Genomic DNA, 144,179 nt, shown 5'->3' with positions numbered 1-144,179 from the left:
TATTCAAAACACCCAATTCACCCCCCCTTGTGTGATTTTTCAAAGCTTGCTTTAGTTCTTGTGACTTTGATATTTGCCTTCTTACTATGCTAATCCCTTCTTTTCTTTTTGTGGGTCTTTGTAGGAATCTTCAAACGCACCATCTGTGTTTGGTTTTGTTGCTTCTTGCTCATCTCAATTACTTGAAGGCAATCTCCCCATAATCCTATAATGTCATGAAGAAAGAATGCCGGGCCCCCCAACCCTGCTCTAATCCCCCAAAAACACCAGCTCCAATCCCTCAACAGCACCAGCTCCAGACTTCGCATGAGGGACTTCATTAGAGCCTAGATGACGACTGATTATGTATCGGATTTCATGATCAGATATCCACGGATAGATGAGCTTGATCATTCTCAGGTAGACAAAGGATGTTTGGGGATTCATTATTCCTCATTTGAGGCAAGACTCCAGTTTCCAATGCCATATTTTATCATGGATTGGCTTTTCCATTATCAGATTGTTCCTACCCAAATTCACCCTAATGGATGGGCTCAACTGATCAATTTTTTAGTTCTTTGTCATAGGAGAAGTATGGCTCTCTCGCTTCACTTTCTGAGTTGTTTTTATCGTCTTAGAAAGGTTAGCAAGCAGAAGCGTTTATATACTCCAAAAGGTGTTTGGACCAAAACTTCTTATAGATCTTCCAAATAAGGTGAACAGATTTGAGTCAAGATGGTTTGTGATAGATTCTCCATTAAATTAGGATGCCCCACGAATTTAAAAATATTCCTCCGTAAAGCACACTTCTCTAGAGAATATCAGTGATGCAGGTTGAGGGGTTTTTATGCCCGATGATCATCCCTCTCCCGTTGTCGTCTGAAAAATAAGATGACGAATATGTCGTGGAAGCAAAGGAGGAGGATGAGGAAGATATCTCGGAGCATTCGTCACATACTTTCATCATTCCCCAGGAGGAATCCTCTCGTAAGGGTAGATCCCTCGCATTTACTTGTTATTACTATCCTACTTGTCATGCTTATCTACCTAATTTGTTCATTTTTCCTTGCAAATATGAATATGCTTCGCAAGCTTAATCGTCATCGGCAAGATGAGGATGGCGAGATTATTACGAGGAATGGGAGTTCCTCTTGCCCTTCTCAAGGAGTTGATCCTCACCATCTATCTCTCACCTTCTCTATAATACCCGAGAAATCCTTAAGGCTATAAATGGTATTTGGTGAAGGGTATAAATGAAATTATCAAAAGAATGAGGCTGTAGGGTACACTATTGCAGTTTTAAGCCACCAAATCGACTGGAGGGAGTACTCCGGACCTTAGATGCTTAAGGAAAATGAAATGGTACTAACGAGTGATTCGAGGTGTGATTTTAGGTGATAAAAGAAATTGGATTGGGAACGGCTTTCGGTACAACTATCGACCGGGCTGGGAAAATCGAATTGACATAGGGAACATCCAAAAAGTCAATGGAGCGTGTTAAGGACCAATATTTTATGTGTGGTACAACCCTCTAGCGATTTTGGGTTGAAACGAAGAGATTTAGGGTCAAAACGATCAACCGGATCAAAATGCAATTTTCTTATTTTGCCCGAAGAAGGTCAAAATGGTCATTTTTTGGGAATTTTGAGGATGAAATGAGGTGTACAAAGCTTATGGGCCTTAATGGTATAGTTGGATAGATCAGGGGTGTTAGGGAAAGGGCTAAAATAGAATTTGAGAAAACATGAGGGGTAGAAGTGCAATAAAACAAACCTGTAGTATGAACACAAGCCAAAGAAATCGACCATCACCTTTAACTGCACGTGGCTACCGTTTCTAGTGATGGGACGACCGAGGGTTGTTCGGGGGCGATAGTAGACGACGCAAGGAGGATTGGGGGCCAAGCCTTGGCCTCTAATTGGTTGCAAAATGGCCGAAAATCGCTTATAAATAGCGAGGGTTTTGACCAAAATTTAGAACACAAATCGATCGTGATTTTGGATGTTTATGAGAGAGTGGTTAAGGGGTTTTTGTTCCTTGCATCAAGGAGAAAGATTTCGGAGCGTTTGGGATCGGTTGGAGTGCATTTGGAGGCTGTTCGAGCTTGGCTGGAAAATGCGAGGTGGTTCGCATCTGCCGACCTGCAACAGCCCGATCGAGGGCCCTTCGGGTGGTCTTTCGGCTTGAAATTGGTGCCATGCTGATCCACTAGTCGAGGGCTTCAAAGGGGTACCCTCAAATCGGCCATTGGAGCCGTCATGGGTGGCTGAAAATCGGAGAAGAAGGTGACGCATGAGCTGCACGCGCCACACTTCACGCGCAACCACTCCCAGGGCGCGTAACATAGGGGTTTTTTTGGTATTTTCTCTCAGTATTTTCTAAATTTATTTTAGGAATTATCATGTTGAAATATTTGGGAAAAAGATTGAAGAGATAATTATTTTTGAATTATCGAGGTGAAAATTATGAGAAAAATAGAAAAAATTATGAGAAAAATAGAGAAAATTATAGAAAAATTGAGAAAAATGGATTTTGATGCTCCTTTAATTAAATATGGTGTTCAGGGAGTGTCATGACTCGAGATTGTGTATAAAGTTTGGGTGTTTGTGATTTGGCATGCAAATCGAGGCAATGTACAAGGATCGGGGCATTCTGAATACATTCAAGTGAGTGGTTCAATTCTAGTTTTACCTTTGTCTTGAAAATGGGTTGGTGTGTGTATAATGGGTTCAGGTGAGCAGTTCTACCCTCCTGAGCTTAGGTCACATGTGATTGAACTAGTTCCGGTGAGCAGTTATACCCTCCAGAAATTGGGATGTTATGCGTAGGCATTTTATTTATCTACTTGTGGCATCGTGTGCATATTGAACATGTGGTATATTGCATAAACTATTTTTACTTGTAAAAGAGTCGGTGCATGGCGTGTGGTTTTCATATCATCGGCGTGTTGATTTCGTGTCATGTTATGTCCGTGTGGGACGAGATGAGGTTTTCTTGAGAATGGGACAAGGTTAATCTAGGTGATTGGGTGACACGGTAGGGCACTCGTGGATTAAGTATGTCACGGTAAGGTCAACCCTAAAGATGTGTGGAATGGATTTTTTCACGGGAGGTTGAGTATGCCAGAGAGATTTCTCAAGTTAGACGTGTTGCATGTTGTTGTTGTTTGTATACACCATACTCGTGTGTGTTTCATGCTTTCAGTAAACTATTTCATACCATTACTCAGATGTTTTATCATTTAACCTGGGTTATGCCCCTAAAACATTCAACCTTCCAGCCAGGGACTACTGCGAGGGTGAGGACATGGCCAATTGAGGGCCAATAGTGTTTAGTATGATAGTCGTTGTACCATTTTGAGACGATAATAACTATTTTGGTATATGTATGAACGATTGTTTGATAATGTTATTATCATTTGGTAGTTTATCATACGTATTTTGTTGTGGAAATATTATGTAAGAACCACAACATTTTGTTATTAATGTATTCACTGCGTTGTATCATGTCTCGTTTAGTTTTAAGATTATTGATCTTGTTAGTTAACCGAGCAAGACTGGGATTTTCGGGATCTTATCTGCATGTGACGATTGTTCTTGAGATCACCGCGAATGCCAATCGTCATATGTGTCAGGTATGTTTTCTGCATGTGAAGATTGTTCTTGAATACACCACATGTGATGGTATTGGAAATAAAAAAGATTCCCAGCAATTGCCTTATAATGATGCGCTCATGCGAGGCGGGGTGTTACACCCTCTCGTGAAATTGATACTTCTCCCAGTCTTACCCTCCACACCCTCAGAGACAGGCGGGGGCGTCTTCATCAAGGCCCCATGATTCCTCTCGCAAGCGGCAAAGGCATATAGATGTTGAGGTTATAGGGAAAGACATACCAGCTCATCCACTTGTCGTCAAAGATCTAGTACTGGCTCCTCTGCCTTTTAATAGTTCCACTACAGCTCCAGGTCTTGAGAAATTCTACCTCGGGATGAGCATCATCATTTTACTGTGAACTTTCCCCGAACAACAACTTATGGATGTAAGCTAACTCTCATTTGGTATTTTCTTGGATATCTTTTCATGTTTCTAATTTTGCTCCTTTTTGTTTAGGCGATTCAGGGGATTATGGCCTCAAATGCTCAAGGTAAAGCTTATTGCGAGCTGATGGAAAATGAGGTAGCCCGGTGAAGGAATCAGAAGGAAAATTGGGACAATGAGTGCCAAGAATTTAAAGGTCGATTAAGACGATTTGAGTATGAGGTGGAGGGGCTCCATGCCCAATTGTCTGAGGCTCAAGTTGGCACTTCAAGTCTCCACGAGGAAATTAAGGACTTGTGTTGGAAAAGGTTGCATGGGAACAAGAATGTGGCGAGCTGCAGACTACCCATGAAAAGCTTCTCCAACAACATTCATTGTGGGTCACAAAGTTGAAGGGATGTCGAGAAGAGCTAGCTGCAAGTTGAAGGTGGGTCTAGGAGTTAGAAGATTAGCAAGCCTATGCTTGCGCTGAAGCCGTCAATGCATATTGTCTCTCCAAGGATTGTCAATATAGAAAGGGTCAGTACGCCACAAGTTTCACCAAGTATGGTTTTTATTTGGCTCGATCTTATTTGGAACCCCAGCATCCTGGGGAAACTTTTTCAAAGTTGGTTCTCTCCCGCGAGGTGCAAGATTTTGAGGTACCAGATTGGCGTCAGTATCATCCTCATCCGATGAGCCCTAACTCTTATCTTAAATCTCGGCTTGTGGATGACTTGGAGAATTTGATAGGTCCGTGGAAGCCATATCCTTTCCACCCTGACGGTGATGAAATGATTAGTGCTCTTTAGGATCTAGGGGTTTCTGGAGATGCTGCTCTTGCTCTCCCTACTATTATCGAAAAGGAATGTGAGATCCCAACCACCGATGCCCTTGCTCCTAACGCTACTTAGGCTTTTTTTTTCCTCTTTTTCTTTTTCTTTGTTAATGTTAGTTTTGTAATTTCTTTCATTTAAATAAAATTTATACTTTTGTCATTGCGGGGAACGATATTGTGTGTGTCATATTATTCTTCTTCTGTATGAAATCTTGTGTTAACAATTGAAATGGATGACTAAAAATTGGTCATTTAACAAGACAGCTATTGGGGTTTGCATGAAATAGCGTGAAAGGGGGTTGCTTGATTTTTACTCATTATCAGGCTAAACATGAGATAGTGAGATTATCTTCCTCCATTATTGGGCTTTACGTGGGGCAATGGGATTATCTTCTCATCGTTATCGGGTTATTAGTGGGATAATGCATTTACTTTTTCCTTATTATCCAGTAGTTAGTAGGAATAGACTTTTTATTTTTTTCTCATTGTCGGGCCATATGTAGGGAAATAGTCCTTTTGTCTTCACCTTATTGTCGGGCTATGTGAGGCAATGGGCTTTTTGTTTTTATCTCATTGTCGGTTTATGCAAGGGGCAACAGGCCTTTTATTTTTACCTAGTTGCCAGGCTATGCGCGTGGCAACTAGATTATTTTTCTCCTTGTTGCCAGGTCATAGACAAGGTAATGGGACTTTTGTGTTTACATCATTGTCGAGTTATAAGCAAGACAACAAGCTTATTTTTCTCCTCGTTATAGGGCCATAGGTAGGGCAATAGGCCTTTCGTGTTTACCTCATTGTTGAGATGTTAGCGGGATAACGAGCCTTAGTTTTTCACCTCATTGTCAAGCTATGTACAAGGCAACGAGCTTCTTGTTTCGAGGAAGGAAGGATTGATCATCCTTTGCTGAGACATAAAATAGACACATAATTATAGACACATAATGTTAATTCAATACACAAAGGAACACAAATACATTATTCATCCAAATGTGCCTACATCCACAGTCCCCTCCTGGGCTCATATCATTATTAACAGTCACCATGCATACATTTTATATTCAAGGGGGATAATACAACTTGAGATGATTTAAATTCCAAGTATTTCCAATACTTTCACCCTAGAGTGTTTAAAAAATGCGAGTGTTGGGGCCAATCATTTTTTGAATATGATATGGTCCTTCCCAGTTAGCTCACAGTTTCCCATATTCTCAAAGTACGTTAGTAATTGCTAACTTTCTAAGTACCATATCGCTTTCTTTCAAAGGCCTGTTCCTTACTCGAGAATTGTAATAGTTGGAAATTCTTCTATGATATGTAGCTATCCAATTGGAAACTTTGTCTCTTTGTTCCTCAATCAAATCAATATTTTCCCTTAATGACCTGGAATTGCTAGTGCCTATATCCCCTTCTGACTGCACTCTCACCCTGCAATTAAAACATAATAAGAACAAATCATAGTAAAACTTTTATATTTTTTTTATTTTAGTGAGAGGTTTATACTCGCCAGTGTACGAGTGCAGTTGTAGTCCAAATTTAAATTTATATTTTCTGGATGAATCCAGGTCGTCCACTGAGAGATTTATTTATGGCAAAAGAAAAAGAATGTCACACACACGCACACGCATTTGGACAAATTGATAACAAGATTTTTTATGGTTTTGTTTTTAGACAACAGATACTAGAAAATAAAGTAAGGCAAAAATTGAAATAAACATTAAACGTAAAAATATGAATTTGGATAGTGCTTGAGTTAAGACAATTTCAGTACCAACCCGTTGATTCCCAAATTTTAACATAAAAAATTAGTAACATTAATTTAATTTCAGATATGAGGGTTTGTTATTAAATGCAATTAGAGATGATGATAGTTCTAGGTTAAGCAATCCCCATACATGATATGCGAGATTCTAATTTAAGCAACCACCATAAATCCAATTGCAATTAATACACAAAACAACTAAATTAATCATATGAGTTTAGGTATGATAGCGTTTCCAGTTCTAGTAACTCTCATACATGGCATGAAAGCTCTAAGTTAGGCTTACGCTCCAATCCAAACCTAGTGATTTTTTAATAATTAAGATACACTCATACTGAAATTTAAATTAATGTTACTTATTTAAAGCGCAGCTTTCTTTGGGAATCATTGGCGTTGGACACTGTCCTTGCCTTAACCCAAGATTAGATTTAACTACTCATTTTTATTTGAAAGTTAATTGACAGAAATTTAAATGACGTAATTTAAATAACAGAATTTAAATGACAAGAAATTTAAAGGTATAAACTAACCGGCCATTTAGGCGGTGAATAATTAAATAACAAGAATTAAAATTGCAGAAATTTAAAGGCATAAACTAACCGTCCATTTAGGCGGTGAATAATTAAATGACAAGAATTAAAATTACAGAAATGTAAAGGCACAAATTAACCGGCCATTTAGGCGGTGAATAATAAAGTAATAATAAATGACATAAGAATTTAAAAGAAGAAAGAAAAAAAGTAAGATTATAAGAGAAAGTACTAAAGAAAATGAGAAAGAACAAGAACAATTCTCAATTCTCAAAGAGAGAATTATAAGGAAACAACTAAACTTTTATTCAAGAATAATAATCACACTTACAAATGCAATCAAGTGAGCTATTTATAGGCCACAAGATGCAATACAAACCACACAATTTCAATTATTCAATTAGACATAATTATATCTAATGGGCACTCACACACTTAAAGTTAAATGAATTTTAGCTATAATACACACCTAATATTAAATGGATTTTAGCTAAAATACATACCTAATAAAGCACTCATAAAGTTAAATGGATTTTAGCTATAATATCCACCTAATAGTTAAATGGATTTTAGCTAAAAAACACACCTAATAAAGCTCTCACATAAAAAATAAAAATAGATTTCTATAAATTGGTTTTTAATCTTCATTAGGATTAAAAATAATCCTTGGGCCTTCTCCAAATAATATTTTCCATGGGTTGCTCAAATTGGGCCTTAATTCTTCATGGGCTTGAATTCTTCATGGACTTTAATTTTTCATGGGTTTGATTTCTTCATGGACTTGATTTCTCCATGGCTTTGATTTCTTCACGGACTTGAATTCTTCATGGACTTTAAGTCTTCATGGGCTTGAATTCTTCATGCCTAAAAAAAATAAAAATAATTTAATGTTATTAATAAATTATATATTATATATATGTATTACACATGGCACATATATATATTAGATTATATTATATATATATTACATGCATGCATATAATGATATATATGTATTATATATAATTTTATATATTATTATTATTTACTTTAGAACTTCATTTCATTCATCTTTCAATTTAAATTTACATATAACCATAAAATATATATTAATATCTAATTTAAACCATATTTAAGATCGAAAGAAAGGTATAATTATAACAAAATTTTTACAAAATTAACCACTAATCACCTTCTTAAGCTTTTAATCTAGAAGATCCAACAACCACTTCCACGGGGATCAAAGCTTCTATTCTATATACCAGATTGAAAGGTGTTTCTCCTGTTACAATTCGGATGGTAGTATGATAGGCCCATAATATGGTTGGTAACTTATCGGCCCATGCTTCTCTTACTCCTTCAATATGAGTTCCTAGACCATGTAGGATAGTGCGGTTACTGATTTCAGCTTAACCATTAGCCTAGGGATATGCTACTAAGGCAATTTGCAACTAAATTCCCAAGCCTTCATAGAAATTTCAGAATGAATCACAATCAAACTGCTTTCTGTGATTGATATTAATAATTTGTGGGACCCTAAATCGGCATACATTGTCTCTCCAAATCATATTCTCAACTTTCTTAGTAGTGATGGTGGCTAAAGCCTCATCTTTAATGACTCGAAATTGCTAGTGCCTCTATCCCCTTCTTAAGCTTTTAATATAGGCGATCCAACAACCACTTCCATGGGAATCAAAGCTTATGTCCCGTATACCAGATTGAAAGGTGCTTCTCCTATTGCAATCATGCTGGTGGTATAATAGGCCTATAATATGGTCGGTAACTTATTAGCCCATGCTCCTCTTACTCCTTCAATACGAGTTTTCAGGCCATGTAGGATAGTGAGGTTACTGATTTCAGCTTGGCCATTAGCCTAGGGATATGCTACTAAGGCGATTTGCAACTAAATTCCCAAGCCTTCATAGAAATTTCAGAATGAATCACAATCAAACTGCTTTTCATGATCGGTATTAATAATTTATGGGACCCTAAATCGGCATACATTGTCTCTCCAAATCATATTCTCAACTTTCTTAGTAGTGATGGTGGCTAAAGCCTCATCTTTAATCCATTTTGTAAAGTAGCCCGTTGTTACTAGGAGGAACTTTCGCTCGCCTAAAGCTTAAGGGAATAGACCTAGAATATCCAAGCCCCACTGAGCAAATGGTATTGGCTGAAAGATTGGTTGTAGTTGAGAGATTGGGGCAAATTGAATCAGAGCATGTCGCTGACACTTGTCACATTCTTTACCTTTTCTTATGGCATAATGTCGAAGCATGGGCTAAAAGAAACCTGCTTGCAGAATTTTGCCTACTAAAGCCCTGACCCCCAAATGTTCCCCACGAGATCAACTATGAACTTTAGATAGTGAAACATGCTACTCGAGTTGTGAAGGCTCACTTGTATAGCACCCCATTAACAATAGTGAAACATGCTACTCGAGTTTTTATTTTCTTCACTTCAACTGGATCATCTAGTAATTCTCCCTCGATCAGATAATCATAGATAGGTGTTCTCCAATTACTGACCACATTGATACATGCCACTTCATTCTCCTCTATATTGTGTTTTTGGAGAACTTCAACATATATGGTCATTCTTGTTGTTTCTTTGGTTGACGCCAACTTGGATAGGGCATCGGCATGATTATTAAGAGATTGAATTAATTTACACTAATTGAAAGTTTTGAAATGACTGTGTAAGGGATCTGACCTATTGTAGGTATTGCAGCATTGTTAGCTCATTTGTCTCATATTACCTATGAAACTGTTGGACAATTAGTTAGGAATCACTATGAGTTGTCAATTGGGTCACCTCAAGTTTTCGAGCCAACTTCATCCTAGCAATCAACACTTCATATTCAACCACATTTTTCGAACTGGGGAATGCAAATGGTAAGGAGTATTCCAAGACTTCCCCTTCTGGTGGAATGAGAACTATTCTGGCATCGCTTCCTTGGAAATCGGTAGCCTTATCAACAAACATCAACCACTACAATTGATTTTCTACTTCAGCTTCATCAGCAGGTGTGCACTCAACTATAAAGTTAACTAACGCATGTCCCTTGATGGTCAACCTTGGCTGAAATTGTATATCATACTCACTTAATTCAATTAACCACTTAGTAAGTCGACCTGAGCATTCTGGCTTTTATAAGATGCTTTGTAATGGTTAGTCGGTCAACATGATAATAGAATGAGCCTGAAAGTATGGCCTTAATTTCCAAGAGGCATTTATCAAAGCGAGGACTACTTTTTTTGTGAAAGGATATTGTGTTTTAGGGCCTTGCAAACCTTTACTGACATAGTATATTGGATGATCGTTCTGGACTTCTTTCCTTAGTAGCACGACACTAATTGTTTTGTCACTCACCCCCAAATAAAAATGTACAGGGATTCCAATTTTTGGACTCATCAAGAGGGGAACTTCTTTCAAATATTCTTTTAGAGCCTCAAAGGACTTTTGACATTGTTTTTTCCATTCAAAACCTTTCCTAGCCCTTAATGTCTGAAAAAATAGGAGGTTGTTTTTGGCTGACTTAGATAGAAACCGATTTAGGGCAACCACCTTACTTGTTAACCGCTGTACTTCTTTAACAAATCTCGGAGAGGCCATGTCTAATATGGCTTGAATTTTCTCGGGATTTGCCTCTATTCCCCTCTATAAGATCATGTATCCCAGGAAGTTCCCTGACTAAACTCCGAAGTCGTATTTCATGGGGTTTGGTCGCATGTTTTATCGCCGGAAGACTTCAAATACCTGAGATAGCTTTTCTACATGTGACTCACATTCCAAGCTTTTCACAATCATGTCAACTACATAAGCTTCCATGGTGTTACCCAACAAGTCTTTAAAACTTTGTTTACCATGCGTTGATAGGTGGTCCCAGTTTTCTTGAGCCCAAAAGGCATAACTCTATAGCAGTAAGTTCCATTTTCTGTGATGAAAGAAGTTTTCTCTTGATCCAGAGGATATATCATTATTTGGTGATACCTAGAGAATGCATTCAAGAAACTTAACAACTGATATCCTGATGTCTTATCCACCAATCAATCAATTCATAATAGTGGATATGAGTCTTTCGGACAAGCTTTGTTGAGATTTGTGAAATCCACGCATACTCGCCTCTTTTCATTAGGCTTTTTAACTATTACTACATTTGCTAGCCAATTTGGGTATAATACTTCTCGTATAAATACGATTTCTAATAACTTGTCCACTTTTTCTTCCAATGTTGGTGGCCATAATTCGCTTCTTTTGGAAAATAGGCTTGAATTGTGAATCCACATTTAAGTGGTGGCAAATTACTTCGAGGCTGATCTCGGGCATATTAGTTGGCATCCGAGAGAAGATGTCCATATTTTATTTCAAGCACTTCACAATCTCTTGATTCAACTTCTCAGAGAGTTTTGAGCCAATATGCGCTTGCTTTTCTGGTTCATCTTCACTTAATTGTGTACAACTTCCAATTTTTTAACCAGTTGGGGTTTGTATATAGCCTACCCAGTGAGAGACTTATGTATGTCTTGCTCAATAATCGATAGGGTCTCATCCTTCCTCTTCCCTTTCGTGGAAGAGACATAATAGGTATGGGCCTTTCTTTGATCCCCACGAACTTGTCCCACCCCCTGAGGCATTGGGAATTTCATCAACAAATAGCACAATGAGACTACTGCCATCATATCATTGAGTAAGAGATGCCCTAAGATTACATTATAGGTAGTAGTTGACGAAGCTTTTACCACCATGAAGTTAGTTTGTTAAGTCACACTTTGTGGATTGGAACCCAATGTGACTAACAATTGTATTGAACCGGCAACTGGCACTGCTTCTCCCGTGAATGTAATATTGCATGTTACTTTACATGCATTTATAAATTTTTCATAATTTTACTACTTATGTCATAATAAATGATTAAATTATAATTATTATTGCATATTATTGAGCCTTGTTTTGTAGTGGAAGGAATTGAACGTCGTCACGCTCAATGTGCCAATTAGAAAATGCATAATTTGTTATTGTGTAGTTCTTTGTGTTATTATTAATTTAAATTACCAAGTATATTATTTTCTATTGAATTTAGTTTAAGTGGCTAAATGCATTTATTCGAGTTTGGAAAATTTTTAGTAACACTTAATTGGATCTAGAACACAAATTAGTTTTATGTTAGGTTTAATTTATAAGAGATTCATTCTTGGCCCAATAAGTGAGAAAAAAAAGAAGAAAAAGAATCCAAAAAAAAAAAAAGCCCAATTAAAACCCAACTTGGCCCAAAACTTATCAAACCCTTCTACATTTTTTCTCCTCAAACTCACGCTTCTCTCCCTCTCTCAAACTCAAGCCTCTCTCTCTCTCTCTCTCTCACACACACACACACACACACCTCTTGGCTTTCTTCTCTCTCAACACATACATCGCGCTTTATATATATATTGTGTGTATTTTACATACAATAAATATAGATGTGGTTATATACATATATATAATTGGTTCAATTTTATATCAATTGGGTATTATAGGCATGCAATTTTGGACAAATTTAACGGAATAACAGGGTTGTCTAGATTAGACATCCTTTTGCCCCAAATTTAAAAGTTTGTCACAGATTATATATGTTGAATTTTAGGGTGATTCAAATTGAGAATGTATCCCTATGAGTTATCTATCATTTGGATTTGGAAAGACATTATTTGGAGGCTCGTAGAAGTTTTTATAACATTTTTTGTATACATGGGTAGATTTTACCCGATGACAGTGTTTTGGAGGATAGAAAAATGTTTTAGTATCCCAAACTTTGTTATCATGAGCTCATTTTTAAATATGATGAACTTATAAGAGTTTTCTACCTTTTGTGTGAATTTTATAATTTTACGACATCATTTTCTATTTCAAAATCATTTTTTTTAAATGTGTGTTGCTTGAGCAGAAAAATTTGTCTTTAAGGTACCCCAAGTTCCAACCTCTATTTGTGGATTTGAAAATATTATGAGAGTTCTATAATCTGAATTTTGATGTGATTTTATTTGAGAATATATCCCTATTAGCTATTTAGCCCACTGAATTGGATTCACATGATTTCGTGCGTTAAATTTCAAGTTATGTTCATTTTCGTAAAGGCCGACAATTCGAATTCGTGAATTGATAGTGTTTCACTAGTAGGTCCCTCTTGTAAATGTTTTCTTTATATCTTTTCATTTAATACTATTTATACATGTAGTGTTATGATAAATTACTTTAAGGAAATATAGTAGTGAACTTGGAGTCATATTTAGAGGGTAAGAATTATTGAAATTTTTGAAATGAATGATAATGAACTAGGATTTTTTGGCATATTGACGTTGTGGGCAACTAAGACTCCTCCATTTGCAAATCCAAGAAGTAAACTTTAAATACTTCAGGTAAGTAAACGCTCCCTAATTTTCACCCCATATTAAATGGTTAATGTGGAAATATTGTGCTTTGTGGTCGGCTTGCAAATATTTGATTCTAAAACTTTTCATTATCTTGTGTCATTTCCTTACGTTCAATGAAATAATTAAGCATGCATATATATATATATATCATGTCATTGCATCAATGAGCATGCATAGGCATTGATTTGAGAAAGTTAAATGTTTTTATATGAAAAGTGTGGAAAAGTGCAAGTTTTCTTTCAAAGATATGTATCCCAAGTTTTTTTTTTTTTTTTTTTAAAGGAAATGGGTGTACATCTATGTTATGAATGATGTGAGTGGGAAATGAGGTGTGGGGGACTGACGCACCCGACCTAAGAAGTAATGTGAATGTGAAAGTTGAAAATGGAAAGAAACTCAACTTTTAACCGCTTTGTAGTACTATCGGTAGCATATACCTAGTTCCAAACAAGAATTGCCCACTGCATTCTGATTGGCAATATGACACACCAAGTGAGCATATGATAGTACTGAAATATTTTTGAGAAGTTAAACTAAATGGGATACATATTTCGAAATTTATTCAAACTTTGCATGTCATAAGAATACATCATGTGCATGGAGTTTACTTACTAAACTTTAGCTCACCTATTTATTTTCCTCACGTTTCAAGTGATGAGAGCTCAATGAATTGAGGAGATCGCTTTGAGGCAGACTTACCCAGTAACCCAGGGAATAGGATTTTAGTTTTAGACTAATAGTTTTGAGACATTTGTCCGTTATTCATTTATTTACCCATTTTTTTAATTGTTTTATCCTGAAATTTTGAATAAGTTAGTTTTGGTTTGGTTGGGGATTTGGTTGAACCCAAATCTTCTATTTGGATTGAGTTATTTACTTAGTTGGTTAATATCTCTATTATTGGAGATTGAAACTTGAATTATTTGGTGGTAGTTGAGGTGTTGGATGAGTGTGATTTGGTGTCTATTGTGGATGCGGTGTCCCTCTATAGGTTAGCTAAGTCCAATTTACACGGGACATTCTGTCAAAATTTCTGTAGAAATTTATAATGAACCAAGCTTTGCTTAGCTCGACTCAGCTCAACAAATTTTATCACAGGCTCAAGCGAGCCCCAACTTGAGCTTAGGCTCAGGCATGACCGTAGGATGAAATTTATCAAAGTTTTATTTAAAAAAAATAATAAACTGATGTAACGATAAAAACAAATATCAATATGATAATCAACAAATTTGCCTAAATGAACCCAACATGATAATCAACAAATATAACATCAACATGACAATTAAGTAATAATAATTTCACAAATTACAATAAGCATAATATCATTTACTATACAAAAAGATAATCAATTTACTTGTCTAGTTATTTTCAAACTACAAACATAATCAAAATTATAGCACAACAAAGATATTTTCAATTCAACTTCAAATTAGTTGCTCCAAATATGGACTTGCAATTTAAAATTATAATATTAATTAGTAATCATAATTATTTATCAAATCACATATATCAACCTACAAAATACCAACACATCAAAAGCTTTCAAGAATCACATACCTTGTTTTGTTTCATATGGCAAAAGAATCTCAGTGATGTTATCCTATATATAAAAACACAAAATTAATAATTTTTATCAATATCAACTAACAAGGTGCTCACAAGCTTATAAGCGAGTTAGATCGTGTGCCTCTATTCGAGATAACTCACGAGTTTATAAATTTGTCAGCTCATGAGCCTTTATTCAAGCCAACTCGCGAGCGAACAAGCCAAACTTTACTAAGCTCAAGCTCAGCTCGATGCTCATTTACAAATCAAGTTTTAAAATTAGGCTCAAGTTTGTCTCATTTATCTTAACAAACGAACTCGAACAAGTTTTTATCGAGTCGAACACTGAGCTGAGCCTGAACGGCTGTGCTCATTTACACCCCTAAATACAGATAATAAAAAGAGATACGCTAAAAACAAATTTATTTTATTTTCGCATTTAAAGTGAAGTGAACGTTAACACATCTAGGTTTAGGACTTCTAAACTTGGGGTGTTATAGTGGAACTATACAAATGAGAGGAGATTTTTTCCAACCGATCATGGGAGATATGCATTTGCTCAAAGCAATTACAGTAAATGAGGTTAACTGAACTACCACTATCCACCAAGATTCTTCCAGTAGGGTGTTTTGCAATGACAACTGAAATCACCATGGGATTATCGTGGGGATTAATCATGTCTCCCTTGTTAGGAGTAAAAATAATTAGCTCTTTGTCGTCTTGTACTTCCATTACTAAATTCACATGATAAGCCTAATGAGCATAGGCCTTTTGAGAAGAAGAGGTGTCTCCAGCCAAGGTCTCACTATTGGAGATAACGTGAATGGCTTGATGCATTGGCACATTATCTGGAGGGATGGCCAGTCTGTGTAACGACCCGTTAGGGGGTTCAGGCGTTTTCAGGTTTTTTTTTTTTTATGGAATAAAGTGTAAGTGGAAATAAGAATTTGATGGCATTTTAATTATGGCTCTAAGTATTTCAATATTTAATAATAAATTGCTCTGATGGCATAGAAATAATTTTTGATTGTATAATTTTATGTTATGATTCATGTGATCGTGAAAATAAATATATAAGTCTAATTTTTAGAAATAGGGAAATAACGTAATGGGCCACAATTAATTAATGAGCTCATGGGTTTATCAGGTGGGCTATATAATTGTTGGTTTCGGCTTAGGTCCATGGTGATAAATAATTTAAAAATAATGGATTTGGTGGTGTAATAAAGAAATGAAAAAAAAAAAAAATCAATTAAGTTAGCATTTGTCAATAGAGCTCTTGAATTTTTTTTGTCTATAATATTAAAGCAAGGGTATTTTGGTAATTGATGGAGTTGGCGTGCAATCTGTACGCATTTCCTCTTTTCTGCAGCAATTTTGTGCGAATCCCCCTATTTCAGTGCGTATCCTTCCTTTCCTTACTATTCCATTGCTTCCTCTCCAATTCTCTCCATGTCCTTTTTCTATTTCATACCTCTTCTTCTCCTTCTCCCATATGCTGTTGGTGACTGGAGCTTTAGAGGCAAAGTCCCAGCTTCTCCTCTGTTGGAGCGATTTCTTCAGGCAAATTTCTTTCCTCATTCTCCCTTTAATATCTTGCAAATCTCCTTGTATCTTATCTCATTCTTGTGAGAATTCCTTGTTCGTCTCCCCATCCTAGCTTACTGTGAAGACTGGATATATATATATATATACACATTTACATCTGTTACTGTAAATTTCTTTCTCCTATTATAGTATCCTTCTTTTCTATTTCTTCTTGCTAAACATCTTGCAGTCTCGTTGATGTTTCGAATGGGGTTTGCTTTACTCCAATTTTATTTTCTATGAATGGTATAGTTTTTGTTTCAGTATAGATATAGCAGAATCAGGGAATGCATTTATTTTTGCTGTAATCAGAAGCCCATTCGAATGGCTGCCTTATCATTCAAATGCTCTCTCTAATGCACTGTGTGATTTGAGTAGCTATATATATATATATATATTCATGCCACTCGGATCACCCATTTATATATATCCATACCATCCAACTGCCTATATAATATATGATATATTTATATATACACTTCCGTGCATATGGTTATCCGAATCAATCTGGACCTATTCGAATCCCCCTCCTAAGTATTTAAATGCTGATTCGAATCACTCTCAATAACCCAGAGGCCTGATTCAAATCACACGGATATTTATATATGTAAACTCAAGCCTTTCGAATCCCCATGCTCTGTTTCGAATCACTCATATGCATAAGCCTCTGTTTCGAATCAGTATGCAAACACATAATTTGAATCACATGTACTTTTATATATATAACCCATTTAAATCACCTAAGCATGCTTCTGGATTGATTTGAATCCCACCCATTTAAACACTCAGACCATTCGAATCATCCTTTTCCTATTCGAATCACATATAAATATATACACACATAAAAACGCATATTCTGGCAGAATTGACGTACTTTAAAATTTTGGGCATAACTCTCTCATGTGAGCTCCGATTAAAGTGATTCAAGATGCTATAGAATGAAAAGATAAAGATATACAACTTTGATGTTTTGAGTTTTGAGATATTCGAACTGAAACATGGTCAAAATGGGGTTCCAAGGTAAAAATCGCATTCAGGAAAATAGGCAATCCGAATGCTAGCTCTCCAATTCGAATTGCCCACTACCCCAATTCGAATCACCCACTGTAGAATCCAAATTAGTCTCACTTAAACTACCTCAATCATCCGAATTGCCCCTGTATGATCCGAATCACTCCCATATAAGCACCCAAACCCATTCAAATCACTTATTTATATAAATGCAATACTGTAGTAGTCAGACCACCTGTTGTTCTTTTGCCTATAACTTTCTTTTCCCATCTCCGAATTGAGATCCGTTTGTTGGGATGAAAACTAGACTTTATAGGTTTCGATTCAATGTATTATTTGAATGATTTAGTTATGGTTTGTGCCTATAACAATCTGATTAATTTATGCCTAGAAATTCGTAGCTTCTGCTTTCATGTAGTATTACAACCTGGTGTTCTTTGGACTATAACTTTTTATTCCTATCTCCGAATTGAGATCCGTATGTTGGACGGTAATCTAGACATCCTAAGATTCATTTTGATATATTACCCACATTATTTGGCTTCATATTGAGTCCATAATGGCCCCGTCAATCCTGGCCAAAAATATGGAATTTTATTATTTTGAATTCTGCATTGTAATAGTTTTTGTGGAATAACTTTTCGTGGATAATTTCGATTGTGAATCCGTTTGATATTCCCAAAGCTAGAGTTATTGAACTTAAATTTCAATTTTTATTTTTTTTTTGAGCAATTGATCAAATATCGAACCCGAATCAGTCCTTTGAAATCACCCCAAAACAAATCTAAAATTTAAGGAATCGTTGATATGAAATTCTTTTTGGGTTGCCATTCTTTCTTATGATTGAGCTATGAGCATGAATGCAAGTAATTGTATACTGGCACCAGTTAAATGAATGAAAGGAAATCATAAGATGGGAAAAATAACATATTAAATCTATAATACTCCTCAAATGTTGAACCAAGCTTTAACCTTAAATAGCATATCCCAAAATTACTTCTAGGTTATAATTTACATCTTAAACATGGAAAATGTTATGAAGTAAGATATGATGAATTATCTGATGATGGTAAAATACCCGGTATGGGTAAATGGTGTTGAAAGTATGAATGTTGAAAAACAAGAATTTAAATACATGTGATTGGAAAATGCATACATGTACATGTTACATATATATACATATGTTTTGTGCACCTATTATTTTGCGCGGAGGCAGAAAAGGTACCCTAAAGCACCTGCCATGGGACAAGGTGGCCATAGTCTGGCAGGTTAGCTCCATATTTATTGTGAGGTTTTATTGAAATTATGTATTTTTGCATGCATTAATTGATGGCTTGAGAGCCAGGGACATTTATATTGATAATGAAATAATGCACTCTTGTATGTATTAATTGATGGCTTGCGAGCCTGTGAGAATTGATAATGACATAGAAATTTTAAGCACATTTGCATAGTGATACATGGTGACATGATATATTAAGTTGAATTGATAAATTCATGAATTATGTCTCTTTTATATTATTGCGGAGTCCTTGATTACTCTATTTGGTGTTATCGTGTTCTTGGATCCTATATTTTGTTCATTGTTTCTCGAACTTACTGAGCCTTGTGGCTCACTTGATCTTCTTTGCCATTCTAGGTAAAGGAAATGCGGTTATTGGGGGCGAGTTCAGTAGGACTACAGTCCAAGGATAGTGGTGTACGGAGACGCGTCCTAACTTTAAAGATCCTAATTAGTGATTCGGTGAGGATTATAGTGATGAGGATTTGTTATGTTATTGGCATTTGAGTCTCTTATTATTTTGTATGGCCATCGAGTCTAGAGTCATGAGATATTGAAAATGTAATTAAATCTTATTTAAATTTTCGCTGCTAGAAGTGAAATGAGTTGTTATTTGAATTCAGTTTTGTTCTATATCATCTTTGTAATGACCTTCTTTCGAGTATCCTATGCTAAGCGGGAATATTCGAAAGCGGGCCTCATAGTCTGTCATCCCTTCTCCCCCTCATTTTTCCATTGGTTTGGTCTTTCCTACCTCCTAGGTTTGTCTTCTCTTCTCTGAGGTTCCTTGTCATTCCTCTCTTCTTCCTATACACATCTCTGTAAATATCCTTCCCGAATGAGCATCTCAATTTGATTTTTTAGCTCCCTGCATTGATTAATGGAATGGTCAAGAGCTCTATAATATCAACTCTCTTGGGAGGTTTGATAAGGCTCGACCCTTCTACAACTACTAATATGGAAAATTGAGGTTGAGTGAGCCGGCGTAGTGATTGAATTGGGGTCTAGGTGCATCCTGCTTCTATACCCTCTTTTGTCACCTATTGGAATCCTCTTCACCATCTCGTTCTTTTCTTTTCTGTTCTTTGTCTTCATTTCCCCCCACTGTTCTCATTACTTTTACATGGAGTATATACTTGTTTGCTTTAGAAAACAAATCTACCAAGGACTTTGGGGGGTCCAAAGATAACGACTCTTGGATGGAGGTTAACCAAGTTCCTTGCAACATGGAAGATACTACCATTTCAATTGGTAAGTCACAGATTTCAAGGGTGGTATTTCAAAATATGTCCACATATTGACGAAGTGTCTCTTTGCCTCCCTATCGGATACTAAGGAGATGTGTCACATTCTTCTTCTTTCGACTGTTTATCACAAAGGCTTTAATGAATTTGGTTCTCAACTGCTTGAATGATGAGACAGATGATTTGGGTAAACCATTGAACCAGGTTCAGGCATGTCTTCTTAAAGTCAATGAAAATGCCCAACACATAATTTTATCATCCCATCCATGAAGCATCATCAACGATTCATAGTTCTGAATGTGATCATCAGGGTCATTTTTACCAGTGTAGGGGGTAATCTGCAGCATCTTAAATTTCTTTAGCAATGGTTTCCCTAGTATGTTTTTAGTAAATGGGGATCTCTTTCTTGGTTGTTCCTCGGTGGTTAGAACCAATTTCTTCTATTTGAGTACTTCTTCTTCCACTCTTTTCATGTCATCCCGCATACTCATTGCGGTGTAATCATCAACCTCTCTATTTTTGGGAGTCAAATCCCTAGTAGGACTTTACCTTCTTCCCATGGGCATACTTGCCACAACTTTCTGTTGTCTTCCTTTTCTCAAGCTTCGCCTATCACCTCTTTCTCTATGGTAGTTTGGCATGTGCTCTTGATTCCGTCGTGCGGAAAAGTTAGTGCCCCACAGCGGGGGTTTTGGGCCACTTCTTTTATAGGGAGAGCATCCAGAATGGGAGTTAAGCGTAGCTTCTCGATAAGAATTGATTTCCCCATCCCTCTGTTGAGTTTTTCTTAGTGGTGCAGTTTTCAGTATAAGTCTTCTTAGTGTTGTAGGTAATGCCGTGCCGAGGACCATACTTTGAAGTATTCCCGCCATGTTTTGTAGGGCCTACATTCCCTCAATACGTTGTTACTACAACGTTTCATATTCAGCCCACAAGATGATAAGAGGAGCCTATTGTGAAAAGTCAGGTTGATCATGGCATTCATGCTAATTCACCAAGTGTTGGAAGCTTAATGGAGATGGCTGAGTCCCCATTTGCTGCTAGGGATTAAAGGGAGTTGACTGAAGACTCCCTTATTCTTAAGAGTCAGGTGGAGGCAAGTGCATTCCTGTTGGGTGTTGTGAGTCTCGCGAAGTAGGGCGGATTTCAACACCTTGAGAGAGAGTTTGTGGATTGCCTCTAGTGTTTGCCATTGACAGCGATCTTTGTTTGACTTTTTGTAGTGTGTTCCACAAATGGCACCAATTATTGTTGCCAAAATACAACAATAAATTTATAATGTAGGAAAGTTGATCTTGACGCTCCTATGCACTGATGATTAGGAAACCGTGAGGAAAATGATCTGGAGGCCTAAAGAAAGAATATCTTGCTGGTGAGCAGTTGCTTGCTAATAAACAGGAGGCCTTAAATGACTGAGAGGCCCCAGATGATTGAAAGGCCTTGGATGACCAAGAGGCCTGCCAAAATGAACAAACGGTGAGAGACGTGGGAGGCTTTTCTTGCTCAAACCCTTTAATGCTTAAGTTAGTCTTCAAGTACTTGAGCACAAAAATAGGATTATAGTATTTGAGTAAGTGTACCTGAAGAGGAGGCAAGCCTCCTATTTATAGAGAATGGAGAGGGAGACATGTGGCAACCATCTCGGGTGTCTTGGGTGGTATATTTTGGGTATATTCCTGACATTTTTGGCATATTTAAAGGAATCTCAGAATATTCTTGGCATATTTGATTCGAGGAATGCCCTGAAAAGGTCTGTTGGCTTTGAGGGAGGCTCCCAGGGGTTGGAGGAATTTGTGATCGAGTGGTGGCCACTCGATGTTCTTTCATTTCTTCTTTTTGGGAAGACAAATCAGTCAAATAGACAATCGATTGCTACAACGAAAGAAGAAGACAGGTGGTCAGAAGCATCGCTCTAGAAAGACTATGATCTGAAAAGACTTAAGCAAAAAGTCTTGTCGACAGAAAAAGACTAACAATCAGTCATGATTATCAGAGAAGGCACGAGAACAATCGTGATGAATCAACAGTGACTACAAGGAGCTAACAACAACTACAATTGCATAGGGCTGATGGCGATGGCGCCCACGTGGGACTGACAATGGTAGGCAATCTTCAAGGGTTGCAGAGGATGGGGGATAATTTGGGCGTATCAGCGCACGTGTTACACGCTCCTATCGAGGTATGCTATTAATTCGAAAATACATGATTTAAGAGTGTAATTGAAATAAGGAAAAGTTCGAATAATCATATAAAAATAATATGAAAGTACAGAGTAAAAATATGAGTTTGACTATCAAATAACTACTATCATATTATTTTAATTATATTTTTATAAAATTTTTATATAAATCATTTCTGGTTTGTTAATTTACAATATCGCTGACTTATAGTCTAAAAGATATTTCCAAAAGTTAAGCACTTTGACTTCATCTCCCCACCCCTACCCTAACAAAGAAAAATAATAATAATAATAATAATAATAATAATAAAGTAACTTAACAATTTTTGAATCCATCGTTAACTAAATGAAAAACTACTATATACATACGATTATTAAAAAATGGGCAGCTAGAACCCAATAATGTTGGGTATTTAAAGGGTTGGGGACCCAAAGTGTTTTCCTCACAACTTGCCTTCACTTCCATCTTATCTACCAATATACATTTAGCTAGGGTTTGTTGGTGGCTGAAAAAAAAGCTAGCCATCGCCGGTAAGATGATTCGTTGAATAGCCATTAAAGTCGGACGGTGATATATTTCATGAGGTCTTTGGAGATAGGCCTCATCACATGCCCAATATGTCCCCAGCTCAAATCCAAGGCTGCGCTTTACATATAGATATGTGTGTGTGTGTGGATGCCATTTAATTTCTTCATTGATCATTCTCACATCTTCCCTTCTTTCTTCATTTTCATCTAGTTATATATCAGTTACCCAAATATTAACCGACACAAAGTGCCAATTTTTATATAAAAAAAGAAAAATAAATAAATAAAATTATCTTTAGTTTGAATTATGAAATATTTTAAATGTCCCTTAATAAAATATATAAGAACAAAGAGTTATTAGAAAGATTTACTGGAATTGTAAAAAATAAGTATAATTCGAAATGAAAATAATTAACCTTTTAAAAAATATATAGTAGAATTTTATTTTGAGATTAAAAAATTGAAAGACATCATTCACAAAGCACTATGGACTCAATTTTAGTAATAGAATAAGTAAATCTAAAATTTCAAAAAAAAATAAAAGGTAAAACTAGGCCAAAAACACTTAAAATATTTTCTTTTTCTAGTAGGTTAAAAAACCGCTACTAGTGTTTAGCAGTGAATCGAACACTAGTCTTTACATTTACATTTAGTTAGATTAGTGTTTGGTACGTAGTGAACCAAACAGTCAAGCATTTGATTTTAAAGATAAGGAAAAACCAACCAGCAAAACTAAGAGGTTGTCAAAGACAAGGGTAATTAATAGAGCAGCCAATATAAGATAAGGGTGACTTTAAATTATCACCTTTTTTTTTTTTCCTATTTGATTTTGGATTTCACTTTTGGCGACACCTGTCATTTCAATTTGCTTGTTTTATATAAATAGAGCAGCCAGTATAAGTTTTTTTAATGACATGTCTGAATAATAATTGAGTGGGATTTATTTCAATTAAAGACATTTGCTTGCATGGTTAGGTATAATCTGAATAATATAAATATAGGGGACATGTTATTTATTACTAAGTTTTAAAATTATTAAATATTTCCTAATCTCACATCGTTGTCAGACGGATACGGGGTAAAGACATGCAAGATCTCAGTCCACCCAACTTCACATTTATAACATATATATATATATCAATTTGGCGTTGAAATAATTAAGCTTATCACCATATCAATACCTACCAAATGGCATTGATTAAGTTTGTTTCCCATAAAATTTAAAGTTAGCCAACCCCCCATCCAATCATTCATATTATCATACCTATATATATGTATATATATTATTTATTTTAAGACAGGTGGAGAAATCATGAATATTATTATACATATATATCACTCTCTTTAAGATTTACTTTATAATAGGAGGCTACATATAGTCGCTTATTTTAAAATCAAGTTGAAACTTATTTAGAGCTAACTCTTATATAAATTTATAGAGAAAATAACTTTACATCTTAAACTTCTAATATGTTATAATTTAATCTTTTGTTAAAAATTATGTGATCCAATTGATACGACAGAAGTCTTCCAACTCTTATCCCAGGGAGTGTCAAATGAATTTAATTACTCAACCAAGTTACTTTATTAGATTACCAAACGCGGAAATAATTCAGACTTGCAGGGCCACTTCCCAATTTGATTGTTTCAATTTTCATATGAATATAACCCATTCATGCCTATAACATGTGTTGTCAATTCGTGCCGAACCATTCATTTATTTGTGTACTTTGTACAACTTAGCCTCCCAATTTGATTGTTTCAATTTTCATATGAATACAACCCATTCATGCCTATAACATGTTGATATTATGTGATTCAAAAATATTTTTTTTATCAGATTTCTGGCATGCTGTTACATGTTATTGAGATGTATTTTATTATACTTGTTTCATTTAAATATAAATGTCTCATTATATGCTGTTATATATATATATATGTTGTTAATATATATATCAGCTGCATGTTATTTGGGCTGTTGTATTATATGGGCCGAGCCCATCCGTGTTGCCTTGTGTGCTGCTGGCCGAGTCCATTCCTGTTTAGCCCATGATTGGCGTTGCTATAAAAGAGCAGCTCGATGCCCTAATTTCCAGAACTCTCTGATATTTGTCTTGTGCTCTCTCTCTGAAAACCCTAAGTCGGCGATTCTTGAAGCGAGACACTATTCGTGAATCCTTCGTTCTGATCTATGTTTCATTCAATTCTTTGGTTGCTTCCATGGTAAGATCTGACGGTAAGAACGACTATTGCTTAAATCTTTATTTGTTTTAGAACGCCTGAGGCGTGAGAGGTTGTAAACTGATAGAACAGATCTTTGCCTTGATCGTGAGATCGGTATAGAACAGATCTATCTTGATCTTGTTATTTTCGTTTCTGTTTTTCAGTTGTATTGCAATACTGTTTCTATTTTACTGTTCATGGTCTTGTAATCGTTTGTAAGCCTGAGATCTAGTGGATTGACTAGAGGCGGAGCCTCTGTCGTGAGTAGGATCTATTGATCCGAACACGTATATCGCTGTGTCTTGCATTTATACTTTTCTGTTTAAAGTTTTAGTTTACTGTGTATCGCGCTTAATTTGTGTTTGGCCGAGAAATCAGGTTATACAAAACCTACACATGTGTTGTCAATTCGTGCCGAACCATTCATTTATTTGTGTACTTTGTACAACTTAGCCTCCAATATCCAAGAGTCTAAAAAATAGTAATATATATGAAAAATAAGTGAAAAAAGAAATAATATTAGTTGAATATCTTTTGACTTAAATGTAGGCAAAAAACTTCCGAATTAAGCGTGTTTGAGCTGGGGAGCTCAAGGATGGGTGACTCCCTAAAAAATTCGCATAAGCCCATCAGGGTAAGTTGTTATAGTCCTTCCTATAGCTCGATATGGGATGTTATAAGTGATATTAGATCCGACCATTGACAAAGGCAGTCCATTGAGGGCGGGGAGTGGCGCAGGGTGCGAAGGCCTGTATAAGGAGCGATTCCTATCAGGCTTCTAAGATGGCAGCCTCCAAAATAGAGAAGATCTAAGATCAGTTGTAAGGTTACATGACAAGAATGTCATGTGCTCAAAGGGGGAGAATATAATATCCTAAGAGTCTAAAGAAATGTAGTATATATCGAGAATAAGTAAGGAATAAAACAACACTAGCTGGATACCTTTTGGGCTGAATGTAAGCAAAGAACTCCCTGATTAATCATGCTTGAGTTGAGGAAACTCAAGGATAGGTGACCCCTTGAGAACACTACAAGAAAAATCGTATTTAACGACGGAATTTAAAGACTGAATTATTCTGTCGCTAATTAGTCACAGATAACGACGGAATTTCTGTCGCTAATTTTTTAAAATATTTTTTTAATTTAGTAACGGAATACCCGTTACTAAATTTAGCGACGAAAATCTCGTCACTAAATTTAAATTTTTTTTATTTTTTAGCAACTGAAGTAACCCCGTCGCTAAATTTTAATTTTTTTTATTTTTTTATTTTTTATTTTTTATTTTTTAGCAATGGGATGACCTTGTCACTAAATTTTAATTTTTTTTTATTTTTTAGCGACAGGAATAACCTCGTCACTAAATTTTATTTTTTTATTTAATTTTTTTTATTTTTTAGCTACAGGATTAACCCCGTCGCTAAATTTTAATTTTTTTTATTTTTTAGAAAATTTAAATTTTTTTATTTAATTTTTTTTTTATTTTTTAGCGACGAGGTTGACCTCTTCAATAAAAAATTTTTTTTTATTTTTTAGCCACGGGAGTAACCTTGTCACTAAATTTTAATTTTTTATTTTTTAGCAACGGGACTGACCCCGTCAGTAAATTTAATTTTTTTTTAATTTTTTAACGATGGGAGTGATCCTATTGCTAAAAAATAAAAAATTTAAATTTACCGACAGGGTCAACTCTGTCGCTAAAAAATAAAAACAATTTAAATTTAGCGACAGAGTATTTCCTGTCGGTAAAAATTAAAAAACTTAAATAAAAATAAAAATTTAGTGACGGGTCAACTCGTCGCTAAAAAAAAGTAAAAATAAAATAAAGAATTAAAATTTAGCGACAGGTCAATCGGTCACTAAAAAATAAAAAAAATTAAATAAAAAATAAAAAAAATTATATTCAAAGAAAGGTATTATATATCGAGGACGTCGTGTGCTTAAGGGAGAGAATGTAATACCTCAAAAGTTCAAAGAATGATAGTATATATCGAGGATAAATAAGGAATGAAATAATACCAACTTGATACTTTTTAGAATGAATGTAGGCAAAGAACTCCCGGGTTAAGTGTGTTTGAACTGGAAAAGCTTAAGAATAGGTGGCCTTTGTGAAGTTCGCATAGACCCATCAAAGTAAGTTATTTCGACTCTTCTTATCACTCGATGCGAGATGTTACATGGTCATTTAAATTATACCACTTAAAATATATATATATATATATATAGCAAGGGCGCAATTTATTTACATTCACACAGACAGACTCAAGGAACGTACTTTCAACTTATTAATATTATTTCCTATCAACAGACTACACGTGCATTGATAGTTAATAAAATTATTTGTTACTCACAATTAAGGGGTTCTTTTTCTGGGTTATATTCAAATCAAATGTAGGTGAAAGTATACAAAACACACAAAAGAAGAAAAAAACTTTAAACAGAAAAAGACAAGACTATAAGGCTCTAGATATCTCAATTAACATTTATCTAAAAATAGCAATTCAAGATATCCTCTCTATTGGTACAATACAGGTGTGTTTGATTACATTATTTATAATTTAATTCTAAGTAATATTGGTTAGAAAATAAAAATCATCTCATTCTCTTGAAAAATAAATTTTATGGAAAGAAAATTTAAATGATTGTATCATATATATTTTTTTATGAAAAAATTAAGAGTGTTTGATTATTTTTTATAAAAAAATATATAATCAAATACACTCTAACTGTTCAATGCACGTGGGCCCACCCTCTGATTGTATCATTTTCCGCTTTCCTTTGTCCTAAAGCCAAGAGGGATGCCATGTTTGGCAATTAGGCAAAGGCCTTGTTAAGTTTGAGGAACATGGGTTTTGTATATTTTAATATTTAATATTAATTAAAAAACACATAATAGTCATATCATTAAATATATAAACTCAAAAAATTCAACAATTAATCTTTCTAGACAGAACGAAATGTGTGATTTGTCTACACTTGGTTGGATAACTGTAACAGAAATATTATTTAATATTTTGACTAACATTATGTATTGAACTCTTACACATTTTATATTGATATAAAATATTATAAAATGTTAATATAAATATTAAAATTAAGTATTTAAATAATATTTTATATATTGGTCCAAAAAGTAAAATCGTTCATCTCAGGTGTCCCACACTCTGTTCGATAAGACATGAATATTTTTTTTTTCTATTTTAAATATCGGAGGTGGTTGGTAGGTTAGTAGGTAGCTTGGTAGGGTGTGCCGAATTTAATGATATTAGCGTCCATCCTTCCGAGATGGACGATGCAGCATCTTGATTGATCTGGCAATGAGAGAAGATACGGAACAAAGACGTAAATATTTAGATAAACCATAGGACCCTGTCATCCTATACACACGTATATACATATATATAATGTGTGTCTTTTATCAATACCACACTATATGTCTACTAAAATTAATCATCTCATCTTTATATAAATCTCTTATTTTTTTTTTTTTTAATCGAGGTGATATCCAAGCTTCTGTATATACAGTAAAAGAAATTAAATTATAAACAAAATATACTAGTTTGATACGATTAAATATTTCACCCATGTGATTTTTGGCCTCTTAACGTTTGAATAGTTTTTCTTTGCAAGAAACTCTACTATATAAAGGGCTTAGGGCCAAAACATTTCCTCACAGTTGTAGTCTCCACTATCATTTGCTAATAGCTTCTGGATTTGTGAGTAGCTTTTTCTGGGAAAAAATGGGTCTAACCGGCAAGATGGAACGGCAAATAGAGCTTAAATCTGGCGGTGATTTGTTGCATGAGATCTTCAAATCTAAACCCCACCATGTCTCTGGCATCACTCCTGCCAAAGTCCAAGGCTGTTCCTTGATTCAAGGTGAATGGGGCAAAAATGGCTCTATCATCTGCTGGAACTACACCCATGGTATGTATGTATGATGACATGTACAACACAAACATTTTCAATTTTTTTAATGTTTCAAGTGCACATTACGACTGTGGCTGTGTTCTCAGATGTGCTGTTTCTTTTGTGATATTGATACACAGATGGGAAAGAGAAGACTGCGAAGCAAGTGATAGAAGTATTTGATGGGGAGAAGAAGACGATCGTATTCAGGATCATAGAAGGAGATCTGTTGCAGCTGTACAAGACCTTCATAATCCTGCTTCATGAGGAAACGAAAGGGGGCAAGAACTGGGCGACATGGGCATTTGACTACGAGAAGCTGGGTCCTGATGTTGAAGATCCGGTCAGCCTTCTGGACTACTTGACCGATGTTGTCAAAGACATTGATGCCCATCATTCCAAGTAATGGATGGATCAAGCAAAGCTTACGAAGCTGTCGTGCTTGGAACTAGTGTACTTCTATGTGATCAATAATTAAGGATAAGAATAATTTGTACCTTTGGAGGGTACCTGTGTGGTGAGAGTACTTAAAAATGTTGTGATCAAATATGTAACGTTTGCTGGATGTGATGTGTAACATGTTATATGATATACATAATGTGATCTTTTCATATACTTTCACGGGCCAAACCTATGTTTTTTTTCTCTAAACTTTTATGAAAATCCTATCATTTTTTTGAACTTTAAATCTAACCTATTGAATATGTTGTCCAAAAAAATAGACAAAAAGAAGGTGAATTGGGTTTTTTTTTAAATTTAAAACTTTAACTATTATTAAAAATTCTTAAATTGTGATCTTGATATTTAGCGATTGTAGTTGGAATAAGAGTAGTAATAATAGCAAGCAACCACAAATAATACTAGCTAGAATGTTTTTAGAGATTTGGCTATAAGAGTCTAGTACTTTCTCTCAAGACTATACTTGAGTTTCATTAGGTAAAATATATCACTAGTTTTTTATTAGATGTAGAACTAATATACAATCTCTTGCCTAATCAGGAACCACTACTACACTACTAGCAAATACAAACCCTCACACAACAAGTGAGTAAAAACATAACGTTGTGTGAGTAAAAGCATAACTTACCAATAGAGAAAAATCAAACAAATAAGCAATTATGAGAATTCCACCAGCCTAACACACTTCAAATTATTGAACTGTCTCACTCTAGTTTGAATGTTCTTTCAATCAGTTCACTTTTTTTAAGGCGCTATACTTACCCTATATATATTTTTCTTCAAAAAACTATATGTTATTGTTGATTTTATTACCCAACCTATATCTCGGCCAAACACAAGATCAAGCGTAAAATATGAAAGATAAAACAGAACTATTAAGAAATCAAGAACACAAGACACACATGTTCGGATTCGAAAAGATCCTACTCATGGAAAAGGCTTTGTCTCTAGTCAATCCACTAAATATCTCAAGATTACAATCGGATTACAAGATCACAATAAGAATAAAACGTATTGCAAAACAGATTGAAACATAATATAAAATACAATAACAAGTGCGAGTTCTGTCCAACCTGTCTCAAGATCAAGTCAAGTATCTGTTCTATTAGTTTTACCAATCTCTCATGCCTCAGGCGATTAAACAACAATAGAGATTACACAATATCTTTTACCTTACCGAGTGATCTTAAAATAAAATCAAAAAATCAATCGATTGAGAGAAGGATTCACTAGAAAAGTGTCTCGCTTCAAGCGCTGATTTAGGGTTTTAGAAATGAGCGAGAAAAGCAATCTATCGATTAGGACAGGATCATAGCCCTTTTATAGTAGCAGCAGCGAGACTGGAATGGGTCGAGCCAACAAGCGCAACACGCATAGACCACAAGATTATGGGCTTGGCCCATAACACATCTTGGCCCAAATGAAACTTGACCCACATGATATAACAACAGATTATATACGCATTAAAAATTCAATTTAAATGAAAGTTAAATGTAACCAAATTTCATATAAAAGAAATGCAATCAGATTGTACATAAAAATATAAATGATAAAACATTTAATGCATTTTGAATCACATTAATCAACAATTATAAAGAAGGGCTATAGTAATTTTGAAATTCAAGAAAATCTTCAAGCTTTCCCAAACTGCCACTTGATTCATTCTAACATCTGTAGGTATCTTTGATTACAGGAATATATTTTTTACAAGAAAAAATATATGGATCAGAACGATTTCTTGAGACAAATCAAATAAAGTTGGGAAAAGATAAAAGGAGACCGTATGTGATCAGAATTAAACATAAGCTTTTTTTGAGACAGGAAGTTCACAAAAAGATTAGATAAATCAACAAAATATGCAAAGGGGACTAAAGTCAAACTAGCTTTTCTCTTCAAAAATGATTTTTCTTTTTTTATGAAGTTTTGAAATAATAACGATAAACTTATCAAATTATGATTTTAAATTAGAAGATATGAGAATAACATCTATTTAATTTTATTTTTGACTATGCAGTAAAAATTTTAATAAACTAAGTCTATCTGAAATATTTGTTGAACTTCAATCGACTGAAGTGGAAACTTCAATCAACTTAAGTTGTCCAGAAATATTATGCACAACTTGGTTGAGAATCGATCAACCTAAGATCAAAGGGTAAGATTCTGGTTAACTTAAATGCATCTTAAGTCAACTGATCTTATGCAAAATCTGATACCAACTTATTGCCTTACTTAAGTTGATTTAAACTTAACCATCAGTCAACTTAAGATACTTAGACATGACTTTCATTTCTTCACATTATTAAGTTGATTGAAATTCTTTATTTTTACTTTTATTTCAATAAAATTATTTTTGTTATCATCAAAATCATATTATCCTACCCTTGAGTTTAATAATCTTCCCCTTTGTGATGATGATAAAAATTTCATGTTTTTTTTTCTCTTTAAATAGAACCTTTTTAATTAACTCCCCCTATGGTTATGCCTTAGAGAAATGAAACTCCCCCTGAATCTATACAGTATAAAAATTTTGAGATGTTAAGGCAATTGATTGATGGATAAGTCAAAAACATACATCAGTTAAGACATGTGAATACATAAGTCAAAAACATACATGAGTTATGGCATGTGAATAATATAAGTAAAAAACATGCATCAATCATAGTGAGCTTGTCCTCAATATGTGCCATGCGACACTCCATCCGAGTCATCCGTGCACTCGTGTCATAAAAGTTCCCACGGTTTGCAACCTCCAAAATCTAAATTGCTTCAAGAAGATCTTTCATAGAAGGTCCTAGACTAGCAGAATAAGATGGCTCACCAAGCTCGAGGCTAATGGCAGTTGATGTAGGAGGGTTGTGGATAGGAGTGGGTGGCATAGAGATAGCTTGGGTATACCCGGCCTCTTCATCTGTAGAGTCATCATGGGTCGGAATAACATTTTAGGCCTCGAAGATTTTTGCCAAACTCCTTGCAGCTTTATACATTTCTTGAAGTGCAGAGTCCCTATGCAGATTCAGTCAATAGGCTTGAGGGGAACGTAAGTTTCATTGTCCAAAAGAACATCGAAGTGTCGAAAAATCCTAGTGAGAATCATACCATACGAAGGAGGAGTTGCTATTTTGGGATAAAAAATGTCCATATGATGCACCATGACATAAGGCATGTCAATGGGAAAATGATTCACAATGCACACACAATTTCAAACTCATAGTAGGAGACATGATCAAAAGACCCATTTTTCGGAAAAAAAACAATGACAGGTGGTAAAATGTAACAAGCAAATGAGTATGTCAAAATCTTTTCTTGAAGGCATATACTCATGAAAATTGGGATTGTGAGTAAGCACTCTAACAGTCATGATAGGTTCAAAATTTTTAGTGACCACGATTGGGATTCAAGAATTTGGATTTAGAAATTGTTTGCAGGAATGCCAAAAATCTCATGGAAAATAGAAGCATCAAACTCAATATCAACTTCCTTAACCTTAGATTGAATTCTAAAAGGATGGTCAAGAATGACAAGATTTGCATAGAAGAGACAAAATAATTGTTAACTTTGTGTAAACAATGGCACCTCACACCCAAGAGAGAGGGTGAATTGGGTGTTTTAAAACTTAAATTAAGATTTATAAATTTTTTACTTGAAAAGAGGTTTTAGTGCAATAAAACAGTAAATATGAAACAATATTTGCAAAACTTGAAAAATCTAAACTAAGAATAAAATCAATAGTACAAATGATTTATAGTGGCTCCACTATCTTAATTCATCACTACGAATTTTTAAATTTATTAAAATCTCTTACTTGAACTCAAGTAGCCCTCTAACAATCAGCTAAGTAGTATACAATCTCCTATTTGCACCACCTAGGCATTGAAGCAATATTGCTAGACAATGTACAAAAACAATTATAATGAGATGATCCGAGAGGTATAAACTCTCAGTTACAATGTTTCTCAAATGAAGATGCAAAGACTAAAACAAAATAATATAAATAGTATCTATAGCCTTTTGAGAGAAAAATGAAAGCATAAACACTAATGAGAAGAATTAATATAATTGTAAACTCTTATCACTTCATGTTCATTCATTAGCCTCTCTACTACATATAATTATAGCTTTCTCCCGAGCATTAAAGAAGACTAGCCGTTAAGAGTCGTTAGAGACAATTAGAGCCTACACAGACTAGTCATTAAAACATATCGGTGAAGAAAATGCTTGATAGTTTTACTAAATCAGTCGACAATTTTTTTGGGGGGAATTTGGAGCACACAATTGGTTTGGGCAAATGATTGACTTTTTTTTATAAAAATGGTTAACTTATTTGACAAACGGTTGACAGTTTGAAGCAACAAGTTGATAGTTTTAAGAGAAAGTCGATATTATACAGTCAATGTCGATAAAATTTGAAATTAAGTAAAAAAAATAGAGCATGAAATTTCTCTATCAACAGGTCTCAAGAATTGTCGACTGTCTTTGGCCAAAGGCCAGAAACGATCAATTGTTTCCTTAAGAAAGTCAATAGTTTTTACTCTTTTTAATAGCTCAGGCAATTGAAACACAAAATGGTCAACATATGGACTTGAAATGTTCAACAATTTTGCCTTGAATTTTAAAAAGATGTTAAAACAAATGTTAAAATAAATTTTTAACAAATCTCATATACTCATTTATTTGATTAATATATATTGAGTGGCAAAAAGATATTTTTCAAGAGATTACCACTAAGGAGTTTATATTATTTGACAAAATGATTTAAACAACATTCTTAGACAATAAATAGATTTTCCATTTTCAAGAATATATACTTTATTTTCATTTTGAAAATGAAAATAACATGAAAATATTTTTCATTATAAAAAATGAAGATTTTCATTATGAAAGAATTTTTCATCAAAGATATTCAACATGATGATTTTTATCAATAAGTAATCATGAAGCTTTTCATCATCAAAATAATATCAAAAGTAAAATAATTTTGATACATTTCATACAACAATTCATTTGATTCCAAAATAACTTTTCTTTGATATCATAATTTTGTTTTCCAAGATAAATTATTTCCCCACAAAGGATTTTATATTGAAAGAACATTTAGGATTTTTATCTTTTGGCATTAGTAGAATATATAAAGGCTAACAACAATTTTATCAAAAATATTTTAGATATTTTACAAATTAATCTCATTAATCATTTTCAAATTTCAAAAAAGTTTTTCATTATCAAAAGCAAAACAACATGCTAGTAGCATTGAATGATAAAGATAGATAAGAAAATTGAAATCTTAGGTCAACAAATAATTTGAGATGAAAGATTTGGAAATAATAAAGAAAATACTTAGAATGCAAATTTTAAGAAATGAGGAGACATGTAAATTTTATCTAAATAAAAAAGAATATATTGAGAAAGTTCTAATTAAATTCAATATGTAAAAGACTAAATCTATAAATACTCCATTGGCTACATATTTTAAGCTTTCATCTAGTTTGTCTTCACAATCAAATATTGAAATTGACAAAACGTTGAGGATTTCACACTCTAGTGCAGTGGGGTGTCTCAGGTATGCTATAGTATGTACATGCCTAGATCTAGCTCATGTAGTGAGCGTGGTTAATAAGTGCATGGTTAACCTCAGTAAAGAACTTTGAAAGGCAATCCAATGATTTTTTGTGATATTTGTGTGGTACTGCTAATGCATGTTTACAATTTAGAAAGACTAGAGATTGAGTCATATGTTTTGTTAATTATAATTTTGAAAGAGATATTGATGAAAGAAGATTACTTATTGGGTATGTTTTCACCATTTGTAATTGTGCTATCAGTTGGAAAGCTACCTTATAATCTATTATTGTCAAGTTTACTACTAAAGTTGAATATATGACAATTACTAAGGCTATTGAAACAGTCATTTGGTGAAAGGGTTGATTGGTGAAATCAACGAGAATCTTCAAAACAATTCAATTCATTGTGGTAGTCAAAGTGTCATTTTTCCATACTAAAGATTAAATGTTTCGCTAGAGAATTAAGCACATTGACATCTAGAGAACTAAGCACATTGATGTGAGATATCATTTTATTCAAAATATTATTACTTGTGGTAATGTTATTGTGAGAAAAATCAACACTTATGATAACCCTACAGATATGTTAACCAAGTCCTTGCCTATTATAAAGTTTAAGTATTGTGTGGATTTAGTTATTATTCATCATGAAAATTAGTTCTCCGTGATTTTACTAGGAGATAAAATTATGAATAATTTCATAATTAAATTTTGTGTCAAGGTAAAGTTTGTGATATATAACTACGATTTGAAATTCAAATTTGATTGTAATTAAGATATATCTACAATTGAATATTTATTTTTATGCCTCATCAAAATTTATCTTCTTCATGGCTCATCTTCAAATTAGAATATAGATTTATTCAATTTAATTATTTGTTTTCATATACATCCATAGATAAGTAATAGATTTATAAATAGATACCTAATATACTAAAATTATGATAGCAGCAATATCAGTATTATAGTAATAATATCATCATAGTAATATTTTGTTCTTTTTAACTATAATTTTTCTTAATTTAAATTTTTCACATAAATTTTTTATATTCATTTATATATTTGATAGTTTCATCTTAATTTATTTTCAATCCTAAATTTTTACATGACTTCAGAAGTTACTTCCTAAATTTCCTTTGTGTTGTACCTATTCGCTTTTTATTCATCGAAAAATAATTGCCTTTGACTTTGTTATTTTCTTAGAGATAAACACAAAAAATAAAAAAATAAGTATTTTTTTAAGAAGATATTTCGAGCCGAACAAACCGCAGTGGCCCACTTTGCTTCCCGTCGTTCCCACACGATTTTCTTGCCACTCCTGTCAATTCATGTTAATACTGCTAGCTTTAAAGAGATGAATTATTTATCTTGCAATGGTTAACAAGTCAAAATCCCATCCGACACGTCATATATATAAAATTAAAAAATTAATCAAAAGAATACCTACTCTTAGTTATAATGTTTTCAATTTTCTATTTAATTAATTTCAACGGTGGATAATTATCTACTGCCACTACATTTTATCTCTAATTGTTCATAAGATAAGTTACGTCAGATGATTAGTTGATTGCGTCACCTCATTTATTAAATTATTTAATATGATTTGTCATTTCAATAATTATTATTAATAATAATAACCACAAGTTTATAGTTGAAATTATACAATAAGTCGGATGAAAAAAATTAAAAATTTAGTTTAAAATTGAAAACAAAGTAAAAGTTAGATTTTCTTTTTAGTAATTTACTCTATTATGTATAATAAAATTGTATTAAGAAAAATAGCATGATAGACTTAATCAAACCATTTTTTATTTTTATTTTTAAAATTGCAAATAAAGTCAAATAAAAACCTAAAGGGTAAATTAGGTAAATTCGGCACTCCTAGATTTTGTGTAAATACAAGAATATCCCTAATTTTTCAAAAATTATATGAATGGACTTTATTAAAAAATTATATGAAATTATACCTAAAGTTAAATTTAGATTAAACGAGATATCTCTAAAATTTTATAAAATTGCATAGATTTATTAAAAAAATATTTAACCGAATTTTCTGGATATGAGAGTATATACTATAATTTATTGAAATCAAAATTATATAATTATTATAATGAAATTGTCTCTAAGTTAATGCTCGAGTTAACTGGTTCCAAATATGTAAAATCATTATCCTTGTAATAATACAAAATATTTTAATAATTTTTACAAAGATACTATTTAAAGACTAAATTTTGATATTCAAAATAATTTTATATATTAATATATTATATTATGTGTAATTTTAAACGTTAAAGTTGACTGTCTAAATAACATTTGTTCATAATGTTGTAGAAGAATTTTGTTAGGTTGCATTTGACTAGGTAGTTCGCGAGTATGGCCTGTCTTGAAGTGGGAGCAATGTATATAATCATTATCTTTGTAATAATAAAAAATATTTTAATAATTTTTACAAAAATACTATTTATAGACTTAATTTTAATATTTAAAATAATTTTATGTGTAAATATATTATTGATGATGGTTTTTGTGATCGACCAACCACGTGCCACCTGTAACATCCCGTTCGAGCGATAGGAAGGACTGGAACAACTTACCCTGATGGGCCTACATGAACTTCCCAGGGGGGTCACCCATCCCTGGATTACCCCAGGTCAAGCACGCTTAACTTGGGAGTTCTTTGCCAACATTCAGCCCAAAAGGTATCCAGCTGGTGTTATTTCCTTTCTTACACTATCCTCGATATATACTAACCTCTCTGGGCTCTCGGGGTATTACATTCTTCCCCCCTTAAGCACATGACGTCCTCGTCATGCGACCTTACAACTGGTCCCAGACCTTCTCCCCTTGGGGGCTGCCATCCTAGAAGCCTGCCAGAAGCCGCTCCTTGTACAGGCCCTCAAGCCCGGCGCCACTCCCCGCCCTCATCGGACCGCTTTCGCCAAGGGTCGGCTCTGATACCACCTGTAACATCCCGCTCGAGCGATAGGAAGGACTGGAACAACTTACCCTGATGGGCCTACATGAACTTCCCAGGGGGGTCACCCATCCCTGGATTACCCCAGGTCAAGCACGCTTAACTTGGGAGTTCTTTGCCAACATTCAGCCCAAAAGGTATCCAACTGGTGTTGTTTCCTTTCTTACACTATCCTCGATATATACTAACCTCTCTGGGCTCTCGGGGTATTACACCACCTCTGTAACTGGATCTCGAAAATAGAACCTTAGACTTAGCGATGTCGAACCTTGGGGATAGAACCTGTAAAACAACGGAGTGACGAGACTAAGATCCTCCGGGTAGACTCCGACGCTCAAATTAGTAGAGTAAATGAGTAGTTGAAATATAATAGCTGAAAAGCTTAGTCATACTTGATGAGGACCTTTGTTTTTTATAGGCGGATCTGTTATGGGGTACTCGAGATAAGCGGGCATGACCCCAGAGGACCCCGGTCAAGTTGGAACGAGTCTCGCAGTCTGGTCCAAATTTTTTGATCCCCGCACCAGATTGTTGACTTGCCATGTTTCGATCTCTCGGACAATTCACGTGACGAGAGAGACTATTAACGCATAAAGATATTCTTGTAATTTTAGTTCGTGCCACATCAATTATATTAGGTGTGATTTTAAGCTTTAAAATTTAGGCTCTAAATAACATTTGCCATAATGTTGTAGAAGAATTTTGTTGGGCAGCATTTGAGTAGGTAGTTGGCAAGTATGGCCGGTCTTGAAGTGGGAGCAATGTATATAATCATTATCTTTGTAATAATAAAAAATATTTTAATAATTTTTACAAAAATACTATTTATAGACTTAATTTTAATATTTAAAATAATTTTATGTGTAAATATATTATTGATGATGGTTTTTGTGATCGACCAACCACGTGCCACCCCTGTAACTGGATCTTGAAAATAGAACCTTAGACTTAGCGATGTCGAACCTTGGGGATAGAACCTGTAAAACAACGGAGTGACGAGACTAAGATCCTTCGGGTAGACTCCGACGCTCAAATTAGTAGAGTAAATGAGTAGTAGAAATATAATAGCTGAAAAGCTTAGTCATACTTGATGAGGACCTTTGTTTTTTATAGGCGGATCTGTTATGGGGTACTCGAGATAAGCGGGCATGACCCCAGAGGACCCCGGTCAAGTTGGAACGAGTCTCGCAGTCTGGTCCGAATTTTTTGATCCCCGCACCAGATTGTTGACTTGCCACGTTTCAATCTCTCGGACAATTCACGTGACGAGAGAGACTATTAACGCATAAGGATATTCTTGTAATTTTAGTTCGTGCCACATCAATTATATTAGGTGTGATTTTAAGCTTTAAAATTTAGGCTCTAAATAACATTTGCCATAATGTTGTAGAAGAATTTTGTTGGGCAGCATTTGAGTAGGTAGTTGGCAAGTATGGCTTGTCTTGAAGTGGGAGCAATGTATATAATCATTATTTTTGTAATAATAAAAAATATTTTAATGATTTTTACAAAATTACTATTTATAGACTTAATTTTAATATTTAAAATAATTTTATATGTAAATATATTATATTATGTGTGATTTTAAGCTTTAAAATTTAGGCTCTAAATAACATTTGCGATAATGTTGTAGCAGAATTTTGTTGGGTTGCGTTTGATTCGGTAGTCTGCAAGTATGGCTTCTCTCACAGCGGGAGCCATTGCGGACCTACTCCTGACGAAAGCGATAATTAATGGACAGTGACTATCGCAATACGCATTTCAATGCTTATACCTATCCGTAGTAATAATAAGTTCACTTCTCATTTCCTTGCACCATGTTAAGCCAATTCTATTTTTTTTATTTATGTATTTTTATTTTTTATATGATTCAAATTTTTTGCTATGAAATTTGTATTTTTAAATTAATTTAAATTTTATATTTTAATATTTTTTTCATTTAATAATTTAATTTTTTATTATTTTAATTATATTTTTAAATATATATTTTTAATTTAATTTAATCTATCTATTTTGAAGTAAATAAAACGTGATAGTGATAAGTATTTTATTATTTTATTTTATTTTTTTATATATAAATATATATAAATTAAATTAATTTAAAAATATAATTAAAATAATAAAAAATAAATAATTACATAAAAAAAAAATTATTAATATTTCTTAAACTACACAATATATATAAAATAATAAAAATATTTTTCGCGTCTCATTGTTTCACCTCATAATATTTTACATAAAATATTTCTTATGTAAAATGATAAAAAATACTCCTCACTATCTTAGGTGAGGAGTATTTTAGTCATGTGTCTTGTCATTTTACCTTATGGTCTTAAATAATTTTTTTTTATTATTTTACATATATTATGATTAATCCAAAAAATATTAATAACATTATTCAATTTGTAGGCCCATTCTCCAACTAATGCCAACAGCCATCAACCATTTAATATCTTATCATCACTATTATTATTAAATGATACTAATTCAGACGACTTTAATGAGTGGTCGCAATTTGCTGTGTCACCGGACGGGTAAAATAATCTTTAGGCGAGGATCATGTGCATTTAAAAACTGTTTGCAGGCATCTTTCTTGAGATTATTATTTGGTATCCCCTTATTTGTGATTTTAATTTTGATAAAAAAAATAAATTATAAATAAAAATTTTATCTTATTATGCAAAGTAAGAAATCGAATTCACGATCTATTGATACGAATTTTAAATTATCATAATTCAATCACTTGACTTGTATTGTGAGAGATTACATGCATTTTTCTAACTTCGATACAAATGAAGTGATTTTCAAACGGAGTTCACAATATGTAATAGTATATAACTATATGACACATTAATAAAATTATTACAAACACTAAACAAAAAATAATAATTACGACAATAACCTCAAGCTAGGGTTTTTGTCACTTTAATAGAGGTTCTATGGGTGTTAGGTTTTTAATTATTCGTGTCCATGACTAATATATAGACTATTATATATGACTAATATATAGACTATTATATATGTGTGTGTGACGTTTAAAAGTTCTTTAGATCAAGTTTTTTAATTTTTTTCTTTTTTTTCTAAGTATAATAATTAGAAGAGGAAGCCTAAATCCTGTATATATAATGGCTTGTCCTTTTATTAGTTATGTTAGTTTTTTTTTTTATTTCATCTACTGTCTCACAATTGTTTACATTTAAACTATCTTAGTAGTGACCCACTTAACTTATTTTTAATGGGTTTAGATCTAATCTCTTTATTTATGGTGTTATTTATTAATTTCTTTTTAATATATAATTATGCATTAACCATAGCATTTTCATTTGGACTATATTTGCTCATTCTTGTATACATTAATGCTTAATTACTTAACATTAATTCAATGTGAACTGTACAATAAAAATGATAAACATGATTAATCAAATAATTACTGCTATATTGTTTTAATAATATGTTTTACTAAAATTGTTTAAATCAATCAATTTCACTCTCTTCACACGATTGACAGCTACAGATATGAATGAAAGATCTGAGTTGGGAACAGTTGTTCTCAACCAAATGATCTTACCTGCCCGATATAACTTTGGGCAGCGTGACAATTTGTTTATTCATGACAGTGCCATTAGGTCAGAAGAAACGAACAAAGTTAATCCACTATTAAGTGAAAATTTAACTTCTTGTTAGCGTTATATCTAAAAGTCAATTATAAGATGATGTTTAAGGATGATTTTACATGTTAATTATTATTTTTAATTAATGACTTTGAAACGATATTTTTTATTTATCATGCATTGACTATATCTTATTTCTGCATATAAAGTTTATGGAAATAAATATCAAAATATTAATTCTCAATGGTTGAGAATTGAGACTGATTTTCTGAAATAATTTATTTATAAAAATATTCTTAATACTAGGATTATTAATTATTGCACATTAATAAATCATATGGACTAGTCCATGCTATTTGTTTTTTTTTTTTTTTGATAATTTAGATGTTCGGATTTTATCCGTCTAATTTTACTAATTTTAAAATAGACCAATCTTTTCCCCATGGTCCATATATCTAGAAGATAGATACAAGAGAGCCAAAGAATTTCAAATGTTATTGTCACCTTGTGTGTGGATAAATCTAGAAGTGGGATTAAATTCTTGAAGCCATAATCAGTGAGAAATAAGTTATGACTTCTTTTTATATTTAATTATTTAAGTTTTATATGCATCATATAAAAAAAGTTAAATTAAAGAATTATTATTTTTTTTTAAAATGTATTATTTAAAGCGGCGAGGGCCCAAGTGATTTTCTGCATCACAACTCGCCGTCTCTACCAAACATATAGTTTTGTCGTTTGCTGTGAAGGAAGCCGCGACCACCATGGCCCGCAAGTTGGTGCGCCAAGTACCCATCAAATCGGACGGCGATGTGTTCCATGAGATCCTCAAAGAAAGGCCGCATCACATCTCTAATATGTCCCCGGCTCACATCCAGGGCTGTGCTTTGCACGAAGGTGACTGGGGCAAAGTCGGCTCCGTCACCTTCTGGAGTTATACTCATGGTATTTATGCACGCTGGCTGGCGAATTCTTTAACTATTTTACAGCTTACCTATATCTAGAGAGTTTGTAACTTAATTTACTACACGGTCATTCAATTCATAGGATGCAACCCCTTTTTTTCGTGAGAGCTCTTTCCGTTTAATTGCACAAGATGGTAAGTATATTGGGTCGTTCATGGATGTGTACCCCCATACTCGCTTTTATAAGAAAGGAAAATTTAACCTGAACATTATATTAGACCGTATATATGTTGTTTCTTATTAGACTTTGTTTCATAGTATCATAAGCCCTATATGATTTATATGACCATGACACCACTAGGACACATAGTAATTAGATAATGAACGCAATACTACCAAATATCAATCTCTGCAACTCTTAAGAGTTCAATATATAACCCACCGTGTTAACTGAATTTCTATGTGTCGATACAATACAGATGGGAAAGAAAAGGTTGCAAAGGCGATGACAGAAGCAGTAGATGAGGCAAGCAAGTCGGTGACATACAAGGTGATTGAAGGAGATCTGATGCAGCTGTACAAGAGCTTCGTCATCACAGTCCACGGGGACACAAGGGGTATGAACAACTTGGTCACGTGGACCTTCCAGTACGAGAAGCTCAATGATGCCTGCGGAGATCCAAACTCACTCATGGACTTATGCGTTAACGTCACCAAAGATATTGAGGCTCACCATCTCAAGTGATCTACGATGTTGCTATTATGTATCTGTATACATAAAAGGTTCGAGAGTCCCCCTGTGGCATGAAATAAAAGCACCGTACGTGTGTGGTGGAATAATATCGATATATATAGTCGCTTGCTTCCTCAACCCATGATATGACATATGTATTTTATGTACTAGCAAAAATAACAGTAAAGCTACCCGTTTGGGTAATGTTGAGTCGTAAAACAATTTCTGGTTTGGGACTTAATCTGTATGGCTGAAGTTGTCCTTTCAAGTATTTAACTACCCAACCAAATCTTTAGCTCTCATTACTGCGAATCTTTTACTTATTGGGCCAATGCGCCACGCTTTGCTTCCACCAGAATGTCTTCCCACCGATGGGGTCAATTCAGGCTGATATAATTTTTAACATGTATTTAAATTAATATTAATATAAAATAATACCATAATCATAATTTTGAAGATATGATTGTTTATTTTGAAATGATAAAATCGAAATATGATCCTTTCAACTACGCGTAAGGCTTAACCCACCCCCATTATCTCTGTAATGCATTTTAGATAACATACCATTAAAATTGATTAGAGAGAGAAAAGAGAGAGAGGTTGGAGCACAATTAATTATTTTATCCTAAATGTTCTTGTCGTTTTTAATATATAATATTGATTTCGTTTTTAAATGCGTGAAAGTTTATGAGTTTAAATAACAAAACTTGAAATAAGGAATCTACCCATTGCATAATTACATGAATATTTATTTCTGTGTAACAATATATTATCCATATTGCCAGACCCGCTACCCATTCCGACTCGTACCCATAGGCATTATCCTTAAAAAATTGAACTGTCATTTCCACACAGCCCATATTAAATTTGAACGGATCAGCTGCTCCTTGGTGGGTCCATTTTCCAACAAATTGGTCAATTCATCGACAATCAATTTTTTTTTTTTTTTGGCCTTATCATCACTAGTATTTGATTCATAGAACAATAATGTTTAGCTGTGGGTCATTTTTGCTAAGATAAGTGTGGATCATGTCGTATGTTCTATTTTTTTTTTTAACTGTGTCTGTCAAGAAAATTTGTTTGAATGCAAGAGAATTAAGTTGCGTTCTCTTTATTTTTTTTCAAGTCATTTTTAATTTTTAATTTTTTAAAATAATGAAAATGCATTCTTTTTGCTGTTTTTAAAAATATATTTTTGAAAAAGAAAATTTATAAAAAAAACTCAAAACAATAAAAAAATTATTTTAAGTGTTTTTATTCAAAATAAACTTTAAACTCAAAACACACTTATTTATTTATTTATTTATTCATATTTTAGTATTATAATGAAAAAATATTACAAAATTCATTAATTTTAAAATATATATATATTTTTAATAATATATTAATATTAAATATTTCTAATTTACTGAATAATCAAATTTATTGAATAAAATATTATTAAAAAATTATTTTCAAAATTTTAAAGAGAACGCGTTTTCTAATTTTCTGTTTTGAGAAATAGTTTTTCAAAATAATAAAGAGAACGCGTTTTTAATTTTTTAAAAACAGACTCTCAAATTAAAAAATTCAAAATGAATTCAAAATTCAAAATTCAAAATTAAAAAATAAAGGAGAACGCAATTTTAACTTCCACTAAGAGTAAAATAAAAACATAAATCACAAGTAATTATCTCATTAAGTAAATTTAAATGTGTAAACACAAATTATCTCTGTAATTATATGTTACTATATTTAGATTTAATTTTATACTTTTATAAATAAACTTAAAATATTTTCATTACTTAGCTGTCAAAAAAATAATCAAAATAAAATAATTTGATCAAGATAATGGGTACTAAATTAAGATCTTGCCCGTGATTAAGTTGAGCAAGCTTGACAATTTTTTAATCGATCATTATGTAAAATAATAAACTAGTATATTCACGCATCTAAGAGGGGGCAACCGGAGAGGTGAGGCAGAAGCCAACAGAGTTTGCTATTTAAAGAGTTGAGGACCTAAGTGTTTGCCTCACACACTTGCCTTCACTTCCATCTTCACTGCCAGTACATTTAGCTAGGGTTTCAGGTTGCTGCAAAGGAAGCCGCCATGGCCAGTAAGATGGTGCGCCAAGTAGCTATCAAGTCGGACGGCGATGTGTTCCATGAGATCTTCAGAGATAGGCCTCACCATATCTCCAATATGGCTCCGGCTCACATCCAAGGCTGTGCTTTGCATGAAGGTGACTGGGGCAAAGTTGGCTCCATCGTCTTCTGGAATTATACTCACGGTACATGTGCTAACACCTCTGTGTAATCTATGGTTTTCTATCTACAAATTGCGTTCTAAGAGTATAGCTCAGTGCATGTCCTCTTAACAGTACGCCTCGGATTTTACTCTTCCTTAAAAAGAAACAGGTTATCTCCCAAACTCAGTTTGTAGTTTTCTTTTGGATTCTTCATGTTATTAGACGCTACGTTGTGCTTCATATATACTCTTATGAGATTTAAGCCTAAGCTAAGCCTCAGTGCAAGTCCCTCTGTTCGTAGGTCTTTTTGTGTACTCCAACCGGAAAAGGAAAAAGAAAAGAGTGTCCTAGGAGGGTATATATTTTCAATTCAAAAACTACACACCATCGATCATTCATTAAATAGATTTCTTTCATTATTATTATACAATTTTGGAAATAAATTTATTAAAATTGAATCGCCTTAAATTTTCTATACCGTCTTTCTTAAATTCTGCTTGAGGTGTTGATACAATTCTATCAATATTTGTGTGATATATATACATATAAGTACAGATGGGAAAGAGAAGGTTGCTAAGGAGGTGATAGAGGCAGTAGACGAGGCAAACAAGTCGGTGACATACAAGGTGATTGAAGGAGATCTGATGCAGCTGTACAAGAGCTTCGTCATCACAGTCCACGTGGACACAAGGGGCGTCAACAACTTGGTCACATGGACCTTCCAATACGAGAAGCTCAATAATAGCGTCGAAGATCCAAACTCACTCATGGACTTCTGCATTAGCGTCACCAAAGATATTGAGGCTCACCATCTCAAGTAATTAATGTATTTAAATGATGAGACCAAGACGCCCAATATATATAAATATATATATAAACAAAGGTTTGGGAGTACTGTTTGTGGAATAAAAGCATGCATGAGTTTGTGGTAAAGTGCGACGTCTGCCCCCAATTGATGAACCTTTCTGTTTTGCGAGAGGGTTAGATGATCAGGAGAAGAACCATATTTCACTTGTTTTTTCAATGCATAATAACACATGCATGTGATTAGTGCACTTGTGTAATTAATGTGAAGTTGAGCACGTGTATTTGTATAATTATTTTGACTTGTGTAATCGTAATCTACTCGTTTATATGTGAAGTTGAGTTGAGCCTTATGCACAATCTCTTATAATTTTATAGTAAAAACAATTTCAAGCCTTTACGTCGTCTAATAATTACGTTTATATATGAATTTTTATTGTATGTACAATCTCCTGCACTTGTCCATGTAATGCATTCCTTGATCACCATACAAAGTGAACTAGAGGAAAGGAACAAAATGATGGTAATAAATAAAAAAAGACCAAAGGCTTTGGAAATGGTTTCAAAAGCACATCTCTATACGAGGGAAACACTTAAAATACATTTGTTGTACGTATGAGTGGCTTATTCATTCAAAATTTAAGATTTAACTATGTCAAATTAATTTAATTAACTATGTAACACCCCGTTTCTCAAGCGCGTTATAACTCAAGACAATTATGCGATAATTTTTTTTTTCATACTACTAAAACTAAAACTAAATCATATCATTGCTCTTATACATCCCAAAATTTTCATTCATTTATCTCCGAGGAGAATCATCATAAATATTAAATGCGGAAGTAGAATCGAACCTAACATCATAACATTAATCATAAATCAATTCTTATATCACGGAAAAATAAATTTCTCAACATGACTTAATATATAAGATAAGTTCTCAACTAATATTAACCCTAAATAGGGTTTTACATCATCATTTCTCAAAATATTCAGAATTCGAAGTAGCAGAACTTAAATACATGAGCAACATAACATACATTCAACTGATCATACAACTCATCATGCACTTTGCTAAGTGCCATTACATGCCTCATTCATCCTCGTTTCTGTTACTATCTTCATCTGGAACGTTTGAATATTCCAGAGGCAAAGTCTAGATTAGATGATGAATCATCTAAGTAAGGATATAAAATATTTAATGCTCTCATGTATGTATGCAATGCACATAACATCATAACTTTCATGTTTGGGTCGACTGCACCTTAAGATTACTCGTCATTTTTCCAGTCTCCCTGCCAGACCGAGGTATATGGGTGCACCCTTGGCAAAGTAACGGAGCCAGTATCTAATCTCAAACCCATGCAACGTAAGACCGTGAATTTCATCATGCTCATATGCATATTTCATAAATTAAATATGTAAATGCAATACGTGACATACTCACATCAAGGCATGAAAAAATCATTTATGTAAAATCAGGTTTTGGATCAAACCACTTACAAACCAAGTATTTTCATAAAACAAAATTCAGTTGGAAAGTACCACTTACCTTGTAAAAAGATAATTTTGCCCTTAACATAATTTTGCCTCAAAATTCACGTCGGACTTCCAATCATACTCAATTATGAACCTTGACGTATCCTGGGCATCATAATTACTTAAGAAAATCAAATTTATAATTTTCTCTAATTTTTCTAATTTCTCCCATTTTCTTCTATTATTTCCTCTAGATTATGAAATAAATAGCTCCTCATAAAATTTTCTCAATTTCTCTTCACAATAATTCCTAAAACAATATTCCTAAACCCCATAAATCTCCTCATAATTTTTAGAATCCATATTCTATTTATTTCTCATTTTCTCTTTGATTTTCAAGCATCTATTGCCTCTAAAATTTATAATAAATACCAATCATGCATTTCTCTTCCAATTTCGTCATCAAAAATTCTAAAATATCATTCTCATATTTTTGAAATTTTTCAAGAAATTTTTTAAGATAACTCACCTTCCCGCGGAGCGATTCGGTATTCTTTTATACTGCGACGAAGCCTCGATTTATACATCCAACAACGCCTTCTACTACAAATTTTTACACAAACTACTAAACTCAGCCTATAGGATTTTTTTAGAAACTTTTTGGTATTTTTCTCCCTCTCTCTCTCTCTCTCTATTTTTTTTTCTTCCTCTTTTTCAAATCTCTTTCTCACTATCAAATCTTTCTTTCAACCTTTCTCCTTCTAATTTAAATTCTCAAACCTTTTAAATTTCCTCTATTTATAGGAGGTTAAATTAAGCTTAACATAATTGTAGTGACCCACTATCTTTAATTATTTTATCACATTTCTTAATTATTTTTTACTAAATCTCACTAAAAATCCTTAATTATTTATTCACACCTTACTTTGTCTCCCACATTTTTCAATTATTTCACCTATTATTTTTGATTATTTGTTCACACCTTACTTTGTCTCCCACATTTCTCAATTATTTCACTCATCATCTTTAATTATTTTGTCATCTTTCTTAATTATTTTCCACTAAATCTCACTCATAATCCTTAATTATTTGTCCACACCCTACTTTGTCTCTAACATTTATTAATTATTTCACTCATTATTTTTGATTATTTGTCCACACCTTAATTTGTCTCCCACATTTCTCAATTATTTCACCCATCATCTTTAATTATTTTGTCATCTTTCTTAATTATTTTCCACTAAATCTCACTCATAATATTTAATTATTTGTCCACACCCTACTTTGTCTCCAACATTTCTAAATTATTTCACCTACTATATTTAATTATTTTGTCACCTTAATTATTTTTCACTAAATCTTCTTCTAAATAGATTATTCTTTTATTTAATTCATTAATTTTAAACATATTTTCTTAGCTTACTAATTATCCCATTTACTTAGCCTTTCATTTTTTTCAACTTAGCCCGCTAACTCTAAGCCCATTTACTTAGTCTTTATTTTTTCAATTTAGCCCACTAACTCTAAACCCATTTACTTAGTCTTTATTTTTCCAACTAAGCCCACTAACTCTAAACCCATTAATTTTTTTTTTCAATTATAATATCTAATTGATGTTAAAAATATTTTAAATACAAAATTAATTATTATTATTCTCAAATTGCTAGGATATTACAAAGTAGCTTGTTAAAAAAATTAAATTAAAAATTAATCAAATATAAAAATATTTAATATCATGAAATAATGATAAATGGGTAATTAACCACTAAGATAGTTGTAATGTCCTGCTTCTCGGGCGCGTTATAATTTGGGACAATTCTAAGACAGTAATTTTTTTTTTCTTTAAAACTAATGTTAAACCACATCATTTCTCGAATTCGTCCCAGAATTCCCATTTATTTTTCTCGAAAGAGAATCATCATATACATCTATTGCGGAAGCAAGGATCGAACCTGATATCTTAACATTAATCATAAATTAGTTCTTACATCATCATTGCTCAAAACATTCAAATTTCAAAGTAACAGAATTTAAATACATGGGCTACATGACATACATTACATTTATCATGCAGTCTGCTAAGTGTCATTTCATGATTCATTCATCCTTGTATTTGTTACAATCTTCATCTGGAACGTTTGAATATTCTAGGGGCAAAACTCAAGTTAGATGATGAATCATCTAAGTAAGGGTACAGAAAACATATTTCGTGCATGAATGCAATGTTTTACTCATCGTAGGGGTTAACTGCACCCTTCATGCTACTCATTATTTTTGCGGCCATCTCTTTTGAAGTCGGGGTGTATGGGTGCACCCTTGGTAAAGTAGCAGTGCCAGTTCGTACTCCCTACAAACACAATGTGCGTGATCAACGATATCAACATGTACATATGCATTTTATAGCATGTCATGTATGCAGCCTACGTGATGGATACATATCAGAGCATGTCAATATGATGAAAGCATTCCCAAGGATCGGGTTTGAAACATAAATCACCAACAACCAACCATTTTTCATAAAACTAAATCCAGTTGAGAAGTACCACTTATCTCGATATTCTTGCCATACCTCGAAATTAATGTATCACCTCGATTTGCGTGTCAATCTCAAAATTTGCACAAGTCACTTCAACTTTAGTCTCAAAGCATCCTAATCATCATATTTATTTAAATAAATATTAAAACCTATTTTCCCATAATTTCTTGCATTTTCTTCTCTTTTTTTTCTCTAGTTCTTCCTATTTTTCCTCAATAAATCCAAACTAAATATTTCCTAAATATTTTCTCCAATATTTCACTACGAAAATTTATAAAATAATATTCTTAATTTTTTGAAATTTTCTAGAGAATTTTTACTTACCTTACTTAGCCTCTCAGGCTTCTTCGGTATGCGTGCCATATCCTCGAAACATATACTCGAACCATTTTCTTGACTAAAATCTCTCGAATATTACTAAATCTCCAAATCTTATTTTTTGAGATTTTTCTAGCATTTTTCTCTATTTTTTTCTATATTTTTTCTATTTCTTTTCTTTTCTTTTCTCCTATTCATCCTCTTCTCCATGCTTCTTCTTCTACACTTGCAACTGTCATTCTTCTTTTCCTTTTTCTTTTTCTTTCTTCTTCTTCTTTTCTTCTTCTCTTCCACTGCAACGCACTAGCACCTGTGCACGGCCTGTTTGGCCCTCCCGTCAGCCATCGTGGCCTGCCAACCCTGCCGCGAATCGCCTCCGACCACCCCCGCTCGCATTCGGCCTCCCTGCTGGCTGCTTCGCTAGCGCCACTGCCTCGACCAACTACTACCCCACTCCAGGTCAAGCTTGTGCATCGACCATGGCTGCCTACAAGCGTAGCAACTCGCGACCACAGCTCGCCTTGGCCTCCAGCCGGCCTTACCGCTTGCCACCAGCCTCTCTGGTCTCCGCCTTGGCCATCACTGGCCTTCTCCACACTGCCCCTGTTTGCCGAGCTTGCTGGAGCTCTCGCCCATGGTTGCCCCTCATTCCTTCTTCATTTCTGATGGTTGCTCCCTCTAATCCTTCTCCTATTTATAGTCGATTCACCATCACTCTCGTGCCTTGCCCATTCTTCCTTGGCGTGAAGAACACTCCGTTGACAGCCATCACGTTGCAGGGCATGGAATTGCAGGGAATGACCATAAATTTGCAGACCATGGGCAGTATCATTCACACACACACTTCATGCAACCTATATATTTATATATATATTTATATATAATTATATAACACACTATTAAATTAAGAAAATTACATATTAAACCCCAAATTTCATCCCTATTACACTTGTGCAATTCCCTAATTACAATTATGCCCTTAAACCTCAAATTAATTTGCATTACGATACCGAAAATCCAAAATTAATAAATCAAAACTTAGTCAAAAATTACGATTTGCCCCAGTATTCTTACCAGGCTGTCGTTTCATCCTGAAACCACTGAAGGGTTACTCATTACGCAAAACCGAAGCCCCTTTAGGGTTTCGTTGATTTTTCGGGAGTCTCTTTTAAAGATTTGGTTTTGCAACCTAAATGGCAGCTGCATTTTAGCTGTACCGAAAATCTTCTCTCTTTTGATTTTTTTCAATACCATAAATCCTATCTCGAAACGCTTGTCGATACCATATTATTTTCGTTAGATAATTTTACTCCGAGACATTCCCTACAGTCGATTCGGTACCTATAATTGCTATCAAACCATTTTTTTGGTATTCTAAACTTATCGAAATTACATGGCAATCTCATACAAACATGCATGGGGTATTACAATAACGTTTGTTAAAATAAAAAAGATAAAATTAGAATGTTTTTCGGAATAAGATATATATGGAATAATCAAAATAAGATTGATATTATTCTAATATTTTTATTAAACTATTTCTTAAATTTTTTAGAATGCATTAGAGACATATGGATCATTTTTTTTTTTATCTATAAGGTTCAAAATAAATTTATCTGAAGGGAGAGAGATAAATTTATCTAAATAATTCTAATTAAGAAGTCACATGACTTTTTTTTAAAAAGTTACTAAATAAATTTCAAAGATAATAAAAAAATATTTTTATGTAAAATACTTTTTCTAAGCTATATCTTAAGAAACATTACTATCTCATATCTTGTAATACCCTAAGTTGCATTTTATAAAATTAAGTTTATTAATTCAGTTTAAATGATTAGTTTATTTAGTTTAAGTATATTTATTTTATATAAAGCATGTAATTGAGTATGTAAAATATAAATATAAATATGTATATAAGTATGTATAGCTATATAAATAGAAATAAATATAAATATGTAATAAATTCGTATGTATGTATGTATAAATATGTAAAAAAAAAAAAAAATCAAGAAAAATCCAGAAAATCCGGAAGTTGCAGGCAGCGCCCATGGCTGCCTGCAACCGGGAATTAATAAGGTTAGTGGGGGTTTTTTATGGCGATTGATCAGTGGTATGGCCTTCCCGGCCACGTGGGCTTCGATTTGACATAAGCGGCGTGCTTTTTCGGCTATAAATAGCCCAGTTCGCACAAGCCAATCCATCCGAAAATTGCGAGGCTTAGATCAGTCGATTGGGAGAAGGTTTGAGAGATTGGAGAGTAGGGTTTTGATCTTCAAGTCGCGGGCATCGTTTCTGGAGGCCAACGAAGCAGCGAAGAGGGAGATCCAAGCCTCGCTGGAAAATCGCGACTTCGCCGGAGCCGAGAGTTCAAGCCTTAAATCGAGGTATCTTGAGTTATTTTTTTTCCAATTTTGATGCTGTATTTGGGTCCGGGAGGTCGAAAATAGGGGGGGGGGAGAGCTTCGTATTGAAGCTCGGAAGCTTGGAGGGGCCGCCGGAGAAGATGACCCAGCACGAGCACGTGGCTACACGCGCCTACGAGTAGGAAGACGGCGCGTGCAGCCCACGCGCCCGTCAGAAAATCTAAAAAAAAAAAAAAGAGTAAAATTTTGAAATTTTCTTTATTAAATTTGAAATATTGTTTATGATATACTGGTGAAGCAATTTTCTGGAAATGCCAAAATTATTAATTATTTAAGTAGATTTTTCTATTATGAAAATAAAGAAAAAATAGGATTTTAATTCAAAAAATTTCAAGAAAATTTCAGAATATTATAAGTATTATGTAAGAAATATTAGTGAAGAGAAATTTAATAAATTGAAAGATTAGGTAATTATTATGTAATAATTACATATTTAGCTATTATGAAATAAGGGAAACTAGGAATTAAAGTTAGAAAATTACAAGAAAAATTCCAGAATACTAAGAATATTATTTAAGGAATATTGGTAAAAAGAAAGTAAATTTTATGAAGCCTAGATAATTATTATGTAATTTAGAAAGAAATAAATCTTAGGAATAAAAGAAAAATGGAAGAAATTATGAAAAATTAGCGAATGGTATTCTAAAAATAAATCTATGTTGTAGGGGTCCTCGTGAGCAAGGAAATTAAAGGATAGCCGCTTGGCACGTAGATCGAGATAAATTAGCTGTAAGTATGCTGCCTGAATTTAATACAATAATAAATGTAAATGCTTTTATCATATTGGCATGCTATGATATGAAATCGTCACGTAGACTGCATCAATGGCATGACTATGAAATGCACACATGCATAACGATACTGTTGATCACATGCATATGAGGCCGTATGGAGTACGAACTGACACCGCTGGCCTATCGATGGTGCACCCATACACCCCGACTTCGAAAGAGGTGGCCGCTAAAAGGATATGCAGCATGAGGGGTGTAGTTGACGCCTACGATGAAGGACATTGCATACACTTATAGCATTGCATTTGGTATTCTTACTTAGATGATTCATCATCTAACATGGGTTTGCCCCTGGAACATTCAACGTTCCAGCCGGGACTTGCAGAGATGATTCAGAGAGTGGTGATGTGTAGTGACACGAGGCACCAAGATGCGAGTAAATGTACCATGTTATAATATGATTAGTGTAAGATTTATGTATTTTGTACCATCACCAAACGCTTTATGTATTAACTTGTATTAAATGACATGTACAATTATTAAATTATACATTACCATGAGCAGGTTCAATTCAGCTTCTGCTTGTATTTAATTTATAGTGTAAACATCTCGTCAAACACTAGATAAGGTCTTAGGGAATTTCGGGAATAATGTAACAAAAAAAAAAAAAATAAACCAAATTTCTTAAGATATAACACGTCCGAGAAGGCGGGCTGTTACATATCTCATATCTCATATCTCATGGAGATTGAAAGACAAAGCACATAACGTAAAAAGGCTTACTAGATGCAAGTTAATCAGAAAACTCTAAAATAATACATAAAACTCATCACATGTTATAATCCTATAAATAACCATGCATTTAGTGATTTCGTGGAATGGCATGAAAAACCTCCTCACTCCCATCCATATAGAGCACACATCACATGTCATAATTTTATAATCCTATATCTTCAATTATCTCTTATATTTTTTAATAAAATTATAATTATATCCTATGTGCATGCTTAAATTTTTTTTTATCAAAATTTCTTTAATCAAACTCTTGTTATAAATCTCTTCCATTTCATCCACTAGTATAATAAATATTCTTATTCTTTTATTGTTTAATATGCACGCTCATACTATCTTAATAGGAGTTCTTATTTTTTTTATTCATATACATAAACTCTCATTAATAACCATCATTCTAACTTTTATGCATGTAAGACTTGTTCTTACAGTCTTTATCTTTCCGTATTAGTTAACACATTTACCTTGAAATTTTTATCCAAGGATTCTCCTATTTTATACATGTTAACACTTACTTGTCCAACATTTTAAAAAATTCTCATCCTCATCCATATAATAAATCAAATGACAACCATACTCATATTTTTGTACTTAAATTTTTATGTTTTTTTTATATAGTCACTTAAACTTTTAATTATTTTGATTACACCTCTAAATCATACATTTTCAAGTCAATTGCAAACCTTGATAAGAGCATGTAACACATGGACGCTAAAATTAATGCCCAAATTAATTATCCCTCATGCAAGTGCAAAACTTCATTGTCAACCACCATCTCCACCATAGCTTCTTCCTTCAGTGACTCATGATGATTGGGATGCACAAGATGGAGAAAAAAATGAGTTAAGACCAAGGGGGTTTGCAGAGGGTGAGGGATTGGCGAAGATGGTGGATAGCAATGAGGCTGGGCAAGCAGTGTGGCAGGATAAGAAACAACTAGTGACATGGCAAGGGAAGTGGCTGATGAGTACAAAGGATGGAGGAAAAGGTGCAGGCCGATGGTTATAGTAGTAACTACAAGGTGTTGACAATGACTACAACTGTAAGAGGCTGATGGCAATGGCGTTGTGAGAGGCTGCTAGTGGTTGGCGATTTTCAAGGGTTGCAGAGGATAAAGGAATAATTTGGGTATTTTAGCGCGCATGTGTTGCACGCTCTTAGCAAGATATGCAATTTATTCGAAAATACATGTTTTAAGAGTGTAATCGAAAAAATAAAAAGTTCAAATAAGTATACGAAAATAATGTGAAAGTACAAAGACAAAAATATGGGTTTGACTATCAAATAACTACTATCATATTATTTCAATAATATTTTTATAAAATTTTTAAAGAAATCGTTTCTCGTTTCTTTACAATATCGATGATGAGTCTAAAAGATATTGCCCAAAGTTAAGTAGTTTGACTTCATCTCCCCACCCTTACCCCAACAAAGAAACATAATAATAATAATAATAAATTTTTTAATGGATTGTTAACTAAATGAAAAACTACTATATATATTCATGCTATTATTAAAAAATGGGTAGCTAGAACCCAATAATGGTAGGTATGTAAGGGTTGGGGGACCCAAGTGTTTTCCTCACAACTTGCCTTCACTTCCATCTTATCTAGTAATACATTTAGCTAGGGTTTGTTGGTCACTTCTATCTTATCTACCAATACATTTAGCTAGGGTTTGTTGGTGGTTGAAAAAGAAGCTAGCCATGGCCAGTAAGATGGTTCGTTGGGTAGCCATTAAGTTGGACGGCAATGTATTCCATGAGATCTTTAGAGATAGGCCTCATCACATGCCCACTATGTCCCCAGCTCACATCTAAGGCTACGCTATGCACGACGAAGATTGGGGCAAAGTTGGCTTTGTCATCTTTTGGAATTATACTCATGGTATATGTTGGAAAGATTAAAATGAAATCCTTTGTTTTCTCTCTTATGATTGATAATTAGTGAATAAAGGAGATAAGAGAAGTTAAAGGGATGAGGTTATAAAGTTGTTAAGAAATAAGAGAAGATTTCAAGATAAAAGGAATAAGGTAATTTGAAGAAGATAACTACTCTAGCAATTTAAATTTTCTAATTCAAATCTATAAATATGTTCTTATTTTTTAGGATATAATTGTTCTTTTTTTTTTTAAAAGATATTTAGATGGTTTCCTGTGTATATATATCCTATACTTACTGAAATATAAGGCAAGTTTTCCAAGTACTAAAGCTTATTTCATCTTTTGTTCATGGTATTAGAGCTGGATGTTCCACAAGCATAAAAACTTAATAGCAATTAGATCCACTACAAGAGTTTCGTTTTTTTTCGGTGATGAAAAGATCGTCGGAAAAAATAAAAAATCCTCGGTAAAAGTTTTACAAGCGGTATTAATAACCGCCAGAAATACCTCCGTCGGAAAAGTTTGGTGGCAATTGAAAACCATCGGAAAAAATTATTTACTGGCGGTTTATAAAAATCGCCAGTAATAATAGTTTTTTCCGGTGATTTTAAAAAATCGCCGGCAAAGGTTTTACTTTTACCGATGGTTTATAAATCGTCGGGAAAAGTATTTGCCGGCGAATTTTAGAAACCACTGGCAAAGGTCAACTGTGGGCAAAACTCCAAAAAACTGTCGAGAATTTTAAAAACAAGATTTTTAAAAATTATATAACAACAATCAATAACCTTAATAACAATCAATTATAATTATAACAAGAATCAAACTACCAAGTGCAACACACTATTATCAGAAAATGGACTGCAAAGTTGCCTAAAGTAACAGTACACACAGGACATAATCAAAATACAGAAGTAAAGTTACAACTTAAAAGGTAACTTGTTCACACAAGCAAGCATGGTCAAATGTAGTTTGGCGACCAAGCAATATGATCCTTCACATTTTTGCTTATGGAATGCTTTTCCTTTTATATTTGCAGCAAAAGGCTATTTGATCCATCTTGCAATCTATAAATTGGAACGACCATTGAACCTAGTGGGATAAAAATATGATAACTAAATTTCCAACTAAAAATTTACATTCTCCAGCTTCTTTATAGTTTTTGCTTATTCTTTTCCACTGTGTTAGCGTTAAACAGATACAAAAATTTGTATCAATTATCATAGAAAAATCTGGACAAACATAAAGAAGGACCACAGAATCGGGAACAAAAAGATTTAACATGGTTCCATAAGATGCCTTCTTCACGGGCGAACAAAGATAAAATTCACCATGTGAAAAAACAGGTTTACAACGGAAAAAAAAATTTCAACCCCAAAGCCCCAATATACCCAACCTCACACAACACCCTGATGATCCCATTATGCACCCAGTGCAAACCAGAGAGTATAATATGTATACATATATATATATATATATTACATGTATAAGCAGAGATTATACAGAAATTCCAAATCACCTAATAATTGGATTGGGTTAATAATTGGGGTCGGTATACAAATTCAAAACAAACTCAACACATCCTGTATTAGATATCAGTCACATAAAAACATCACGAGACTCTTTAACTTTCTGCATCTAGTCATAACATGAACCTAGTTAAGCAAATGAAAATCAAGCTGATTACTTGGTTCCATGAGCACCATTGCCAATACGTGCACTAGATTGAGGCCTTCAGTAAGCATTCACCTGCCAAAGTACCTGCTTCACACAATCAAACGAGTGGTTTTTAGCTTTATCACCCGGGCTATTTTTCAGATCAGAATTCGGATGCTACACTTCCTCACCATGGAAAAAATTAAAATAAAATAGTACTAATCTTTTGTCTATTTACTAAAATATTGCAGCTTTACCCGTGGGCTACACAATTTTAAAAACAAGATAAATTCATTGATAGTAGATCAGTGACATGATTGCTACAAAGATACAATATTTTTGCCGTGAGCTGCCTAACTGTGTTGTCTCTTCAGTCAATGCCATCATTTGATTTGTCAAATTTCACCTCCGAATTAGGTGGAAATGTAGGAAAGATAAATTAAACTAGAAGTCTAGAAATTATCTAGGCACAAAGTACAGCAAGATTTGTATTGAAACTCACCCAATAAACAATCAACAGAGACATCAAAGAGGGATAATTCAACTCGACATCAATTTCATGTAAAATCAATTAATTCAGGGGAGAAATACTACATAAATCGCGACAGAAAATTTCCAATTGAACCTCTTTGGAGAAGGAGGTGAGAGAGAGGGAGTACCTGAAAACGTCGAAAGAGAAGGAATTGCAGAAGATATGCGAAGCCTTCCGTCTGGCCAAGCTCGCCATTGCCATACTCACTCCGATTTCGAATTCAATTCGTCCAGAACCCAAAAAAATAATCAAAAAGCAAAAAATCACAGAAAGTGAAGCGTAATTGACCTTGCTAAGGAGGATCTCGTTGGTGTGAGGGCCGAAGCTCTTGAAGGTGTCGAGGAGCGTGACACTGACATCGATGTCATGCTTAAACTTACAGTTGCTATTATGGAGTAATAGGCAGTAGGCAGAAGCGATCGAGCGAGACGAGAGCGAGGGCGAGGGCGAGGGCGAGGCGAGCAAACGAGGGTGAGCGAGGGCGAGGGAGGCAGCGACTCAACGGCGAGAGTGACGGACAAAGACACAGCGAGGCATGAGCGAGAGAGGGTTAGGGTTTGTGCGCAGGGGGATTTTGGAAGAGAAGGAGGTGAGGGGAAGATTTGGGCAGGGGTGGGGGGAATTTTTGGGGTGTTATATAAATCATATCCCCGGCGGTTTCAAAACCGCCGGGGATGGGTCAACATAACCAGCGGTTTTAAAACCGTCAGATATGTATATGCCATAGTCGGCGGTTTTGCAAACTTCCTGGGATTGTGTTAAATCACCGGCGGTTTATAAAATCGCCGGGGATTATGGTATTTTCCCGACGGTTGTTTAAACTGTCGGGAAAATTTTGCCGGCAATACCCATTTTTCTTGTAGTGAGAGTCAACCAATGGAGAGCTCGATGTCAGATTCATCTATAATAGTATTCTCTAGGGTTTCGACTATTTCAAACCCTCAATTATCTCTTGTACACTCTTACTCTGAAAATCCTTCAATCCAAATCAAAATACATAAGTTAAATGGGACTACTTTCTAGGAATGGTACCAATCTATTTTACTGGTGATAGGCAAGATGGCTTACCTGACAAGCTGATAGTGATGCCTGAAGTGAACTCAACAACTTACAACACTTGGAGGCAGAGAACTTTATCATAATGCCTGAAGTGAACACAATAATCACACTATGATTAATTTCAACATAAGCAAAAGAAGACAAAAGAAACATAGGAATTAAAGAAGTTGCAAATAGTGAATGGCCTATGTTAATTTCATTCAATTTACTTGTCAATTACATCTGTCACCTCACCACCCCACATCCTCATAGGTGGTAGGATCAACTAACTTGTTATTATCCCAATATAAGAATAATTCTTGCATCTCTTCCATCGATAAACCATACTATCGATCCGGAGAATGAGATACTCTACCAGACATACGGGAAAGTTGTGGATCATCAATGTGACTTGGTTCACCTAGCTCAATAATCTGAGTTGGCATCTGTGGAATAGAAGATTCCTCTTCTGCCAAGTCTATTCTTTTTCCCATACCACTCTCTTAGATGAACTCTTCTTTCGAGAAGATAACATGTCTAGCAACCACAACTCTTATGTTAGTTGAAAAATAAACATAATACCCTAAACTATCTTTAGAACACCCCATAAAATGACCATTCCCAGACCTAGGATCCAACTTCTTTGTCCTTAATCTCTTTACATGAATAGGACAACCCCAAATCCTAGTATGCTTAACAGTCGGAGGCCTCCCAAATCCATATCTCATATGGAGTGGTTGAAACAACTTTAGTTAGAACACAATTTAATAAATAAATGGCTGAATAGACTAATATATCCTGAACTTAGGGTTAATTTTTAATTTTATCCAGTTTTGACCTTTACTTCAATTTGATCATCAAACTTTCACTTTTGTTTCAATTTTATCTCAATCCAGTAAGCATGTGTCCCATCTTACATGATAGCTAATGTGGAGTGATGACATGTCTAATAATGGACATGTCAGCAACATGGGTAAATTGGGCAAGATCTGGGTTTGAACTATGGGTAAATTGGGTCGAGCTAGGTCAGATTTGGGCCAAGTTTGATGTGATTGGAATGGCTATAATTTTCTCTTTGTCCTCTATCTTTTTGTTTTTTCTGAAACCTTGGGAAAATTTTTGGAACTGTGATCTAGGGATGGCGATGAGCGGTAGCAGATCGAAGAAGATGAAGAGAATCTTCTAGCAATTCGACCCTAATAGAAATGGTGGGTTGAATAGAGAGGAAATGGCAGCTCTCGTCATCGCTGTAAACCCTAAGGTCAAGTTCAGCCACGAGCAAATAAACACGATTCTCAACAAGGTTTTTTAGACCTATAGCTTGTTCATCGACTGCGAGAAGGGGCTGATGTTTGATGGGTTGTTGCGAACCTATGACGCAGGCGCCGACGATGTGGACTGTGACTTTGATGCGTTGGGACTTGAGCTAAAGGAGGAAAATGCGTCGAAAGAAGCGTCGTCATCCTCAATAGTTGATGAAAAGGTGTCGGAGCCGCACAAGAAGTAGAGGATGGCGGCATCACCCAATCATGGGATCGTGTTCAACGATACGTGGAAGATTATGGAAGATTTAGTGATTTTGATAAAGCGATTGTGGGCAAAGCAAGCCAAGGATGGGAAATTGAAGGCTGACAATTTGGATGTGTATTTGGATCTTGGATGGTCTAGAGAATTGGGGCCATCTTCGGACATTTTGGACAAGAGGGTTTTCTAAGAAGAATCTGGGCATGACTATGCTGTGTGAAATTGTAGAAGATAGAAAGAAAATTACAGCCATTCCAAGCACACCAGACCTGGCCCAAATCTGACCTAGCCCAACCCAATTTACCCATAGTTCTAACCCAGATCTTACCCAATTTACCCATGTTGTTGATGTGTCCATTATTGGACACGTCATCATGCCACATCAACTTCCACGTAAGCTGAGACACACACTTACTGGATCGAGGATAAAATTGAAACAAAAGTGAAAGTTTGATGACCAAATTGAAGCAAAAGTCAAAACTGGATAAAATTGAAAATTGACCCTAAGTTTAAGATATATTAGTCTATTCAATTTAAATAAATCATGAAAAAAAATGGCAAAACCCCACAATAAAACAAGCAAATCCGTGTAACTAAGCATAGACCTAACCATGTCTAACATAATCTAATTCCTACGTTCAGCCACACCATTCAACTATGGAGTATAAAGAGGTGTCAATTATGAAACAATACCACAAGTTTTAAGATAATCAATAAACTCAGTACTCAAGTATTCACCTCCTAGATTTGATTGAAGAATCTTGATACTCTTTCCTAATTGGTTTTCTACTTTTTCCTTGAACTCTTTGAACTTTTAAAAGACTTAAAACTTATACTTCATTAAATATAAATAATTATACCGTGATAAATCATCAGTAAAAGTCACAAAGTAGATATAACCACCCTAAACCACAACATTTATGGGCCCATATATATCGGAATGTATCAACCCTAACAATTCAATAGCCCTTTTCCCTTCCCCAACAAAAAGAAGACTTGGTCATTTTTCCAAAAATACATGACTCACAAGTTGGCCCGGTTTAGAACTTAAATCAGTAATAAACCCTTGTTAGCTAACTTCGTTAGCCGACTCTCGCCTATATGACCTAACTTGAGGTACCATAATTGTTTGGGATTATTAAGCTCAAGGGTAAATAAATACGATTTTGATTATAACAAAAATATTTTTATTATATAAATATATTTATTTCTCATAAAAAATTTATTTGAATTAAAAGTGAGTACAAAGAGTAAATTTATTTTGAATTAAAGATGGATTGTTTTTAGACATGTTTCTTTATTTTGATCATTTATGTCTCAAAGTTTATATTTGAATTTTCATTTCTTGATAAATACATTTCTTATTTATGCAAAAAGTATATTTATTTTGAATTAAAGGAGAATTGTTTTTAAACATATTTTCTCTTTCTCATACAAAAAATAAATTTATTTTGAATTAAAGAGAAATGGTTTTAAACATATTTTCTCTTACTCATATAAAAAGTAAATTTATTTTGAATTAAAAGAGAATTGTTTTTAGACATATTTTTTTATTTTAATCATTTATGTCTCAAAAGCTTACATTTGAAATTTTAAATTTTGAATTAAAGGATAATTAGTTTTAGACATATTTTCTCTTACTCATGCAAAAAGTAAATTTATTTTGAATTAAAGGAAAAATGCTTTTAGACATATTTTCTTATTTTAGTCATTTATATCTCAAAAGCTTATATTTGAATTTATAAATTTTGATTTCTCATGTACAAAGTAAATTTATTTTGAATTAAATTTGAGACATGTTTTCTTATTGTTTGAAAAAGTTTAAACATTTTTTGAATTTCAAATTTCATATTAACATTTTCTTTACTGGCTAGTGTGTTTGGAAGATGTATATATATAGGGTAAGTATGGAGGCTTAAGGTAGAACAAATCTAATAGAGCATTCAAACAAGAGTGAGAAGGTTCGAAGTGTTGGAAGTGTACTGGCTGGTGGAATTTTCAACCGTTGGTGACTTGTTTGTAATTGTCTCTAATTGTAAATTTGTTATTTTTACTCACTTGTTGTGTGAAGAGATTGTATTTACTAGTAGTGTGCTAGTGGTTCTTGCTTAGGTAAAGGATTGTATGTTGGTTCTAGCTTCAATTAAAAGATAGTGTTGATTCTCCCTAGTGGAATCTCAAGCTAAATCTTGACAGCCTCAAACTAAGTCTTGAGAGAGAGAATTAGGCTCTTTAGAGTCGAACCTCTATAAATTTCTTTTGTTCTGTGTGGTTATGTGATTTTACTAATTTCAATCCTACTACAATCACCACATATTAAGATTACAAATTTAAGAGTTTTCAAAAGAGCTAAAATTATTAATTTTTGAAAAACCCAATTCACCCCCATCTTATGTATTTTTTTGGGCAACAGGGATTAATTAGATTATCTCGAGAACACTTCTTTTTTATAGTGGTATTATAATTAGCAACCATTTGTTGATTATGTTCGCATGCATTTGTTTCCAAGAAATATAGACCGTTCACCAGTATAGCTTTGCCCACACACACATTACCATAATGTATGTAACAACAATTGTTAGCAAACAAGAATTCATAATTTTGTTGTGCAAGCTTAGGAATTAACAAAACATTTCTTATAACATTTGGAATACGTAAACAATCATACAAGACCAACACATGCTCAGAAGGTAAATGTACAAAAGTAGTCCCTATGGCTAATATAGCAACGCTTGTCCCATTGCCCACTTTGAGAACCATTTCACGCTTCCTCATCGCCTTACTTTGATTGAGATCCTGCACAGACAAACAAATATGAGATGTAGAACTAGAATCAATAATCTAAGAAGTAAGATACCGACCAATCGTAAGATCAGTCTCAACAATACACAAAAAAGAAGATATACATGAACCATTTGGGCACTTAACCTTTAAGCTCCTTATGTACTTAGGACGATTCCTCTTCCAGTGCCCCTTCTAGTAGCGAAAGTAACAAATACCCTTACCCATGACCTCTTTACCCTTAGACTCAGTTTGTCTTCCACCTTTCCTTATCCCGAGAACACTTCTCTTTCTCTTCCTAGATTTTGGTTTCTTCTGGGAAGAAGACGAGGCAACGACAAGAACATCTTCTCTGCCTCTACCTTTCATCTATGATTGGACTGTCATTAACATATTTAACAATTCCAGGAGGGTACACTCAACCTTATTTATATAGAAATAAGTTATGAACAAAGAAAAAGACTCTGGTAGTGATTGTAGGATCAAGTTGATACGTAGATGAGGATTCATGGGGAATTCCAAGATATCAACTAACCAATCCAATTTATCATATTCATAAGGTGGTCTCCCACATCAACCCCCTCAACTATTTGAGCCCGAAACAACATTTTTGATATCTCATATTGAGTTGTATTACGCTCACCATAGAGGTCATTGAGATTTTAAATCATGCTTGAACGACTCAAAAAGTTCTCGTGTTGTCGTTACAAATCGTTAGACATCGAGGCAAGTATGTAGTTTTAGGCTCTTAACTCATGATCCCTCAAATTCTCCCAAGTTACCCTCTCTTCCTCAGCCACTCCTTTAGGGATATCTATGGGTGAAGTATAAAACAAGACATCGCTTATCTTTCCATACTGAGAATTATTTTTAAGTTTCGAAACTAGTTAGGAAAATTTGGGCCAGTAAGCCTATTGGTTTCTAGAATACGAATCAACATATTTAAACCTGTCATTTTATCTGTAGAAAATAAATAGATATATTAGTTTGTATCTTTGTAAAAACTCCATTTAATTAAGGACTTTTATATTAAATGGGTACTTCCATTAACTTTTGTGAATCATGCACTTCCCAAGTAAAAACGCGATCCTTATGTAGGACCCATTAGCAGGTGCTCGAATTCTCTTTCATGTGAATACTCAACACATTTTAGTTTTTGGTTAGGTGAGACCCATTGAACACCATCCTATCTCATGGTTAATAGGAGAGATTAAACAATCTTTCATGAAATGCATCATTACATTTTAATTATTGGATACACCCAATCAAATTGGTGAACTCCTATGACAGTGAAAAATCACGACAAATCAGATTCACCACATAAATCTAATATTAGTTTGCACATGGAAAGATTTTAGGAGCTTATATCCTAGCGGTCTCATCATACACCATTCATTCCATCATACAACTATTGCATAATAAAATGAACAATAAATTATAAATAAACTAGAATGTCCATGGGGTTCAGAACAGAATAAATCCGAGCCTCTAAGGTTTAAACCATGCTTCACATCATATCCAACTTGACGTGACAAACTGCTTAACTTGATCCACTTCTTTCTTCTAAATCCATCAACTCTTTGATGTCTTCATCATCAACTCCTTGGTGTCGTCTTCATTTAAAATATTAGTAAAGCAAAGACTAAAAAAAGCTACTCAAGTTTTATGTCTCAGTACATTACCTAATGAATAAATTATTATAAACTGAAATAAATCAATTGAAACTCCTGTAACATTCATTCATCTACACCAAGCCCATGTTCATTCTGAACATACATTCTGCTTCCACAATTTCAATACATTTTAAAAATATTTATCTTGCATATGTCAAATTATACAACCAGGCATTCATACACGCATATCTAACACGCTATGTCAATTTTCAATGCAAATTACCACAAGCATCAACAACTAGGCGAGTAGAACATGTTGTCTAGGCGTTGCAATATGCATGAGTCGACTGCTACCTATCGAGAGTCAACTGGTGCACATCTACATGCAAAGTCGACTTCTGTTCTTCCAAGAGTTGACTGGTTCTTATAGGAGTCAACTATGTTCTTATGACAATTGATTCCTTGTTTCCGGCAATCCACTCTCCTAAACGTAGATGCCAGAATTAATCACTCTACATCCATTAAATGCTAACCAAATTGCAAAATTTGACACATATAATCACGTATATGCATTAAATACCAACTTGAGACTCTGATACCACTAATGAATTACATGTATGGTGGTGCCGGTAATTTTTTTTTTTTTTTTTACATGCATTAGATACACACAGCAAAAGTCACAAACAAACACCATACATAGCCAAGATATTTAAGCTACACGTTATTTTATCACATGAAATACAATAAATGAATACCTGAAATCCGATTTTAAGTAGGGGTACAAAAACTATTTCTGTATTGAGACCATTCCACCTCATGCTGTGGTAGTCCTAAATTGTCCACATCTAGCGTATTGTCCGGTACCATTCTAGTCACCTCTACCCGTGCTAGACCGAGGCTTTCGCATATCAGCACCTGTGTCTCAATTTCTACTTGACAATCACGCTCTGATTAATTTTAATAGAAGTAGAAGAAGATAGAAGAAATAGAGGAATTATAGAAGCTGCATGCAGTGAATGGCCTCTATTAATTTCCTTTAATTTACCGATCAATTACATCTATCCCATCACCATCCCACTTCCTTGATTTTACACCACATGCAACGCACCAAGAGAGGCTGAGGCAACACCGAGAGTTAACTCCCAGACATGGGGTAGTCGATTCTTGGTGCTCCAACAAGTCAAAATTTAACCTGCCCTGACATTAATGCTTAATGACATAACCAAGATACATCGGATGCACAATGTCAATACCTGACGTAACTCTATATGATGTGTGACTTTCTAAGTCCATTGTCCTAGCACAAAAACCCATTTTGGTACCGGCCAACACCTTGACCCATCACAAGAATCTCTCCATATTCCAGTGATGATCTGAGAGGTCCTGGATAGTGCCTAGCAATGGTCCAAGACAATATAAGTGACAGTGAAGTCTCACTTCAAGTGAACCTATTATAGTTGACGATTAATGTATGTTATAATTCTTCCATCACCTAATTAATGTCCTAACTAAGCAAGAGCCATGAAATGATAAACTCACAAACTCAGTAACTATATGTCTAATTATATCAGTATGAGTAAATGACACCTTAAGAAATACTTTTCCTAATAATTTATCTATCCTAGCTAAGAACTGTCTAAACACACTAACAGTAGATCACATAAGACGTTCACCTCATCAATTATGACAAGAGTGACAAATCTTATCCCCAACACCTGTCTCCATATACCAGCAATACAGAATCACATAGATGAACCTCTCCAGCTTGCAATTGGATGGTTTGATCCATTAGAAAACCCTACATATTGATACACAAAATAACTATGCTGGTTCAAGTCTAAAGATCAGCTACATTCTCACAACTAGACGACATGACCATTATCTACTATGCCATATGGTCAATCATCAACATCACATTCTATGCATTATTCTCCAACAACCATCCACAGGTTTACTAGAGACATCCCCATGTCTATCAATATCTCATACTGAACAAGGTAGTAAACACTATGTTAATCCATACTCGACTAATCAGAGTCCCCATCCGATTAATCTAAGGATCATGAATCATTTAAGAAGTCATGTCACCAAAGAATCATGTCACACAGTCTCAACATCTTAAGAATAACATTCTCAAATAGCAGATATAGGGACTCATTCATATAGCAAACTGGAGAGTTTACAAATGGTGATAAACTTGTCTTATATTAATATATACAAAAATACAACAAATGTATTAATTACTGGTAGAATGGAAGTTCTATGGCACACACCAAGAGGGGGTGAATTAGTTATATAAAAAAATGGCTTTCAAAACTTTAAACAATGTAAAATATTTTTCAATGAAAGATTGATATGTGAAACAAGTGAGGAATGGATAGGTGCTAAAAAGGAAATTAAATAACACAAGTACATAAGAACACCAAGATTTATAGTGGTTCGGTTTATCCAAGCCTAGTCCATTACCTTAGCTCACTAAGAATTTTAAACTCAATCTACTAAAACCCCCTACTTAAACCAAGTAGGTCCTCTAGTTCAAAGATTAGGAAAATACAATCTCCTATCAAATAAATAGGCCCTTAAGCTTTACAAGCTTGGAAAAATGAACGTAACAATAAAAAGAGGGTTCTAAGAGTTTGACCTCTTAATTACAAGTTCTCTCAATGAAAATACAAGGCTTGAATAAAGATAAATACAAGAGAAGCACAGCCTTTACGTACACTTTTATACTAGAGAAAAAAAAAACAATTAAAGTTCAATAACGTTTTTAACACTTGGTAGTTGAGTATTGAATGATCTAAGAGCCTTTGAATGATCCAACAACCACCTATTTATAGTTGATGGTGGATGCTTCCAAAAATCAAACATTTGCTTGGTGTTTGGTGTGCATTAAATTCTCCAAAACTATTCGTTACGTGATTTTGTGAAACAAACTGTCGACAAAAAATAAAGGTTAGTCGATAGATGCAAATAAGCTGTTGATAGATGCCTTTGCAAATATATTGTCTATCAACAGATGCTTGCCAAACTGTCGATAGTTTCAAGGCTTTTGAAAATCATGCTTTCTGACTATTGACAGAGTGCTAGAAGACTGTTGATAGTTTCAAGCATTTTTTCAATGCTGTCAACAAATAGGCTAGAATGCTCCAAATATGATTTCTTTTCATTTGAAATGATTATTTCTTGGAAATTCATTTTGATAAACATGAACTAGAAGATTAATTTCTAAAACCAATAGATTCAATGAATCACATATACTTTGAATTTGATCTTGATATTCATAAACTAAGAGATTGATTTTAAAAACATTTATTTTATTACAAAGATTCATATATACTTGGATAGTTTTGATAATTGATTATGATACGTTTAGAATAGCTTGCTTGGAATTTTTCATCATCAAAACCATAATCAATTACAAGAGTAAAAATATCTATCTATCAATCACAACCCCACTAAATGTCATCCAAATCTAGATTAGGGCACACATCACTAACAGGATCTATCACCCTAATTTCGGTGAGGCAAACATCCTATGTGGTCTACTATATTAATTAGTGTAACAGAAAAGTCCTTGGCCAAGGCAGTGTGATTAATCAAGAAAGTGTTTCCTGAGGTGTTATCTAGCCATACTGATGAGATCGGGCACATAGTTATTGAGTTTGTGAGTTTATCGTACCATGACTCTAGCTCACTTAAAGTTTAACGTCATTACCTTATATATTGTGCTGGGCCATTTCTAGGCACTTCCAAGGACCTTTTAGAATGTCACCAAAATATGGAGGGATTCTCGTGGTAGGTCGAGGTGATTCGACCGACGTCAAAAAGGGTTTTAGTGTTATTTAATTGTTGTTAGGTAGTGAACCTAGAAAGTCACATACCATATAGTGTGACATCTGGTATCAGCATTATGCATATGTTATGTCTTGAACATCATTAATAGTTAATTGTGGTTTTGGATACATTAAGTGTTAATGATGTGGTTCACTCAAAGTTAATGAATCAGTTGTAGTTTTTTCGTAAATAGTAGTTAAAGTCGATTGCTTCGTTCAGACAATCGACTGGCGAGGCAGTCGACTCCTTAAGCCTGCCAATTGACTCCTAGTGTCGCCTCAACCAAGTTAGTGCGTTACATGTGGAACGAAGTTGGAAGGGGATGGTGGCTGAAATTGGAAGCTTTTAGCTTCTTTAAGGAAAATGAATTAGGCAGAGGCTTAAGGGGTGAACTTTTCTTGGAAGTTTTTTCTTCCTATGTTATTCTTTTGCTTCTGCTTCTATAAAATTATAGACAGTGTAATTATTAAACCGATTAATTTTGAATTATCTGGAGGAGACAAACAGGTGCAAGTGAATTAACGTCCTTAGGCTAGCACGGGATGAGGACTACGACGTGGTACCAAATAGCTTGCTAGGTGTGGACGGATTAATTAAGCCCTCCATGCAGTGAGGAAGATTCAGTCTCAATATAGAAATAGTTTCTACACCCACCTAACATCGAGCTACATGTATGCTATTTATTGTATTTTATTTGATGAAATATTGTGTTATTTAAATATCCAAGTTTTGTTTGGTAAGTGTATTTATTACTTTTGCTACATATGTCTGATATGCAAAAATTTTAAATTTCACCTACACCACCATACATGTTTCCTAACATCACTTATATCCAATCTCCTGGCCCTTTCCTAACGGGCCCTTTCCTAATGCCAACTAGGGCCTTCTTCAACATCTCGCTTCTTTCTTTTTCGTTCCCCATCTTCATTTCCTCCTACAGTCCTTATTACTTTTATATGAGTATGTATTTATTTACCCTGATGAATAGGTCTGCAAGGACGTCGATGGGTCCAGATATAGGTATTCTTGTAGGGAAGTAAATCGTATCCCTTGTAACATAGCAGATACTGTCACTTTAACCAGTAAATCACGAACCTCAAGGGTGGCATTACAAAACCATCCACATACTGTCACAGGGTCACTTTACCTCCTTATCAAAGGCTAATGAGATATGTTGTGTCTTTCTTCCTTCAACCACTACAAAAAATCAGCATTTTAGCGACGGAAAATTTTTTAACGACGGATTTATTGACGGGTACTTTTTCGTCACTAAAAAAAGGGTCGCTAAAATTTAGCGACGGGTATTTTTTTGGTGACAGAATTAGCGACGGGGCTATACCCGTCGCTGATTAGCGACGGGGTTGACCCGTTACAAAATTTCAATTATTTTATTTAATTTTTTTTTATTTTTTAGCGACGGGTGTGAGCCCGTCGCTAAATTTAAATTTTTTTATTTAATTTTTTTTATTTTTTAGAGACGGGGCTGACCTCGTTGCTAAATTTAATTTTTTTTATTTAATTTTTAGTAACGGGTTGATCCTATCGCTAAATTTTATTTTTTTTATTTTTTTATTTTTTATTTTTTAGCGACGGGTTAAATCCCGTCGCTAAATTTTAATTTTTTTATTTAGTTTTTTTTTTATTTTTTACTAGTCACGAAATTTAATTTTATTTATTTATATTTTATTTTTTTAGCTACGGGGTTGACCCCGTCGCTAAATTTTAATTTTTTGTCTTGATTTTTTTAATTTTTAGTGAATTTTAATTTTTTTATTTAATTATTTATTTTTCAATCTCTCGTAACCAAGTTTCGCGCACGAATCAGTCGATCTGGAAGCCTTTTTGTTTATTACTATAGATAAAATATATTTATAATATTCTCTTCCAAATATTTTAGAATTATATTTATACACCAAAATTTTTTAAACTTATTTAATAATATTAATTTTCATATTAATGTTAGTAAAGGAAAATGAATATTAATTTTAATTTTATTTCATTATTAATTCAAATAAAAATTTATTAATTATTATATTAGCAATAAAAAATTATGTTTTTATTTTAATTTTAATTTATAATATATTTAAAAATTATTAATTTAATTTTTACTAATATTAATGTTAGTAAAAATTATTATGATATGTTTAAATGTAAAATTTTTAATTAAATTTTTAATTTTTACTTAATTTTTTTTATTTTTTCACCGACGGGTTGGCCCTCATTGCTAAATTTTAATTTTTTTTATTTATTTTTTTTATTTTTTAGCGACAGGGTAAAGCCTGTCACTAAATTTTAATTAATTAATTTTTAATTTTTTAGCGACGGGTTTTGCCTATCACTAAATTTTAATTAATTAATTAGTTATTTTTATTTTTTAGCGACAGGTAGGCCTGTCGCTAAATTTTAATTTTTTTATATTAATTTTTTTTATTTTTTAGCGACGGGGTTTTGCCTGTCGCTAAATTAAATTTTTTTATTTATTTTTTTTAATTTTTAACGACTAGAGTGACCCTATTGCTAAATTTAAATTTTTTATTTAATTTTTTTTTATTTTTAGCGACGGGAGTGACCCCGTCGCTAAATTTAAATTTTTTATTTAATTTTTTTTTATTTTTAGCGATGGGGTTACACCCGTCGCTAAAAAATATTAATGAATAAATAAAAATTTAAAATTTAGCGACGAGGTCTAAAAAAAATAATTAAAGAAAAAATTCAAATTTGCTAAAAAATAAAATAAATTTAAAATTTAGCGACGGGTCAACTCCGTCGCTAAAAAAAATAAAAATTTAAAATTTAGCGATGGAGTTAACCCCGTCACTAAAAAAAAATAATAATTAAATAAAACATTCAAATTTGTTAAAAAATAAAAGAAATTAAATAAAAAAATTAAAATTTAGCAACGGTGTCAACCAGTCACAAAAAAAAAATAAAAAAATTAAATAAAAAATTAAAATTTAGCGACGGGATTTCTGTCACGAATTTTGTCACTAAATTTAGTGACGGGTATTCCGTCGCTAATTCCGTCATTAAATTAAAAAATATTAAAAAAAATTAGCGACTGAAATTTCGTCACTATCCGTCACTAATTAGCAACAGAATAATTCTGTCTCTAAATTCCGTCGCTAAATATGATTTTTCTTATAGTGAACTATTAATAACGAATGTTTTAATAAATTCCACCCTTTGCTACCCAAATGAGAAGATGGACGCTTCGGGTAAACTATTAAACCAAGCTCGAGCATGTCTAACAAGGGTTAAGGGGAAAACCCATCACATTATCTCATCATCCCAACCATGGAGCATCATCAAAGATTCATAGTTTTGCACATAGTCGTCCTTTCCTGAGTAAGGGGTTATTTGGGGCATCTTGAATTTCTTTGGCAAGATTTTTCAATTACATCTACCACAAATGACAGTCTCCTCTAGGATTGCTCCTTTGAAACCGGTAACAACTTCTTCTGTTGAAGCACCTTCTCAATCATTTTCTTCATATCAGTTGTCTCTCGAGCATTGAAGGTCGAAGGGTTGTCTTTCGCCTCATTATTTCATTTTGTTACTGGTTTTGGAGAGTTATGACCTCCCTCTGTGGGGGTGTTGGCCATAGTTTCTGAGTATTTCCCCTTCTGAAGGCTTTGCCTACTTGCCTTTTAACGATTAACCCCTCATTGATTTCCTCATGGAGGATAAGCTTGGGTGAGAGCCCTTTGTGTTGAAGACATTGGTTAATTGTTTCGAAAGGGGGCGGATTGAGATTGAGTCTCAAGAGTGGCCTCCTGATAAGATTTGTTTCCTGGTACGTACCTCCTTATGAGCCCCATGTGACAACCATTTCTGGTATAAACTTCCTCAAGGTGGTGGGCATCGCACCACAAGTCACCCAACTTTGCAACATTCCTACTATTTTAAGAAAGGCCTGCATCCCCTCGGCATGCTGTTGTGGTAGGGCTTTGTAATTAGCTCGGGGAACCATAGATGCAGCCTATTCACTTGAGCCAGTGTGACTGGGAAAATAGTGATTAGTGGTTAATTTTGTAAAAATTTTGTTATAATTATACCCTTCTTTCGATCTTAAATATGGTTTAAATTAGATATTAATATATATTTTATGGTTATATGTAAATTTAAATTGAAAGATGAATGAAATGAAGTTCTAAAGTAAATAATAATAATATATAAAATTATATATAATACATATATATCATTATATGCATGCATGTAATATATATATAATATAATCTAATATATATATGTGCCATGTGTAATACATATATATAATATATAATTTATTAATAACATTAAATTATTTTTATTTTTTTTAGGCATGAAGAATTCAAGCCCATGAAGACTTAAAGTCCATGAAGAATTCAAGTCCATGAAGAAATCAAAAGCCATGGAGAAATCAAGTCCATGAAGAAATCAAACCCATGAAAAATTAAAGTCCATGAAGAATTCAAGCCCATGAAGAATTAAGGCCCAATTTGAGCAACCCATGGAAAATATTATTTGGAGAAGGCCCAAGGATTATTTTTAATCCTAATGAAGATTAAAAACCAATTTATAGAAATCTATTTTTATTTTTTATGTGAGAGCTTTATTAGGTGTGTTTTTTAGCTAAAATCCATTTAACTATTAGGTGGATATTATAGCTAAAATCCATTTAACTTTATGAGTGCTTTATTAGGTATGTATTTTAGCTAAAATCCATTTAATATTAGGTGTGTATTATAGCTAAAATCCATTTAACTTTAAGTGTGTGAGTGCCCATTAGATATAATTATGTCTAATTGAATAATTGAAATTGTGTGGTTTGTATTGCATCTTGTGGCCTATAAATAGCTCACTTGATTGCATTTGTAAGTGTAATTATTATTCTTGAATAAAAGTTTAGTTGTTTCCTTATAATTCTCTCTTTGAGAATTGTTCTTGTTCTTTCTCATTTTCTTTAGTACTTTCTCTTATAATCTTACTTTTTTTTCTTTCTTCTTTTAAATTCTTATGTCATTTATTATTACTTTATTATTCACCGCCTAAATGGCCGGTTAATTTGTGCCTTTAAATTTCTGTAATTTTAATTCTTGTCATTTAATTATTCACCGCCTAAATGGCCGGTTAGTTTATGCCTTTAAATTTCTGCAATTTTAATTCTTATCATTTAATTATCCACCGCCTAAATGGCCGGTTAGTTTATGCTTTTAAATTTCTTGTCATTTAAATTCTGTTATTTAAATTACGTCATTTAAATTTCTGTCAATTAACTTTCAAATAAAAATGAGTAGTTAAATCTAATCTTGGGTTAAGGCAAGGACAGTGTCCAATGCCAATGATTCCCAAAGAAAGCTGCGCTTTAAATAAGTAACATTAATTTAAATTTCAGTATGAGTGTGTATTAATTATTAAAAAATCACTAGGTTTGGATTGGAGCGTAAGCCTAACTTAGAGCTTTCATGCCATGTATGAGAGTTACTAGAACTGGAAACGCTATCATACCCAAACCCGGATGATTAATTTAGTTGTTTTGTATATTAATTGTAATTGGATTTATGGTAGTTGCTTAAATTAGAATCCCGCATATCATGTATGGGGATTGCTTAACCTAGAACTATCATCATCTCTAATTGCATTTAATAACAAACCCTCATATCTGAAATTAAATTAATGTTGCTAATCTTATATGCTAAAATTTGGGAATCAACGGGTTGGTACTGAAATTGTCTTAACTCAAGCACTATCCAAATTCATATTTTTACGTTTAATGTTTATTTCAATTTTTGCCTTACTTTATTTTCTAGTATCTGTTGTCTAAAAACAAAACCATAAAAAATCTTGTTGTCAATTTGTCCAAATGCGTGTGCGTGTGTGTGACATTCTTTTTCTTTTGCCATAAATAAATCTCTCAGTGGACGACCTAGATTCATCCAGAAAATATAAATTTAAATTTGGACTACAACTGCACTCGTACACTGGCGAGTATAAACCTCTCACTAAAATAAAAAAAATATAAAAGTTTTATTATGATTTGTTTTTATTGTGTTTTAATTGCAGGGTGAGAGTGCAGTCAAATAGGGTCCCAGAAAGGCATATGAGGTGTTGAAAGGCGAAACTTGGAACTAAATCTCTAATGGATGGATGTAATACCCCATGTTCGTATGAGGATGCCATGTAATTTCGATAAGTTTAGAACACTGAAAAATTGGTTTGATAGCAGTTATAAGTACCGAATTGACTGTAGGGAGTGCCTCGAAGTGAAATTGTCTAAGAAAAATGACATGGTCTCGACGAGTATTTCGAGATAGAATTTATGGTATCAAAAGAAATCGGATCGGGAACAGTTTTCGGTATAGCTAAAATACAACTGCCATTTAGGTTGAAAAATCGAATCATTGTAGGAGGCTCCCAAAAAGTTAACAGAACTCTAGAGGGGCTCCGGTTTTGCGTAACGAGCAACCCTTTAGTGGTTTTAGGATAAAACGACAGCCCGATAAGGACACTGGGGCGAAATCGTCCAAATCGAGTAATTTTAAAGTTATTAATTTCGTGTTTTCGGTATCGTAATGTCAATTAATTCAGTGTTTGAGGATATTATTATAATTAAAGAATTTTTTCAATGAAATTAAGAGGAAAATTGAGACTTATGTGTAATTTCTTTAGTAATAAATTAGTATAATATATAATTATATATATATATGCATGTAAAGGCACGCAATGGCCACGCCCCTGCAAATCCCCATACCTTGCAACTCCCAACCTCCATGCTCTGCAAACGTCTGGCAGCAAATTGAGTATGCTATATGGAATAGGGAATGGTTGGGCACTAAGGTGAGAAAGCTGTTGAACGCCTATAAATAGAGAACGTGGGGAAGTAGAAAGCATGGCAGTAAGCCATGGGAGCTTCGGCCGAGAGCTTCGGCAAGCAAATGAGGGAGGTCGAGAGCAGGGAGAAGGGAGAGAGAGCAAGATCGAGAGAGATCATAAGAGAGTGAGCGGTGGCCGAAGAAAGCAGCAAGCGCGGCTATGGCAGCCGCAACAGCGAGCTGGGCGGCCATGGCCGCAGCCAACCAGCGAGCAGTGAGCAGCGAAGAGCAGCCAGCAACTTTGGTGGCTGCCGTGGCAAGCTTCCAGCCAGCGAAGGCGACCCGTGGGGTGGCCGGGTGGTGGCGGCAGCCGCAAAGTCAGGTGGGGAAGTTGGAACCGTGGCCATAGCAGCCGCGAAGCTGCGTTGCAGCAGCTGGGCCGCAACGTAACCGGCGTCGATGGGGCGTACGACGGCCTCCGGATGGGCCGAGGGAGGCCAATGTGGGCGGCCGAGGCGGCGGCAGGGCCGACAGCGACGTGATGCGGCGGCTGGGCGGAGCTCGCCATGCATCCATGGCGGAAGAAAAAGAAACAGAGGAGGGAGAAGAAGAAGGGAAGAAGAAGAAGAAGAGGAGGAGAATGAGAAGGAAGAAAAAGAAGAAAAGAAGAAAAAAAAAAAAAAAGAAGAAGAAGAAGAGAAGTGGGAGTTGCAGGCGGGAGGATGAAGAAGAAGGTGGAGAAGAAGAAGAGAAATAAAAGAAAAAGAAATAGAAAAGAAAAAGAAAAGAAAAGAAAATGGAAAAAAAATAGGAAAAATAGAGAAAATGAGGAAAAAATTTCTGAAAAATAGGAAATTATGTTTCGGTGATATCTCGGAGATTTTGGTGAGAAAAACGGCCCGAGCACGCGTTTCAAGGATATGGCACGCATACCGAGGAAGTCAGATATGCTAAGCTAAGGTAAGTAAAATTTCCTAGAAAATTTCAGAAATTCAAGAATATTATTTTATGAATTGTCGTAGAAGAATGTTTGAGAAAATATTTTAGAAATATTTAGTTTGGATTTATTGGGGAAAATTAGGAAAAAATAGAAAAACAAATTAAAGAAAATGCCAGAAATTATGAAAAAATAGATTTTAATATTTATTTAAATAATTATGGTAGTTATGATACTTTGAGGCTGAAGTTGAAGAGATTCGTGCAAATTTTGAGATTGGCACGCAAATCGAGGCAAGGCACGGATATCGAGGTAGCTCGATAAGCTTGAGAAGGTAAGTAATACTCCCCAATTAAAGTTAGTTTATGGAAAATGCTTGGTTAGTAAGTGGTACTTCCTCGAAAATGTTTTCATCATATTGACATGCCCTGATATGTATCAATCACGTAGACTGCATACATGACTATGAAATGCATAAATACACGTTGATATCATTGATCACGCACATTTGTGGCCGTAGGGAGTACGAACTAGCACTGCTATTTTACCAAGGGAGCACCCATACACCTCGGTCTCGAAAGAGGGGGCCGCAAAAATGGTAGGCAACATGAGGGGTGTAGTTGACACCTACGATGAAAGACATTGCATACACACATGACATAACATTATGTACCCTTACTTAGATGATTTATCATCTAACTTGGGCTTTGCCCTTGGAATATTCAAACGTTCCAGGTGGAGATTGTAGCAGATACAAGGATAAATGAGGCATAAAATGGCACTTAGCAGAGTGCATGAAGAATGAAATGTATGTTACGTAGCCCCTATTTTTGAGTTCTGCTATTTTAAATTCTGAACGTTTTAAGGAATGTTGAATTTATTTATGATTAATGTTAAGATATCAGGTTTCGATCATTGCTTCCGCATTTGATGTGTATAGTGATTCTCTTTCGATATAAAGAGATGGGAATTCTGGGACGGATTCGAGGTATGATGTGATTTAGAATTAAGTTTGGAAAGAAGAATTTTATTGTCCCGGAATTGTCCTAAGTTATAACGCGCCCAGGAAAGCGGGGCGTTACAGTTGGTATCAGAGCTTAAGTTTATTGAAAGCCTTATGTGACTCTGATGTAGTTACTGTCAGAGTTAAACCCTATTTGGAAATTAGGGGAAAGCAAATTGGAGACTTAAGAAGGTTCGATATTGATAGAACCAATTAGTAGGAACCCCAAGTGGAAGCTTAGGGAAAAGAAACAAGGGTTCGTAAGACGAAATCCCTATTTAGAAGATTCAGGGATTGTCGGTTAAAGGCTTAGAGGTTACTGGATTTGAGTGTTGAGTAGTGGAAGTGCATGTCTAGGCAAGTTCTGGCTATGGAAATACTTGGTATTTAAGTGTGTCCATTTGTGACCCACCTCTCTTTCCTGGGAACTTACTTGGTGTACTATTCACATATAGACATTATTCCAGTATACAATTACTATTCTTGGTGAATAGTAAAAGCCTAATGGAAGCTAGTACAATAACTTAGCTATTGAAGTTAGGATCAGATGATAGGATTCAGGTGTAAGGTTGACTCGATAATCATGATTATGGATCTGAGAGATCTATAGACTGTTGATTTGAGGTCATTAGTCAGAATTCGTACAATGAAAGATAAGATAACTGATGGCTATCAAGGATGATTAATCAAGAATGATTAGTCTGATGTGACATGGCTTAGTTAAAGAGTTAGGATCAAATGATAAGTATTTTTGAGGATCATTTAGTGTCTCGGTAATGAGATGTAAAGATCAGGGATCCAACGAATTGGGTCAAATAAGAGGCCGAAAATGGCCAAGTGATGGCATATGAGTTACATCGATTGATAAGCTAGCGGTGGTACAACCACTGTAGAGACAGGATAAGGAACCCCGGTGGCATGACGGCACTACTGGTTCGGTGTTCGCAGTGACAGATCTGGATCTAGGGACCCACGTGCAGATGGTTTGCAATAAGGTACGGGAAGCACCGTCGATCGAAGCATCATAGCAGACTGCCTGGAAGACGATCAGATGCTAAAAATTTGGGACAGCCCAGTATGGTCTGTATCTTGTATGGGTCTAAGTCCCAATGGTCTAGGGTGCGAGGTGTGCCACTAGCTAAGGTTGAAAGAGGCCAAAAGCCTAGGGAATTAACCCGAATTGAAATGGATTGAGTATAGACTTAGTGTTTTATTTAAAGAATTGTATCAGGGTTCGCGGTCATCTTGGGAGTAGGTGACATGACGAACAATGCGAGGCACGAGAGATAGAACACATCGGTATTTAGTAGGGCAATAGGATCATGAGATGGTAGACTCGGTTCAAAGTAGAGTTCGGGTACCGAAAAATGAAAGAGTTGCTTGATAGATCATATCGACCCTAAAGGAATGATAAGGAAACCTAGTCAACGAAAGTTGAGACCATGGTTTAGTGTTCCAAATAGACTTATGGAATCAGGTAAAGTTGTCGGTGGTCGACCCGACAAAGAGAACTCGGAAGTGCCATGATAAATAGTGGATTGAGAGCCATAAGTGTAGGGAAATAGAGTTCTCGGAAGATTATTGGAACCAGATATTATGATCTGATTCGAGTTTTTTTGGAGATAAATCGATTTGGGACTCTTGAAGAATTGCTAAAAAAAAAAAATGATTGAGGATCTAAGGATTCATGAGGAAACTTTAGAGTTGTTAGGAGAAATCCGACAAGAATTGGAGTATCGTATGTGACGAAAGTACCTACTTACCCTAGCTAGCAATATAGTTACAGATTGTCGTCTTAAAGATTGTGAAAATCGTGGACATGATGGAGAGAATCAAGTAATAACGGATGTGCCAGGATAACGGGTCACAGTAGGAAAAGTTGTAGACCTAGATCGATTAGAAACCCGAGATTTTCAATTTTGGAGAATGAAACCCTTGTATGACTAAACGGTTAGTTTAAGTAGCCTGGTAGGCAAATTGGGAGATGTATAATCACTAAAGTTATGTTAGCAAGTTATGATTACAAGGAGCCTATTGATCTATTGTACAAGCACTTGCTGTCAGTGAAAAGCCATAAGAAAAATGGAAAATATCATGAGGTATTCTTGGAAGATTTAATAGGATTATTTCTTAATGATGAAATTGCCAATAAACAGCTTGAGGTTATTAGATGCTTAGCTATAGGTAGTTTGATTGAGGATATAAATTATCGAGGTTTGAAAAAGGTGATAATTAAGAATCGATATTTTTACCTTGAACTTGATGAATTATTAAACAGCAGCAAGAGACTATGATATTTTCTAAGGTTAATGCGCGATCGAGGAGTAAAGTAGACCTTTGCGATATTAAGGTTACGAGTGACGCTCTTCATTATGATGCTTGAGGGTAAATGGTCCCGAGATTTTGGTTGGATGATAATGATGTCATAAATTGTGTGGACTAAGAGGCTAAAGTAATACGAATAAAGTTAATAGCACTATTACCAAGACAAGTAGACAATAGAGTCGATGAGCAAGTCTAGAGGTTGCGAGTTGGTAAGTGAACTTGTGCTACGGTTGATTGGCAGTTAAGAGAGCCGATGGTTAGATGCAAAGAAAGTAATCAGATGATTTAGATGACATGAAATGTTATTACTCGAGGATTAATTCAAGCAAATTTGAGGATCAAATGATTAATTTGATGATATAAAATGTTATTTGAGGATCACTTCGAAAAGTACGAGGAGTTATTCAAGTTATAAGTATACGGACGAATAGATATTAGTTTGGAAACTAAGTAACAAATGAGCAAGCAATACAAGGATATTGATATTGCTAGATTTGGAAGACATCATTAGATTTCGATTGATATTAAGAATTAAGTTGCGAAAGGAAGATTTGGAAACATGTATAAATTTCTTGATAAGATAGTATACGACATGATTAGAAAATGATTGTGGTCAATTTTCAGAAACTTGAGGTAATATCGGGAGATGAACACCTACAAGAATGAGGAAATAACAAAAATCTCGAATAGATTAGCACAAGTAAAGATTAAGCAATGACTAAGTTTAAGATGACCCAAGGTAAGACATAGCTAGGATATGTGATGATGTATATTTTTGATGTTTTTTGGATCCAAGGGTACGTGAAATAGTTTGATGACATAAAAAATATTTCTTTAAGGATCAATTCAATAAAAGTCAAGATGTATCGAGATCAGGAACTGTTATGCTAAGGTTGGAAGATTATCAAAGCATGATTGACTAGTTCAAGAGAATTAACGTCGTGAAAAATTGGTAATAGAGAAGTGACAAGAATAAGGATATCGATTAGATGACTCAGTGAAAAGCAAATTGAAAATTGAGCATGTGGATATGAGAGCCGTGGGCTCATTATAATGATGTGGGTACCATCTTGGATGGGAGTTTAGGTTAAGGCTCATGGCCCAAGAACCGAGTTATGCAGTTATGATTTGAAAGGTATGCATGGTTGACAGGTATACTTGTCTAGGGATTGATAAGTGTGGTCAGCCCAAGAGTTCTAATTTTGAGGTTTAGAATGTGGCAAAATTCGAGGACGAAATTTTTGTAAGGAGGGGAGAATGTAATACCCCATGTTCGTATGAGGATGCCATGTAATTTCGATAAGTTTAGAACACCGAAAAATTAGTTTGATAACAGTTATAAGTACCGAATTGACTGTAGAGAGTGCCTCGAAGTGAAATTATCTAAGAAAAATGACATGGTCTCGACGAGCATTTTGAGATAGAATTTATGGTATCAAAAGAAATCAGATCGGGAACAGTTTTTGGTATAGCTAAAATACAGCTGCCATTTAGATTGAAAAACCGAATCATTGTAGGAGGCTCCCGAAAAGTTAACAGAACCCTAGGGGGGCTCCGGTTTTACGTAACAAGCAACCCTTCAGTGGTTTCAGGATAAAACAACAGCCCGATAAGGACACTGGGGCGAAATCGTCCGAATCGAGTAATTTTAAAGTTATTAATTTCGTGTTTTCGGTATCGTAATGTCAATTAATTCAGTGTTTGATGATATTATTATAATTAAAGAATTTTTTCAATGAAATTAAGAAGAAAATTGAGACTTATGTGTAATTTCTTTAGTAATAAATTAGTATAATATATAATTATATATATATATGCGTGTAAAGGCACGCAATGGCCACGCCCCCTGCAAATCCCCATACCTTGCAACTCCCAACCTCCATGCTTTGCAAATGTCTGGCAGCAAATTGAGTATGCTATACGCAACAGGGAATGGTTGGGCACTGAGGTGAGAGAGCTGTTGAACGCCTATAAATAGAGAACGTGAGGAAGTAGAAAGCATGGCAGTAAGCCATGGGAACTTCGGCCGAGAGCTTCGGCAAGCAAATGAGGGAGGTCGAGAGCAGGGAGAAGGGAGAGAGAGCAAGATCGAGAGAGATCAGAAGAGAGTGAGCGGTGGCCGAAGAAAGCAGCAAGCTCGGCTATGGCAGCCGCAACAGCGAGCTGGGCGGCCATGGCCGCAGCCAGCCAGCGAGCAGTGAGCGGCGAAAAGCAGCCAACAACTTCGGTGGCTGCCGTGGCAAGCTTCGAGCCAACGAAGGCGACCCGTGAGGTGGCCGGGTGGTGGCGGCAGCCGCAAAGTCAGGTGGGGAAGCTGGAACCGCGGCCATGGCAACCGCGAAGCTGCGTTGTAGCAGCTGGGCCGCAACGCAGCCGGCGTCGATGGGTCGTACGGCGGCCTCCGGATGGGCCGAGGGAGGCCGATGTGGGCGGCCGAGGCGACGGCAGGGCCGGCAACGAGGTGATGCGGCGACTGGGCGGAGCTCGCCATGCGTCCATGGCAGAAGAAAAAGAAACAGAGGAGGGAGAAGAAGAAGGGAAGAATAAGAAGAAGAGGAGAAGGAGAAGGAAGAAGAAGAAGAAGAAAAGAAGAAAAAAGAGAAGAAAAAGAAAAAAAAAAAAAGAAGAAGAAGAAGAAGAAGAGAAGTGGGAGTTGCAGGCGGGAGGAGGAAGAAGAAGGTGGAGAAGAAGAAGAGAAATAAAAGAAAAAAAAAGAAAGAAAAAGAAATAGAAAAGAAAAGAAAATGGAAAAAAATAGAGAAAATGAGGAACAAAATTTCTGAAAAATAGGAAATTATGTTTCGGTGATATCCCAGAGATTTTGGTGAGAAAAACGGCCCGAGCATGCGTTTCAAGGATATGGCACGTATACCGAAGAAGTCAGAGATGCTAAGCTAAGGTAAGTAAAATTTTCTAGAAAATTTCAGAAATTCAAAAATATTATTTTATGAATTGTTGTAGAAGAATATTTGAGAAAATATTTTAGAAATATTTAGTTTGGATTTATGGGGAAAATTAGGAAAAAATAGAAAAAAAAATTAAAGAAAATGAAAGAAATTATGAAAAAATAGGTTTTAATGTTTATTTAAATAATTATGGTAATTAGGATACTTTAAGGCTGAAGTTGAAGAGATTCGTGCAAATTTTGAGATTGGCACGCAAATCGAGGTAAGGCACGAATATCGAGGTAGCCCGATAAGCTTGAGAAAGTAAGTAATACTCCCCAATTAAAGTTAGTTTTATGAAAAATGCTTGGTTACTAAGTGGTACTTCCTCAAAAATGTTTTCATCATATTGACATGCCCTGATATGTATCCATCACGTAGACTACATACATGACTATGAAATGCATAAATACACGTTGATATCATTGATCACGCGCATTTGTGGCTGTAGGGAGTACGAACTGGCACTGCTACTTTACCAAGGGTGCACCCATACACCTCTGTCTCGAAAGAAGGGGCCACAAAAATGGTAGGCAGCATGAGAGGTGCAGTTGACACCTACGATGAAAGACATTGCATATACACATGACATAACATTATGTACCCTTACTTAGATGATTTATCATCTAACTTGGGCTTTGCCCCTGGAATATTCAAACGTTCCAGGTGGAGATTGTAGCAAATACAAGGATAAATGAGGCATAAAATGGCACTTAGTAGAGTGCAGGAAGAATGAAATGTATGTTACGTAGCCCCTATTTTTGAGTTCTGCTACTTTAGATTCTGAACGTTTTGAGGAATGTTTAATTTATTTATGATTAATGTTAAGATATCAGGTTTCGATCATTGCTTCCGCATTTGATGTGTATAGTGATTCTCTTTCGATATAAAGAGATGGGAATTTTGGGACGGATTCAAGGTATGATGTGATTTAGAATTAAGTTTGAAAAGAAGAATTTTATTGTCCCGAAATTGTTCTAAGTTATAACGCGCCCGGGAAAGCGAGGCGTTACAATGTAGGTGCCTTAGGAATGGCGGTTGTTAATGAGTAAGGGATGGATGGCCCTCATGGGTAGACTAATGGGTGAGTGGTAGCTGGCTTTCACGAGAACACTAGTGATGATCTTTAACATGAGAGAGAATCTATCGGCTACTTCAAGTTTATGCTATGACGAGTGAGTACTTCTTGCCCTTTTGTTGGTTTCCCACTGACAGTATCAATTGTTGTTGCTAAACTATAACAACGAATTTATGCATTTCGGTTTCGAATTTGAAATTTTTACATTCATACAGTTATTGTGAATAAAGTTTGGCAGGTGTATAATCTGATTGCTAAGGGACTAGCAATGTTTAAGTTGGGGGGTATGATTAGTGGTTAATTTTATAAAAATTTTGTTATAATTATACCCTTCTTTTGATCTTAAAAATAGTTTAAATTATATATTAATATATATTTTATGGTTATATGCAAGTTTAAATTGAAAAATGAATGAAATGAAATTTTAAAGTAAAATTTAATAATAATAATAATAATATATAAAATTATATATAATACATATACATCATTATATGCATGCATGTAATATATATATATATAATATAATATAATATATATATGTGCCATGTGTAATACATATATATAATATATAATTTATTAATAACATTAAATTATTTTTATTTTTTTTTTTTAGGCATGAAGAATTCAAGTCCATGAAGAAATCAAACCCATGGAAAAATCAAGCCCATGAAGAAATCAAGTCCATGAAAAATTAAAATCCATGAAGAATTCAAGCCCATGAAGAATTAAGGCCCAATTTGAGCAACCCATGGAAGATATTATTTGGAGAAGGCCCAAGGATTATTTTTAATCCTAATGAAGATTAAAAACTAATTTATAGAAATCTATTTTTATTTTTTATGTGAGAGCTTTATTAGATGTGTTTTTTAGCTAAAATCCATTTAACTATTAGGTGGATATTATAGCTAAAATCCATTTAACTCTATGAATGTTTTATTAGGTATGTATTTTAGCTAAAATCCATTTAATATTAGGTGTGTATTATAGCTAAAATCCATTTAACTTTAAGTGTGTGAGTGCCCATTAGATATAATTATGTCTAGTTGAATAATTGAAATTGTGTGGTTTGTATTGCATCTTGTGGCCTATAAATAGATTACTTGATTGCATTTGTAAGTGTGATTATTATTCTTGAATCAAAGTTTAGTTGTTTCCTTATAATTCTCTCTTTGAGAATTGTTCTTGTTCTTTCCCCTTTTCTTTAGTATTCTCTCTTGTGATCTTACTTCATTCCTTTCTTCTTTTAAATTCTTATGTCATTTATTATTACTTTATTATTCACCGCCTAAATGGCCGGTTAATTTATGCCTTTAAATTTCTGCAATTTTAATTCTTGTCATTTAATTATTCACCGCCTAAATTGACGGTTAGTTTATGCCTTTAAATTTCTGCAATTTTAATTCTGTTATTTAAATATCCACCGCCTAAATGGCCGGTTAGTTTATGCCTTTAAAATTTCTTGTCATTTAAATTCTGTTATTTAAATTACGTCGTTTAAATTCATGTCAATTAACTTTTAAATGGAAATGAGTAGCTAAATCTAATCTTGGGTTAAGGCAAGGACAGTGTCCAACGCCAATGATTCCCAAAGAAAGCTGCGCTTTAAATAAGTAAAATTAATTTAAATTTCAGTATGAGTGTATCTTAATTATTGAGAAATCACTAGGTTTGGATTAGAGCGTAAGCCTAACTTAGAGTTTTCATGCCATGTATGAGAGTTACTAGAACTGGAAACGCTATCATACCCAAACCCGGATGATTAATTTAGTTGTTTTGTGTATTAATTGCAATTGAATTTATGGTGGTTGCTTAAATTAGAATCCCGCATATCATGTATGGGGATTGCTTAACCTAGAACTATCATCATCTCTAATTGCATTTAATAACAAACCCTCATATCTGAAATTAAATTAATGTTGCTAATCTTTTATGCTAAAATTTGGGAATCAACGGGTTGGCACTGAAATTGTCTTAACTCAAGTACTATCCAATTTTATATTCTCACTTAAAGTATTTATTTCAATTACTGCCTTAATTTATTTCCTAGTATCTGTTGTTTAAAAAACCATAAAAAACCTTGTTGCCAATTTATCCAAATGCGTGTGTGCTTGTGTGACATTCTTTTTATTTTGCCATAAATAAATCTCTCAGTGGACGACCTGGACTCATTCAGAAAATATAAATTTATATTTGGACTACAACTGCACTCGTACACTGACGAGTATAAACCTCTCACCTAAACAAAGAAAAAAATATAAAATTTTTATTGTATTTTGTTTTGTGTTTTAATTGCAGGGTAGGAGTGCAGCCAAATTTTGGCGCCGTTGCCGGGGAGATTGAGGCAAAAACAAAAAGGAAAAAAAAATATAAGAAGAAGCATCTCCTGATAAATTCGGTAACTCTGTTTCTTTTTACTTTATTTTTATTTGTGCATAGTGTATGATACTTAGGTTAGTTAAAACTGTAGAAAATCAGTCACTCATGTCTCAACACAATGAGAACATGCCACTTCCACAGAACATGTCTGCACGTAGTAGTGACCACGGTGACCCTGATCCCATTGATTAGGAGATGATCAGACCCCTTAGGGAGTATCTTCATCCTCCTAGGCAGACAACCCCCTCATGCATTATTCTTCCCATCAATCATCATAGGTTTAACTTCAAACTTGGCACAATCCAATTGTTGCCAACTTTTCATGGCATGGATTCTGAAAATCCATATACTCATATGAAAGAATTTGAGGAAGTATGTAGCACTTGCATGGACCATACAGCAAATGAGGATGTCATAAGATTAAAACTCTTTCCATTCTCACTGAAAGATAAGGCAAAAATATGGTTAAGCACTCTCCTACCTAGATCTATAAGAACTTGGAGAGAAATGCAAACAACTTTCTTAAAAAAATACTTCTCTGCCAACAGAACTGCTACTCTTCAAAGACAAATCATGAACTTTGGCTGTAAACCAAATGAGAATTTTGCGCAAGCGTGGGAAAGGTTTAAAGACCTTCTTCACACTTGTCCGCACCATGCTTTTGAGCAATGGAGAGTGGTCAGTTTCTTTCATGATTCACTCACTCCCCAATTGAAAATGCTAGTTTCTACAATGTGCAATGGAGAATTCTATGAGAAGACTCCAGAAGAAGCTTTCCACTTCTTTGACACATTAGCTGAGAATACAAGGAACTGGGAAGTTGGTCCAACATCTGCTCTTGATTCAAGAGAAAATCCACAACCTAGAGGGAGATACCAACTGAGTGAGAGTGACGATTTAAATGCAAGACTAACTGCTTTAACAAAGAAAGTTGAAAACATGCAACCCAAAAAGGTGCAATCTGTTAATCAAGTGGAAGTAAAGTGTGCTGTGTGTGATGCAACAGATCATTCAACTGAAGAATGTCCTACCCTACTTGCTTTCAAGGAGGTATTGTATGGGCAAACTAATAACAATCATTCACACAACTTTGAGGGGAGATAAAATCAAAATCAGAGTGGAGCCTATTATGGGAATAATCAGAACTGCAATTCATACCATCCCAATAATAGAAATCACCCCAATTTTTCTTGGAGAAATGATTCTGGAAATCATTCTCAACCTCCATTCCCTACACAACAACATACCTTCCAACAAAATCAAGGTTCTTCATCCAATACTTACCAACCTCCTCATAGGAGATCTTTGGAAGATACCTTGCACCAGTTCATCCAAAGTCAAACAGGTATCAATAATCAGGTTGCTCAGCTTGTCAAAAATTAAGACCAAACAAACAGAGCCATAGAAGACATTAGGAGCCAGTTGACCAAGATAACACAAACATTGAGTGTGAGAGAACCCGGGAGGTTTCCATCCCAAACTAATCCTAACCCAACTAGGCAAACCAACCAGGTAGAAGCTTCAAATAGTGAAACCAACACTCATGAACAAGTGCAAGCAGTGACTGCCCTAAGAAGTGGAAGAATAATTGAGAAACCAACTGATCCTAGGATAAACCAACATGTTGATGAAGAAAAAGAACCAAAAGATCATGAATCCACCGTGGAAAAAAATGAAAAAAAATGAGGAAAATGAGAAAAATGAAAAAAATTAAAAAAATGAGAAAAATGAAAAACAAAAAGAAGATGAGAAAGAAATTCAATACAGGCCCAAACCACCTTTTCCACAAAGGTTGAATCATTTGAAAAAAGAGTAACAAAATGCAGATATATATGAAGTGTTTAAGCAAGTGAGAATCAACATCCCGCTGTTGGATGCAATCAAACAAACACCTTCATATGCAAAGTTTTTGAAAGATCTGTGCACTGTCAAAAGGAAAACAAATGTGCATAAAAAGGCATTCTTGACTGAACAAGTCAGCGCCATTCTCCAATTGAAAACTCCTCCCAAATACAAAGATCCAGGCTGTCCAACCATTACATGCATCATAGGAAGTCAAAAGGTTGATCGGGCACTCTTGGATTTAGGAGCTAGTGTCAATTTGTTGCCATACAGTGTGTATCAACAGTTGGGATTAGGTGAGCTTAAACCCACTAGAGTGACCCTTCAGCTGGCTGATCGATCAGTCAAAGTTCCACGAGGAATTGTGGAGGATGTTCTGGTACAAATCGATAAGTTCTACTTTCCAGTGGACTTCATCGTTTTGGACACCCAGCCGCATCAGGGGCCTCAACCTCCTGTGCCAGTCATCTTAGGTCGACCATTCCTTGCCACATCAAATGCCATCATCAACTGTAGGAATGGTGTGTTAAAGCTATCTTTTGGGAACATGACTGTAGAAATGAATATCTTCAGGGTAGCCAAACATCAGGACACTGAGAGTGAAGTGGAGGAGGTAGACTTGATCCAAACACTGACCAATGACTGTTTTGAAGAGTTCATGAGAAGACCCAAAGAAGGAAATCAAGATCTCGAAGAAATAAAAGAAGTGGAAGTCATAAGCAAAGAAAGTGAGAAGCCTACATGGATGCCTGGTTTAGAGCCATTAAGGAACTTGGACAGTAAGCTCATGGCTCCTGATAGCCATCAGTCCACGCCTGAGAGAAAGCCATTGCCCAGTGATTTAAAGTATGTCTTTCTAGGAGAAGGGGAAGCATTCCCAGTGGTGATCTCTTCAAGTTTGACACCTCAGCAAGAGCAACAACTGATAGAAGTTCTAAAAGCACACAGGAAGTCATTAGGATGGACCATTTCAGATTTGCAAGGTATTAGCCCTTTGATCTGTACTCATAAGATATTCTTGGAAGAAGGAGCAAAACCAGTTAGGCAAATGCAAAGGAGATTAAATCCCAACATGAAAGAAGTTGTCAGAAAAGAAGTGCTTAAGCTATTGGATGCTGAAATAATTTACCCAATCTCTGATTCTAAGTGGGTAAGTCCAACACAGGTAGTACCCAAAAAGTCTGGAGTCACTGTTGTAAAAAATGAGAACAATGAACTGATTCCCACGCGCATCCAGACAGGATGGCGTATGTGCATTGATTATAGAAAGCTCAATTCTGTGACAAGGAAAGATCATTTTTCTTTGCCTTTCTTGGATCAAGTTCTGGAGAGAATAGCAGGCCAAGCCTACTATTGTTTCTTAGATGGCTACTCAGGGTACAATCAGATAGAAATTGCACTAGAAGATCAAGAGAAGACAACTTTCACATGTCCATTTGGGACATTTGCATACAGGCGCATGCCATTTGGGTTATGCAATGCTCCAGCCACCTTTCAAAGGTGTATGATGAGCATTTTCAGTGAAATGGTTGAGCAGATTGTTGAAGTATTTATGGATGACTTTTCTGTTTATGGAAGTAACTTTGAGGCCTGTTTGGAGAATCTGAAAAAGGTTTTAGCAAGATGTGAGGAAACAAATCTGATACTCAATTGGGAAAAATGTCACTTCATGGTGAAACAGGGCATAGTCTTGGGGCACATCGTTTCATCTAGGGGGATGGAGGTAAACAGGTCAAAAATTGAAACAATTCAAAAACTCCCCATCCCTAGGAATGTGAAAGACATCAAAAGTTTTTTGGGACATGCAGGGTTTTATAGGAGATTCATTGCTTCCTTTAGCACCATAACAAGACCCTTGTGCCATTTGTTGTCTCAAGATGTTCCGTTTGAATGGAGTCCTGCCTGTCAAAATGCTTTTGATAAATTGAAAGATGCACTCATTTCAGCACCTATCATTCAGTCCCCTGATTGGTCCCTCCCATTTGAACTTATGTGCGATGCTAGTGATTACGCGGTAGGAGCTGTGTTAGGGCAGAGGAAGGATAAGAAACCTCATGTGATATATTATGCTAGCAAAACTCTTAATGAGGCACAAAAGAATTACACCACTACAGAGAAAGAGTTACTAGCAGTTGTCTTTGCCCTGGACAAGTTTCTATCTTACCTCGTAGGGTCACTAGTGATCATTTTTACTGATCACGCTGCTCTGAAGTATTTGTTCACAAAGCAAGATGCAAAACCCCGTCTGCTCCGATGGATCTTACTCCTGCAAGAGTTCAACATTGAAATCAGAGACAAGAAGGGAGTAGAAAATGTGGTGGCTGACCATTTGTCAAGGATTCCAAGTCAAGATCTCACACAATTTGATGAACCAATTCATGACAATTTCCCTGATGAGCAACTGTTTAAAGTGAATGTTATTCGTGCATCATATGTTGTCCCTTGGTATGCCGACATTGCGAACTACCTGGCAACTGGTCTGATCCCAGACCATTGGAGTAAGCAAGATAGGCATAAATTCTTTAGAAAAGTCAGAACCTTCTTTTGGGATGAGCCCTACCTCTTCAAGTATTGTCCTGACCAAATCATCCGTAGATGCATACCCGATCATGAGCAACAAAGTGTCATCAATTTCAGTCATACTCTTGCATGTGGAGGCCATTTTTCTGTCAAGAAAACAGTTGCAAAAATTTTTCAGAGTGGATTTTATTAGCCGACACTGTTCAAGGATGTGTACAAGTTCTGTTCAAATTGCGATCGATGTCAAAGGTTAGGAAGTTTGTCAAGGAGAAACATGATGCCATTACATCCGATCCAAGTGTTAGAAGTTTTTGACTGTTGGGGTATGGATTTTATGGGCCCATTTGTCAATTCATTTGGTCATGAATATATCTTACTTGCTGTTGACTATGTGTCCAAATGGGTAGAAGCAATCCCGGCCAGAACAAATGACCATAGGACTGTCGTGAAATTTTTGAAAGAAAACATATTCAGTCGATTTGGGATGCCATGAGCAATCATCAGTGATGGGGGTTCTCATTTTTGTAATAAAGTTGTGGCAGGATTAATGAAAAAATATGGTGTACTGCATAAGGTTGCAACACCATACCATCCCCAAACCAATGGTCAAGCCGAGCTAGCCAATAGGGAGATTAAGCGCATATTGGAAAAGACTGTTGCTGCTAATCGTAAAGATTGGTCCTTAAGACTAGTAGACGCTCTTTGGGCGTACAGGACAGCTTACAAAACAATTTTGGGAATGTCTCCCTATAGGCTAGTATATGGTAAATCTTGTCATCTGCCGGTGGAAATTGAGCATAAAGCATATTGGGCAATTCATAAGATCAACAAGAGTCTAACTGAAGCAGGCTTATCCAGGAAGCTCCAATTGAATGAACTTGAGGAAATTCGGAATGAAGCATTTGAAAATGCACGATTGGCCAAGGTTTGCATGAAAGAGTTACATGATCGGCACATCATTCGAAAAAGCTTTCAGGTAGGGCAACGGGTACTCTTGTATGATTCTCGATTGCATCTATTCCCAGGAAAATTGAAGTCTCGATGGGTCGGCCCCTTTGTAATCAAGTCCATCTCAGGATATGGGGCATTTGAGATAGAAAATCAGGAGTCAGGACAGCTTCTAACAGTCAATGGTCATAGGTTGAAACCATACCAGGGTAGTGTTGAGGAGAATGAAGGAGTTGTGGATTTGGATGATCCATTATCATCTGATGAGTAGGGAAAGTTTCCTATCGTCTGGGAATCTGACGTTAAAAGACTACCTTTCCATTTAGGTTAAATGGATGTTTATAGATCTGAAAAAAAAATTAAAAAAAAATTAAAAAAAAATAAAAAATTAAATAAAAAAAAGAGAAAAAAATAAAATAAAATAAAATTAAAATAAAATAATAAAGAATTATATATATAAATTGTTCATTTTCTGCATTACTTAATTAACTTTGATTCAAATAGTGTTTCTCTGTGTGCAGTCTAAATAAATTTTTTTTGCATACGAGTTCATGCATTGAAGACCACCAGGTATGCCTATCTTCTATCCTTTTATTGTCGATTGAGGACAATACGCAATTTAAGTTGGGGGGTAAGGTGTACTTGATTTTATTGGTGTTTGAAACTGATTGTGCAAATAATTTTGTTAGACTCGATAATATTGTCTTGTGTGGTATGTATGATTTTATTGGGCCCCTAAAACAAAATTAAAAAAAAAATCAAAAAAAAATAATTAATAATAATAATAAGAATAAGAATAAAAAAATAAAATAATAATAAAAAAAATTTGAATTAAGAGAGACAGAATTGACACTAGTGATAGCTATCTTTTCTTGGGCAATGCAATCACACTGCCCTATAAAGGATAAGGCACACTGCCAAATGTTGAAAAATGAGGCACCAAGCGTTGAAAAAGAGACGCCAAGCATGACCCTGTAATTATGGCATGCCTCAAGCCGAGTGTAAAATAGTGATGGTCATTGCTCTATAAGAGACTCCATATCTGTATAAGGCAAGCCGCCCTTCTTGAGCTCAGTCTTCTCTCCTTTGTGTTATTCTCCGATCAGGTACTCTCATTCCTTTTGTAAAGTTTATAGTTCTTTACTTTCTTCTTAGTATAGTTAAAAAAAAAAAAAAAATGGATCTTTATCTCTCAAAAATTCACAAGTACTATCCATCTCTCCCGCAAAATGATTTGAAAAAAATTTATGTTGCTAGGTGTGAAAGACTTAGGTTGTTGATGCTTAATAACATCCCTGAAGATATTCGTTGGCTGATCGAAGCAAAAGTTCGATTAGCTGGTGAAACTTCACCTAGTTTTAAGCATTTTTCAGGCTTAGGGAAGAGTAGTTTTGCAAAGAAAAGAAGAGCGAAAAGAGTGAATGGTTGTTACAAATGTGCTCGATGGACCTGTAACACACGATGCAAATCTGTGGGGTTTACGTCCATAAATCGAGAAGATAAAATTAGTTTCATAAAGGATGGACTGAGTAAGGAGTCTCTGGATGATATCCGATTGACTCTTGAGACGCATCCATGTGGAATAGTGCAAAGAGAACTTCTTGCTTTATGGACCCAGTTCAGAAGTGACCACCAACGCTATAGTCTTGGAAATCTGACTAAAAACGACCCTGTTTGCCAATCTATAAGAAAATTGGATGGGAAGCTTATCCCCACTTCATAGAAAGTGTTTAAGCCGTTTCTGGACGTAAAACCAGAGGAAGATGTGAGCCACAATCACAACTACTTATACATACGCATGATTTTTGTTTGTATTTATTTCTTGTTGAATTGTTGTATAGCTACTTTTGATCGCCAAACTTCTTTTCAGGACATACAAAAGGAACAAACATGGAAGGCCAGTTAGTTCGTCGAATCAATACCATATGTGTACTTTGTGGCTCTCAACTTGGGAGCGATATTTGTTACGCACTTGCAGCGAGCGAACTTGGTAAAAAATTAGGAGAGAAAAAAATTAATTTGGTATATGGAGGGGGAAGTCGTGGATTGAATGGTTATGTTTCACAAGCTGTACATCTTGGAAATTCATCTGTGGTAGGTATAATGCCAATCCCTTTAGCTGAACCACATATTTCCGGGATTACACGCGGTCAACTTATAGAAACGACTTCTATGTTTGAGTGCATGGCTTGTAAGATTTATCAGTCAGATGCCTTCATTGCTTTACCAAGAGGTTTTGGAACACTTGAAGAAATCTTTTGTATAATCTCCTGGGCCAAGAGTAATCTCCATACCAAACCTATTGGACTTTTAAATGTTAACCATTTTTTCGATGGGTTACTCTCTTTTCTTGATCAGGCTGTGGACCAATAGTTCATTTCTCGTTCAGCAAGAAAGATTCTCATTTCTGCATCCACCATTGATAAGCTGCTAGAGAAATTACATGCTTATGTTCCACAGTACGATCCTCATGAGCCTCGGATAGACTGGTCTAAGGCAATTAGTAATAAGCGCCAAAGGGGTCCGATTAATTTAGATTTATCACTGTGAGAAATGCTCTTTATTAAGATGGCTGAGTAAGGAGTACTTTTTGTACTCTTGAGACGCATCTAGTTATTGTACAACTTGCAGAATTTTTCTTGGTTGTGTTCTTTAAAAAAAAAAAAACAAAACAAAACAAAACAAAACAAAACTGTGGAATGTTGTTAGCAAAGTCTTTGATAAGATGGCTGAGTAAGGAGTACTTTTTGTACTCTTGAGACGCATTTTGCTTATCTTATGACTTGCATGAAATTTTTATTTTGGTGTGAAAATATAAATATATATATATGGTGTGCTCATTTGTTGTTTAAGTTTTAGCAGTTCACAGCAAATCTATGGACTTGTGGAGTTACAGGTATTCCTAACAACCCTAATTTATTACTGCAATTCAAGTTGGGGGTGTAAGGTCTAGTCATGAATCATCTGGTTTATATTTAACTGTGAGTTTGTAATTACTAGTTTGTAGTCTTGTGGGAATTGATTATCTTTATCTGCTCTTATAAAAAAAAAAATTATTATGTGTTTTAAATAATGTTATTCCTAAAGCTTTAAAGTTATGCACTGATAGCCGGTTAAGTTTGCAATACGAAACATGAATGCATTGATTTCTCATTTGAAAACGTTTATGCATGAGAATAAGTAATTTACATTCATCAGGGATTCAAAATTTAGAAATTGGTTATCGGTCATAAAGTCAAAGGTAACAGTAATTAGCTGATTAGTACATTGTATGATCCCTCAACAGAAGTGGAGACTATTACCCAAGCAAGTGTTTGAGCCTAATAACCGTTAATTCTGAGTGAAATAACACTTACTCTAAATATGCTCTCTTGTTTATCTTATCTTTTCAATGGCTTCAAAATATCAATTCGCTTTGAATGTCTAGTATGATAGCGGATGAATTTGACTGGTTTCAAACTATGAATTAGATGACTGAGAAGCATGATAGGGGGATCAATTTCTTTCATTTTGAGCCTATTTTTTTCTTTAAATCAACCTCTTGTTAGCCCATTTGAGCCATTTGTAGTACAACTTCTTTCGTTACCCTTGTTTAACCCATAACCATATGAATTTTATCCAACCTGGTGTGATTTTGGGAATTAGTCTGTTTATCTATTTTCATATTTAAAAAAAGAAAAAAAAAAGAAGAAAAAAAAGAGAAAAAAAAAAGAAGAAAAAAAAAAGTGAAAAAAGGGGGCAAATTCTCTTAGTTATTCAGCATAACTGTTTCAAAATAAATGCTAAAAAAAAAAAAAATCCCGACACACCCTTTGCACACTCTACCTTTTCTTTGACAACCCGTATTAACCTTATAGCCCCATTACAACCCAGTCTGGTCCTTTTTTATGCTATAAATCATGTGATCTCAGAATTCGAGTTTGGAGTAGGGAATCATGTTTAAATTCAAAAGTTACTCGTCTAGAGCATTATTCCAATCATGAAGCTATGTCAATTTCCCTGTTCTTTCATGAAAATACGTTCCTTGTATTTGGGATGGCACCGAGTTTTGAACTTGTTCTGCATTTACTCTTATAACGGTGCACCCCCTTGTGTGTACACTTGAGGAATCCTTTTTATTGGAGAGAAAATCCATAGTAAGATTTGAAGTCAAAACTTCGAGGGAGTAAGTCTGTGTGTTGGTTATCCTAATTTTCATTCCTGAGATTGTATGACCTTTAACCAAAAATCTGATTTAGAATGCTAAATTATTTATTTAATTTTATGCATTTCGGTTTCGAATTTGAAATTTTTACATTCATACAGTTATTGTGAATAAAGTTTGGCAGGTGTATAATCTGATTGCTAAGGGACTAGCAATGTTTAAGTTGGGGGTATGATTAGTGGTTAATTTTATAAAAATTTTGTTATAATTATACCCTTCTTTTGATCTTAAAAATAGTTTAAATTATATATTAATATATATTTTATGGTTATATGCAAGTTTAAATTGAAAAATGAATGAAATGAAATTTTAAAGTAAAATTTAATAATAATAATAATAATAATAATATATAAAATTATATATAATACATATACATCATTATATGCATGCATGTAATATATATATATATATAATATAATATATATATATGTGCCATGTGTAATACATATATATAATATATAATTTATTAATAACATTAAATTATTTTTATTTTTTTTTTTAGGCATGAAGAATTCAAGCCCATGAAGACTTAAAGTCCATGAAGAATTCAAGTCCATGAAGAAATCAAACCCATGGAAAAATCAAGCCCATGAAGAAATCAAGCCCATAAAAAATTAAAATCCATGAAGAATTCAAGCCCATAAAGAATTAAGGCCCAATTTGAGCAACCCATGGAAGATATTATTTGGAGAAGGCCCAAGGATTATTTTTAATCCTAATGAAGATTAAAAACCAATTTATAGAAATCTATTTTTATTTTTTATGTGAGAGCTTTATTAGATGTGTTTTTTAGCTAAAATCCATTTAACTATTAGGTGGATATTATAGCTAAAATCCATTTAACTCTATGAATGCTTTATTAGGTATGTATTTTAGCTAAAATCCATTTAATATTAGGTGTGTATTATAGCTAAAATCCATTTAACTTTAAGTGTGTGAGTGCCCATTAGATATAATTATGTCTAGTTGAATAATTGAAATTGTGTGGTTTGTATTGCATCTTGTGGCCTATAAATAGATCACTTGATTGCATTTGTAAGTGTGATTATTATTCTTGAATCAAAGTTTAGTTGTTTCCTTATAATTCTCTCTTTGAGAATTGTTCTTGTTCTTTCCCATTTTCTTTAGTATTCTCTCTTGTGATCCTACTTCCTTCCTTTCTTCTTTTAAATTCTTATGTCATTTATTATTACTTTATTATTCACCGCCTAAATGGCCGGTTAATTTGTGCCTTTAAATTTCTGCAATTTTAATTCTTGTCATTTAATTATTCACCGCCTAAATGGACGGTTAGTTTATGCCTTTAAATTTCTGCAATTTTAATTCTGTTATTTAAATATCCACCGCCTAAATGGCCGGTTAGTTTATGCCTTTAAAATTTCTTGTCATTTAAATTCTGTTATTTAAATTACGTCGTTTAAATTCATGTCAATTAACTTTTAAATGGAAATGAGTAGCTAAATCTAATCTTGGGTTAAGGCAAGGACAGTGTCCAACGCCAATGATTCCCAAAAAAAGCTGCGCTTTAAATAAGTAACATTAATTTAAATTTCAGTATAAGTGTATCTTAATTATTGAGAAATCACTAGGTTTGGATTGGAGCGTAAGCCTAACTTAGAGCTTTCATGCCATGTATGAGAGTTACTAGAACTGGAAACGCTATCATACCCAAACCCGGATGATTAATTTAGTTGTTTTGTGTATTAATTGCAATTAAATTTATGGTGGTTGCTTAAATTAGAATCCCGCATATCATGTATGGGGATTGCTTAACCTAGAACTATCATCATCTCTAATTGCATTTAATAACAAACCCTCATATCTGAAATTAAATTAATGTTGCTAATCTTTTATGCTAAAATTTGGGAATCAATGGGTTGGCACTGAAATTGTCTTAACTCAAGTACTATCCAATTTTATATTCTCACTTAAAGTATTTATTTCAATTACTATCTTAATTTATTTCCTAGTATCTGTTGTTTAAAAAACCATAAAAAATCTTGTTGCCAATTTATCCAAATGCGTGTGTGCTTGTGTGACATTCTTTTTATTTTGCCATAAATAAATCTCTCAGTGGACGATCTGGACTCATTCAGAAAATATAAATTTAAATTTGGACTACAACTGCACTCGTATACTGACGAGTATAAACCTCTCACCTAAACAAAGAAAAAAATATAAAATTTTTATTGTGTTTTGTTTTGTATTTTAATTAAAGGATGGGAGTGCAGCCAAGGACCCTTCACCTAGCCATGCCTCCCCCGAGTAACCCTTGCTCGAGGGTGCAATGGACGGCCACCCCCTAGTGAACCCCTCGAGGGCCCGAGATGGCTGCTCGAGCAGCCACATGGTGCAACCTTCTTTTTCTGATTCTTTCGCTTATTTTTCATTGATCTATTCTTGAACTGTACAATATAAATGATAAACATGATTAATAAAATAATTAATGTCATATTATTTTAATAATGTGTTTTACTAAAATTGTTTAAATCAATCAATTTCACTCTCATCACACGATTGACAGCTACAGAGATGGATAAAAGGTCTGAGTTGGCAACCAGTGGTTCTCAACCAAACGATCTTGCTCGCCGGAGATAACTCTGGGCAGCTTGATAATTTATTTATTCATGACAAAGGCATTAGGTCAGAAGAAACGAACAAAGCAAATTAAGGGGACAAATTTTTAACCCACCATTAACTAAGTGAAAATTTAACTTTTTGTTAGCGTTATATCTAAAAGTCAACTATAAGATAATGTTTAAGGATGATTTTATATGTTAATTATTATTTTTAATTAATGAATTATAACTTTGAAACGATATTATTTATTTTATCATGCATTGACTATATCTTATTTATGCATATAAAGTTTATATATAGAAATAAATAACAAAGTTTGTGTATAGATTATCATGTTTTGACAACACAAATTCATGTGTAGGGTTTGATAATATCCTATATGATGATGCTACTCTAGAAATCATTGCCAAGGTAGCATGAATATTAGAAAAAGGTTTATAATTTCACAAAAAGAAGTTAATTGAATTTATACTAATTTGTGGTCATGATATATGAAAAGGTTTGAGAGTGAATTAAAAAAAATTAATAAATATTACTAAAGTGATTAGTGATTTTTCTACTATTGGTTTAATTAATGTAAACCTAAAAGGTCACACACAAAAAGGTTAAAATTTTAATTTAAAACAAAAGGAGAACTTATTACAATTATAATAATTATTAAATATAATTAATTCTTTTTATAATTACCAAAATTATAATTATTATAAATGAATGATTATTGTCAGCGCTCTAATTCTGATTTTGTTCTCTCTTACGTTTGTACAGACAGAGATAGATACAAGAGAGTCAGAATTTCATATGGATATATTTAGAAGTGGGATTAAATTCTTGAAGCCACATTCAGTGAGAAATAAATAAGTTATGACTTCTTTTTACATTTAATTATTTAAGTTTTATATGCACCATATAATTAAATTAAGAATTAATTTTTTTAAATTTGTTATTTAAAGCAGCGAGGGCCCAAGCGGTTTTCTTCATCACAACTTTGCCCTCTCTACCAAAACATATAGTTTTTGTTGTTTGCTGCGAAGGAAGCCGCGGCCTCCATGGCCTGCAAGTTGGTGCGCCAAGTACCCATCAAATCGGACGGCGATGTGTTCCACGAGATCCTCAGAGAAGGGCCGCATCATACATCTCTAATATGTCCTCGGCTACTGGGGCAAAGTCGGCTCCATCACCTTCTGGAGTTATACTCATGGTATATATGCACGCTGGCTAACGAACTCTTAACTATTTTACACTTCTGGAGTTATATATACTTATGGTGGTTGAGAGCTTGTAACTTAATTTACTACACGGTCAGGTCATTCAATTCATGGGATGCAACCCCTTTTTTTTTGTGAGAGCTCTTTCCGTTTAATTGCACAAGATGGTAAGTATATTGGGTCGTTCATGGATCCAATATGCATCCCATACTCGCTTTTATAAGAAAGGAAAATTTAATCTGAACATTATATTAGGCCGTATGTTGTTTCTTTTTAGAATTTGTTTGATAGTATCATAAACCCTATATGATTTATATGACCACCACACCACTAAGACACATAAGATAATGAATGCAATACTACCAAATATCAATCTCTGCAACTCTTAAGAGTTTAATATATAGCCCACCGTGTTAACTGAATTTCAGTGAGTCGATACAATACAGGCGGGAAAGAGAAGGTTGCAAAGGCGGTGATAGAAGCAGTAGATGAGACAAACAAGTCGGTAACATACAAGGTGATTGAAGGAGATCTGATGCAGCTGTACAAGAACTCAGCGAGATCCGAGCAATGATCTCCGTTCTCCGACATCTTGGCCACCGTTGCTGGCCACCATATTATCAACGTATACCTCGATATTCTAGCCTATTTGATTAGCGAACACTTTATTTATCAACCGTTGTGGACCGTACTGATCCGTTGGGCCAGCCCATCACTTGGCACCTAGCCCGATCCCGTACCCGCTTTTATAAGAAAGGAAAATTTATTCTGAACATTAGTCACGTGGACCTTCCAATACGTACGAGAAGCTCAATGATAGCATCGAAGATCCAAACTCACTCATGGACTTCTGCATTAGCGTCACCAAAAATACTGAGGCTCACCATCTCAAGTGATGTACGATGTTGCCTTATAATATGTATATATATACATAAAGGTTTGAGAGTCCCTCTGTGGCATGAAATAAAAGTAGCGTGTGTAGTGGAATATCAGATATATATATATATATGTATTTTATCTACTAGCACAAATAACAGTAAATTAAGCTACCCGTTTGTCTTTCCAAGTATTTGATTACCCAACCAAATTTGGGGTGAAATACCCTTTAACCTACCCCCAAATCCCACTCCAAATTTTGGGCGGTGAATTGTATTACCTTAAATTTGGGATAATGTGCTTATCCATATTTTTCTCATTCCAGTATAAGTTTAATAAATTTTAATTTCTTTTGCATTCTTTTTTATATACTTTTACATCTTTTTATTTCTTTATTATTAGTATTAATAATATTTAAATAATATTAATCAATTGTAATCAATTAATGAATAATAATTACTAAATACACTAAATTAAAAATTACAAAATAAAAGTTACAGACACGATAATTAAAAATCAGCCGAATGAACACTACGACATCATAAATTTTAAAAATTAAAGTTTTGAAGATTTAAATATTACATAAAAAATAATAATTTAATAATTCAATAGACCACTTTCGAAACAATTTTCAAAATTAAAATTTCTTACATGTTCAACATTACGTTCGTGTAGTGAAGGTTTTATGTTATATGTAATAATTTTTTTTTTTTAATTTTGTCATGTTCAATGTAAGGTTTTGTTAATTGAGATTGTAAATGTAATGCTTTTATAAAAAATATTATTAATAATTGAAATTTTTTAGTTAATTACGTAATTTTTAGGTAGCAATTTTAAGTTGATATATAATAAGTAAATAATTTTAGAAATAAAATAAATGTTTATAATAACAAAAATAAAGAAAAAAAATACTATTCCTTTACCCCAAATTTAGGGTAAAGGGTTGGAGAGAATTTTATGCTTACCCAAATTTGGGGGCAAAGGGTTACTAGTAGGCTCATGAATTTAAGAGGGGGCAACCGGAGAGGTGAAGCAAAAGCCAACAAAGTTTTCTATTTAAAGGGTTGAGGGACTAAGTGTTTGCCTCACGCACTTACTTTCACTTCCGTCTTCACTACCAGTACATTTAGCTAGGGTTTCAGATTGCTGCAAAGCAAGCCGCCATGGCCAGCAAGATGGCACGCCAAGTAGCTATCAAGTCAGGCGGCGACGTGTTCCATGAGATCTTCAGAGATAGGCCTCACCATATCTCCAATATGGCCCCGGCTCACATCCAGGGTTGTGCTTTGCATGAAGGTGAATGGGGCAAAGTTGGCTCCATCATCTTCTGGAACTATACTCACGGTACATGTGTTAACATCTCTGTGTAATCTATGGTTTTCTGTTTACAAATTGCGTTCTAAGAGCATAGCTCAGTGCATGTCCTCTTAGCAATACGCATCGGATTTTACTCCTCCTTAAAAACAAACAGGTTATCTTCCAAGCCCAGTTTGTAGTTTTCTTTTGGTTTGTTCATGTTTTTAGATGCTATACGTTGTGCTTCCTATATACTCTTAGGAGATTTAAGCTTGAGCTAAGCCTCAGTGCAAGTCCCTCTCTTGGTAGGTCTTTGTGTGTATTCCAACCGAAAAAGGAAAAAGAAAAGGGTGTCCTAGGAGGGTATATATTTTCCGTTCAGAAACTACGTACACCGTCGATCATTTATTAAATGAATTTCTTTTATTATTATTATAATAAAATTTTGGAAATAAATTTATTAAAATTGAATCGCGTTAAATTTTCTATATCATCTCTTTTAATTTCTTTATGAGGTGTTGATACAATTCTATCAATATTTGTGTGATATATATATATATACACACACATACAGACCGGAAAGAGAAGATTGTTAAGAACGTGATAGGGAAAGGGAAGGTGTTGAAACAAATACATGCATATATATATAGGTATATAAGTCAGTGAGCTGCCAACATTGAAGTTCAAATATACTGATGCCTCTCGATTTATTCTTTTTAAATGAAAACTAAACCTAAGACAAGTTGCGTGTAGTGATTGCCTGGACACATGAACAGATTGTTGCCTTTATTCTCGTTTTATAGAAATGATCATGAGTCAAAGCACTCTTTGGTTAGAAACTTACTATTGTTGTAATTAGTTGGAGGTTTTATTTTACTTTTAGTTGTTGCAATTCATTTTTTTTCTTCCCCTGCTGCTGTTCCTTTACTGCTCAGAATTGAAACCTAAATGCCTTTATAGTTTTACAGTTCATGGAATTGACCTTAATTTGATCATCACCATGTTCACTTGAACTTTGAACTGTCCTCGGTTCGTCAGCTTTAGTGAGTTTAGCTGTTCCAAAGTTTTTAAATGCATTTGGCTGATGAGTTAAAAGGAATTGAGCTTAGGAAACAAATTTTCAAACCAAAAATCCCTTCTAAAACATTTGTTATTTTTACCATGGTGGAGGATATGAGAAGGTGTACCTTGTCGTACTAGATAAAATATATTTTGTGTAAGCTTCCATACTTCCTTTTCCTCGTCTTTAAACTTCTAGTGTGTCCCCCCCCCCCCCCCCACGTCTCTCATTTTATGTTTTTTCATCATGTTTAGCTTCGTCCTAACATGACACATGTTTCAACTAGGTTGTTCTAGATGTTGTCCTTGTTAAGGTACTTGTTTTGAAATTGGTGACTTTTCCCTCAGTTTAGGCAAGACAAGTTCCTGGTCTGTTACTGTTTACCACACCACATGCCTTTTCACTAGAAATCATCAAGAGAGATATACTTGGAATCATCTAGGACAATAGTATGCTAACAAATTTGAGTGTCTATTCTTATACTGACAAATGAATTATTATTCTTAATCTTCATATTTATATCTAAAATTTATTTTATAGGCAATCCTAAAGCATAATGCCATGTTTTACTTATTTGTCTGCATAATTATTTGGCATCTTAAGTTGTTTTAGATTTGCATGAGAAAAAGTTTGCAAGAATCTGTATTACAAAAAAAAATCTCTGGGCCTTTTGCTTTAAGTATCCTAAATTTAAGAGTAGTGAATGGTACACATTAGGAGTTTCACTTAGGGTTTGTTATTCTGTATTTAGAACTTTCAGCTACTTTGCCAGCTTAAAAAATGGATGTTTATTATTTCAAGTTAATCATCTGTCTTTTTCCTTGGTAGTTGATAAGTATCATTATTATCTACAGGTAAAGGAATTCCCTGCTCATACTACTAGTGTTAATTATCTTTTCTTTGACATAGGAGGTGAATGTGTTGGAAGCTATTCAGACAATGGATTTGTTATAAGAAACAACATTTACACTGATGAGAGGATAAAATTTGAATATAATCATCCAATAAAGGCAATTGCTTTAGATCCAGATTATGCAAAAAAAATCTTCCTGAGGATTTGAAGAATTGGATTGGCTATCGTGACCAGGTTTTTTCTAGATGCCTAGTTTGTCTCTCATCTAGAAGGATTCAATTAAAAATTCTTTCTAAATTTTTTAGTTCCTGACTTGATAAATTTATTTGGTCTCTACGTTCTACACTCTGGTGAAGGCCCAGTTCATGCAATGAAGTGGCAAACAAATCTCATTGTATATTTTTGAATAGTATATACAATTGTCAAAGTGTTATTTTTAGTTGAAGATATTTTTTGGTGTAATTTGTTGGTAATTAACACTTATATACATACATACTACTTTTGGTGTATAAATGCTAATGGATAATGATTACTTTGGTGTTATTTGAATGGCATGTTTAATTTTGAGTTTTATTCCAATTTGATATGGATAATGATATATAGGTTTGGTGGTTTATATCAAAATAGGATTTTTTGTCACTAGGAATCATACCGTCATTAATTGTTCACATTATTAACGAGAGGAAATATTGTCGTTATTGATTTGTGTTTTGATAACTAAAAAGTTATTTTTAATGACAGGAATCATACGGTCGCTAATTGTTTAAATTATTAACGACGGGAAATATTATCGTTATTAGGTTATAATTTGGTAGTTAATAATTGTTTTTAACGACGGGAATTATATGGTCACTAATACAATTAACGACGGATTTATCATTCCCGTCGTTAAAGACTTTTATCCTCGAAGGCAATAACGACGACCGACGACAGGAAAATTCCCGTCGTTAATACTTTTTAACGACCGAAAATCAACTTTCAACGACCGATTTTCCCGTCGTTAAAACTCGTTTTCCTTGTAGTGTCATTTATTAAATGAATTTCTTTTATTATTATTATTATTATTATTATTATTATAAAATTTTGGAAATAAATTTATTGAAATTGAATCGCGTTAAATTTTCTATATCGTCTCTTTTAATTTCTTTTGGAGGTGTTGATACAATTCTATCAATATTGGTGTGATATATATACACACACATACAGACGGGAAAGGGAAGGTTGTTAAGAACGTGATAGAGGCAGTAGACGAGGCAAACAAGTCGGTGACATTCAAGGTGATTGAAGGAGATCTGATGCAGCTGTACAAGAGCTTCTCCGCCACAGTTCACGTGGACACAAGTGGCGTCGACAACCTCGTCACATGGACCTTCCAATACGAGAAGCTCAATGATGGTGTCGAAGATCCAAACACACTCATGGACTTCTGCATTAACGTCACCAAAGATATTGAGGCTCACCATCTCAAGTAATTAAATGATAATTAAGACCATGATGATGCCTAATATATAAATAAATAAATAAAGGTTTGGGAGTACTGTTTGTGGAATAAAAGCACGCATGAGTTTGTGGTAGAGTGAGTCTGCCCCCAATTAATGAACTTTTCTGTTTTGAATGTATAATTATAATTTCACTTGTGTAATCGTAATCTACTTGTTTGTATGATGTTGAGTTGAGCCTTATGCACAATCTCCTATAATTTTATAATAAAAACAATTTCAAGCCTTTACGTCGTCTAACAATTACAATCTCCTGTAAATGTACTTGTTCATGTAATACGTTCCTTGTTCATGTACTTGTTCAGGAAAGGAACAAAATTATGGTAATAAATAAAAATAGACCAAAGGCTGTGGAAATGGTTTCAAAAGCACATCTCTATATAAGGGAAATACTTAAAATACATTTGTTGTACGTATGAGTGGCTCATTCATTCAAAAATTAAGATTTAACTATGTGGAATTAATTTAATTAAGTAGTTTGTTAATTAAAACTTAATTAAATCTAAAGATATTTATTTAATACTGTAAAAGAAAAATAACTGAGTAATTAACCACTAAGGTAACGTTTGTTAAAATTTATCTAGATAAGAAATTACGTAACTTATTTTTTTAAAATTACTAGATAAATTTAATAAGTAAAATAAAAAATACTTTTATTTATAATACTTTTTATATTTCACTTTTTCAACTCATTTCCAAATTAAAAAATACCCCTAAATATATCTCATCAAAAACAAAGTGAAAGACAAAGCACATAACCTAAAAGGCATACTACTTGCAAGTCAATAAGAAAACACCAAAATAATACATAAATCACATCACATGTCATAAAGTTATAATCTTATTAATAAGCATGCATTTAGTGATGATGTGTGGAAGGGTAGAAAAACCTCCGCACTCCCATCCGTATAAAATTATTACAGTTGTACAAGAATAATATGCAAGCGATAATGGAGAAATCAAAACAAGAAGATAAAGAGCTTAGTGCAAGTGAGGTATGTGATCAAGTCCTTAACACTCGGCCAGGTTATGTTAATGGACTAGGCTATGGTCCCAAGCCAAGTGCATCTATATTCACAAACCAAACAGTTATTAGAAGACCACGAGAGGAGAATAACAATTTAAATAGTGCATTAGAAGTTGAAATTGCCATAAGTGAAAAAACATGTGCACAATTGGCAAAAAATGATTTATTATTCAAAGAAAACTACTTGGAGACAAGTATGATGACTTCGTTGAGGATGAAGGATAAGATTCTTAAAGTTTATATGTTATGTTTGCCCAATTAGAAACTTAAAGTCATTTATTTCAATTTTTTTTTTTTTTTTTTTTTGCATAAGGTTGATAAAGATGCAAGTACTTCATAAGAGTTGAATGGAATTCGTGCATTAAGTGAGTATACTTTTGGCAAATAATGTTATGCATCGATGTTGATATTGTTATCTGTGTTAATGACTTGAACATTGAGACGTTGAAATGGCCATTGATGTGTTTCAATAACTTGAACATTTGTAAATATTAATGTATTTATATTTTTCTTTTCTTTTTTTTTTTGTGCCTTTTTGTTTAAATTTCAATGGAATTCATGTTTATATTAATATAGGTTAAATATAATGATGAAAACACATAATCGTTGCAAAATAGATAGGGATATTGCCAAATTTGTACTAAAATAAATTACCTACTATTCAAAAAAAACATAACTAAAAGGTATTTCATGCCACACAAAAAGGAAACGTAGTAAAAAGATTTATTAGTAACATTTGCTACATTTTTTACTGAAACTTACCTAAACATATATATTCATTTCATGATAATTTTGAAAACGTAACTAAAAGTTTTAGCCAATTTTAGCTGTAATTTTCTCTAGTTATGGACAACAAAAAAAAAACGTAACTAAATATTAATGTAATGCGACTGAGTTTTTGCTACATTTTTTGTGACATTTCAAAAATATAGCTAAAAGTTCGTGACAATTTTGAAAACGTAGCTAAAATTTTTGCTGTGGTCCAAAACATTATAGCTAAAAGTTATAACTACGTTTCCAAAATCGCAGCGAAAAGATTATGTAAGGCAAAACGTCACTAATGATTTTTTGCGATGAGGCTTTTCTTACATTTTTTGTGACGTTTTAGAAACATAGCTAAAATCTTTTAATAACGTTTCTTAAACTTTTGGCTACGAAAATTTTCTTAGCAAAAACTAATATTTCCTGTAGTGTATTATGTTATGCATACTTAAGATTTTTTTACCAAATAAGTATTGTTATTGTTTTATTTTTTCATACGCACATACTATGGAGTTCTTTTTTTTTTTTTTTTATTCATATACATAAACTCTCATTGCTAAGCATCATTCCAACTTTTATCTAAAACTTATTCTTATAGTCTTATCTTTCCTTACTAATTAACACATTTACCTTGACATTTTTATCTCAACAGATCTCCTATTTTATACATGTTAACACTTATTTGTCCAACAATTTAAAAAAGTCTCGCCCTCATCGATATCAATCAAATGATAGCCAAACCTATATTTTTATCTTTTGTATTTTTATGTTTTTGTGTGTGATCATTTAAACTTTTCATTGTTTTAATTACACTTCTAAACCATGTATTTTTAAGTCAATTACATACCTTGCTAAGAGCATGCAATACACGCATGCTAAAATGCCCAAATTATTCCTTATGCACGTGCAAACCCTCATTATCAACCACCATCTCTACCATAGCTTTTTCCTTCAATGGCTGGTGATGATTGGGATGCACAAGATGGAGAAGAAAATAGGTTAAGACAGAGAGGTTTGCAAGGGGTAAGGGATTGGCAGAGATGGTGGCTGGGAACAAGGGTAGGTAGGTAGTGTGGCAGGGTCAGAAGTAGCCAGTGATAAGGCAATGGAAGTGGCTGGCGGTAAGTACAGAGGATGGAGGAAAACGTATAGGTCGATGGTTATAGCAGAAGATGGAGATTGTTGTCAGATATTATAGAGGGCAATCGATGGTAAAAAGACGTCAACGATGGCAGAAGGTGTATAAAGCTCGTCATCGGTGGTGGGAAAGGCCAAAGTGGCAAAGAAGTTGTCGGTTGGGAAAAACGAACTAATCAAATGAACGGTCAGTTGCTACAATTGAAGACAAAAATGGACAATTAGAGGCACCACTGACTAAAAATTAAGACTATGATTGAAGAGGACTTAAGCAAAAGGTCTCATCAACAGAAGAAAACCGATGGTCGGCTGCGATGATCAGAGAAGGCACAAGAACAGTCGCAATGATTGGAAATAACTTATGCAATCAACAATGATTGCGAGGGGCTAACAATGACCGCAAGTGCAAGGGCTGATAGTGACAACAATTGCGAGGGGCTGACGATTGTCGGTGATCTTCAAGGGTTACAGAGGAATGATCAGTGATAATTTGTGCATTTCAATGCGCATGTGTTGCACGCTCCTAGCAAGGTATGCAATTGACTCGAAAATGCATATTTCAATAGTATAATTAAAATAACGAAAAGTTCAAGCAGTCATACGAAAATAACGTAAAACCTTACAGACAAAAATATGAATTTGACTATCAAACAACTACTATTGTAATACCCTAAGTCACATTAAATAAATTAAATTAATTTAGTCTATATGATATTAAGTTTATGTAATTGATTTGGTTTAATTATGGCTTAAGTATGTATGTGAGATATAAATAAATGTATAAATATGTAAATAAAAAATAGTAAGATTAAATTTAAGATTAAAAGAAATCATTTTATGTAAATGTAAGTATATACGTAAATATGTATATCGTGTATATATATATGTAAAAAAAAAAATCAAGAAAAATCCGAAAAATCTGGAAGTTGCAGGCAGCGTGCATGGCCGCCTGCAACCGGGAATAAATAAGGCTGGGGGGGTTTTTAATGGTGATTGATCGGAGGTATGGTCTTCTCGGCCACGTGGGCTTCGATTTGACATGAGCAGCGTGCTTTTTCGGCTATAAATAGCCCAGTTCGCACAAGCCAACCCAATCCGAAAATTGCAAAGCTTAGATCGGTCGATTGGGAGAGGGTTTGAGAGATTTGAGAGAAAGGTTCTGATTTTCAAGTCGTGGGCTTCGTTTCTGGAGAGTTTGGAGGCCAACGAAGCAGCGAAGAGGGAGATCCGAGCGTCGCCGAAAAATCGCGACTTCGCCGGAGCTGAGAGTTCAAGCTTTAAATCGAGGTATTTCGAGTTATTTTTCTCCAATTTTGATGCTGTATTTGGGTTCTGGAGGTCGAAAATAGGGGGGGAGAGCTTCGTATTGAAGCTCGGAAGCTCGGAGGGGCCGCCGGCGCGTGGCAGCACGGGCGCGTGGCTGCACGCGCCCGCGAGTAGGGAGATGGCGCGTGCAGCCCACACGCCCGTCAGAAAAATAGAAAAAAAAAAAGAAAAAAAAAGAAAAGGAAAGAAATAAAGAAAAAATAGAAATAGAAGAAAGAAAATGTTGTAAAAAGTTTTATTAAATCAGAAATTTTATGTATGCCATATTTTGTGAAAAATATTTCTAGAAATGCTAAATTTATTAATTATTAAATGGAATTTTCTATTATGGAAATAGAGAAAAATAAGATTTTTAATTCCGAAAATTCCAAGAAAATTTCAGGATATTAGAAGTATTATGTAAGAAATATTAGTGAAGAGAAAGTTAATAAATTGAAAGATTAGGTAATTATTATGTAATAATTACATATTTAGCTATTATGAAATAAGGGAAAATAGGAATGAAAGTTAGAAAATTACAAGAAAAATTCCATAATACTAAGAATATTATTTAAGGAATATTGGTAATTAAAAAGAAAGTAAATTTTTATGAAGCCTAGATAATTATTATGTAATTTTGGAAGAAATAAAGCTTAGGAATAAAAGAAAAAGGAAGAAATTATGAAAAATTAGCAATTGGTATTCTAAAAATAAATCTATGTTGTAGGGGTCCTCGTGAGCAAGGAAATTAAGGGATAGCCGCTTGGCACGTAGATCGAGACAAATTAGCAGTAAGTATGCTACTTGAATTTAATACAGTTATAAATGTAAATGCTTTTATCATATTGGCATGCTATGATATAAAACCATCATGTAGACTGCATCAATGGCATGACTATGAAGTGCATACATGCACAATGATACTGTTGATCACATGCATATGAGGCCGTAGGGAGTACGAACTGACACCGCTGGCCTATCAAGGGTGCACCCATACACCCCGGTTTCGAAGAGGTGGCCGCTAAAATGATAGACAGCATGAGGGGTGTAGTTGACACTTACGATGAAAGACATTGCATACACTCATAGCATTGCATTTGGTATTCTTACTTAGATGATTCATCATCTAACATGGGTTCGCCCCTGGAACATTCAACGTTCCAGCCGGGACTTGCAGAGATGATTCAGAGAGTGGTGATGTGTAGTGGCACGAGGTATCAAGATACGAATAAATGTACCATGTTATAATATGATTAGTTTAAGATTTATGTATATTGTTCCATCATCAAACGCTTTATGTATTAACTTGTATTAAATGCCATGTACGATTATTAAATTATGCATGAGCAGGTTCGATTCAGCTTCCGCTTTACATTTATTTCTAGTCTAGATATCTCATCCAACACTAGATACGGTCTTAGGGAATTTTAAAATAATGTTCAAAAAAAAAAAATTTTAACCAAATTCCTAAGGCATAACACGCCCTTATGAAGTGGGCTGTTACAACTATCATATTATTTTAATAATATTTTTAAATTTTTTTAAAAAAATCATTTCTCGTTTCTTTACAATATCAATGACTTAGACTCTAAAAGATATCATTAACTTTTACATCTTTTTATTTCTTTATTATTAGTATTAATAATAGTTAAATAATATTAATCAATTGTAATCAATTAATGAATAATTAATAACTATCAAATGCACTAAATTAAAAATTACTAAATAAAAATTATAGACACGATAATTAGAAATGAACCGAATGAACACTACGAAATCATAAATCTTAAAAATTAAAGTTTTAAAGATTTAAATATTACATAAATAAAGACAATAATTTAATAATCACGTAGATAATTTCCGGATCAATTCTAAAATTAAATTTTCTTGCATGTTCAACTTTACATTCGTGTAGTAAAGGTTTTTATGTTATATGTAATAGTTTTTTTTTTTAATTTTATCATGTTCAGTGTAATATTTTGTTAATTGAGATAGTAAATGTAATGCTTTTATAAAAAATATTATTAATAATTAAAAAAATTAGTTAATTACATAATTTTTAGGTAGTAATTTAAGTTGATATATAATAAGTAAGTAAATAATTTTAGGAATAAAATAAATATTTATAATAACAAAAATAAAAAAATACTATTCCTTTAGCCCAAATTTAGGGTAAAGGGTTTGAGAGAATTTTATGCTTACCCTTAATCTGGGGTAAGTTTTACCCCAAATTTGGGACAAAGGGCTACCAGCATACTCATGCATTTAAGAGGGGGCAACCGGAGAAGTGAAGCAAAAGCCAACATAGTTTTCTATTTAAAGGGTTGAGGGCCTAAGTGTTTGCATCACAACCTTACCTTCACTACCAGTACATTTAGCTAGGGTTTCAGATTGCTGCAAAGCAAGTCAAGATGGCCAGCAAGTTGGTGCGCCAAGTATCTATCAAGTCGAGCGGCGACGTGTTCCATGAGATCTTCAGAGATAGGCCTCACCATATCTCCAATATGTCCCCAGCTCACATCCAGGGCTGTGCTTTGCATGAAGGCGAATGGGGCAAAGTTGGCTCCATCGTCTTCTGGAATTATACTCACGGTACACGTCTTAACACCTGTGTGTAATCTATGATTTTCTATTTACAAATTGCATTCTAAGAGCATAGCTCAGTGCATGTCCTCTTAATAGTACGCCTCGGATTTTACTCCTCCTTAGAAACAAACAGGTTATCTCCCAAACCCAGTTTGTAGTTTTCTTTTGGTTTGTGCATGTTATTAGATGCTACGTTGTGCTTCATACTCTTTAGGAGATTTAAGCCTGAGCTAAGCCTCAGTGTAAGTACCTCTGGTGGTAGGTCTTCGTGTGTATTCCAACCGAAAAAGGAAAAAGAAAAATAGTGTCCTAGGAGGAGGGTATATATATTTCCGTTCAAAAACTACACCGTCGATAATTTATTAAATAAATTTCTTTCATTATTATTATAAAATTTTGGAAACAAATTTATTAAAATTGAATCGCGTTAAATTTTCTATATCGTCTCTCTTAATTTCTGCTTGAGGTGTTGATACAATTCTATCAATATTTGTGTGATATATATATATAAGTACAGATGGGAAAGAGAAGGTTGCTAAGGAGGTGATAGAGGCAGTAGACGAGGCAAACAAGTCGGTGACATACAAGGTGATTGAAGGAGATCTGATGCAGCTGTACAAGAGCTTCTCCATCACAGTTCACGTGGACACAAGTGGCGTCGACAACCTCGTCACATGGACCTTCCAATATGAGAAGCTCAATGATGGTGTCGAAGATCCAAACACATTCATGGACTTCTGCATTACCGTCACCAAAGCGATTGAGGCTCACCATCTCAAGTAATTAAATGATAATTAAGACCATGACGATGCCTAATATATAAATAAATAAATAAAGGTTTGGGAGTAGTGTTCGTGGAATAAAATTAAGCACGCATGAGTGTGTGGTAAAGTGCGTCTGCCCCCAATTAATGAACTTTTCTGTTTTGCATGTATAATTATTTCACTTGTGTAATCATAATCTACGTACTTGTTTGTGTGATGTTGAGTTGAGCCTTATGCACAATCTCTTATAATAATTTTATAATATTAAAAACAATTTCAAGCCTTTACGTCGTCTAACGATTACGTTTACTTATGAATTTTTATTCTATGTACAATCTCCTGTAAATGTACTTGTTCGTGTAATACGTTCAAAAATTAACTATTAGGGTTAACTATCAACCTCATATGGAGATGTGGTTTCCAAAAGCACATCTCCATATGAGGGAAATACATACATACGTATAAGTGGCTCATTCATTCAAAAATTAAGATTTAACTATCTCGAATTAATTTAATTAAGTAGTTTGTTAAATAAAAATAAATTAAATTAAAAATTAATCAAATCTAAAAATATTTAATTCTGTTAAAAAAAGATAACTGAGTAATTAACTATTAGGGAGCGTTTGATAGGGGTGAAAAATGAGGGTGAAATTCATTTTTCACCTAAATTTTAGGAAATTTTATCAAATAATTTTTTTTTTTTCATAAAATTCGAATTCCATTTTAGTTCAAAAAGTAAAAATTTTCCTTGAAATCAAAAAACTGAAATTCCTAAATGGTGGGGTGAAAATTAAAATTCCATCCCACTTTCCACCCTCCAATCAAACGCACTCTTAAGGTAGCATTTGTTAAAATGTATTAAGATAAAGTTAGAATACTTTTCAAACCAATATAAAATGGTCAAGATAAAGTTAAAAAGCATTTTTAAATATTTATTAAATTATTTGTTAAATTTTTTAAAATGCATTGGGAACATATGTGTTATTTTTTCTAATTTACAAAGTCCAAGATAAATTTATCTGAAAAAATGAGTGATAAATTTATTTAAATAATTTTAAATAAAAAATTATACAACTTTTTTTTCAAGAATTATTAAATAAATATAATAAAAAATATTTTTATTTATAATACTTTTTATATTCTATTTTTTTATAATACATTTTTTATTAACAAATACCCCTAAATATATGTCATCTGAAAGTAGAGCGAAAGACAAAGCACATAAATCACATCACATGTCATAACGTTTAGTGATGATGTGGAAGGGTATGAAAAACCTCCTCACTCCCATCCGTATAGAGCCCACATCACATGTCACAACTTTATAATTCTATAACTTTAATTATCTCTTATATTTTTTTATAAAATTATTATTATATCCTATTATATTATGCATGCTTAAATTTTTTTTATCAAAATTTCTTTAATCAAACCATTGTTATAAATCTCTTCCATTTCATCCACAAGTATAATAAGTATTCTTTTCTTTTCTTTTTTTTATTCACATACATAAATTCTCATTGCAATTTGCTAAGCATCATTTCCAACTTTTATGTAAAACTTATTCTTATAGTCTTATGTTTCCTTATTAGTTAACACTTTTACCTTGACATTTCTATCTCAACAGTTCACTTATTTTATACATGTTAACACTTATTTATCCAACATTCTAAAAAAATCTCGTCCTCCTCCATATAATCAATCAAATGACAGCCGTACCAATACTTTTACCTTTTATATTTTTTTTTTGTAATTGTTCAAACTTTTTATTATTTTAATTACTCTCCTAAATTATATATTTTTTAGTCAATTACACACCTCACTAAAAACATACAATACACACGTGCTAAAATGTCCAAATTATTTCTTATGCATGTGCAAACCCTCGTTTTCAACCACCACCTCTGCAACAGCTTTTTTCTTTAATGGTCAATGATGATTGGGACGAACAAGATGGAGAAGAAAATGGGTTAGGATGAGAAAGGTTTGCAAGGTGTGAGGGATTGACGAAGACGGTGGCTGGTAACAAGGTTGGGTAGGTAGTGTGGTAGAATAAGAAGTAGTCAGTGACAAAGCAATGGACTAGACTAGCAGCAAGTATAGAGGGATGGAAGAAAAGGTATAGGCTAATGGTTATAGCAGAAGATGAAGATGGTTGTCAACTATTATAGAGGGCAATCGACGGTAAAAAGACGTCAACAGTGGTAGAAGATGTAAAGCTTATCGTCGGCAGTGGGAAAGGCCAAAGAGGCAAAGGAGCTGTTGATTGAGAAAAACGAACCGATTAAACAAGCGATCGTTTGCTACAACTAAAGACAAAGATGGACGGTCAGAAACACCACTGACTAGAAAGACTATGATTGGAGAAGACTTAAGCAAAAGGTCTCATCAATAGAAAAAGACCAACGGTCGATCGTGATGATCAGAAAAGGCTTGAGAACAACTGCAATGATTGGAAACAGAAATTGATACAATCAACCGTGATTGTGAGGGGCTAACAACAACTGCAACTGCATGGGCTAATGGCGATGGTGACTACAATGGGCTACCAGTGGTCGGTAATTTTCAAGGGATGCAGATGAATAAGGGATGATTTGTGCATTTTAGCACACGTGTTGCACACTCCTACCGAAATATGCAATTGTCTCGAAAATGTATAATTCAATAGCATAATTAAGATAATAAAAATTTCAAATAATCATATGAAAATAACATGAAAGTTTAAGAACAAAAATATGAATTTGACTATCAAATAACTATTATCATATCATTTTAATAATATTTTTATAAAATTTAAAAAAAATAAAGAAAAGCATTTCTCGTTTCTTTACAATATCAATGACTTAGAGTCTACAAGATATTGCCCAAATTGAGCAGTTTGACTTCATCTCCCCACCCCTACCCTAACAAAGAAACATAATAATAATAAAAGTCGAGCAGTTTGACTTCAACTCCCTACCCCTACCCTAACAAAGAAACATAATAATAAAGTAGCTTAACAATTTTTGAATCGATCGTTAACTAAATGAAAAACTACAATATACATGTGATTATTAAAAAATGGGCAGCTAGAACCCAATAATGTTGGGTATTTGAAGGGTTGGGGACCCAAAGTGTTTTCGTCGCAACTTGCCTTCACTTCCATCTTATCTACCAATATATTTAGCTAGGGTTTGTTGGTGGCTGAAACAAAAAAAAGTTGGCCATGGCCAGTAAGAAGATTTGTTGAGTAGCCATTAAGCCGGACGGTGATGTATTCCATGAGATCTTTGGAGATAGGCTTCATCACATGCCCAATATGTACCCAGCTCACATCCAAGGCTGCGCTTTGCATATGTGTGCGCGCACCATTTAATTTCTTCATTGATCATTCTCAAATCTTTACTTCTTTCTTCTTTTTCATCTAGTTATGCATCAATTACCCAAATATTGAGTAACTGACACAAAGTGTCAATTTTTATAAAAAAAATAAATAAATAAATAAAATTATCTTTTATTTCAGTTATGAAATATTTTAAATGTCGCTTGTATATAAGAATAAAGAGTTATTAGAAATATTTATTCTAAATTGTAAAAAATAAAATGAAAATAGTTAACCTTTTTAAAAAATATATAGTAAATTTTTATTTTGAGATTAAAAATTTGAAAAAATTGAAAGACATCATTCACAAAGCATTATAGACTCAATTTTAGTAATAGAATGAATAAATCTAAAATTTCAAATAAAAAATAAAAAAAGTAAAATAAAAGAACCTTTTATTTTCTAGGCAAAAAACACATAGACTAGTGTTTGGCAGTGAATCAAACAATCCAGCAATATCAATAAATTGCATGGCCTAGCTTCCATGACCTAGCTTCTAGCAATAACAATCTCATTGAAATAGGCCCACCTTCCATGGCCTAGCTTTGACATTTAAAGCCAAATAAATTGCAACCACCGAATCAGAAGGATATGCCCAGCTAGATTTAGAGAAAACATCCAAAGCAAATTTAATACCCATCAACTCAGCAAAATTTGAATCACAATCCTCCAATGGACAAGAGAAAACAGCTAAAATAACACCATCAGAATTGCGAAGAACCGTGCCCCACCAGGCTAACCTCTAGCCAACCCCTTTGGTTAGATAATCTTATCCATTTGTCTCCCTACAAACATTAACAAAAGATACCGAACCAATCAACCTTCTAGCATCATCAATCTTATTCAAATAGGCCCACCTTCCATGGCCTAGCTTTGACATTTAAAACCCAAAAAACTGCAACCACCGAATCAGAAGGATATGCCTACAGGCCTAGCTAGATTTGGAGAAAGCATCCAAAGCAAATTTCAAACCCACCAGCTCAGCAAAATTTGAATCACAACCCTCCAAGGGACTAGAGAAAATAGCTAAAATAACACAATCAGAATTGCGAAGGACCGTGCCGCACCAAGCTCACCTCTAGCCAACCCATCAACATTAAATTTAAGACCAAACCCAGCGTGGGCAGACCAATCTTTGCGAAAATTTCCCAGAATAGCAATAACACAAATAAGGGTTTATCCACAAAAGCAAATCAGAAATGAAGCATTTCCCAGCTCCTTCATCTTAACAACAAAAACCAGCTCATAAATTGACCATGGTTTACCTTCAACAACAACGTCATTTCTTGCCTTCCACAATGACAAAACATGTGTCACGACAAAGCAAGAAGTTTTAGCATTAGGATGTAGTTTTCTATTAATATCTTTTCACTTTTTCTTTGACTAAAACCAGTCGATATAAGGGTTTTAGATCAATCTCCTGCAGCTTGAAGCATTTAATATTTGTGTGATATATGTCAATGGAAAAGAGAAGGTTGTTAAAGACGTGTTAGAAGCAATAGATGAGGCAAAGTCCATGACATTCAAGGTGATTGAAGGAGATCTGATGCAGCTGTACAAGAGCTTCACGTTCACAGTTAGCGTGGACTCAAGAGGCACAAACAACTTGGTCGCATGGACATTTGATTAGGAGAAGCTGAATGAAAGTGTCGAGGATAAGCTCAGTCATGGACCTTTGCATTAACATCACCAAAGATATTGAGGCAAACCATCTCAAGTAAAACATATATATATATATATATATAACACAAAGCCTAATATAAAGGTTTGAGAGTATTGTTTGTGGAATAAAAGTTCAAGTTACTGCACAAGAATCCTCATGTTCACTTGCTTCCTCGATGCATAATAACATACGCATTCACTTGTGTGATCTTACTTTGGGCCAGTTCCTCCAAAAATGACAGTATAGCTTCCTTGACGCATACGCATAATAACATATGTATCTGCTTGTGTAATTTTAATCCAAAAATGATAGTACATGTGTCTGTCTAATGTTGAGTCCTACATACAATTCCCTATAATTCTATGGATATTTTTAACAATAAAATCACAAAGTTCTATTCCATTAGATGGATTTGATCACATAAATTTTAGGGCAAATTGCCAAATCGATCCTCCTACTTTTAAGAGGGCCAATTAAACCATCATACTTTATAGCTAGGGGCTCTATTAGCCCTTCACACAGACAGCATTTAAATGGCATCCACCGCTGTTTATAGTTCATCAAGCGCTAAATCTAAGTTCCAAATCAAACCCTAACCTCCAAATTGCACTCAAATCAAAATCAAATCATACCATTATGGGTCTGCTATCTAGAAAAATGGATGAGAAGCCGTGATAGTTTGTCCAACGAGAACCACATAGCACAGAATTGAATTCAAACCAAGAGAAGTAGAATATTAATGAAGTAGTGGTGTGTAGTGAAGATGTAAATTTGTTAGTCCAAGAAATGGAGACCATCTGAGGGCAGAAGAACAAGTAAGACTATGGTTCTGGTTCTGCTCTGGCCATCAGGTGGGACAAGATTCTTAAAAGAATGGTTCTCAGAATGTGGTTTGTCAAAGCTAATGATTCCATTTGCCATATTATACCACTGCTTTTCAGGAAATGCAGTTACAGAGGTGAATGATCGTAGTTCTGTTTCCATTTTTTTATGTGCACTGTTTTTGGGTTTGGTTGAATAACTTGAATTGTCTCAGTTTGGGTTTTGGTGTTTGTTTGAATTGATCGGTTCAGGATCTTGATTGATCTCACCAGACAGAATTTGATTGATCTGGCACAACTTAATGTTTGGGTTATTGTGTTTATGTCTTATTAACTTAAATATGACTAACCAAACTTGTTTCTGATTTGGCATTAAGGATTCAATTTGGAGCTTTGATTTAGCTTCGTTAAAATAAACAGCATTGGATGCCATTCAGGCACCATCTCTCTGAAGGACTAATGTGGTCCTCAGTTTAAAACTAGGAAGGCTTAGTTTGCCCTCCTAAAAGAGGACCAACTTGACACGTCACCCTAAATTTTTACTCTCCACACATCTCCATAGCCATATCTTCTATTCTTCTATATTTAGTGAGAATTTTATTAAAGATGCATAAAACAACACCCAACAAAGACCAAACACCAATCCAAGACACCTGCACAGGCCACTGATCAAAAACCAAGCAAAACGCATCAAACTAACAAGTCACAACACCTTAAAATAACATCATTATCTGATGCCATGTTTAAATGTTTTTCATCAAACTCGTGACCATCCTTTATCTCTTCTTTGAGAAACATATTCCACCTTTTTTGTTTACACCTTTAAACAATGGGAAGCACTTTTAATTGTGACTTCTGTGTAAGTAAAAGATCTCCTTAAAGCACACTTCTCTTTTAGATAATTCAAGTTGGTAAATCTAAAACCAATTTACTTGCTTCTTCAAACTAGGCACCAAGATGTTTTCGCTTCTATGCATACTTCATGCATAAAACTAATGCTAAATTTATGAGTAGAAATATTCCTATCTAATTTCAGTATTCAGCAAAAAAAACAAAACAAAAAATCTTACCTAAGCTTTTGAATAAAATTTTTAAACCAACAAATTTAAGCACCACACATATCCCCAACAAGATGTTATGCACCTAGTTAAGACTTCAAGTAATAATCAATTCAAGCAGCGTCTAGAGGATTCATGCATGATAGACTTGGACTTTGTGGGGTTTCCTTTTTACCTGGACAAATAATAGGAACAGTATTTACAGAATTAAGGAAAGGTTGGACTTAGAGGAGATCCTATCCAGCTACCATGGTTAAATACTCGGCAGCCCTGGAGTCTAATCCATAGTTGCTAGGATTGCGGTATGATAGGGATCACAAGACAGGGTCAGGGTTGGGGTACATGCCTTGGTATAAAAAAGCCTGCTGATGTTTATCCTCTTTGTCAATGTTGTGGTCACTAGTTCTTCAATGTATTAGTTAATATTAATTCAATATAACTGTAATAATTGAAAAATAGAAAAAGAAACTCATTGGAAAGCAACAAAAACAAAACATTAAGAACACCAATAACCAACAAAACATTAAAAAGCATTGGAAAACAACCCTTCTCACTTGTAGAATACACTTCCCCCTTACCTACCTAATACAAGAAAGAAAATACAGCCCCTTGCACAAAGGAAGAAGCCAAACAAAAGATTGCAAGAACTGAATAGTTGTCAAAGGTGGGTCACCTGCCTTCAGCCACACTATCGGTGAAAACAAGTCATTGGAGACATAGTTCTGAAAGGCGATAAGCGCATCGAGGGACAAAGGATCCTGGAGCCTAAGGTGTGAGGCACGCCTTTGCGAAGTGAGGCGCACCTTTTAAAAAAAAAACTCAAAATCTTGTAAAATCATAAACAATTATTAAATTATTAATAATAACACATGCATATCATTCATGATTCATCATCTTCAAATTCTAAACTAACATCAAAGTTGATTCATTAATTCATCATGTAAATTCTAAACTAGAAACATCATCAAAGTTCAAACTCAAAGTCTTAAACTCAAACTCAAACAAGTATCAATCATCATGCAAAATTCTAAACAAACATATAAACACTACAAGTCCACAATCAATAAACACTACAAGTCCACAAGTAAGAAAATGTTTTCATTTTGAAAAATGCCATTTTTCTAAGTCTAGAAGATTAGCACATTATAAAGAGACATATAAGAAAATGTTTTCATTTTGAAAAACTATCTCTCGATATATTAATAGCTAATATTCATTGTTGTTAAAATGATTTTTAATGAATTTTTCAAGAAAAAGTAGGTATGTATTTTGGGGGTGGTAAAATCGCTAATTCTCGTGTTTGTACAAAAATCAAAATTCTATTTTTTTATTTTTATGGATTTTGATTTTTAGGTATTTTTATTGAATCCAAATAGGGGGTACTTTCTTATTTACATTTATGTATTAAAGTAAATGGAAGGTAATATATAAATTAAAGAAAATGTGGACATTTACTTAAACTAAAAAAATGTAAATATGTTGTGATGTATACATGCTGAAATCGAGATGAGGGGATCAAGGCTGGAACCGAGAATAGCAGTTGGTTTCGATGGGCAGTTGCTTGCTTGACAGTTGGTTTCATGAGGCGCACCTCATGAAACCAATCAAATGACACTCCTAAACTATTTGTCCAACATTCTAAAAAAATGTTGTCCTCGTCCATATAATCAATCAAATGACAGCCATACCCATACTTTTACCTTTTATATTTTTATATTTTTTTTTTGTGATCGTTCAAACTTTACGTTGTTTTAATTACACTCCTAAATTATATATTTTTTAGTCAATTACACACCTCACTAAGAACATACAATACAAGCAAGCTAAAATGTTCAAATTATTCCTTATATGCATGTGCAAACCCTCGTTATCAACCACCATCTCTGCAATAGCTTCTTTCTTTAATGGTCAGTGATGATTGGGATGAACAAGATGGAGAAGAAAATGGGTTAGGACAAGAAAGGTTTGCAAGGTGTGAGGGATTAGCGAAGATGGTGGTTGGCAACAAGCTGGGTAGGTAGTGTGGCAGGACAGGAAGTAGTCAATGACAAAGCAATGGACGAGACTAGCAGCAAGTATCGAGGGATGGAAGAAAACGTATAGGCCAATGGTTATAGCAGAAGATGAAGATGGTTGTCAACTATTATAGAGGACAATCGAGGGTAAAAAGACGTCAACAGTGGCAAAAGGTGTAAAGCTTATCGTCGGCAATGGGAAAGGTTGAAGAGGCAAATGAGCTATCGATTGAGAAAAACGAACCGGTCAAATGAGCGGTCGTTTGTTGCAACTAAAGACAAAGATGGACAGTCATAAGCACCACTGACTAGAAAGACTATGATTGGAGAAGACTTAAGCAAAAGGTCTCATCAATAGAAAAAGACCAACGGTCGATCGTGATGATTAGAAAAGGCACGGAAACAACTACAATGATTGGAAATGGCAACTAATGCAATCAACAGTGATTGTGAGGGGCTAACAACAACTGCAACTGTAAGGGCTAATGGTGACGGTGACTACAAGGGGCTAACAGTGGTCAGTAATTTTCAAGGGATGCAGAGGAATAAGGGATGATTTGTGCATTTCAGCACACATGTGTTGCACGCTCCTACCGAGATATGCAATTAAGTTGAAAATGCATAATTCAATAGTATAATTAAAATAATAAAAAATTCAAATAATCATATATGAAAATAACGTGAAAGTTTAAGAACAAAAATTTGAATTTGACTATCAAATAACTATTATCATACTATTTTAATAATATTTTTATAAAATTTAAAAAAAAAAAAGGGGGCATTTCTCGTTTCTTTACGATATCAATGACTTAGAGTCTATAAGATATTGCCCAAAGTTGAGCAGTTTGACTTCATCACCCTACCCCTAACCCTACCCCTACCCTAACAAAGAAACATAATAATAAAGTAGCTTAACAATTTTTGAATCGATCGTTAACTAAATGAAAAACTACTATATACATGTGATTATTAAAAAATGGGCAGCTAGAACCCAATAATGTTGGGTATTTAAAGGGTTGGGGACCCAAGTGTTTTCCTCACAACTTGCCTTCACTTCCATCTTATCTACCAATATATTTAGCTAGGGTTTGTTGGTGGCTGAAAGAAAAAAAGTTGGCCATGGCCGGTAAGAAGATTTGTTGAGTAGCCATTAAGCCGGACGGTGATGTATTCCATGAGATCTTTGGAGATAGGCATCATCACATGCCCAATATGTACGCAACTCACATCCAAGGCTGCGCTTTGCATATGTGTGTGTGCACACGCGCTCGCGCGCATCATTTAATTTCTTCATTGATCATTTTCACATCTTTACTGCTTTCTTCTTTTTCATCTAGTTATGCATCAATTACCCAAATATTGAGTAACTGACACAAAGTGTCAATTTTTATAAATAAATAAATAAAATTATATTTAATTTTAGTTATGAAATATTTTAAGTGTCGCTTGATAAAGTATATAAGAATAAAGAGTTATTAGAAATATTTATTCTGAATTGTAAAAAATAAAATGAAAATAGTTAACCTTTTTAAAAAATATATAGTAAATTTTTATTTTGAGATTAAAAATTTGAAAAAATTGAAAGACATCATTCACAAAGCATTATAGACTCAATTTTAGTAATAGAATGAGTAAATCTAAAATTTCAAATAAAAAATAAAAAAGTAAAATAAAAGAACCTTCTATTTTCTAGGCCAAAAAGACATAGACTAGTGTTTGGCAGTGAATCAAACAATCCAGCAATATCAATAAATTGCATGGCCTAGCTTCTAGCAATAACAATCTCATTAAAATAGGCCCAGCTTCCATGGCCTAGCTTTGACATTTAAACCCAAACAAACTGCAACAACCGAATCAGAAGGATATGCCTAGCTAGATTTAGAGAAAACATCCAAAGCAAATTTAATACCCATCAACTCAGCAAAATTTGAATCACAATCCTCCAAGGGACAAGAGAAAACAGCTAAAATAACACCATCAGAATTGCGAAGAACCGTGCCGCACCAGGCTAACCTCTAGCCAACCCCTTTGGTTAGATAATCTTATCCATTTGTCTACCTACAAACATTAACAAAAGATACCGAACCAATCAACCTTCTAGCATCATCAATCTTATTCAAATAGGCCCACCTTCCATGGCCTAGCTTTGACATTTAAAACCCAAGAAACTGCAACCACCGAATCAGAAGGATATGCCTACAGGCCTAGCTAGATTTGGAGAAAGCATCCAAAGCAAATTTCAAACCCACCAGCTCAGCAAAATTTGAATCACAACCCTCCAAGGGACTAGAGAAAATAGCTAAAATAACACCATCAGAATTGCAAAGAACTGTGCCACAGCACCAAGCTCACCTCTAGCCAACCCATCAACATTAAATTTAAGACCAAACCCAGCGTGGGCAGACCAACAACATCTTTGCGAAAATTTCCCAGAATAGCAATAACACAAATAAGGGTTTATCCACAAAAGCAAATCAGAAATCAAGCATTTCCCAGCTCCTTCATCTTAAAAAAAACAAGCTCATAAATTGACCATGGTTTACCTTCAAAAACGTCATTTCTTGCCTTCCACAATGACAAAACATGTGTCACGACAAAGCAAGAAGTTTTATGCATTAGGATGTAGTTTTCTATTAATATCTTTTCACTTTTTCTTTGACTAAAACCAGTCGATATAAGGGTTTTAGATCAATCTCCTGCAGCTTGAAGCATTTAATATTTGTGTGATATGTCAATGGAAAAGAGAAGGTTGTTAAAGACGTGTTAGAAGCAATAGATGAGGCAAAGTCCATGACATTCAAGGTGATTGAAGAAGATCTGATGCAGCTGTACAAGAGCTTCACGTTCACAGTTAGCGTGGACTCAAGAGGCACAAACAACTTGGTCGCATGGACATTTGATTAGGAGAAGCTGAATGAAAGTGTCGAGGATAAGCTCAGTCATGGACCTTTGCATTAACATCACCAAAGATATTGAGGCACACCATCTCAAGTAAAACATATATATATATATATAAAACACAAAGCCTAATATAAAGGTTTGAGAGTGTTGTTTGTGGAATAAAAGTACGAGTTAGTGCACAAGAATCCTCATGTTCACTTGCTTCCTCAATGCATAATAACATACGCATTCACTTGTGTAATCTTACTTTGGGCCAGTTCCTCCAAAAATGACAGTAAAGCTTCCTTGACGCATACGCGTAATAACGTATGTATTTGCTTGTGTAATTTTAATCCAAAAATGATAGTACATGTGTCTGTCTAATGTTGAGTCCTACATACAATTCCCTATAATTCTATGGATATTTTTAACAATAAAATCACAAAGTTCTATTCCATTAGATGGATTTGATCACATAAATTTTAGGGCAAATTGCCAAATCGACCCTCCTACTTTTAAGAGGGCCAATTAAACCATCATACTTTATAGCTAGGGGCTCTATTAGCCCTTCACACAGACAGCATTTAAATGGCATCCACCGCTGTTTATAGTTCATCAAGCGCTAAATCTAAGTTCCAAATCAAACCCTAACCTCCAAATTGCACTCAAATCAAAATCAAATCATACCATTATGGGTCTGCTATCTAGAAAAATGGATGAGAAGCCGTGATAGTTTGTCCAACGAGAACCACATAGCACAGAATTGAATTCAAACCAAGAGAAGTAGAATATTAATGAAGTAGTGGTGTGTAGTGAAGATGTAAATTTGTTAGTCCAAGAAATGGAGACCATCTGAGGGCAGAAGAACAAGTAAGACTATGGTTCTGGTTCTGCTCTGGCCATCAGGTGGGACAAGATTCTTAAAAGAATGGTTCTCAGAATGTGGTTTGTCAAAGCTAATGATTCCATTTGCCATATTATACCACTGCTTTTCAGGAAATGCAGTTACAGAGGTGAATGATCGTAGTTCTGTTTCCATTTTTTTATGTGCACTGTTTTTGGGTTTGGTTGAATAACTTGAATTGTTTCAGTTGGGTTTTGGTGTTTGTTTGAATTGATCGGTTCAGGATCTTGATTGAACTCACCAGACAAAGAATTTGATTGATCTGGCACAACTTAATGTTTGGGTTATCGTGTTTATGTCTTATTAACTTAGATATGACTAACCAAACTTGTTTTTGATTTGGCATTAAGGATTCAATTTGGAGCTTTGATTTAGCTTCGTTAAAATAAACAGCATTGGATGCCATTCAGGCACCATCTCTCTGAAGGACTAGTGTGGTCCTCAGTTTAAAACTAGGAAGGCTTAGTTTGCCCTCCTAAAAGAGGACCAACTTGACACGTCACCCTAAATTTTTACTCTCCACACATCTCCATAGCCATATCTTCTATTCTTTTATATTTAGTGAGAATTTTATTAAAGATGCATAAAACAACACCCAACAAAGACCAAACACCAATCCAAGACACCTGCACAGGCCACTGATCAAAAACCAAGCAAAACGCATCAAACTAACAAGTCACAACACCTTAAAAAGACATCATTGTCTGATGCCATGTTTAAATGTTTTTCATCAAACTCGTGACCATCCTTTATCTCTTCTTTGAGAAACATATTCCACCTCTTTTGTTTACACCTTTAAACAATGGGAAGCACTTTTAATTGTGACTTCTGTGTAAGTAAAAGATCTCCTTAAAGCACACTTCTCTTTTAGATAATTCAAGTTGGTAAATCTAAAACCAATTTACTTGCTTCTTCAAACTAGGCACCATGATGTTTTCGCTTCTATGCATACTTCATGCATAAAACTAATGCTAAATTTATGAGTAGAAATATTCCTATCTAATTTCAGTATTCAGCAAAAAAAACAAAACAAAAAATCTTACCTACGCTTTTGAATAAAATTTTTAAACCAACAAATTTAAGCACCACACATATCTCCAACAAGATGTTATGCACCTAGTTAAGACTTCAAGTAATAATCAATTCAAGCAGCTTCTAGAGGATTCATGCATGATAGACTTGGACTTTGTGGGGTTTCCTTTTTACCTGGACAAATAATAGGAACAGTATTTACAGAATTAAGGAAAGGTTGGACTTAGAGGAGATCCTATCCAGCTACCATGGTTAAATACTCGGCAGCCCTGGAGTCTAATCCATAGTTGCTAGGATTGCGGTACAATAGGGATCACAAGACAGGGTCAGGGTTGGGGTACATGCCTTGGTATAAAAAAGCCTGCTGATGTTTATCCTCTTTGTCAATGTTGTGGTCACTGAGTTCTTCAATGTATTAGTTAATATTAATTCAATATAAATGTAATAATTGAAAAATAGAAAAAGAAACAACAGCAAGAATTGCAAAAGAAACTCATTGGAAAACAACAAAAACAAAACATTAAGAACACCAATAACCAACAAAACATTAAAAAGCATTGGAAAACAACCCTTCTCACTTGTAGAATACACTTCCCCCTTACCTACCTAATACAAGAAAGAAAATACAGCCCCTTGCACAAAGCGAGAAGCCAAACAAAAGATTGCAAGAACTGAATAGTTGTCAAAGGTGGGTCACCTGCCTTCAGCCACACTATCGGTGAAAGCAGGTCATTGGAGACATAGTTCTGAAAGGCAATAGGCACATCGAGGCACAAAGGGTCCTGGAGCCTAAGGCACGAGGCACACCTTTTAGAAAAAAAACTCAAAATCTTGTAAAATCATAAACAACTATCAAATTATTAATAATAACACATGCATATCATTCATGATTCATCATCTTCAAATTCTAAACTAACAACTTCAAAGTTGATTCATTCATCATGTAAATTCTAAACTAGAAATATCATCAAAGTTCAAACTCAATGTAACATCCTAATAATTTAGGAGTAGTTAAAAAGTATTAAATTTTGCATTTGGAGTAATTTTTTGATTTATTGGGATTGAATAATTTAGTGGATAGTTGATAATTATTAATTATTGCGTATAAGGTGATTAATTATGGATTTAAAGAAAATATTAAATTGTTTGTATTAAAAAGAAATTAAGGGTAATTAATTAATTTATTTGGGAGTATTTATGGAAATAGTAAAATAAATTAATTTAGTAGAATTTATGGAAACTTGGGATGTTAGTGGAATAAGTGAAAATGGAAATTCGGGTGTGTGTATTATTGGAAATTGGGGGTGCTGAAATGGGATTTGCGGAAGTGGCCGAGATTCATTATAAAATTAATGTGTTGTGTTTATATGTTGAAGATGCGGCTGGATCAGGCAGTTGGCGCGTGCAAAGGGTGAGAGGCGGACGCGGGTTTGAGCCTTGGGGGAAGCCTATGCGCGTGGGGAAGAAGAAATAATTTTGGGCAGAAGAGGGCGGCCAAAACGGCGCCAGTGCTGGCCCATTGTGCGGCCACGTGGCGCGCGCTGGTGCGCCCGCGTTGCTGCCCTCACGCCCTCTATTTTTGCACGAATTTTAAGGCCAAATTGGCCAAGTTTTTTAGCCAATTTCTGCCACTATTTAAGGCTTAAATTGAAGATCAATTAGAGGAGAAACAGAGAGCAAAATTGGAGAAGAAGAGGGCGCGAAGCAGCGGTGAAGAAGGGAGAAAAGAGGAAGAAAATTCAGAAAATTAATTTTATTCCGTGTAATTGAAGGTTTGAAGGGGGAGGTAGGTTAATTAGCTTATATTAAACATTTTCTACGGATTAAATCTTATTTTTAGACTGTATTTTGGTTTATTTTAGTGTTATTATTATTTTGCAGTGCGTGAGCATTTGAGACCAAAAATCTGCAAAACAAGGCAAGCCCTCTTCACTTTCTAATTTTTATTGACCTCTTATACCCGTAATAGCCTCGATTTTATATCGATTTAGCTAAATTGTCGGAGATACGCATATAGGTCTTGAATTGAAGTTTCGTGTAATTAGTAAAAATTATTAATTTGCGCAGCGACAAAGCAAGGAGGTGGGAATCTGCTATTAAAAGGCAAGTTCCTAACCCTCTTTTCATGTTCTTTAATTCCCGTGAGAGTCTCTGTGGTTTCTCGTATTTTATCCCCTCCCTTACGCTAATTCGACGCCTAGTAATATTTATTAAGTATTATTCATTTCGTATAATTTATATTAAATCCGGAACTTCTAGAAATTTAATTGTTGGAAGCCTGCGAGGGTTTGTACCGCCCCCACTTCTTTTGGAATGATGTTGAACCTATCTTAGGGACTAGGTTCCTAGATGTACGGGTTTACTTATGGATTTCTCGAGTATGGTTCAGCTAGAGCTATCGAGCAATGAGGCAGGGGTCGGCTATTTGGTGATGTTAGGGTAGATTACTGTACGGCCCTAATGTGGACCATCGGGCGGACACTCCTAGTCACTGACTGTTGATCGGTGCCGGACACTACTGACTAGCTCTGTCATTATATGATTTACTGCATGATTTGATATGTTGTATTGTCGTTCATGGTTTGATATGCACATAGGTACGGGATGCATGTTGGGATATTCATTTATTGAGTATACTTGGACACGGACATTCTAGCATGGCTAGATTGCATCTGACACGGGCATATGCATCGCGTGTGATTTATTATTTGGGCAAAGCATGGCCTGATGCCTGGATGTATGGGCGCCAGTGTATCACGTTGATACTCACTACGCTATTGCATCTTTTGTGCATTGCATGGTTACTGGCAGTTCATAGGTCTCAGACGGGAGGACCGTTCCGAGGGAGTCTACGACTCGGTTATTCAGAGGCTCGGGTGTAGGGAGGACCGACGGGACCATTCGGGTGACAGGAGCACCAACCCGGGATGGCACGCACAGGGTTGTTGGAGATATTTGTTGCCTATCAGGGTAGCAGCAGGTTGGTATGGGACTTGAGTGCCGTGTGTCTTATGTGGGCCCCAATGACTGATACGTACTTTTATTTATGCTTTTATGCTGTGTTGGGCGTCTCATGACTTGTGTGTGCTTGGGGGTTAATGTTCTGGGGAGAGTCTATTGGATATGTTTAGCCTTCAGGCTTCATTTATTTATGCTTACTAAGTCTCTCGACTTACTTTACTTTCCATCATTCCAGGTAGTGACAGCGTGGATCAAGGGCAAAAAAGTCAGCATCTAGCGGCAAAGTCGGTATAGTGTATAGGCAAGTCCGTCAGTCCCTGTCAACTCTGATGTTTGAGAGGGATTTTGGTCCATTTATTTTTTACTATGCCAGGTCATTTCTCGTGTCTCATATATGTCGGCACAGTAGTCTGTAAGCATTTATCTATCTTATGTTCGCTGTGCTAGCGGAGTACCCGTAATGCATGCATGTGTGCAACTTAGCTTCCACTGTTTTAATTCTTGTGTATGCATGCCAGGGTAGTTCATGTCTTGTGTTTCATTCTTTCTCCTTCCGTAGGCGCTCCCGTTCGAGTAGCTCGGACAGTTGGGATATCCAGGTAGGGGTGCTTACACTCAAAGTTTCAAACTCAAATTCAAACAAGTACCAATCATCATGCAAAATTCTAAACAAACACTACAAGTCCACAATCAATAAACACTACAAGTCCACAAGTAAGAAAATGTTTTCATTTTGAAAAATGTTATTTTTTTAAGTCTGGAAGATTAGCACATTATAAGGAGACATATAAGAAAATGTTTTTATTTTGAAAAACTATCTCCCGATATTTTAATAGATAATATTCATTGTTGTTAAAATGATTTTTAATGAATTTTTCAATAAATAGTAGGTATGTATTTTGGGGGTGATAAAATCGTTAAATCTCGTGTTTGTACTAAAACCAAAATTCTATTTTCTTATTTTTATGGATTTTGATTTTTTAGATATTTTTATTGAATCCAAATGGAGGGGTACTTTCTATTTTCATTTATGTATTAAAGTAAATGGAAAGTAAAATATAAATTAAAGAAAATGTGAACATTTACTTAAACTAAAAAAATGTAAATATGTTGTAATGTATACACGTTGAAATCGAGATGAGGGGAGGCTGGAACCGAGAATGGCAGCTAATTTCGATGGGCAATGGCTTGCTTGACAGTTGGTTTCATGAGGTGCGCCTTGCGCCCTGGCTCCTCTCCATGTAAGGCGCGCGCCTCCCAAAAAATGCCTCGCCTCGGCCCAGTCAAGGCGTCGAATTGGCGCCTAGGCGCGCCTTTAACATCTATGATTGGAGATCAAGTACACACGCTCGCACGCACAACCTGTTTACCAGCATGTGGGAGGCGTGCACAGAATGTTGCTAGCACGTGACATGTTAGACGAACTTCTGGCCACCACTGGCAGGCTCGTGCCTCTCTTCAATCTATGTGAGTATGCTTCCATATTGACAAAAAAAAGACCACCTTCAATGACAAACCATGCTAAAATCCCAAAACTTTTTGAAACCAAGCTGAAAATCTGGTTCACCATTTTTGGAGATCCAATTCGCAACCCAAAGTGACTTGGGTCACTTTTGACCCACCAATTGGAACACTCGATCCAATTCACAATACCAAGGGTGGTACCGTGACCCTAGCTTCTATGATCTTATCACAATCACCTACTTCCACAAGGATTTTAGAAGCTCCAATGCTTACACACTAAGTAAGAAATTAAAGGCTACAAAGGACCCTATCTAACAATGGAATGGGATTACCAGTAAAAAGAACTTCTCACACAAAAACTCAAAGAGCTTCAAGCCAAAGAGGAAATTATGTGGAAACAAAAATCAAGCATCCAAAGGCTGCAAGAGGGGATATAAACACCAAAATTTTTTAATCTTTCCAAAATTGTTAGAATAAGAACAAATTTCATGAATTGCCTCAAGATTGATGTAACGCCCCGCTCCCACTTACGGGTGTTACTTGTGAACAATCACCCGAATTGTCCACTTGCCCGGCCTTAGGTGAAGGGTGGACCATATTTCAAGACGAAACGCCCTAGGTGGGAACCAGGCTCATCCTTCCCTTCCCTGAACCCCAGGATTCACTAGCAGAATTGGGCTTTAATCACACCGCATAGGCTATAAAGAAAATCTCCTTCAGACGCCCAATCGCCATTTTCTCATTTTTATTTAATTCTTTTCCATCCAAGAATTTTACCGGGCTCCATAAATCACCATTTAAATCAATCCATTGATTGATTACTAATTTTTGGAGGAAAAACTCAAATTTTCAATTTTTCAAATTTTCGGCATTTTCTCCAAAAATGCCCGAAAAATCCCTTTATTTTGAAAATTCCTCCGGGGCCCAAAATCAATTAAGAAATTGCCCAAAATCCCCCAAAAGTCCAAATTTTTAAAAAAAATTGGACGGCGAGGCCCACTGGCCCGCGCGCGCCACCAGTGCCCCCAGCGCACCCCCGCGCACGCCCAGCAGCCTGCTGCTACCTCCTGCTGCCTCTTTTTTTCACCTCTTTTCTTTTCTTTTTTTTTTTTCTTTTCTTGGGCACTTAAACCCCAAATTTCCAGAAATTAAAAAGAATAAAAATACTTCACATGCTTTCAATTTTAGCCTATTATTCTCCATAATTATGGCTTAAACAATATTATTGATGCTTCCACAACATACATCAAACCCCCACTAATTTTTCCAACAAAAAATCATTTACTTACATCTTGGTTGCTTCCCACAACATACCCAACAATGAGGCTTTCACCCAACTGAGGCTTCAACATGCCTTAAGCCAATGCCTCATTTCAACATAAAATCAAACATTACAAAAATGAAATACATTACATCTCATAAATCAAACACATCAACATAGGCTTCCATAAGCCATAACATATACTTGAATCTTCTTTCCATGCTTCCACATGCCATTCCACCATTTCCTTTACTTTACCATGCTTTCACAACCTACATATGAGGGTAAAAACCTCATGAGCTATTAAGCTCAATAAGGGTGCAATGCCAAATAAATATGAACATAGCAAGTTATATAATGCCAAATGCATGCAAGTGTGGCTAGGTTTCTTTGCCCTCACAACCCTCCAAGGTTAGAGGCATCAACCCACCATTTCAACCATGTTCTCAAACTAACCTATGGCCATAAGTCTCATGAACACAAAGAACATGCCAAATGCAACATATACATTTATGAAACATATTTAAAACCCATTGCAAGGCCACCCTCCCATGGGGCCATCCCTTACTTCTTCTTGAATAATTAAATCTTCACTTCAAGAGAGCTTCCAACATCACTTTCTCCCACCTAAAAGGGCATTTCAACAAGCCACTTAATTTTTGCATACAAGCACACCAAAAATAAAGAGGAGAAAGAATACTTGCCTTGATTTTCTTCATCTTCTTCTTTCTTTCTTCACTTTTCCCTCCATGGAGACTTCTTTCTCTTTCTTTCTTTTCTTCCCTCTTCATTTCTACAAATGGCCAAAAGGGAGACAAGTCTCCCACACTTGCCTTTTTATACTAGATTTCCATATTTCAAGAATAAATCCTAGCAATTGGATTTATTTGGTGAGAATAAATCATCACCCTCCAAACTAACACAATCCATGGCATTAAGTCTTGCTTAAAATCCACCATTGGATCTTTTCTCACTTTACAAGACAAAATCTTAGCCATCCCAAGGAAACACAATCCATGTGCTTTGCTAGGTTTTAATCCTAGCCTTTGATTAAATTTGGAGATTAAATCTCCACCTTCCAATCATCTCTTTTTAAAAATCTCTCCACCCATTTGGCAATCTCCATGTCAACTTCTAAGATTTAATGGTGGCCCTTTGATCACTTTCCAAATTCAAGAATTAATCTCATCCCTTGAATTTATATTTCTTTCCCATTTAAATTTAATGGGACTAATTTCCACCATCACATGAGAGACCACTTGAAAGACATAAATGCTTTTCTTATCATTTAAATAAATCCCACAATTTTCCAAGCATTAATGGGTGACCATTTTCCCATTTTTCATTAGATTTATTTAATTCACCATAATTTCAAGCATTAATGGTGACCATTTACTTTTCTTTTGGATTTTTCTTTTAATCCAACACCACTATGCTTCTCATTAAATGCTTGAAAGACCAATTAACATTTCTTTTTGCATTTAATTAAATCCTTCTCCAACTTATAAATCCACATATATAATTTCTCTCAAATTTCCAAGATTATGCCAAGTGTCACTCTAAGACACAAACTTGGCTTCCAATTCTTTATCTTGGTCATCCATGTGGCATTACCACATTAATTCACTAACTTAGGGAAAATTTAATTATTCTCCTCAAATAATTTAATATCCACCATTTTCCCTATTTCCAAAATTAATTTCCTTCATGGAATCACTCCAAAATTCTCAAATACTATTTGTGAATTTATTAATCCCACATATCTCCTCATAAATACCAAATTGGGATTTTTATTCACTTACACACCTAATTCCACATAGGAATTATTTTTAATTTATCAAAATACCCTTTTATTGGATTTCTCTTTCCAAATTACCAAAATACCTTTCTCATGGGCATTCTCAATCTCAAGGATCCATCTCCTTCTCAAGGGCATTTTTGGAAGTTTACTTACTTCCTTTCCTATTCTCTTAACACCGATTACACCGGGTGTTACAATTGATAACGGTGATGTTTTAGAATATAGAGAACCAAATTGGTGAGTTTTGTTGGAAGAAGTTGTAAATCCATTAGGAGTCTTGAAGATAGATCTCACGGAAGAAGAAGATTTCCAGATTTTAAAAGTTGTAGTTATCTTGTTAGCTGTAAATTAAGTTGTAATCTTTTCCTATTTATAAGAGATAAGTTAGCTAATATTTAGGAGATAGAGGGGCTGATATCTAGGAGATAGAGTCAACTATTTGTAGGACTCTTTATGTATAAAGTCCGATTACCATTGAATGAATTTGATGTGGTAGTTTTCATCCAAGTTTCTACCTAAATTCTTCATGGTATCAGAGCCACGGTTTGTGGCAGTATATCAGAAGTTCTACTTCAACTAGAACTCATTTATCATCATGATGGCCGAGAACTCTACACCAAGTGAGAGTTTAGCCTCAGATCCTCCCTCCCAGGTTAGGAATCATCAGATTCCAGTCTCTACAACAGCTCTCGATAGCCATACTCTCCAAATAACCGTGCATAAGCTCAATGGAACCAATTTTCGTGAATGGTCCCAATCAGTTATGCTTGTGGTTAAAGGGAAAGGCAAGATGGGCTATCTAACCGTAGGGATAGAAAAACCAAGTGCAGAAGCAACAACTTATGGAGTCTAGGAAGCAGAAAATGCCATAGTCATGGCATGGCTAATAAACTCCATGGAGCCGAAGATTGGTAGGACGTACTTGTTCTACAAGACAGCGAGCAAGATTTGGAAGGCTATCAAGGAGATATATTCGAATCTTGAGAACATAGCACAAAGTTTTCAAGTCCGATCCACTATTCGAGCCACAAAGCAAGGTAACAACTCGGTCACTGAGTATTATAATACCTTAGTTGAATTGTGGCAAGAGATGGATCTCTTTTATGAGATCATTTGGGAGTGTCCAGCAGATGGAATGAAGTATGATGAAATGATGGAAAACGAGAGAGTATTTGATTTTCTATATGGCCTAAATTCAGATCTAGATGAAGTAAGGGGCAGGTTGCTTGGTACTAAACCATTCCCATCTCTAAAAGAAGTGTTTGCTGAAGTTAGAAGAGAAGAAAGTAGGAAACGAGTGATGCTACCTTATGCTGGACATGCAGGAAACGAAGGATACTTAGCATTAAGTATGTCACGAGGAAAAGTTTATGTCTCCAAAGGTGAAATACAGAAAGAAAAACAGTGGTGTGACCACTGCAATAAACCTTATCATACTAGGGAAACCTGTTGGAAGATATATGGAAAGCCAGCTTCGTGGAAACCAAAGAATCAACGGAAAGGTGGTCAATCCGCATATGTTGCAGAAATGGAGAAAAATAACTCAAGTATGCCTACCTTTACAGACGATCAGTTAGAAGCTCTTCGGCAATTACTGAATCATTCTAAAGGAAAAGGGTGTTCGGAAGTAACGGATAATCTTGAGATGTCGTTAGCAAAGCAAGGTAATATATGCTACTTCCTCCTATCTAAAAGATCGTATACTAATTGTTGGATTGTAGATACTGGAGCTACTGACCATATGACAAGATCCTTGGAAATCTTATCTAATTTTGAACCTATGGATCAAGAAATAACAGTTCTGCTAGCTGGTGGTTCGAAATCCTCAGCCCAGGGAAAGGGAAAGGCTTACATATCAAGCCTAAGCTTAGAAACGGTACTCTATGTACCAAATCTGAGATGCAACCTGATATCAGTGAGCAAATTAACTTCAGAAAGGAATTACTCAGTAACTTTTTTCTCCTCTTATTGTGTTTATCAAGACATATCCTCGGGGATGATGATTGGCAAGGCTGAGAAAAGAAGAGGATTATATAAAGTAAATCAGCTTGAATCTTCTACAGAGTCTAGGTTATTTTTCCAAAACATGTTAGCTTCAGTTTCAAAGTCAGAATTGATGTTATTGCATCAAAGATTAGGGCATCCTAACTTAGAATATCTCAAATTTTTGTATCCAGATCTTCCCAGAAATAAACTTCAGTTTTTCAATTGTGAGGATTGTATCCTTGCAAAGCAAACTAAGAGTTCTCATCCTAAACATGCTTATAAACCATCGAAACCATTTCACTTGATCCATAGTGACATTTGGGGACCAACTAGGATATCCAACATAACAAATACTCGGTAGTTCATCACTTTTATTGATGATCATACAAAAATGTGTTGGGTTTTCCTTATGAAAGACAAATCTGAAACCTATCTTGTATTCAAAAGGTTTCATCAAATGGTCTTAAATGTTTTCCAAACCTCCATTCATGTTCTAAGAATAGACAATGGCCGGCAATATTTCTCAAATGAATTCAATCAATACCTAGATAAGCATGGTATTATTCACCAAAACTCATGTCCTTACAACCCTCAGCAAAATGGAATTGCAGAAAGAAAAAACTGGCACCTTCTTGAAACGGCCAGGGCCTTGATGTTCACTAGATCAGTTCCTAACAACTATTGGGGGGAAGCTATCCTGACATCCGCCTATCTCATCAATAGGCTCCCCTCAAAAATTCTAAAGTTTCAAACCCCCTTGAGTGTTCTTATTGATTTCTTTCCTCACCATTCTAGAGTTCTCAATTCTCTGCCTCTAAAAGTGTTTGGATGTACAGCCTTTGTACACCAAAAACAACCAAACCAATCTAAGTTAGACCCAAAAGCTTTGAGATGTGTGTTTGTTGGGTATTCTCCCACTCAACAAGGATATAAATGTTATGATCCCACTAATAGAAAGTTCACTGTTTCTTGTGATGTCTCCTTCTTAGAATCTCAACCTTTCTTCAAACACCATCAGTCTCAAGAAAGTACCAACAACCCAGAAGATATATGGAGTACTCTATTGCCTATATCTAGTCCTCCTTATCCCAATTATCTTCGTGAGCTATCCAAAAAACCTGAGAATTCTCAGGATGATCCTAATCTAAAGGCTGACTCTCCGCTCTCAAATCATCCAAGGAGGGAGGAAGAAAATACTGAGACCTGTAGGGAAGATCAAGCTAAAAATAAACCTCCTCTTCAGGTTTACTCAAGAAGACCTCGGAATCCTCAGCCTACACATTCATCTGACTTGGGGATACGTCCAGAAAATGTTGACGAAGGCAGGGTAATAACCGAGAGCAAAGGTGAAGATGATCTTGAAATTCCAATTGCCCTAAGAAAAGGGGTAAGAGCCTGGACAAAATATCCCATCTCAAATCACTTGGGATACTCGAAATTGTCTCCTCTATACCGAGCATTTACTGCAAGTCTAGATCAGGAAGTTATTCCTACAAATATTAATCAGGCTCTACAAAGTAAGAACTGGAAGGGAGCTGTTATGGAAGAAATGACAGCCTTGGAGAAAAATAATACCTGGGAAGTGATTGAGCTACCAGAGGGAAAGAAAGCAGTGGGAAGCAAGTGGGTCTTCACCATAAAGTATAGATCTGATGGAAAAATTGACCGATACAAGGCAAGCCTTGTTGCACAAGGGTTTACCCAAACCCATGGCCTAGACTATGATGAAACCTTTGCACCAGTGGCAAATTTGAACTCCATCCGGGTGATATTGTCCTTGGCTGTGAATCTAGACTGGAGACTACACCAGCTAGATGAAAAAAATGCATTTTTAAATGGAGAGCTGGAAGAAGAGATCTACATGAGACTTCCACCAGGTTTTGAAGAAGGCAGCACTAAGGGAAATGTATGTAAATTGAAGAAATCACTTTATGGGCCTAAACAATCCCCTAGAGCTTGGTTTAAAAGGTTTAGTGATACTCTATACACACTCAGGTACAAGCAAGGCCAAGCTGACCACACTCTTTTTACTAAAGTTGAAGAAAATGGAAGAAGAACTATCTTGATAGTATATGTGGATGATATTATCATCACAGGGGACAATTTGCAGGAGATTGAGAGGTTGAAGCAACAGTTAAAGCAAGTGTTTGAAGTAAAGAACTTAGGGGAATTACGATATTTCCTTGGATTGGAAGTAGTTAGAAGCAGTGAAGGTATATTTATATCTCAAAGAAAATATACTCTGGACCTGCTACAAGAAACAGGAAAAATGGGTTGCAAACCAGCAAGTACTCCCCTAGAGCCAAACTGGAAAAATAAGGAAGAAAATGGAGACTATTTGGTAGATAAAGAAAGGTATCAAAGGTTGGAAGGAAAGTTGATTTATTTATCTCACACTAGGCCAAATATAGCCTATGTTGTGAGCATTATCAGTCAGTATATGCACCAACCGAGCAAGAGACATCTCGAAGCAGTCTATCACATCCTTAGATACCTCAAAGGGACACCTGGGATAGGGCTGCTATTCAAGAAAAATCAAGACAGAAGGATTGTTGGCTTTGCTGATTCAAATTGGGCTGGATCAATTGAAGATAGCAGATCAATGTCCGAGTATTGCACCAAAGTTTGGGGCAATTTAGTAACCTAGAGGAGCAAAAAACAACCAATTGTAGCAAGGAGCAGTGCGGAAGCGGAATACCGGGCCGTTTCTCAAGGAATTTGTGAGGTAATCTGGTTAGAAAAATTAATGAGTGACCTGTCTATGCCTATGTCATCATCTAAGGTTCTATACAGTGATAGCCGATCAGCCATTAAAATTGTGAACAACCCGGTTCAGTACGACCGAATGAAGCATGTCATAATTGATAGGCACTTTGTCAAGCAAGAAATAGAAGAAGGAGGCATAAAGCTGATGTATATTCTTATAGCAGATCAGGAGGCAGATATCCTAACTAAAGCCATGCAAAAACAAGGTTTTGAAGTCCTTAGAAGCAAGCTGGGAATGATGAGCATCTATTCCTCAACTTGAGGGAGGGTGTTGGAAGAAGTTCTAAATCCATTAGGAGTCTTGAAGATAAATCTCACGGAAGAAGAAGATTTCCAGATTTTAAAAGTTGTAGTTATCTTGTTAGCTGTAAATTAAGTTGTAATCTTTTCCTATTTATAGGAGAATATCTAGGGGATAAGTTAGCTAATATTTAGGAGATAGAGGGGCTGATATCTAGGAGATAGAGTCAACTATTTGTAGGACTCTTTATGTATAAAGTCCGATTACCATTGAATGAATTTGATGTGGTAGTTTTCATCCAAGTTTCTACCCAAATTCTTCAAGTTTGTGTGGACTTTAATGCAAAGCTCTTCTCATCAAGTAATCCAGCAAATCCTGAGCCCCTAAACAATCTCTTTAGACCCATCTTATCAGAGGAAGAGAGATCCCCATCACAAGAATTCCACCTCATCAGGAGGAAATCAAAGAAGAGTGAGCAGTATGCCATCCCTCAAAGCTCCTGGACTAGATGGAATGACTGCTATCTTCTTCAAATCCCAATGGAATGGGACAGCATCCACACAGATTTAGTGAACATGATTCAATCATTCATCAATGATGGTTATCTCAAACAATTAAATCAAACTTTGATTACTTTAATTCCTAAGAGTGAAGCAGCTATATATCAAAGTTAGTGGCTGTCTCATATTAGTTTGTGCAACATAGTGTGCAAAATCCTTTGTAACTTCTTGCAAATAGAACCAAGGGCTTTCTAGGTTTTTGAGTTTCAGTCAGGACTTGTCCCAGGTAAATATATCCAAGATAATTCTATAAGAAATTTTACATGCAATGAAAAAGAAAGGAAGAGGGGGTCAGTCAGCTGTTGATAGCTAGACATGACTAAGGCTTATGACAAAATGGGGTGGGATTGTATTCTATGGGTGCATTTGGAATTTGGGGTGTGTTTTGCACTTGGATCAAACAATGTATCCAATCTCCTACTTTGTCTAGATTTGTCAATGCAGGTAGGGCTTATAGGTTTTATAAAGCCCAAAATAAGCCTAAGACAAGGGGCTCTTCTTTTCCTCGTTTTTGTTTATTATTGAAAAAGAGGCACTTTTAAGAATTCTAATGTAGGCTACTAGGGACAAGAAGCTGAAAGGAATCAAACTGGACCAAGTTTTAGAGCCAATCAGCCACCTCTGCATATGACATTTTAAATTTTTGCAGAGTTAAAAGGATCAATGCTCTAGCCATCAACGACACCCAAGAAGCCTGTGGCAGATTCTCAGGTCATAAAATTAATGAGAGCAACTCATGTCTCTTATTTAGCAAGAACACTCCTAAAGAAAAAAATGAAGAGGTCAAGGAAATGTTGAACTTCAAGAAGGCTAAACCTGAAGCTACCTATTTAGGACTTCCAATGTCCAGAGCTCAATCCAAGAAGGAATCTTTCAGTTTGCTGAACCATAAAATGGAGATAAAGCTAAAGGGGTTGAAGGCTAAAGCTCTCTCCTACGTAGGATTAACTGTTACGATCAAAGCTGCTCCGAAAGCCATTCCCAATTATGCCATGTCAGTGGTTTACCTTCCAAAACTGTGTACTGAAACAGACCACCTGCTATGCAATTTTTGGTGGGCCAAACAAGATGGAGCTAGATACCTTCATTTGAAAAGCTGAAAGAATATGTGTAAGCCAAAAAGATGCTAGCGGGGCTGGGGTTTAGAAACTTCCACCATATGAGCAAGGCTTTGCCGGTGGAATGCATAATACTTTGAATGAAACACTCCGTTGAACTTCATAAAAGATACATGAACACTTTACACAAATGTTTACAACAAAAAAAGAAATTACTGTGACTGAATGTAGCACTTTATCTTGAAAAGCTTACTTAGCTGAAGCCTTTTACGTTTCACAAATCATTCATACACATAATGGAAAAGATAAGAACAGGAGCATTGCAGGAATCATGCACGTAATAGAGGCCAAAACCCCCAAAAAGAATTTCAATTCCAAACATACACCTAACTGGAAATGCAGATGCATAACAAAAGAAATAAAAAAAAAAAAATGCAGACAAACAGACCGTGAACCATGAAAACATAAACACATAGACCACAATGAACATCAAAAGAATGAACCCCTAAAATTCAGATAAGCAATACAGATAATAGAGGCGAAAACCCCAAAAATGCACACAACCAGTCAAAATTAGCCCACAGAAAGATTCCTCGTACAGGGCAGAGGCACATTTTGCAGCAAACCAAAGTCAATCCCAACAGAAATCAACAATTGGAAACAGAAAACTAACAAAAAGAAAGAAACCGTGAGCATGAACCAGATTCAAATTACATATAGCAAGTCTTATCTCAAAATGAACAACGACGACGACGGCGACAGAGAACGGTAACAAGAGGATATCGTACCAGATTTCAGAGAGAATGTCGCGCGATAAGAAGGGAAAACTACAACCAGAAAGTGAAGAATTTGAGAGGGGAAGAAAAGAATAATTCGTTCTGTAAGATCAAAGATGGAGGAGAGGAAACGAGGAGACATTTGGACTTTGGGATGGGATCGCGAATAGGGGTAATCGGAAGGAACTAATTTATTTATTTATTTATTTATTTATTTATTATATTAAATAATAATAAAAATCTTGACATCATTTATACATGCCTTTTTATTATTAGATTATTAAAGGAGATTAGAGAGATCATATTATCATTATCTCATATCTCATATGTCTATCATCTCTTCTAATGAGAATACAATACATTAGTTAGAACTCTTAACATTATTTTTATTTATTTATAATGACTTAAAAGAAATTAATTTTGATTTAAATTATACGTGTGAATATTTAGTTCAAATATAAATTAAAAATATCCATAAGTTTAATTGGGCCTGCAATTAAATCTTTCATTCCATAAAACAAACTCACCCAATTCAACCTAATCACATCCTCTTAGTTCCTTTAGTTCAATCAATTATTTTTTTTTTTTATATTAACTTAAGATATTCTCACTGATTAATTCTCATGAGAGGTGGGCCTCACTCCAACTCACACTCTAATTATTAATTCTAATATTCTCAAATTATTAATTGTAACTTACACATAAAATTCTCAAATTTTGATGATTATATAATATTTAAAAATTAATATTTAACACAAATTATAATTACTCAACAAATTACTTAAGCTACTATGCACTATTAATCTAAATAATTAGGTTGTGTTCTCTTTATTATTTTTAAATTATTTTTAGTTGTTAATTTTTTAAAACAATAAAAATGCGTTTACTTTATCATTTTCAAAAACGCATATTTAAAAATAAGAAAAAAAAATTATAAAAAAAACTCAAAATAGCAAAATATTGTTTTAGTTATTTTCACCAAAAACAATCTCTAAGTCCAAAATATGAAAAATATAATCCATTTTTCATGTTTTGGCTCTAAAACATAAAAGAGAAAAGAAGAAAAAAAAATTATTCTTAAATTTTAAAAATAAAATTATATATTTATTTAAAATTTAAAAAATATAGTATACCTATATTATAATTAAAAATACAGGATAAGATAAAGTATATTATAAAATATATTACACATATGTAGAATAATATTTAATATAAATTATCACTTAGGTATTAGTAATTTATTAATTAAATTTATTATTTTATTTTAATCATAAAATTTTATTAAAAAGAGTTAATTTTATCATTTAATAATTAAATTTATTGAATAAAATATTATAAAATAATTTTTCTCAAAATTTTAAAACAAATATGTTTTCTAATTTTCTGTTTTAAGAAATATTTTTTTAAAATGACAAAAAAAAAATACGTCTTCAATTTTTTGAAAACAAATTATCAAATTAGAAAACTAAAAATAAATTTAAAATTCAAAACTAAAAATTAAAAACATAAAGAGAACGCAACTTTATTTGTTGAATCCACGTACAATTAACAAATTTGGGATTACATTTTTTTCCATATCCAAATATTAACGGATCTACTTGAAAATACCTTATATTTCTCTTTATAACCCACATTTAATATCCCCATCTACCCTTATTAAAATTTTTTATTACCCTTCTACAATCACTTTTTCATCTTCCTTATTTACTTTTCACAGCTCACATTTAATCTTCAAACCCCGATATTCGAGAGTTCAAAAAACTCTTGAACATCGGGGTTCCGGGGGTCCCTAGGCCCCCAAACCCCAATATTCGAGGATTCGAGAAACCCCCGAAGACCGATTCAAGAAACCCCTGATACCCCCCTCGAGAAACCCCCGAAGACCGATTCAAGGAAACCCCCCCCCCAAAAAAAAATAATCTCTCCCCAACTCCACACGCCCGCCAAAATTCTCAGTACAGCCATGGCCATGCACTTATACATACATACATACATACACACATACACACACACAAACACACCGCCGCCCACTTGCTATCAGAATATATTTATTTATGTTAATATGAGTAGGTATATTGGCAGGTATCAACTTTCTGCATATTTATCAATTTGGGTGGTGTCAAGGATTCTGTCTACTCCACTTGCTATCAGAAACCTGAAGAAATCCATCAACATAACGCTTCTATTAGCTTCATACCTCCATGCAAATTCATGGCATCATCA

General features: G+C 34.5%; 6 protein-coding genes and 1 pseudogene across 6 annotated transcripts in view; 6 read left to right on the top strand and 1 right to left on the bottom strand.

Moving 5' to 3' along the window:
• Window positions 1-28,772: 28,772 nt before the first annotated feature.
• Window positions 28,773-29,636, top strand: LOC127810678 (kirola-like). Its single transcript, XM_052350270.1, has 2 exons — window positions 28,773-29,039; window positions 29,162-29,636. The coding sequence occupies exons 1-2, from the start codon at window positions 28,853-28,855 to the stop codon at window positions 29,425-29,427; spliced, it is 453 nt and encodes a 150-aa protein (XP_052206230.1). The 5' UTR covers window positions 28,773-28,852; the 3' UTR covers window positions 29,428-29,636.
• Window positions 29,637-42,333: 12,697 nt separating this feature from the next.
• Window positions 42,334-43,532, top strand: LOC127810683 (kirola-like). Its single transcript, XM_052350276.1, has 2 exons — window positions 42,334-42,568; window positions 43,008-43,532. Exons 1-2 carry the CDS (start codon window positions 42,388-42,390, stop codon window positions 43,271-43,273), a joined length of 447 nt encoding a protein of 148 aa, XP_052206236.1. The 5' UTR covers window positions 42,334-42,387; the 3' UTR covers window positions 43,274-43,532.
• Window positions 43,533-45,247: 1,715 nt separating this feature from the next.
• LOC127810679 (kirola-like) lies at window positions 45,248-46,325 on the top strand. Its single transcript, XM_052350272.1, has 2 exons — window positions 45,248-45,531; window positions 46,045-46,325. The coding sequence occupies exons 1-2, from the start codon at window positions 45,351-45,353 to the stop codon at window positions 46,308-46,310; spliced, it is 447 nt and encodes a 148-aa protein (XP_052206232.1). The 5' UTR covers window positions 45,248-45,350; the 3' UTR covers window positions 46,311-46,325.
• Window positions 46,326-56,400: 10,075 nt separating this feature from the next.
• Window positions 56,401-101,079, top strand: LOC127809233 (kirola-like; annotated as a pseudogene).
• A 1,075-nt stretch (window positions 101,080-102,154) lies between these two features.
• LOC127810681 (kirola-like) lies at window positions 102,155-113,645 on the top strand. The gene is made up of 3 exons (XM_052350274.1): window positions 102,155-102,403; window positions 105,475-105,793; window positions 113,413-113,645. The coding sequence occupies exons 1-2, from the start codon at window positions 102,223-102,225 to the stop codon at window positions 105,738-105,740; spliced, it is 447 nt and encodes a 148-aa protein (XP_052206234.1). The 5' UTR covers window positions 102,155-102,222; the 3' UTR covers window positions 105,741-105,793; window positions 113,413-113,645.
• On the top strand, window positions 112,291-113,565 carry LOC127810680 (kirola-like). Its single transcript, XM_052350273.1, has 2 exons — window positions 112,291-112,590; window positions 113,102-113,565. Exons 1-2 carry the CDS (start codon window positions 112,410-112,412, stop codon window positions 113,365-113,367), a joined length of 447 nt encoding a protein of 148 aa, XP_052206233.1. The 5' UTR covers window positions 112,291-112,409; the 3' UTR covers window positions 113,368-113,565.
• A 30,253-nt stretch (window positions 113,646-143,898) lies between the features above and the next one.
• Window positions 143,899-144,179, bottom strand: part of LOC127809498 (uncharacterized) — a 4,609-nt gene continuing 4,328 nt past the window's right edge. Inside the window, exon 7 of the mRNA XM_052348332.1 lies at window positions 143,899-144,111. Coding sequence (XP_052204292.1) covers window positions 144,042-144,111 — 70 coding nt within the window. The 3' untranslated portion in view covers window positions 143,899-144,041. The remainder of the gene's footprint in view (window positions 144,112-144,179) is intronic.

Source organism: Diospyros lotus, chromosome 9 (genome assembly GCF_014633365.1).
Source record: "Diospyros lotus cultivar Yz01 chromosome 9, ASM1463336v1, whole genome shotgun sequence".
Classification (NCBI taxonomy): Eukaryota; Viridiplantae; Streptophyta; class Magnoliopsida; order Ericales; family Ebenaceae; genus Diospyros; species Diospyros lotus.
The sequence above is the reverse complement of the archived record's forward strand: the minus strand, read 5'-3'. Positions and strand labels throughout refer to the sequence as shown.

Excerpts from the sequence above, each read along its gene's own strand:
- LOC127810678 (XM_052350270.1), top strand. The coding sequence starts at position 28,853 with ATGGGTCTAACCGGCAAGATGGAACGGCAAATAGAGCTTAAATCTGGC. Across the intron at positions 29,040-29,161 it reads CTGCTGGAACTACACCCATG|ATGGGAAAGAGAAGACTGCG; the intron begins GTATGTATGTAT and ends ATTGATACACAG.
- LOC127810683 (XM_052350276.1), top strand. The coding sequence starts at position 42,388 with ATGGCCCGCAAGTTGGTGCGCCAAGTACCCATCAAATCGGACGGCGAT. Across the intron at positions 42,569-43,007 it reads CTTCTGGAGTTATACTCATG|ATGGGAAAGAAAAGGTTGCA; the intron begins GTATTTATGCAC and ends GATACAATACAG.
- LOC127810679 (XM_052350272.1), top strand. The coding sequence starts at position 45,351 with ATGGCCAGTAAGATGGTGCGCCAAGTAGCTATCAAGTCGGACGGCGAT. Across the intron at positions 45,532-46,044 it reads CTTCTGGAATTATACTCACG|ATGGGAAAGAGAAGGTTGCT; the intron begins GTACATGTGCTA and ends ATATAAGTACAG.
- LOC127810681 (XM_052350274.1), top strand. The coding sequence starts at position 102,223 with ATGGCCAGCAAGATGGCACGCCAAGTAGCTATCAAGTCAGGCGGCGAC. Across the intron at positions 102,404-105,474 it reads CTTCTGGAACTATACTCACG|ACGGGAAAGGGAAGGTTGTT; the intron begins GTACATGTGTTA and ends ACACACATACAG.
- LOC127810680 (XM_052350273.1), top strand. The coding sequence starts at position 112,410 with ATGGCCAGCAAGTTGGTGCGCCAAGTATCTATCAAGTCGAGCGGCGAC. Across the intron at positions 112,591-113,101 it reads CTTCTGGAATTATACTCACG|ATGGGAAAGAGAAGGTTGCT; the intron begins GTACACGTCTTA and ends ATATAAGTACAG.